The sequence below is a fragment of the Thunnus thynnus genome, chromosome 2 (assembly GCF_963924715.1).
Source record: "Thunnus thynnus chromosome 2, fThuThy2.1, whole genome shotgun sequence".
NCBI lineage: Eukaryota > Metazoa > Chordata > Actinopteri > Scombriformes > Scombridae > Thunnus > Thunnus thynnus.
Genome location: NC_089518.1, coordinates 11,110,115 through 11,254,293, shown reverse-complemented (window position 1 = coordinate 11,254,293; position 144,179 = coordinate 11,110,115). Strand labels below are relative to the sequence as shown.

Here is a 144,179-nt window from a genome sequence, read left to right as displayed (position 1 = left end):
TCTCTTGCACATACACATGTATGTACCGAACAGTTAGTCACACAGGCAGACAAACTGGCTTTCGCTGATAGTCATGGCTGACAGCCTGCAGTCCTCAGGCGGCACCAGACAGCCGTGCCCACTTTAAGCCTCTGCCAGGGCCTCATAGCCAGTGACACACACACACACACACACACACACACATAGTGTAGCAGTGTTCTAGGTGCTTACAAAGCTGCAAAAATGTATGTGTGTCTACATACATGTATGTCTTCGGGTGTGTCTGACCTTTAACCTATTGGATTGACATCATCATATGATTGATATCATAAAGTGACTCAACAGTCTTCACATCCACATAATTCCCCACCCACCATTACCAACAACAGCATATTTCATGACGTACTAATAGCAGCTTGCTGCAGTGGCAGACATAAGACAGTAATACCACTTACAGCCAACCCTCACAGCTGGCTAACCAGTATCCGCAGTGGTATCATTTCCATGTTGTCACCAGTCATTCATTGTTTAACTTCTGCTTAAGCAATTGCGGCCGCTCAATAGAAAAGGCCCGTGACGATTCGTCCCACAGCTCTGCCTGTTAACTTAAATGTAACACAGTGTCCTCCGCTTCACCCCCACCAAGCTGGGACTTGGAGGCAGACTCATAAGATGCAGCCGAATGGCTTCAAGAACTGGCAGGTCCTCTGTGGTTTTTAAGCCAGACAGAGAAATGGAGCCAGAGAAAGAATGAAAATGAAGAGAAAGAATCCAAAGAAAGGTGCCGCTATAAGAGACTAAAGAATTGTAAAATAAAAGGAAGAGGAGGACGGATTGATTAAGAAAGAGTCACGGTAATGAGCGGGTCGCCCTTCCTAGGTCGCCTTGGTGGATAGCTGCCATCTCCACGTGAATGGCCTGGCTGATTAGCCAGGCAGACAAATGGAGGGGATCATGCATCGCTACAACCAAAGACGAGGCTCCTAGAGAATAAGAGGCAACCAAGGGTATCTGCAAGAGAGATGATAATGTTCAAAGTCAATCCAGAACCCTGTGGCGCACTCATTTCTCTCTTAATTAGATGGCAATTTGGGCTAAAACACCCCCTCTCTGACTGAGGGAATGCCATGAGAGCAGAATGAGAAGGTGTTGATCTTGGATATGTATGTGTGGGACTCATTCATGAAGCATTTACATGAACAGATGTTAACTTGTCCGTATGTAATAACTAGTGGTTGGATTTATTGAAATGTTTGTGAATTTTTGTTAGTAAGAATAAACTTGTGGCTATAACCAGTTGTAAATTGATACACACAACTCCATTTTATGTTTTATGTAAAGTTCTACACCATAGAATAGGCCTTGTAGAGCACATTTGATTGGTGTTATTTCTGTAAAGTTTTGAGGTTTGTGTATTTTTAACATTTTTTCATTATGTTTCATTATGATTGTCAGAAGAATGGCTATTTCACATACATGGCGTGAGAGGAGGGGGAGAGCTGTTGTGCTGCTGCCAGAAGAGCTGCTGACTGAGATTACTCTGAACAGCATGCATGGGAATAAATTACAATATAATGAATTTGTGTATATTTCCCACTTTCCCCCGATGGTCTGAATAACTCGCTGCTGCACAGTGCGTGTGAAAAGTGTTAATTGCGTGAGTCTCATGGTCAGTGCTTGAGAGTTGGCAGCTCCGTTAGTAGCCAAGTTCACTTAAAAGAGCTGACTCTGATTCAGCTCCTTTGTGAACGTCCCATGTCCACAGCTGAATCCTGTCTGATCAGTGAGGCATTAGTTGGGCAGGTTGGCAAAGTTAGCTAGGGTTTACTCACAAATCGGCTCGGCATTTCGGTGACAGTACAATCCTACTTTTAGCTAATTTCAAGTTTGGCTGGAGTCAGTGGGCCAAGCAGGTTAATTCAACATATACTAGCCTATCTCTTCCTATGTTCCAATGATCGCAGTTAAGCTAAATGGCATGTTTCTCACCTTTGTAAACAGTCAGACTCCTCTTGCAGACTGTGATTGACAGCCAAAGCAAACAATCAGATGGGTTTGACTGAATCAACTCAAAGGGTGTGTCCAAAAATGTGTGATTTTTTTATTTATTTTTGTCAGTTGCTGAAAATAGTAAAATGATCATTAATTGGGCTGCTTAAATATTATCATCTAATTGCAGGGACTGTATGATGATGAGTTTATTTTTAAAAAGACAAAAAGTGGGGTAGCAAAACCATAACTTTGCTCCCCCTAATTGAATAACAGGGATGTATTTGCTCCACTTGCTCCACTGCTCAGGCACCTATAACTGTGCTATATTCAGAGTTTTATTTTACAAAATATTCAGGGCTGACAAGTGATAAATGTTAACATTTATATACAGTCTGACACTCCTCCACAGACACACATATACTCAGAGAGCCTCTCATAGTAGAGCTACTAGCTCAGTGACAACAAAGTTACTAGACAGAAACTTTTACAAAGGGCAATGAATGTGCTTCTAGTGACTGTAAAAGCTCCAGCGGATTCTCTGTGTTTCTAGCACGGACACAGAGAGTATGACGGCAGCTGCTCATGGTTGGTTAGTTGACTACCAGATCTTAGTGGTATTCATGCTACACTGAGTGGTGGTCAGTCTGTTACATTGTCGATAAGTCACTCTGGCCAGTGTCCCCTTACATCGTGCATGGCAGTCCATCCGACAGTTGTGGAGATATTTCATTCCAAACCAAAGTGGTGGACTAAGTGACCAACCAAACGATAGACAGAAATTGCTGTCCCTAGAGCCATGCCATTAGTGTAGCTTAAAATATCCCAATCAAAATCAAACCTTCAGATTATTTTGACCAAGAACTTTGGACACACTGGAGTAACTAAGTGAATGAGATCATTACAACATACCCGACTTTGATGTCTGAATATCTGGAATTGGTGAGATTTTAGCAGTTCTGGTAGGCCAATGCACAGTGGCACTGCTGAATGGGCAGTTACCAATCTAGTTCACTAATTTGTTTCAGTTGTACATCTGTCTCCTTCCCATTGTCCTAACTCTATGTCTGACATAGTCTGATGAATTATACACTACACTACACTTTCAGTCATGTATTTGAAAATGTCCCAGTGGGATTTTGCTGAGTTTTTGGCAGCATGTTGGAACTGCAAATATCCTGTGAAAATCCCAAGGGGTCTTTGAGGAGCTGGAAATTCAGTTGGTTTGGTACCAATGATTACTCCATGGTTAAAGTGGTTTAAATCACTGGTCTTGACCATGTGGCAGTAACTGCAACTCTGTGTATTTAGTTACACTTCATGAGATCACTCCAAGCCTTATGGCTCACTATCTGCAGCATTGAGGTGTCTGTAAATAGGGATGTGCACCTAAGTAGCAACTTGTGCATGCACCCGTGTTCTGTATAAGCCCCTGATGTGTGCATATGTGTAATGTGTTTGCATTTGTTAGTCCCAGGCTCTTCCACTGTGATAATGATGTTGGGAATCTTACTGGACAAGAACTTGTCGGTAACAGAAACCCATTCAACATTCAGACATCTTTCCCAGCAACCCCCTGGGAGGTCCACTGAGAAAGAGAAAGGAAGAAGAAGACGAGTGGAAGGAGGGGGGGTGGATGGACACAGGAAGTCATTACAATCTGCATAGAGATTGGTTTGACCTCAGGGCCCACCCCCTCACCACCCTGCCCAAAGCCTGACTGGACACAACAGATGTTAGTGGAGGTGGAGTCAAGGGAGGAGGAGGGGTGGAAGATGACAGCTGTACATTGTCTGTCCACGCCAGCCATTGTCTGAAATGAAAAAGAGAGAGAGGAGGAGGAGGGAGAGAGAGAGAAAGACAGGGGGTGGGGGAGATTGTGGATTACTGGTGTTTGAAACTGCATTTTGTTCAGCGCTTTGGCAGAAATGTCAATAATGTGACTGACCTAATGGCAGAATGAAGAGGCAGAGCAGAGAGGAAAATAAGAGAATGAGAGAGAAGACAGGAGAAGGGGCGAGCCAGGCATTGTGTGGAGTCACTGGACTGCTCTCTGGACACAAGAGTCCTCAAATATAATGAAATCCGAGGCACTTCAGAAATATTAGAAAACCTTCATTCTATTGCCTATTGAAAATGGAAGGTCAAAACAACTTTGAACTTTCATTTATTAATACCATTTAAAAGCTGTTCACCCCACTATGTTAAATGTTACTCATGACAGGAGGTTAACACAGCACTAATGATTTTTCATTGGATATTCGGTAAAAAGGGTTAAATTGTAATTGAAGTACTGTTTTGTTGGCAATTGAGAATAGAAAACAATCAGAATTTATAGGTCAACCATTTTAAACCTTTATTAAATATGAAAGAAAATGTAAAGAGTTCGCTATTCATCATAGAAAGTGATATTTTCCTGACTGCATAATGTGTTATTTTGGTTGTTTTATTTGAGTGATTTCATATAATTTCATTGCTGTTAATAAAAGTGAAAAGCAGACAAAGACTGGCCAGTAAAATAAGGTTTACAAGCACTTATTTTGTTGGCTGGTCACTGTAGACGTAGATTAATACCAGAATGTTCAAAACTGATGAGAAGGAAGAAAGAAGGCAGGATTAATAGAGTAAGAGAGACAGAGACAGATGGGCGAGTGAGGGCAAGCATCCTTGATGGTGGACAGCCAAGGCTGACAACTTGATATAGGACACAGAAAAAAAAAACTGCTAGGTCAGGCAAGAAACCCAAAGGCGAAGGAGAAAATTCATGACATTCACATCACATCAGCAATATCAATTTACAGAAAAACTGAAAGCAAGGCATAGGGGCAAGAAAGGAGAGGAGGAGAAGGAGGAGTGATAATGTTGATATTGACGCTGGTAGAAACCCAAGTATAGAAACATCTTTTCCAAATGCCTCACCACTGCAGCCAAGGGAGGGGAAAGAAGCCAGCAGGGCTCATATCGATGCAGCAGAGTTCTGGAGAGATCGAGAATGACACAGCCAGGCTTCTCCCAAGGGGAAAAAGTGACGAGAGTTTGTTCCAAAGTCAGCTGTACAGACACCACTTTGTACCGCTGCTGACCAACAGCACACAATTAAATAAAAAGAAAAATGACAGCAGTTTTAATAGCTTAGAAGCTTAGTCAGTAAATCTCTTTACAAAATGGAATTGATAGCATTAAGAAATTATTGTTTTTCAAGTAACAGTTTTGATCTTAGTGCACACATAGAACTGCACACCCACATAAACACAGAGGCAAACACAAAACCACAAATCCATCACCATTTACAGAGTTTGGTAAGATGTGAACTCTGCTGTATCTTAAGAAAACCCAGCCTTTTTCTGACATATTCTTCATTTTATTTTCTAAACAAATACAAAGTAAAAAATTACCAGAAATTCTTAGTTTAAGCAACTGAAACTCCTAGATTAAGATTAGGGAAAGATTTTGGAGACACAAAGTCAGACATTTTGAACTGCACAACAATCCACCTTGACCTCCACCTAAGACATTTTTGACTAAAACAATGTCACCCCACTTACGCCATTGTTTCGAAGACAGGGCAGTCAGTACACCACTAGAGGTCTTTTTCAAATTAAACATAGGGTGACTTTAAAGTGGCCATATTATGAAAAACTCACTTTTTCAGTGCTTGTGTATATGTATTTGGGTCTCTGATGTGCCTACTAACACACAAACTGTGAAATAAGACCACCCAGTCAGTTTGGTGTGGGCTGGCTTGCACTCATGTGATTTAACAAGCCATTCAGATTTGATGCCACTTTTTACGTCACATGGGGCAAAGCTAAACTAAGCTAGGCTAGGCTAAGAGTGAAAAATTTGTACGTATCGCGGGACTGGACTGGGGTGCAGAGACGCCGCTTTCTGACAGCTGGCTGCTGAGCCTTGGTGGGCTCTACAGGATAGAGCCGGCCAGGGAATAGAGCCAAAGAGTCCTGCATCGCTGCTGCTGCTGCTGCTGCTGCTGCTGCTGCTGTCGCTGTTTCCTCTTTTGGCGGAATAAACAACAGATTCTGCTTTCATCCAGAGCAGTTTACCGGCGGGAGAGTTGGTTTTTAAACTTTTGGGATTAAGTGGATTTATCTTCAATCTCAAGACCACCTCAGCTGCTGTCATCAGTAATAAACATCAAATGCCATATATAATTTTATATAATAAAAAAAGTAACACAGTATGCAGATATCTACAATAACATTGTTGCCGTATGCATGCCTTTAGATGACATTATTTTGAGTGTGGAAGGAGCAGCTACAATGTTAGCATAGCTCTGATCTCGATCTGAACTCAATTCAAAAAACAAGCATTTTAAAAGTTGTTTGCGTGTTGTCTTGCAGACAGACCTGACAAAGGATGAATTCAGGCTTTTTACAAATTGACATCATGATGTAGTTATTTCAGCATCCTTTTGATCCATTTATTGCAATTTAATCACAGCAAAATCTAAGTTTATTTACACTCAAACCGGCCGAAGGCTGCTGTGGTGCTTTATCCTTGTGGTATTTTGATCAAAGGATGTCAGATACATTTTATTAAGACACCAGGGAACTGTGTTAACTTGTGGAAAAAGGGTAAGCATATGAACAAATCACCAATAGAGAGCTGGAATGAAAGCATTACTTCCAGAAGTGAGAAATTCAATGCATTCAATTCATTCAAAATATAGTCACATTTGTAATGATTCAAATAACTAAAAATCCAGCCTTGGAACATAACTGTTTTCAATAGCTGTGTAGTCTAGACAAGGATGGTAACTTTTTGAAAAACATTATGGCATCAATGCCCTCGACCACTGCGGGTGAAACTTCACTAGCTCCACAGAATGAGGCAAGTCGAATGGCCGCTAGTTCTTTAATAACAGCAGGACGGAGAGGACCAAACAGTGTAGATGTTATTAGACTGTAGTTACAGCTAAAAAGTTGGAAAAATGACTTCAGAGGAGAGTGTTGGTGAATATTGTGGATACTGAAGACACCAAGTTCTGATTATATAAGTAAACATGCTGCTGTGCTGGTAAACTTTCATGGAAGCTGTAGCTTTTTTTGCTAACATATTCATCATTGTTTAACTTTGTTAAAATCACAAAGGTTTCAACTTCTAGTAACGAGTGCTATAGTAGATGTTCATTTGTCTTACAATATGGATAGTAAACCCCAAAGATATGTTTACATTCTTTACAGAGACTGACAAAAGGAATTCTCAATCATTGAGCTACAGACGCCAGTAAAAAAAAAAAAATAGGCTAATCATACAGTCTTTTCTCAACCTCTCTGACCAATAATTTTTAATATTCACCCAATAACATCCTGCCAGTTATTAGACATTGCTCATTTTTATCAAAAAAATGTACAACATACAGTCAGATATCAGCAGGTTTAAAAGATGCAGGAACTTTGCCACAGCTTTAGTCAACGTACTGCTAACACCTCTTCTCAGACTTCATTGCACACTTTATTGAACCATTATGCCTTTGCCCCGCAAACAAAATAAATCCAGAGAGAGAGAGAGAGAGAGCAATTTTCCAATATTTATTCTCCCCTGTTCTTTTCTTTCTCTCAGTCTCTGTCTGCTGGCCAAATGCTGTCTGACGCATAACAGTCAGGTGTTCATTTCTGCCTCAAGTCTAATGCAGGGCAATGATAGCGCAATGGACGACATTAAATATTTACAGCTACATCTTCTCCCCCTAGCCAGTCGTCTGCTCTCCAATAGTCTGGACAAACAGCCCACCACTCACACACATATTTCATACGGTATGCACACACACAAAAGAGAGGTTCACTTGTAATGGAACTCGCATCGCACACTCACATGCACACAAATGCACACACACGCACAATTGAAGGGATACACAGTTACGGCTAATTATTTTCAGAAGAAATCCAGGAATTTATCTGTGTTTATTTTGATTATTTAAAAGATAACAAGTTAAAATCTGATAAGTGAGGCAACACCTAATTTGTATTTTCTCGACATTTTCCTATTCTATCTGAGCTGTCAACACCACAAAAGCACCTAAACTGTAGTGATTAGTGTCCTCTTGCTGCAGGAATTACAACAACTTTGGGGTACGGAGGGAAATAAAATATGGGTGAAAATCAGCTCAAACAAATCTGCTCCTTTTATAGGAATAATGCAACATTTTGAAATAGTTTTATAAAATAGTTTTATTCACTTTATTGCTGAGAGTTAGAGGAGAAGATCAATACTGCCATGTTAAATATGAAGCTACGGACAGCAGACATTTAAATTAGCTTAGCATAAAGACTGGAAGCTGAGGGAAACAGTTGGCCTGGCTAACGATACAGCACTGAATCATTTGGAAATTACATTTGAACAAAAGTGGCGGTTGTATTTTATTCGAGGACCACATTTACATATTCTCAACAGCAGATGCTCTCTTTAAATGGAGAAAACGCTTACAGAGTCAACCTATTACATTATGACAGTGTTGCATTATGTTGCCTTAATGTTACAAGGCTAGTGAGTTTCTTCTGGTCAGTTAATAGGGTGTGTTTTACAGCAGCAGCCGACAATTACAATTAGTGTCACAATAAGGAGTTCAAAAAGACAGGATGAAGCATGCTAACTGCCAGAGGAAATCATTTCAACCACTGCCAAGAGCCTGACAGGAGACTGAGTGAGTGTTTGACTGATAAATAAGATGAATATACTGTATAATATGTTATATAAACTTAGATTAACAGTATCTTGGATAAATGTTGTCAAAAGAGTGTTTGATCTTCGAAATGTCTTTTTCTGCTGTTATCTTATATTCAGGCCAATATGGTAGTACTGCAAATTACCCCCCTCCCACCCCCCACCCCACCCCATCTAGTGTCTAAATTAGTGATCCTTATGGCCTGTCTTCTCACAAGAGTCTGGCAGAACAGTTTTTATTTTTAATCAATACAGCTGTCTACACTAACCTGACACGTCAGATGGTTTGTTACACAGAACCATCTGAGAATTTGTGCTTGGAAACTGTTTGGAAAAGGGCAGGCACTTGCAAAAAAAAAAATACTTGGCAGGTGATTTGATGAACCATCTGTCCATCAGTGTCTTACCTTGCGAGGCAGCTGGAATCCTCTTAGGACGCTGATTGGTCCGAACCGCCAGTGGTTCGGACACAAGCACATAACTTGAAGCCTGACAAGATGGATTCTTGCATGATGATTTTAATTGACTACTTTTGCAAAACTCAAAATATATGCATTTAAAACTATCCCATGACTGAGGTAGGTTCAAACAGTGCTATGTGACAGTTAATTGATACATGCAAAAAAAAAAAAAAAAAAAAAGAAGTGTATTTCAGTTGTGATGGGCCTGGCTGCTGGTGCGTGCTGTCAGTTACTGTGTCTGTCTATGCTGTCTTTGTGTTGCAGGAGCTGATTGCAGGAGGCTATCAGCCAGATTTGGAGCACCTGGGCCCAGTGGTCCACAGGATATAAAAGGCCCAGCTTCCAGCGTGGCTCTCTCTCTCTCTCTCCCCACCAGCACTCGCACGTTTTGTTTTGCTTAGTCTTTTGTTTTACTTTTACTCCACAACACCTTGCTCTTCACCATCCACACGCTTCCACATGAACATTACTGATGCCACCGGCTAACACACCTCACATCTTGAAGTTACTTTGCAGTTTATTTACTTTGCTAAAATAAATTATTTGGTATTTATTGGCATTCGGTGTCTTCTCCCGTTTTTGTCATGGCCTATGGGCACAGTAAATTCTCCTCACATGTTAACCAGACCAACTCTTACCTACGGTAGCGCTCTGACTGACATCCTCACTTACAGAAGCTCTACTGCTGACAAAGACGCTGGCACTTCCTCTGGCTGCATGGCTGCCTTTCTCACCTCCATATTCATCTCATACCACCTCTCCATAGAAGGCATAATTGCTTAATAATAACAGGCAATAAAAAGATGCTGATATAAATACACTGTTCATTTTTCATAACTATACCTGCTATGCCTTCTTGTCACAGTAGTGGGAGGATGACCTGTCTGTAGGCTGTCACTGAAGATATATGAGCATACTTTACATCAACCCAGTTGAATGAATGGTTATTGAGCCTACAATCAAAACTATGCAGTTACTGTTTAAGTCCATTAGCCTGTATGCCTACCAGAAGACCCCACTCACTAACAGTGCTCGCCGCTGCAGCAGGAAACCAGGAAGGAGGGTAGAGGGCATCGCCTGGGAGTACCAATCTCCCCAACTGATATTTTGATTCAAATCAATTAATATATCTGTTCAACAAAGCAGGCTGTGCGCAAACAGGAATTTATTTATTTATTTATTAAAAAGCATCCCAGAAAAAGGACACTCTCACTAGGCGGCCAAACAGCAGGTGCTCAAGCCCCCTTTCAGGTCTATGTATGCACATGCCTGACAGTGATTGTGTATTGGGCTCTGAGCACTGCCAAAACGTAGGTGACCAGCACACAGTATTGCTGCTATCATGCTGCTTTGTGTTAGAGGAGCTTCTTCTGGCAGTAGTTTCATATTTGGCATTAAAAAAAACAATAGCGGTATCAGTGTTCTTTCACTCTTGCTTTGCTTCTTCTGTCTTTTCTTTCTAAATTCAGGTATCTTTTGAAACTGTAAAAACCAAAACAATGAAGTTTGATTCTAACATGGGGTGTGTGTGTGTGTGTGTGTGTGCTGGCAATCATAAGTATTATAACAGCATGCTACCAGTCAACAGAATGCTTATACAAAGATATAACCACACACTCTGAAGAAAGCAGAGAGAGCCAAACAAGTAAAATCTGCATGCGGCCATTCACACGAACATGCACTTAAACATGGTAGCACACATTCTCACACACACACACACGCACACACACTCCCCAGCCCACAGCTCCAGCCCCGCCCATGTATCCACATCTTGGGGTGCCATTGTGCACAGCCACTCAAGCAGGTAATTCACTGACAATGAATAAAATGAGATGTAATTATTTTCAAGCAGTCACTTGTTGAGCAAGGCTGAATGGGCTGAGAAACATGTGTTGCTCCCGGACTTCATTATTGTCGTGCTGTCGTGCGTTTTACAGTAGCCAGACAGAGGTTAACGCTCCACAATCAAATTGTATGCCAGCTTGTGAGTGAGTGTGTGAGTGTGTTTTTCGATTGGCTGGGAGCGGGTGGGTGGCAGAGAAGCGGTTAGATGGGAGTGTGGTGGATTTGAGGGGGGGTGATTGGAGGGAGGTGAAAAATAAGCCTCTGGCTATCATCACAGGAAATGGCCTGAGACATCCACTTCTCTGTCTCTCTGCCGCCCACCTTCCTCTTGCTGTCTATCTCTTACACTGTTGCTATCTTTCTTGTTCATCCGACCTTTTTTTCTTTCTTTGCTTCTTGAGCGTTCTTTCCCTCTCTATCTCCTCCTCTACCCTTCTTTCCCTTTGCTAAGATAGCTCTCCTCATTCACTTTCCATCCCTCGCTGCTGTTCTTTCTTTCTCCACGTCTCTCTGCAGCCATTATCTGTTCTGCCACTCTTTCCCTCCCTGTGGCTCCCACTCACTTTCTCCATTTCACTCACTAGTACTAAGATTTTTCTTTTCTCCCTCCCTCCACATGTGTGTGTTTTTATTCTTCCTCTCGTTGTATCGCCTCACTTTTTTATCCCCTATCCCCCTCATTCTCTCTATATCTCCTGTGCTCTTTCTATCTCGCTCCACTCCCTCCGGTGTAGCAGAACAGGTGGAGGACAAACTGATAAGTCTCAGTCTGACGCTTTCTCACCAGCAGCCATCACTTGCTCTCTGATCCTGTGTTACTTGAAACACACCTTCACTGTTATCTGTGTGTGTATATACGTACATGGATCACACCATATCTATGTATATATATGACTGCATTACAGCCAGGAGAGATAGACACACCGCCTTTGAACTGTTCACACAAAGGCAGCTCTGCCTCGCCCGCCACACCAAAGGAGCAATTCCAGTCGATTTCATCCAGTCCTGTCTTGGTAATTTGCATCCTTTTTCTCAGCTGCTCTCTTTTTCCATCTTTTCCTCTCTTGGCTTAGTGTCTTTCATCTCAAGGCAGTGCTCATAATACCCACACATACATAGAACTCTTGTCGCAGAGACATACAAAACACGCTCATATCTCGTATAGCCCTGGCTGGATAAGGTTGAGCAGGACTAGAGTCAGATCGTTTAACATATTACCGGCTCCCAGGGGTTCCTGTTTATGCCCGCTCACTCCAGAGCAGATGAGTGGGATTCCAGTAGCTGCCGTGCATTAAGCAGATCTCTGCAGTTCCAGAGGGCCCCCGAGCACCTCCAGATGTGACAAATGTTCATTGTGCGCAAAACATATTGAAGATATTCACAAATTTAGGCTGAGGGAGACACGCAGATGCATGCAGACATGCAAAGGGTGCTTAAACCCATGCATGGTCATGTGCAGGACAGAGACAAACAAGCAAAGGTAATATAGTCTATGACACAGCATACTAAAGGCCCAATCTTTAAGTTTTTACCATTTAAGTAATGAGTGAGAGTGAGAGCCTGTTGTTCAAACAAGGACAAATAATAGGCTAAAATCCTCCAAAGCATTACAGAAACTGTAGTTCCAAAACTGAGAGCATGAATATCCCTCAAGTAAAACAAGAAACAAAAAATAACAGGAGTGATAAAATCCATTAATATAAACATGTTGCAATATTTGCTATCAATATTTGTATTAATATTTATATTATTAATGCTCAAATGTTATATTCCTGGAACCCCGACCCTCTCCTCTATCCATTCATATACAGATATCTGTCTTGTGTTGTAAATCAGTGGACATACAGATGAAAAACTCAGTTATCACAATTTAAAATTGGCCCGGAGGTTGAAGCAGACGGGGGGTGTTGGGGTACACAGCTGTCTCAATTTTGTCTTAGTGGGGGCCCACAGTATCAGACTTTGAAAGCCCCTTGTATAGACCTGTCATTGAGGTTGACAGGGCGATGAGTTCCATAAGCTTGGTATACTGATATGGCAGACAAAACCAAATGACACTGAAGGTTATTATAACTAGGTTGAAAGTTATTTTTCCCTTTCAAATAATAATCAGTCAGTGCTGAGATAAAATTGTCGTATAAAAGCTGTTTCATATAAGTGAAAACTTTTTTTATTAAATGATTGAATGCAATGTTATGTAAAAGAATTTTTCATTAATTTAACCATGAATTTGGGCTCACCTAATTGTACTAATAAAAGGAAAGGCACATATTAGAACTGCTATTCAGTCATAGAACATAATGGAGAGACTGTCTCTCTCTCTCTGTGTGTGTGTGTGTGTGTGTGTGTGTGTGTGTGTGTGTGTATGTGTATGTATATGTATATGTATATAAAACACACAGTCTCTGCATATATATACAGTACCAGTCAAAAGTTTGGACACACTTTCTCATTCATTTGAATGGGACTGAATGGGACAAACTTTTGACTGGTACTGTGTGTATATAGGAATCGGTCACCAGTTAATTTGTAATTGGACATAGAGCTATCCTGTCATGAACTGAAGTGTTGCACATGTGGAAATAAAAAGTCAGAAGATCACCAAAGTAACTAAGATTCACCTTCTGTGGAACAAAAAAAATTGTTTGATGTTGATTTTTCACTCTGAACTAAAGTCAGAGACAGTCAAAAACAGACCAACAGACTCACATCATCATCTCTCCATAGAGCTGTGCCACAAGCATAGCTGCATGTTATGTATTTCTCATCTGATCATAATTGAAAGTATAAGCCGCTTTTACAAATATTACTGATGTAAACAAAACCAAAACATCAACATAAGGCTACAGCTTAGATCCAATTGTTTTGCAGTGTTAGTCCCTGTACTGAAAGACCTATAAATCAATTTGGGAGAAAACTCATTTTATAAAATGTTTCTGCTTTTTAAAGGAATTGTACAAAACAAGAACACACAATATAGTGTGAATACAAAACTGCTTGTATACTTATATTGCTCAGTTTATGTCAGAGAAGAATTGACTTGACTGTATAATTATTTGAGACTATAATTTGTGTTGTTGTTATACTGGAGAAACAGAAATGTTATTTTGAAAAGACACTTTTATATATAAAGTGGTAAGAATCATTTCATCTGATCTGTATATAAATGTTTCTTATTTCTGTACTTTCTGTATTTGCCTATACAGAGACATACATTGTGAATATGTTCAGATACACACACACACACACACACACACACACACACACACATAAATATCTATATATATATATCTATATCTATCTGTCTATCTATCTATCTATCTATCTATCTATCTATCTGTCTGTCTGTCTATCTATCTATCTATCTATCTATCTATCTATCTATCTATATCTATATCTATATCTATATCTATATATATATATATATATATATATATATTTATATATATATATATTTATTTATTTACACACACACATTAACTCAACTTTGTCAGTGCAGACCAACCTTGTTACAGTAACGAGTCACATTGCTCACCACGCTCAAGTCAGCAGTGCGTTCACATGCTCCTCAGTACAACAGGGGCTCTATGCTGCTGTGTCCGCTGGGAGAAGAGGTTTAAAATGTATCCAAAGGGCTCCGGCTGAGACAACAGAGGCCCGTGTTCTCCTGCTGCTGCTGCTCTGCTCCTGGCCTGTTGGAGGGGAGCACAGGGGCTGCTGATGGAGAAGAGTTTCAGGTTTCAAAAGGATTTTTTTCCCTCCTTTTCTACCCAAGTGGATCAGGGCAAATAGAAACTAAACACAGGGGTGTGTGTGTGTGTTGGTGCTGTGTGTTTATTATAGCATTTGGAACCAAATTTAAACTGTTCACAAAGCGTCCACTGTGTGTGTGTGTGTGTGTGTGTGTGTGTGTGTGTGTGTGTGTGTATGTGTGTGTGTGTGTGTGTTGTTCATATCCAAGTTGCAAGTGGAGAGTCGCATGCTCTGTTCTCATCACCACCTGATCCCACCAGAGTCTGTGTGACGGCACAGCAGAGCTCTGTGTGTCTGTGTGCCTAAACACGTGTACTTGTGTGTACACAGTATGAAAATCTGTATATGAGAGTAGGGAGAAAAGTCACATGGAGCCGTTATGTCACACAGTCACAGACCCAATTTGTCCCATATGTGCTGCATTATCCAGGTCTCTACATGCTGAGCTACAATAGCAGTCTGCTTTTTAAAACACCAGCACAATGTACCTCCATCACGTGGTAAAACCAATCCTGGTCAGAGGATACCACCCTAGGGAGTGACAGAGGGGGGATTTAAGTTCAGAACCAGGAAGTGTTTTGATGAAAGCACCAGGGCCTTGGAGGAAGTTTCTCCACCCCTCCTCCTCCATTTTACTTTCCCTGCCAGCTTAAACACATCTGTACTGGCCTGACCACCCTCCCCACCCCCACAGCCCCACAGCCTGAGCCACAACCCAGTGCCACCTTCAACAGAAATACTGAAGTTTGACTTGATGAAAAATGGTAAAATAGTATGATTGGAAGACATTAAACAGACTGGAAGTGCAATTAGCAAAGTAGGATGGAGTTTACTCTGAAGCCTGTAATGTTCAGAGGTGGAAAGCATGGAAACCATGACAACAACTGAAAGTAAAAGTAATTAATTTAATTACTACAGATAAAATGCATCATTGTTTCAATATGTGTAGAGATGTTTCTGCCTTATACTTTATGATTATAGTTCCACAGTAAAATAACAGCTTAAACATATTTTCTTACATAATCCATCTCACTGTTATTATTCATTTTGAATGTGTAACAGAACAGGCTGTAGGAATTTTAAACTCCATGTCAAACTATCATGCATAGCCCCATCTTCTCCCGATAGCCCCATGAAGAAATTATCATGTTTGACATGTGAGCTATCAAATCCTGCCTGAGTTCCTTTATTCAGCTGCTGTTTCTCCCATTCTTTTCATAGTATAATGCACATATTTTTCATATTTCTTATTTTTCTCATTTTCTGTTTTTCTTATGTCTCTATGCTCATATATATGTCTCTACTGGAATGTGAAAAGCTATAACAAGTAACAAGTATTTCTGATTCTGATTCTCTAGTTGATCCAGTCCAATAGTGCCCCAAATTGCCATAGCAACCTTCTATGCAGTAGAATCAATAAACTGTTATTCAGTTTGCTTTTGCACACTAGCTGTGTGATAAAAATGCATAATTTCATCATCAAACCACCTCGTCAAGAGGAACCAAAAGCTAGTGAAAATGAGAAAGTGGAGGCAGACATCGAGAGCTACAGGGAGACCACCTGTGACATGCTACACTAGCTCCCTCCTGGCATTGCTGTTAGCGGTGTGAGCCATCCAGCAGCGAAAGGAAGGACTGTGGTGCCCAGAAAGTGCCCCCTGCAAAAATTCCACAGCCAGCAAAGCCTGACAGAGAAACTACTCGCAAGAAACACAGACAGGGGTTGTAGGAAAGTGTCGCTTTCTAGGATGGCGATGTTGGTCTATCTTTTGGTGCACTGAAATATCTCAACAACTATTTGATGAGTTACTATGAAATTTTGTACAGACATTCATGGTTCATAGTGAATGAATCTCACTGACTTAAGTGATCACCTCATCTTTCCTCTAGCACTACCATGAAATTTACATTTTGTGGTTTTGAGTGAAATATCTCAACAAATACCAGATAGATTGCCATGAAAATTGTTACACACATCCATGTCCCCTTTAGGATGACATGTTATCAATCTGGTGATCCCTCAACTTTTCTTGCAGCACTATCATCAACTAAAATGTATCATTTCTCTAACACTGGTTGATGATCAAATACCTGCAACATTGACATTCCCATCATACTCAGCTGTGCTTTGTGTTTAGTGCTAATTAGCAAATGCTAGCATGCTAACACCCTAATTTATGAAGGTGAATATAGTAAACATTATACCTGCCAAACATCAGCGTGCTAGCATTGCCATTGTGTGCCATGTTAGCATACTGACATTAGCATTTAGCTCAAAGCATTGCTCTGCTTAAGCACACCCTCACAGTGCTGCTACCTTATCGATAGACTTTGTCTTGTTTTTGATGAAAGCAAACTGTTGAGGTAGCCTACTGTTGAATCATCAGAATTGTTTTTGGTGGTATATGTTGAAATTGAAATAACTTGAAATTGACTTTCAAATGCCACATGGCCGTGTCAAGCCTTATTTATTCATGAATTAATAAATTCTACAACCCCACCAATAAATAATTAAGCCTTGAACTAGCCCCAGACAGAAAAATATCTGGCACTGCCTATGCTGTCATGCAGAGCAACTAAAGGCAACATAAAACTTTGGTAATGCCTTGCCGCCTACTAACCAACTCTTACTTTCAAAATCATTCATGTACCTTGCTTGAAAGTGGGGTAAGTCTGGTTTATATGCAGGGTAATTCTACCTTCAAGTGCTTCACATAAACCCTTCCTTCCAGTCATAAATAAGACTTACACTATAACAGCAATCAAGTTTTGGTTAACAAAAAAAAGAGAAAAACCTGACACTGTAGCCAAAATAAGTTTGTCTGAGGCTTGTGTATTTTAGAAATCAAATAACATACAAGAACTTTGTGTTTCAGCAAGATAACATGTCAAAAATACAATTGATGATATAATGAAATAGTGACAACTGAAATGAAAAGTAGGAATATATAGCACTAAAATAAAAGCTACCTTATATTTGCCAGCAGGTGTTGGCATAGTATCCATGCTTTATTCTCCCTGAAGGTCACACCTCTGCATTTTCGCAGTCATATTTACCTTTTTTGGGGGGTTTCTCATATGCCCTCAAACTAGAATTACAATATTTCCACCAGCATTTGAAGGCAGCATAATTACTAAAGCATTGCTGCCCAGCCCCCCAACCACCCACTCCTCTCAGGGTCTTACTGGGAGGGTTGTTAGAGAGCTGGTTGTGTTTTCTTTGTGCGGCCAGGCCTTGCTATCACATTACTGCACACATGCTGATGCAGCAGCTCCTGCAGCCCCCCGCCTCCACCCCAACCCCGTCCCTGCCTTTTTCACTGAACCACCCAACAATGGAGTGAAACAAATTACTATTTCAATTCAGGTAATGCCACATTACAGTTACCAATCACAAAAATAAGTCGTTACTTTTGTTATCACCATTTCTAAATATAAGATTAGATTGAACTGATAAGACTAAATTATCCAGGAAATACATCCCCCACCCCTCAGTTGCCCTGGTTAATTTTCATAGAATTAGTCATCGTCCTCTCGTACATTGCGCTGAGCTGAGATGAGGAATGGCACAAAAGTTGGCTTTGCCTGGAGGAAATATTCTCCCAACTTTGATTTTATCGAGGAGCAAGGAGGGGAAGGGAAATTGAGTTCAGTCCCAATTTTCAAGGATAAGAGGATGCAACTGACAATTTTATAACAGCTAGGTAATACAGTAGTGTCCAAAAAATACAGTGTCAAGGCAGTGATAAGCTAAATAATATATAACTTTTGAAATTTGTCCAAGTAATTGTAAGTAACAATACCTGGCATATTACTCATATTACTCATTGGCAGTTGCTTGCTCTCTCAAAGTTAAAATCTGCAATAAATCAACTGCTTCTTCTGTGAATGATCAGAGAAACCAAACCAAGTTGGCAAACAGCGTTCTCTCACAACAGCATGCTCACAAAATTAAATACTTGGAAATGCTTTCAGGCAGAGAAAGTGAACTTTTCTACCATACAGCGGAGAACAATTATGATGAAAACTTGTCAGAGGTAGTTCTTGGATAAAGGATTCAATAAAAGCATTGTTTTCTGTTCGAAATTATGATGTTATCACTGACGTTGTAAGACTGTTTGATTCGTGATGGGCAGATTCTTGAGATTTCAGATTTTCTTGCCACCATCTGTTGTAGCAGACAACAAAGCGCACTTTAACTGTAAAAACTGAAACTGAATTTCCACAAGATAAAGAGGATGTTGGTGGGCAGGACAGGGGACACACGGTGCAAGCCACCAGGTTGGGTTGCATACTGTAGCTACAGTAGTGCCTTCTGTAAAACCAGACAGAAGCACAAGCAAAAGAAAAAGGATCAGTGCAGGGTGTTTATTTTTCCTCCCAGCAGAAAAGACCTTCATTGATGGTTTTGGATATGCTGCCCTTTTGGAGACACGGAGCGGTTTTGACCCGGCCTTTCTTTCCCTTTTCCTCTCTTTGCTCCCGCCTCTCTCTAACCCAGGAGCTGGAGGGGAGCTTGTAAAGTCAGTAGCCATACATCGTTTTATAAAAATAATCCAGGTTTTATTGGGATTGCCATGGGAGGGTGGCATTGGGGGAGTGAGGGTTAAGTGGTTATACTGCACAATTCACCTCTCTTACCAGAAAGGACTGCCCTGTTATATACTGTACCGCCTGCTCCACACACACACGCTGACAGACAGAGAACCCATTGGAAACAACGGTGGTGATTTCTGGGAGATAGAGCACAAAGGTAGGAGTGTTGACGTGTATGTGTGTTTCCGTGTGCATGTAAAGAGGCAGTATGTGTGAATCAGCGTGTGGGGGTATTAACAACATGCTGGTATTTAAACTGCTCCTCTAACAATGGGTCTTAAGTCTCTAGCCAATGCCCACAGTCTACTCACTTACCCAGCAGGATGGAGACACTCCAATGGCTCTACAGAGTGCCAGGAAATGCTAAATATCACTTAACGATCCTATGGAGCTCCATATAAATGCCACATCAGCCTGTAAACATCTTGGTTTGGCTTGTGCAGGAGTGTCTGATAGAGTTTTCCTGAAACCTGACAAGCTCAATTTGCAAAGGGGAAGCAGATATGTCAGGTTGGACCCTGGAAACATCTCCGTCAAGGTGATTTCGGATAAAGGTCATGGAATAAATGTGTCTTAGCAAGTTCAAACACTGTCCAAGGCATTTTCAGGGTGATACAATCAGCTGCATGCAGCCAGGCCCACATGCAGCATTCTGCTTGAAGGACAAAAGGCTCTAGAAGAAATTGATAGATTAGAAAAGGCCACAGTCAGTCATTTGTCTTTTGTTTTCCCTATCAGAGGCCTTCAGTGTTGCCGTGTTGCCGGGGACAACATTATAAAGCATGAAAGATTGCCTAGCTTATGGGCATTTATGGCAAGAGTAAGTATTTCGACTGTTTTTCACGGCTGAGCGAGTTGCCCTTTAGGATTGCAAAGATGCCTCGGAGAGGCATTCCTACGCCCAGGCTCCAGAGAATGCAAGATGTGGTGTAAGGCAGAGGGCTTTGGCAGACAGAAAGAAGCTCAGTGTCTGTCTGTCATTGTCCAGGCGTTTGAGGGGCCATGCAGGGTCACAGCAGTGGAAAATGCCCCGGGTAGGATGGGCAAGGGTGTGGGAGGTATTACCGGCTGTCTCCAGAATTCAAACGCCGTCAACCCTTCACATCTGTCTCATCCCTAACAAGATGAACCTGTAAGATTAGCCTGCTGAAATGGGTAGTTGTTACAGCAGCAGAGGGAGCGCTGTGACAGGGATATTTGTCAAGAATTGGATTAAAGCAGATGGCTTTCTGAAACCTCAAACCAGTGTGATTAGATTTTCACCGTTGAACACTGATTGAAGGATGATTGCATTAGATGACACCGGTGGAAAAAAACACACAAAAACAAGCTCGTTTTGAGCAATGTGGCAGGACTGTAATCCTCTGTGCCCTGTTGCTCGCACATGGATGCCTTTACCAAGCCATTATCCTTGATGATCAAGAATATAACTCAGTGCCATCTGCATGTTGTGTACATGTTGCATTTTATTAAATCCATCTGCTAACACAAAGCACAAAATTAGTAGCAAGGCTCTAAGGGTGGCAATGTTGGGCTGTTGGTCGGTAGGTCCACCAGCTTTGTTCCAGACTGAAATTTTCAACAACAATTGGATGGATTGCCATTAAAATATTCATTCATTCATTCCCTAAAGGAACATGAATGTCATCCCTAGTGACTTTAGTGATCCCCTGACTTTTCATCTAGTGTCACCGGCAGGTTGATATTTTCACGTATCCAGGGAGATATCACTCCATCTACTTATGGATTGAAGATATTGTACAGGTCAAGCATCCTAACAACTTTGGCGATCCTCTGACATTTTCTCTAGCACCACCATAATGTTCACACTTGTGGTTTTGTGTTTCTCGAATTATCTAGATAACTGTTGGATGGATTGGCAGGACATTTGGTTTATTCATGCTCCCCTCAGGAAGAATTGTCATGACTTGATGATATCTAGTGCCATCATCAGGTCAAAATTTTGATTTGTCTGACACTTCGGTTTTTGACCAAATAACATTACCATCAGCCTTAGCTGTATTTAGTGCTAATTAGCCAATCTTAGCATGCTAACACACACTTAACCAAGATGGTGAACATGGTAAATATTACACCTGATAAACATACGCACGTTGTGCCTAAATACAGCCTCACAGAGCTGCTGGCATGGCTGTAGACTCTTAGTGTTGTTAAATCTGATCATGAATTCAATGTGGAATGAAGCCATGGATAAAAAATGCACAATCACAGTTCATTCTCAATGCTGGAGTTGGAAGAGCTTGCTGTATTCAACATTCGCAGCAGTATTCTCCGAGCAAACAAGTGGATGCGAATGATGTGCATTCATAGCCAACCACTAACAAGCCTCAGGCAGAAAGTGGCCTTTTTAAAAATGGCTCTATTTTGTTAAACCAAGGATTGTTTTTGTTCAGACGCTGGCCGAACTTTTGGCATCTCAAATGAGTATCAAAATGCAGGCACAACCAGAGCCCATCCCCATGTATCTTCCTGCAAAAGAACAGAACAGTGTAGGAGTTAAGCTGCCCATGTATAATTTCTCTCGTGTTTGGCAGTGTGTTTGCATATGCGTAGCTGCTGAAGAAGATTCATCAGGCAGACTTTACAGCAAGGAGAGTGATGGAGCTGGGTGGAAGTGAGGGGGCTCGCTGCTGTTTATTATAATATGCCACCAAGGGGCCAGGGGCGTAGAAGATGGAAAAGAGAGGAGAGATACAGGGGTCCCAGGGGCCCCAACCCTGCCTCCCTCAGCACTTTTTCCCTGTGCACTGACAAGCAGCACACTCTCATTTGGGGACTGGAGAAATCCCGCTTTTACAGTTTCCAGTGGAATTTAATAACCCTCTGAAACTATTCCTCTTTACATAAGGCAGTAAATTAGCCTGCTGTTATCCCATCAAGAGAGAAAGAAGAGCAGTGAGGCAATCTATGAAGATATCCAAATTAAGCAGAGATCCAACACTGATTTATGGCTTGGTGACTTTGTGAAATTAAGTGAAAGAAACTTAGGGCTGAACCAGTGGTTTATCTCTGTCATCAAGCTGATCTACCCCCCCAACTTTTAAGAAAATTAAGCTCCTTTCTAGTGTAGGAGAAAGCACTCCTAAACTGAACTACCTTGCTTTGATGAAAACAGGCCCCGTTCTTTTGTTTCTAATTAAACACCACTATTTCAACAGGTCAGACCAAAAAAGATGAAGCATGTTTATGAAGCGATAACGAATAGCGACTCATTTTTTTGCCATCCTAAAAACGCTCTGAAAAAAAAGTCACTTGTCGCTTCCTATCTCGCTTTAATGAATATACAAGTTGAATGAAATGATGTTCTGTTGAACTGTAATTTCCTTTTTCCGTCGGGGGAAGGAGGGAGCTACTCATCATATGGGACATGCTTTAATACACTCATCTCAATAGATATTAACCACCAGGCGATTGCAGAGGCAATGAAACATTTGGGCCATTCATTTCAGATGAAGACAGGAGATTTCTCCACTTCGTTCCACAAATGTTTACCCATGAAATTGCAATGAGATGAAATGTGACAGATCAGCAGCGGCTGAAAGCGGTTTTCTGTCAAAAAGCTAACGTTGCGAAAAGACCTTTAGATTGATTATGACAACTTTGGTTCTCCGCCGTTTAGAATCAAACTGCCACTACTGGGTGTTGAAACCATTCATTACTTTCCATTTCAGTCTCCTTTACAATCTAGTCAATGCTCTACTATCCTAATTTTGTTATAAGGTCAGTTCTGTCTACTTTAATTGGACTGATGTCTGTCAAGTAGAGAATTTTTTTAATTCAATTTGTGCATTTACAGACAAGGTATTGCTACTCCAGAACAAAGACAAAGTGTATATAAAAAAAAAAAATTCAAACAAACCAAAACCAAACTCCCATCCCCCCACCCCGCCCGCTACTACATAGTGTTAGGATGAAATGACAGACTCCATAGCTTTACAATTAATCTAAACAGGTACTGATGTACAGCATGAATATGCATTGCTATGTATATATGGAGAAAAGAAAAGAGAAAAAAAGGAAGGGGGGGGGGGGGTTGTGGTCTTAGTTCACTGGCAGATTCAGAAAGGGGGGCCAGGTGTCATGAAATTTAGCTGTTTCATGTTTGTTAGATGCGGTGATTTGTTCCATTGACAGATTTCTGCCAACAAGTCGAGTGACATTGTTATTTTGTGTCTGTATTTCCAGTTGAGCAATATTGTCTTTTTTGCAATGATCAAGGTGATAAATACTTATCACCAACAAGAGAATATAATACATATCTATTAGTGAAACTGTAAGTATTTAATGAAGACTTAACAGGATCTAAAAAAAAACTGTCTTGCTTCTATAGGATGACAACAAGATAACAACAGACTACGGCACTTTAACACATTTTAACACCCGCCTGTGATGTTGAAAAAGCTGTGAATGTCTTGGAGCTATTAAAAGCTCCAACTGACAATGAAAGGTAACATGAGGTAAATTAGGTAATTGCTCAGAATAACTGTTTCCCAACTCTAACCGTCTCCCAGTATAGATCTCAGCCAAAGTAAACCCAAATTCTCATTGTGCCGAGAAGCCGAGAAGAGCGATGCAAAGAGAGCAGAGGCTCATGGGAGGTGACCTGTGCTCTGCCTCGTAATGAGACTTTACCCCACTTTCTCGCCGGCTGGCCTGCTTTCTACATTTGCCAGACATGTGCTAAGTAATTTTCCTGTTGTTGCTCACCATTCATTCAACATCGGTACCACCAGTTCTGGGACAGGTCTAGAAGTGGAGCAAAACAATGATTATGCATTTTGAGTACACCAGTTGAGGATGCATGAAAGGAGGGATTTTTTCTGTCCTGCCTTTAGCAACCTCTCTTTAGGGTTTAGTTCCCATCAATACCAGCGAAATCTCTTTCTCTGTTGTTGCCAGGGAAGATTGACCTGAATTGTGAATCACTAGAGTTAATCCCTCCTACGTTTACTATATGAAGAGCTGCCTTTCCTGAGCCAGCCTCATACAAACCATCCTGAAAGCTAACAGTGTGGATTAAGCCGCAATCTGCACGAGGTTGATGTCTGCTTGTATGCTGTCAGTGTTTTATGTCTTTATATTTTTCCTTTGAGAGAAAGGCAGCTACGGAAGCAAGAAAAAACTCAAATAAAATGAATTAAAACTAAGCTAACAATTATATACAGTGACATAAATTGTAACTTTAAGTTACAATCAGTAGTGTATTGTGAAAAAATAGTCACAAAGTAAAGTCACGTATGACGTGAGGAAATAATGAAGTGGCCGGTAAAGTGTCTTCTGCAGATAGCCATGCTAGCAGAAAAAAAAAAAAAACAAAGTGTAAAGTGTCTTATGATGTAAGACAGCAGTGCAAAAGGTCTCAGTTGACAGTGTGATTGACATATAGTCCAGAAGTTGTTTTAGTCCACTGAAAACATTGGTGATTGAATAATCTTACAGCAGCGACGAAAGACCTGTGGTGGCACTTATCAGAGGAGCTGCTCTGATAATTCAAGGTTTCTTGTAAGAGGTTGAAGGTGCTGTCCATGATGACCAGGAGTTTGGCCATTATCCTCCTCTGACCCACCTCTTCCATGGAGTCCAGAGTGCTGGTCTTACTTCAGTCTTCTTAGTCAGTCCAGTCCAGTTTTCTGTTGCGGTATTTATGAGATTGAACAACAGGCTGTGTCCATTCCCTGGATGTTCACTGTTCCACTAGCTGCTTGGTTCTGTTTGCACTGAGCTGATTGAGCCACTCATGGCACAAATGGCAGTTTCCTGCATTGTAGGCTGATGTGTGAAAGATGAAAAGGAATCAAGCAAGGACAGTCCCCTGCGGAGCCAGACACAACCGTGCAGTTCAACATACTGTGGTCTGTCGGAGAGGTAGTCAATAGATGGTCATTCATCTATATGGAGGGTTAACTCACTGCAGTCTAATGCCCCTACAGAGGAAACCTGTGATTTATTTAAAGACTTTATAATCATCCGATGATCTATTGAAGCTCTCCTAAAAGAAAATGCAAATCTGCATCTTTTTTATCCTCTCAAATTAATTTCTGCAAAAAAAGAACATGCTGCTGCAATGCTGTAATTACTTGCATATCCTTGTTATTGTTTATCAGATGCTCTGAAAAACAGAGTAAGCGAGAGCGCCAAGCTGCTGACTCGCTATCAGACGCTATCTTTCTTTGCCGCTCTGTCAGGCATTAGCCTATAATTTATGCTTTCACACTCTCAAGGCCTCGTGCTCAAAGCACTGGCATTGCTGTATGCGAGAAAGTTTTTGCTTTCAGTCTGTTGACGGCTGTACATTGGCTGATAAACAGAAACGCTGACAAATTGAGTGCTCCTTCACGCCCACTGCAGGTGTTCGAACAAGAAAAAATTTAAAAAGGAAATAAAAAAGCACCCACTGGAGTGGAAGTGTCAATTAAACTCCAGAGCAGTTTGGCATGAAACGTGATACATCTTTTAAGATTAAAAATGAAGAGAGAGAGACAACCCGACTCTGAATGCACTTTTATGATAGTTCAAACAGATATTTTTGACCATCTAGCTAAAAGCCAAAGAATGAATGAAGTGGTCATATATCATTAAGAAACAGAAGCTGGGGTTGCTTCTTGGACAAATTTAAACATTTCAAGCATAGCAGAGAGACTGCACTATTGTCAGATCAGCACCATGGATTTCTAAAGTAGGATCCGAATGGCTTTTACAGGCCTCGGGGCTGTGAAACTGGCTCAGCATATAGGAAATTGAGTCAACTTTCAAAAGAACAAGTAAAAACACCATATAAAGTTGTTCAGCATACTGAAACTCATATTTCTTCCATGCCGGCTGCTGAATAGGCAGCACAGTACATCAATAACAAATTGAACTTGAGGTCAGGCATGGAACTTCACACATGACTGCTTCCTCACATAATACATCTGAAGTCTATTTTATCCAACCTTGAGTGCAAATAATCCCTCCAAATTAATTTTAATCTTTTTCATTCTGAAGAGTTATTCACTGGGATAGACACTGAAAATATAGATCAAAGGTCAAGCTCTACTTAGGATTGCTTGTTTAAAAAATGCTTTCTTTTTATTTGAATTCCTAGAAGACCATATTCACCATACTGAGTGCAACTTTCTAGCATGAAACCCACATTTCTTCCAAAAGTGTCTCTTGATGTGGCCCGAGGCCGTGCTACTTCTCCTTTTCATCACCGAGCTGTTTTTAACACACTGCGGATTGAGAGTCCGACTCCAAATTAGTGTCCTAAATCCAAACTCATTAACTCTCAAACCAAACAAATCTGTGCCAGAGTGTCTACAACCTGATGTATGTTCGAGATTATGAGCATTATAATTCAGCCTTGTTTATTTGGTAATCTGTCTGCATGAGGATTTGGGCAACTATCTTCACAGCATTTCCATTAGACAGCATGTAAATTCAGCCGGTGCTGGCAATTTAGGATCAGCCGAGAGATGTTAGACACACAGCAATAAACAGTAGTCACAGTGCTGAATGTATTCCTGCAGAGATAGAAATTACAGCAGATATACAGCCTTTGGGAAATAACGCTATGTAAGTCTGAGTTTGCTGATTTGTGCTGGGGTTAAAAGGCCCTGTGGTGTTTGTAGCTACATCAGTACCTACACTGAGACAAAAACATTTTCTGTGCCAATCCATGCAGATTAACATTCTAATATTTGCCTTCTAATCTGCACACTTACTCTGTGGGCCATAATCCCATGTCTTATGTAAAATATGCTATATATGCTATGTAAAATTTCTGTAAAATACAGCCAAATTCTAACAGTAAGGTACTGTTCTTTCTAAATATGGTAAAATACTGTAATTTTTGGTGCTTTTTGGAGCCAAGACCAAGAACAGTAGGCTACTGTAAGATTTGAAAGTAAAATACAGTATATTCATTTTCTCTGCTGCGCTAATTGAAGAACAGAAACCACATGCAACCATCAACATCATACAATCATCATTCATCCTCCTTTGTGGAATCAAACCAAAAGGTCAGTAACATCATAATGAGAAAACAGAATTACATTTGTGCATCTGGTTATCCAATTAGTGCATCCGTTTAATTTTTGCTAACGTTAAATTGGTATATTCCTAGCAAGCACCTGACAGGCACAAGAGAGCATTTTCAGGTAGTGTTCTTCAGTTGGAAGTTTGAATTACCAGTGTTTAAACATTATTCTCACTGCTCTTCTCACTGCAAGTCTAGTTTAAAGATTATTTTTGGATGGCTGTTTTCTCTTGAACTGCACATCAGTGAATGCTAACATTAATCTGGCCTGGTCTATACCTACACCTTTTTTATACCACTTGCATTTCATAATTAATGATAGCCTTCTCTCTTAAGCACACAACAATTGAAGTTTACTCAAATATGTAGCCAAGTTGATTAAGATGTGTTTGCTGCTGAGCCCCAAAAGACAGAGTGATTATATTGGTTAATTTAGCTCAACCCAAGTGTGTTTCTAAGCTGTAGGTTGCTGCAAATATACTGTAGTTTGTTCCCAAGCTGTAGTAAAACCTGGGACATAATAGATGATTTGTTACATGTTGTTTTCACTTCATAGTGATTAACCCTGAAGGGAGAACGAAGCCCAGCAGGAAAAGTAAGAGGACAAACAAGCTCACAGTGAATCCTCGTCATCACTCTTCTGAGGAACTTGACGTGACGTCATGAAGGGAAGTTGTGGTGCGTTGTGTGTTGTCCTTCTTGTGTAAAATGTTTATCTCTCTCTCATTCAACTATTTTATTTCTCTTTTTCTCACTCTTTGCTTGATTTTCACTCTTGTTTCTTTCTCACTCAGTGAGCTGTGAGCCTTGAAGCCTGGAAGCCAACATTCTGCCAATTATAACATTTGAAGACATTTGAAGGCATTACAAATTGTGTTATCCTTCAATCTGTTTATTTGTGCTTTTATATTTTTAAACAATAGTTTGCAAAGCAGTTGCTGTTTAGACTCATGACTAAGTTTTGCTGGCAGCTCAGGATATTATAATAAACAGATTTTCCCTCTTTGAAAGGGCATGAACCTTAAGAATTATTTTTTCAAACATATTTGAATGTACTTGACATATTTGAAAGCCTTTGAATAAATATTTAGTTCCATAAAGCTGTCACTCGTCCCATCCCTTTTTGTGCTAGATGTTAAGGGTTATGTGTTTTTAAATGTAAAACTGAGCTGATCACATCACTGGACCATTAAGATTGAAGACACATTGTTATTTACAATATATGTCTGCAATATATAATTGTTTTTATCAATATGAATAAGAATACAACTTTCCATTTGTTTACTGTAACATTTACAGTAAGAAATTGTTCATCACATTCTACAGCAGAATACTGTTATAATTTTTACAGCAATTAACAGTCAAAGTAAATTATGGTAATACTGTAAAAAATTAAAAAAGAAATTTCTTACAGTGTGTGTTTCTGTGATCTCTGACCAGGATTATTAGTCCTGTATCATATATTTAGCCTCTTAGAGATGGTACATGCAGAATAATAGCAGCAAATCAGCAACGATTCCTATTCTGAGCACAATCAATAAACATACACTGCAAAAAGTCTAACAATGCTGCTGTTTACTCATTGTAATTAGAATCAGTCTAAAACATATCTCCTTACTCAATTTGTACAATGTGAACCAAAATTAAACATTTTAATATCAGTTCTATCTGTGTATATATTTGTATGTTTATATTTTTCTTGATATTTCATATTTTCATTCATAATGTGTTAATAATTTGCTTGCGTTTTCAAAAGGAGCAAGGACGTGTAATTTCCAGCTACCTTCAAGGCGATACTAGGAAATACAATTGCAATCATTTTTTATCTTGCAGTGAACTGACTATTTGTTTCATCTGGATGATTATATGAGTCTTCGAGGATTCTGGAAATACCTTCATAACAGCCGTCAGTATTAATAAATGACCTTCTGGGTTTTTCAAAGCTTGCCAGGTATTTATTTTAGGGAAAATGAGATGCTGAGCTCTGCAAATTGAATGTAATGGTGCTTCATGAGAGGAACAAACTGGGGCTGATTTGACCAAATCTGGTAAAATTTTATTTCTTGACTTAAAAAAAGTTGGGGTAAAGGTTATGATTAAATAAGGCTGCTGTTATGTTGAGGAGATGCTTTAGTCCATGGACCATTCATTTATAAAATCATAATATTGATCTCTTCATCGTGTTGTCTTCAATAACACTTGGCTAAAACTAATGATAATGGTGTGTATAGGGAGGAAATCAAAAGACAGGCTCAGCTACAGAGCAGGTTTGGAAACAGTGCCTTGCTCACTGACACTTCCGCAGGGCAGGAAGTGGAGGTGAACCAGGCCCTCCGGCCTAACAATGGTCTCTTTAACCAGCCAGGCCACCCTTCTCCACAACCAAATGCTCATTTGGCTGTGGGGACCCAGTTAAAAAGGACCTCTGAGTGTCTCAGGTCAGACCCCAGATTGGGAAGCACTTTGCCAAAACAGACCTTCACTTTACACACAATGAAATGGTCCTAATCAAGCAGGGTAATGGTTCCTGGGGGCCCCTCGTCTGCGTCGGGGCCCTTGTACAGAGAGGGTAATGGGCGGAGACCTGTTTGTGTGCCTTTTTTGAAATCCTCCTAGGTCCCTGCTGTGATGCGTACTGCAGGAGTAGGCTGGGGGCGCACACACGCCGCAGCGCCACGCACCACACACACACTCGCACACACATCATTTCCAGTGGAGACTGGCACAGAGACGCAGCGCCACGACCACTCCGATATGTCTGTTTGGTCCGGACTGCTGGAACTTCAGCGCAGAGAGAGGCGGGTAGATCTAGCTAGCTCGTCCCAGATAGTGGATTAAATTTACGCTTTCTTTTCTTTCTTTCCTTTTTTTCCCCCCCGTTTCTCCTCCTCCTCTGGTTTCGTGTTACAAAGCCTTGGGAGGGAGTTGCGCTGAGAGCCAGTTCCTCTGTGTAGAAACTGAATGACAGGATCATATGGCTTGATTTTCCTTATGGTCCAAACATTTTAAATAATAGAAGAAACAAGAGAGGAGAAGAGAGAAACCCGGGGCGAATTCGTCTGAAATTGTGTGAGGATGTGGAATAATTTATAACTCAAATTCAAAAACAAATCAGATAACGGAGAAGAAGAGAAGGGTTGGAAAGGATACTGGATCTGTCGTCAGAGAAAGACGGAGAGGAAAGCGCAGGATGCGTTGCCTGTAATCATCACCACCATCAGCGTAATAATAAGGTAAGTTTGTAGCCGTTATTTATCGTCATGGAGGTTGCAGGGCTGTGGGGTGGCTGGATAAAAAGTAGACGGAGGAAGCAGTGGTAAATCCCGAGTCTCCGGATCTCCAACTGTTGCCATGAAGCCCATTTTTTTCTTGGGAACTGGACGCTTTGAGATACGATGCGCTGTTTAAACAGATCATTTATGTGTTGTTGTCCGTTTGGGGCTCGATGCGGTGCAACTTTATCTCCATTTCGCGCAGTGTAAACACAGCGCACTGCGGTCAGGAGCAGTTGGAAGGGGATCAACTCCGGGGTTTCACCGTAGTCCGTATATCTGCTCCAAAATCAGTCCAGCAACGCAACTATACTGTCTAATCTGTACTGTATCATACTTATAATATCCTGCTCATGCTGTAAAATGCCAGTTATTTCCCTGAAATACTTCTAATCAAAAATCACTTCATATTATGATATTTGGCTGTAATATTTCTAAGTCTGGAGTGTCTGCGGTGCTCTACGGTGAACTTTTAGGGACCTTTCGTTGCTTGGTAGTGTTTCGTATCTCATATGGAATCAATATAATATCCCTGACTTTGTGACTATTTTTGTCTGCCTGAACTGAGTTTGTAAATTATAGACATGCTAGTTCAAATTTCAAAGTATAGATGTATGATTTTAGAGTCCTTTCCACAGCATCCTACTGAAAACATATGATTTCTAAAAGCTTCTTTTCATACATCAGTTATAGGTGTCATGTATGACAGCACCCATCCAAGTCCAATGCCATAAAAGCAATGAGTCTCTTGAAGAGCTGCTTCCATTTCCTGCATGCTCAGCTGAAAGTCAAAAATTAAGCTCTCATGGTGACAATAATCCACTGACTTGAGATATTACATTGGAGTGCTTTCCCCTTTCCACTTCTGATTTTCTTTTTTTTTTTTTTTTTTTTTTTTGCCTTAATGAAGTAAGTATTAGCTCCAGTTGAGTGATTATTGTAATTACTGAGGAGGAGGTGGGCACACTGGACAGTGAGCAAGGGTTGTGTAAAAAGGTGGTGGTTTAGGAGGAGGAGAGGGGGGGAGGATTTGCCTGTTTTTCCTTTTCTTTTTTTTTTCTTTTACAAGCTGAATGGTGCCACTGCCAGTTAACTGACAGACAGTACAGGGGGAGTATGAACCGACAAGGCCCTGAAAAGTGTTGTGGGAGAAGTTTGTAAAGTCATGTTATTACCATATGGGGGCAGGGAGCATGACTTTATTTGAATTTGATTGTGCTCGAGGATCCACTTACTGCTGTGATATTTGTGTAATTTCTTCATATAGTTTATCATAGGATTTCTTTTTCATAAGGCTGGTGGGTGTGTAGGTCGGCATATGTGTTTGTATATGTCAGCGTGTCATTTGCTAAGATTAATGAAAGTAATATAATGATTGAATTCAGCATTAGCATTGAGCCGCAAGTTGACATTTGCGGTGTAAAGGGGATGTAGCAGAGGATAATCCTACCGGAATTCACTTTACTCACCTTTTATTTTGCGAAATCAAGTTCACAGACCTTTAAAAATAGACATAATCCTTGAGAGGAATACACCGAGCAGATTATGTTTGACTGAAGCAGGTTACAAGGAGATATGTCCTTTTTTTTTTTTAAAGAGGAAAATCAATTTGGTTGTTGAAGAATTCATCCAACATCTGCATTATTCCCAGTTTTGGGGAAAACCCTTTAAAATCCAGTTTTATCCAGGGCAGTTGCAACAAAGACACACACACACCGCAGCCCTCTGGCCCCAGATGTTAATGCCTCCATTGAGAGAGCCACAGGGCTCCTGCCGACGCGATCTCTTCATTGTCGGACAGACAATGGACTTCACATCCTGACAGCCAGCCTCCTTCCCATCTTCCCTCACACACTCCTCATGCTCCTCTCACACACGCACGCACAATTTAACAGCACAGAGTCACACAGACAAAGGACCACATGCATCATACACACATGTAAACAGGTATGCTTCTACATGCACACAGACTGATCCCATGGTTCACTAAGCAGCTTTTTAATATTATGTCATAGTTTTGGAGTCCAAGGTTTGACTTTTCTAAACTTTGATCTGTTATACAGCATGTGTGTATTTATATGTGCTGCATGCACATGGCCTGGCTGCTGGACACTTCACTATCTGACAGAAACCGTGTGTTTTGACACCAAAGGGCCAACATTGCATCATAGCCGCTACATCGTCACTGCACCAGATGCCTCCTGTGTGGTCTGCTCTGTGTGTGAGTGCATGTGTTTGTGTGTGTGTGTGTGTGTGTTTAATTGTCATCTCAGTGTCACATGCATCACGTCAATGCAACAGATACGGTAGCCCACATGGCTAGCAGCTGAATGCACAGTAAACTCCTGTGATAACGGGATGATTTCTGATTATGTAACTCAGAAACTCCAGCAGCACACACACAGACCATTCAGTCTGTGTTCATGCTTGATGTGGTGTTGTGAGAGTGCATGGATCAGAATTCGCTAACGATAATGTGTTTTAGATGGTGGGAAAGGCTCTTTTTTTTTCATATCATTTGCTGAACAACAGTTGATGTGCCGGCTTCCCACAGAGGCATCTTTTTCAAAACAACAGCCTTTTTTAATCCCAACCATTTTATTCCTCTTCTATTTGCCTTTCTTTTCTTTTAAAAAAAATCTCTTTTAGAGGCAGATTTGCTTTTGTTTTTGCTTTGTTTCAAACTGGTCTGTGTGTTGTGCTTCCTGCTGAGCTGAAGGGGGTTCACATGTCCGGCCTTGCCCCCTGTGTTCTGATGCTGCATGAACAGAATCACCTCACTCTTTCTTTTTTTGATGCTTCACAGTGTGTGTGTTTGTGTTGAACAGAGATATGGTTCATGGTAGGCCAGATGCAAGGTCTGGAGAGCAGAGGCAGATGGGTTGAGCGTGTGTGTGTGTGTGTGTGTGTGTGTGAGCATGTGAGTGTGTGCTGGAGGGGAACAGCGGGAGGCAGGGCTGGGCTGGACAGACTGATGTTTAGAAAAGAAGGAAGGGAAGAGGCTTGTTTACAAGAACATCGGGGTAAATGGACTGTGGCAGGGTGCAGGGTCATAGTGATATAAACCTTATGTTTTCATGCTTTCAGTTTGTATGTGCCTGCATTATTATTGTTATTGGTTCATTATGAAGGACTGCATGAGGAATTGAGAGAAGGTAATGCATGTGTATGTATGTGTACGCTGAAGGAAGCTGTGATATGCACAGCTGTGCACTAAAAGTGACACAGTGAAACTGTCTATCACTAATTCACCCTCACAAACACTCACAAACATCAAGGATTTTTACACTTTAATGCGCCATTGTGACAGTATTTGACAGCTCTCTGTAATTACTACAATTAAGGTTGTTTTTTTTTAACAGTTTCTTATAATTAAGACCAAAAAACATGAATCTCGTTACCTCCTACCAAGTAGGATGCTGCTGCTTGTTGTTCATCCCTCCTTCATGTGTTGTGTCTTTATTTCTCTTTGGCTTTCTGGAAGAGGATAAATTTGACAGAAGGCCTTATTGGTTTTGGTTTCACTGATCTTTCTCCACTTACACTATCTCCTATTTTGAAGAGGTTTAGGCAGAAGACAGCACCCTCTTCCTGTTTGTGCTGTAAAGCAATATTTCTTTGTGCTGTATATCAATCCAGGAGGAAATATAGGGTGGCCAAGATAGCTCAAAGCATTGCAAGTCAACAAAACACAGACAAATTAAGAAACACATTCACGAATTTGACAGCATGTGCTCGACATAAAGAAATGGAAAACACAAGCAAAACACAAGTAAAAACACAGGAACATTTTTGTAGTTAGCATACAAAAAAATCAATGTGCAAGATTTTTGTACAAAGAAAATGATGCATTTGATTCACAAATGATGCAGCAGAGAAACATCACATCACTGGCATCCAAATAAACTTCACAAAGAGACAGCGAAATGTTTTTTTTTCAAAGATTTAATACTTTATTCATTTATTATCCCATATCTTCCTGGAGGTGTCTTACCAACACCTGCAATTTATTAAAAAAAACTGCAGCTGTGAACAGCACCTCCATTTCCTTTGTGCATTGCATCATCGACAGTGTTTTTTAATATGCATAGTGTACTTAATTCTGTCACCTTTTCCAGTGTGAACACACTACATACTAAAAACCTGCTCAGAAGCAGTGCATTGGATGGAATTGGCAGACAGCAGTGTTGCTGTATTTGCAGCGTTTTTCTTTATGTTGCATATGCTTAATCAAAATGTGTTTCCCAACTTGCTTGTGTTATGTTTATGTGCAACATTTCTGCTAAATATGTCATATGTGTCGTCAAAATAGTGAATTTCCTCATTTGCTGCAGTGCGTTAAGCTCTCGGCCACCACAGAAACCTGATCTGATGGCCACAATTTATTGATGTTATAATGCTGCAGAAGGCACTATTAATACAGAAAACAAGCACAAGCTGAAGCACACACACACACACTCACACACCACACTGCACAACCTCCAGCCCCCTCTCAGCGGCTTTAACGCCTGTTGGGAAGTTTCCGTCAGGCCGTGAGGATGGATCCAGAGGGTTTTGGCAGCGCCTGTGATTGCAGTTGTTCCGAGACGAGAAGCTTTTGCTCTTCTGCAACTCACCCTTGCCTTTGAGCACTCTCTCTCTCTCTTCCCCTGTCTCTCTCACCCACTTACGCGCACATATTTCTTTCCTCTTCCTCTCTCTCTCACTCATTTTGGCTCCATTTGAGTAGCATAATGAGGTCATTTTTGCATTGCCAAAGTGTAAGCACTTACTACTTATATAGCTCAACTTTAATTGAACAGACAAGTGCATATTCAGCCTATTGTGAATGAAAACTATGCTAGGATAGAGGAAAGTAGTTTAATCCTTTTGGTGGCTCTAATAGTAGTGCCGGTGCCCTGAATGCCCCGAGAGCAGCCATTATGGATCTTTCTCTCTTTCTCTCGAATCAATTCAGTTAAATTAAATGAAGTCTTATTGGCGGTATTGTCAAAAAATAATATTATTGCCAAAAAATACAGTACACTCAGAATATAGAACACAAGGCAGCAATAATTATTTGTCATCCTCTATGAATGATGCAGCCCTCCTTTGGGGCAATCAATAAATAAATAAGGCCGGAGGGAGGAAAAGTGTTTTCCAGGAAAGTCAGACTGGTGGAAAATCCAATATGGTGCACACTGATGTTCCTGGAGGCAAATCTGTAGAGCAGTCTAGTTGCATGTACTAAATCTTTTCACTCTTGCAATGTGGAAGTTTGGTTTATCAAAGCTTTTCATTCTGACCTGTAATTTTCCCCCCTGTCAGGCTAATCAATGTAATTTTAAAAATGTGAGAATGCTGTGTTGAGAGGCATCGGCCAAAGCTAATTATTGTTGTCTGAAACAAATGAACGAACAGATGGAGAGTAATCCATAGTTCCACGCCATGACATGAAGTTTTGTGCTTTCTTCAGCACAACAAACTCCCTATCTGCCTTTATGTGACTAGCTCAAAGAGGGATCAGAGCATTAAGACAAAGCTTGGTGGGGCTGCTCTGGATGGCTCTGGTCTTCTGCATTATGTATGAGTGGTAGGATGGAGATGGAGGAGAGCCTTGACCTGCTTGTTCATTACCAGCTGACCACTACTGGCCATCTGCTGCCCGCCAGCCTTGCTTTGTTTTTGTCTCTTTCTCTCTATCTGTCTCTACCTCTCTCCCTCACTCTCTCTGTGTTGCTCTGCCCTCTGTAGACACTAGGGGTGGAGCCAAATCTGAATACGGAAACCAATACGAATATTTATTTCGTACATTGTTCTAAAAATTGTTTGTTTTCAGGAAGAAAAAAAATATGTCAAATAACAGGTCGGTTACATCGCTATATCAGTTTCTCTCCTCTGCTCCGCTGTGTTACTGCTATTAGCAGTTCTCAAGGAGGGGAGTCACATCCACCTGCTGCTTGATACACATTTCATAAAGATAAAGCTGAGCTACGGACATGTGAAATGCTCTCAGGGGACTCTCCACAACCTGTTCCCCTTCTCCTTTCCCCAAAGCTAGGTTGTAAAAAAATAGGCAATAAATGAAAAGTGTAAAGTAATAACCGCCTTTGATGTTCTTCCCTACACTTTACATGCTGTGCTGTCTCTGTGTTATGGGTGTATAAATAGCTACAGGTCTGTCTATGTAGTAGCATGGAGATGAGCTTTAGCTCAGTAGTCAGCACAGCTGTCTATGATCTGGGAGACTGGAGTTTGAAACCTGGTATGAGGACCCTCTTTGTTAGATAGCTTATTGATGAACACTTATTTTAACACTTCAATATCCTAAAATTAAAAGTGTAATAAAAAAAACAGGATTTTTCACTATTTTCACTTTTATTTGAATACAAGTACAAATACTGGGCTATCTGCCCATCCCTAGTATACACATTGTCTATGTATCAGAGCAGGGTACAGAAAAGACAATGTCATAAAAGTGATGACCATGTAGCATTTCTAACACACAGTAGGTTTGACATTGAACCTGAAACTGTGAGTAACTGTGAGGGTGCCTGTTCATGTCTTTCTGTTTTCATTCTTATAGATGATTGAAGGAATAGCTATGGAGTTAGGAAGCTGGCTAGCTGACTTCCTGGAGTCTCCTCGAGCAAACTTGTGGTGACAACAAGACTCCAGGAAGTCACTGCTCCTGGCATGAGAGGAGGGGGAGAGATGCTTTGCTGCTACCAGAAGAGCCGCCGACTGAGATTACTCTGAGCAGCATGCATGGGAATACATTACAATATAATAGATTTGTGTATATTTCTCATTTTCCCCCTGATGGTCTGAATAACTCACTGCTGCACTGCGCTGCTTTGTCTTGTCTGTCCGCACGCTTTCAATGTCCTCTTTTCGTGCCATGACGTTATCGTTATGAATTTGTTTTTCACTGCAAAAGAAAATGGACATGTGGTGTGAGAGCGTGTGAAAAGTGTTATTTGTGTGAGTCTCACGGTCAGTGTGTAAGATTCGGCAGCCCTGTAGTTACAGACATGAGAGTGGTATCAATCTTCCCAACTAACTCTCAACAAGAAAGACTACTCCTTTAATATGTTGTCACTGTACAATGTCATTTTTTCCTGCTGGATCATTAAAATAGAAAGAATTTACAGCAGAGTCCATCCATGTACAGTATCTTTGGCCATGCAGTCTGTTTTTTCAATCTGTTCCCCACTTTCTGAGTCAAAGATTGACAGAGGGAGAGGAATCGTCATTACATTTGATACTTTTCCAGTAATTTCCTCTTCAGATAGCAGCTGGACTCATCTTCCCTGTTTCATCCTTTTTCCTGGGTCCATCCGTCCTTGGCTGTGGCTGAAATTGTGAAACTGGATTGGGGAGAGATAGTAATATGCTCGGCCAAAAACCTTGTCAGTGAGCCAACTGTGTTTCAGTACACCGTGGTATTTAGTATGTTCTGAGGTCCCCGACGCACATGTTCGTCGGCTGCTGGCTGTTTTGTTTGTTCTGACTCAGCAGATGTTTTCTGGTTCAGTCGTCCGCACTGTGTTTTGTGTACAGAGGACTGCTAAATTGTTCTCTTTTTGTTGCTCTGGTTTTGGTGACACGTCAAAGCTGTTTGGACCCAGTGTGAATGCGGAGGTTCCTATTGTTTACTGTCAGTTGCAAAATTGCTTTGTGTGTGTGTGTATGTATAGAGTATATGCTTATGCATATTCAGCTCTTGCTTCTTGCTGTTTTCATGCATCGTTTCCTTGTATGCAAACCTGCAGAGGCTACCAGCAATAGATAACAGTAAAAAGTCTTATATACTGTCTCTTAGACTGGATGTCTGAGATTGTGTGCGTTACTGTGTGTGTGAATAATGAGGCGGATGAAGTGGGCAGCGGGGGGATGTTGCAGAGAAAAGTAGGCCCCTACCCTCCTCTCCCCCCGTGCTAACCAGAGCATGGTAGTTTGTTTTTATGACAGCCTTTTTTTGGCATTGTTCTGGTCCGATAGAGCTCACCCTCCCTACCGTGGGACTGGCCGTTAGTGGGCAGGAAGTGCCGGGAGCGCGCAGTTTGAGCACAAACATACACACACACGTCCTGTATTCTAGACCCTTTCCAGCACACACAGCTCCTCCCATGCTATCGCCCCACACTCACACATAAAGTTTTGAAAGGACAATAAAAAGTTGCCCCGCGGCTAGCTGGCTGGTAAGCTGCAGCTTATCCAGGAAGGAGCTGCAGCCGGGCTAATGGCCTTTCTCCAGGGTAGGCACTACAGAGGGGCCCATGCAGGCTTATCAGCGGCAGGAGGGCCCCTACATGGCCGCTCTCTGAGAGCTTCACTGAGCTAGTGTGTGGGAGTAGCTTAGCTTTAGGAAAGTAAGAGCTACCCTTGCTTATTTCCTGCTGTTTGTCTAGTGTTATCTTGGCATGTAGAAAAATCAAAGTTAGTCATTAGCACCTCCTAAATGAAATATAAATGTTTACCCAGTGTAGCACCTCTAATTGGAAATTCCAAGATAACTTAGCGTTACAGTTCCTAATGGAAACTCAGCCTATCACTTCTTACTGGGAAGTCAATGCTACCCTTTGCTATTGAAAAATCAATCATAGACTAGTGTGTCTCTTACCACTGAGCAAGTACTTCTTTCTAGTACCATGGGACCTTTTTGGCAAGCGTGAAGACAATGTGTGAAATGCTGCCTTAACATGTCCTTAGCTGAAGCGTATTTCTTTTCATTAATTGGAAATGTCTCAATAAAGAGTCAGTGTGATTTGTAGAAAACGATTTAAAGTGTGATGAGGAGGAGTGAGGTGCCTTGCCCCCTGACTAACTTATCAGATTTTGCCTCATGGATTCCAGTATGATGACTCCAGCAGGATCTGAGCACATGAGTCACTGCTCCTTTTCTTCATCTATCGTGAGGAAGGAACTGATACAGTGTTCACAGCAGCTGCTAATGTTACTGCAGTGAGGTAACCTGTCACTGCTTCTTTTGCCTCTCATGAAAGGTTTGTTAAACACAACCCTCTTTTGCTTCAAATGAAAAGTAAATACAGGCTGCACAATATCATGCCTACAAATCCTGCAAACCTGCTGTTTGTTTTTGTTGACGATGCCACCTCCCCACCTACCCGTCTGCTTTGGATATTGCTCAGGATATATGTAATGAGATCCTGCAGACAGCAAGAATACCACATATAGTGAATACTGAATGGAAACAGAGATGTCAGAGTGGCATATAGTTGGATATGACATCCTGATGTGGACAGCATCTTTATAGCAGGTGGGAACAGTGCTGTAATGTCACTCTAGTGATGGCTTCTAGCTCAGTTCCCTCACATACACTTCTACATTCAGCCTTCCTTCACACTGAGAGCTGCCTAGTACAACCAGAGCCTTGAACCAGTACAGAACAACCAGAACCAGAGCTACTGAGCAGATACACTGGAGCAGTTGGGGGTTAACCCTTTAATGCCCAATGATAGTTTATGGTTGGTCTGCCCAAATTAAAACAAATTCACTATTTTTCATCATTAGACCCTTGAATTAAATTTAGTCTAAAAGTTTTCAAGTTTTTATTACATTGTAGGAATTTTAAGGTTTTAGCTATAAATTCTACTGAGCATTGTACTTGGGTTATTTTTGAGGCAAAGTGTTCTTTTTGAAAATGACCACATTAGCCAAAAAACTCTATTGATATACAGTATATGTTACATGTTACATGTTCATATAACATGTCATAGCACTAGCAGTGAAGGTTTTACATAGTGCTACTGTAGCTTCTCACGGGTGGTATGGATGATAAAAAGTTAAGTTCTTAGCTCAGGGGTACCGCAACAATTTTGGGAGCCTTAAGCTGGATTTATAGGTGTGTATTAAGGGGTTATGGGGTTGCCATGGAGCCTACACATGTGTTGTAGTGTTTTCTCCCACAAGTTTATTATGCTGGTGGAGGATGTGGATTGTGAAGACAATATCAAGGAAGCTGAGGACTCAGTAGTCTTCTCTTTTTCAGTAACATACAGTATATCTAACAAAGACGTCTCTACTGCAAATATTTTGCTTGCTGCAATCACCTCTTTGTATCACAGATAATTCAAGAATGCAAATACAGCAACTGCACTGCAGTAACCTCTGATTCAGTAATGAGAAAAGGCAAAATAGATGTTAGCTGAATATAACTCACTCAAGTATGCATAGCCCAATGTTGCTCAATATCATGAAGTAATGTAAGCACATTAAACCACAACACAGCCTGATCACATACAGTACATTCATCTTGTGCAACTGTGGTGCTATCAACAGGTGAAATACGATGCTAAACTATTAACAAAAACCTTTGCCGTAGGCATGTACACGAGGGCGTTTGTTAACCCCTTGCGTCAAGTATAAATCCAGCTTCACTGATTCACTTTCTCTCAATCTGCTCTTCCAAACCCTGGAGTTCTTTGCCTTGTACATTGCCTCTACACTTTCTGTTGAAACATCACTGCTAGCTTGGTAAGGTCCAGGGTTATTAGTGCTAGCTCCGGTTAGCACCTTACTGGCCTCAGTTCAAGTCCAGTACTAGAATCTCCTTTGAGCCCAGCTGTATCACCAGCTGCAGCTATAATAGTGCTGTTGTTGAGGTGTTGGTCTGGCTTTTGTGCTGGGGATGGGGGTGAACGACAGAGACAGTGTGTGTGTTTGCCCCCTCATCCGCCCCTATCCTGCTGCAGACTCACCTTTGACCCTGGCTGGCTGCACTCCCCCCTCTCCTGCTGCTCTTTTCCAGTCCACTGCTCTCTGCATGATGCCTGGCTGTCCGAAGAAAGGCCTGGAGAGAGAAAAAAAGAGAAAGAAAGACATGGGATGCTTAATGGGATGCAGCCACAATGATATGACAGAGAAGAGATAAAAGAGGAGAAAGACACAGATTGGGAAGAATACAAGGGCTGTTGGGGGAAAAAAAGGTGCGGTAAGTGTACAGGTTGCAAGGTTTGGTCCACTCCCAGAGAGAGACAGAGATTGAAAAGCTTGAGAAAGAAGCCAGCGTGCCCAGACAACAGCTCTGAGAAACCAAGATAAGAGCCGAGTCCAGCAGTCAACAATTACACCATCAATTTCCAACCTGGCTTTCACCTTCTTTTCTCACTCTCTCTTTCAGTCTCTCTCATGTTTCATTTCTTGGTACTCACTCTTATTCGTCTTTCTCCCCTTAAGTCCCCACTGCTGTGCTCCCTGTGTATTTTTGTATTAAACCTCTTCATGTGTAGCGTGTTACACACACACACACACACACACACACACACACACACACACACACACACACACATGCATACGCTCTCACACACACATTCATGCTTTCATGTGGTGGTACATGTAGATGATGTACTGATATTAGTCCACCAACTACCAGTCAGCTATTATTAGTAGTTACTAGGCAGGTTAAGATTTTACATACAAAACACATGTTCAGCTTATAAAATATGATTATTTATTTAACACAACCTTTTGCTGATGAGACCCCTTACTTTAATTCTTACTTCAGTGTCATTTTGATGCAAGACTTTCACTTAATATGGAGTATTTTTACACCGAGTCACTGTTGTGCTGTGAAAACCAAAACGTATATTTTTCCTGAGCCAAAAGAAACAGCCATGTTTTAAGCTTTGTGACAATTTGTTTTTCAAAAAGTGTGACGTGTTTTAAAGTATTTATAGTATCGGAAAATCAGTTTCACGCAAAAATGCATGCCAGTTCAGTTGAAGCTAATCTGAGGCTTTAGCAGTTTGAGCTCAAGCCAAATCAGGAGCGTATCCTGCAAATTCACGAAATTAGCACAGAACTTTCTTTGTCTTTCCTCCATCAGTGTTTTCTTGCTAAGTTAAAGCAGAGCACACTGTCCTACTAGTCACGTGTAGTTTTTTTTTTGCCAGGACAAAATACCAGCAATAAACCTACACATGACTACCTGAACAAACACAGCCTGTTGATTTGGCTTACTCAAGACTGCTAAAGCCTCATATATTAGCTTTAGTTGTATTATAGAATATATTTTTGAGGACTAAGAGGAGGATGATTAGACTGACCAACAGTTTCAACATACATGTAAATATTGTATTAAGATAAACTTGAAAAAATGCAAACTTACCCTTTAATCTACAAGTTTATCCGAAAAAATGGAAAATCACTAAATGAGCAGAGACCATTGTTGAATTGCTATTTTTACTGAAGGAAAGAATCTGAATACTTCTTCCTCTCCTCATGCTTTCATACACACACACACACACTCACTCTCGAACACATGCTCTCACACACTCATAACATCACACAAATATGGAAGGCCACGTGCATTTTCTCAGGCACACATACACTCTTATACACACACTCTCTCACCTGTACTAACACATTCACACATTGCTTGCTGTACGTATGCTTTCACACACACATACACACACACACACACACCTCCATGCTCATACCAATACACACTTACGCTCGCACATTGCCTCTATCTTCTCTCTGACTCTCTCACACACACAGAGACTCGTGGCATATGGAACAGTTTATCTCGCAGTGTCATTTTTTTTTTCGTACCTATTAGGCAAAGTCTTTTTTAGGAACACGGGGGAAGAGAGAAAGGCAAACTCTTTATTATGATTTTTTCGCCTGAGGTTAGACCAGCCACAGAGAACACACACACGCACACACACACACATTCACAGGCATACACACACACACATGAATCACCCTCTGCTTGTACACGTCAAAAAGTCAATAGCACGTCTCCTTAAAAAAACACCTGAAACTGAGGGATGCTGATGAACCCCATAAACACACACACACACACACACACACACACACACACAAACACACATATATTCTCTCTTTCCGTCTTGCTCACTTTCTCTGCTGATCATGCTTTTTCTTCTCTTCTTTCCATCTACATAGACAGAAAGAAATAGGGTTTAGAGTTAAAGTAGGCAAAGTCATGTCAAATTGGAGTGACTGAGTTAAATCGGCTTCCCTTTTTAAAATTCATTGACCGTCCATCCTCCATCCCTCCGTCCCTCCATCCATCCTGTCCTCTCATATCTCTGCCCTCTGAACAGCTCTGATTTGTGTACCAGGATTAAATGTCTCAAATTTGTCTTTCACTCCCTGTGGGAGAGGACCGTGCTTTTTAATTAATTGATTTTGAAATGAAGTTAGCTGCTGTGTATGTGTGTGTGTGTGTGTGTGTGTATGGGGGGGTTGGTGGAGTGTGTCATTCTCTCTTTACCCTGATGCTTGGTTAACAGAGGGGTGGGGTTGAGTGTTTTGCTGAGTGAGTGTCTCTACATATAGTGTATCTATTCTTTTGTGGCTATCTATTGGAGAGAATGAATAAATGCTAAATATAAATCTGAAGTTAAAAAATGACTGTTTGTGGTTTTACGGGGGCAGTAACTTCCTGAAGTCATGTCGTCACTGTGAGGTTACCAGTCAAGAGAATCCAAAAACTCACTGCCAAGAAAATGTCTGGCACATTGCGCTTCAGTAAATCTCTTCAATCAAGGCATTATTAAGTTGATAATGTATTAATTAAAGAGATTTAGAGGGGCTGGTAGGCACATACATACGTTGCCTACTTACCTTATTGCTATATATACATATATATATATATATATATATATATATATATAAAACAACTGTTACATTTACAAAGAAGCTGTCGTTAACTACAGTGATTTTACATTGTATCTGCATATCAGGATGTTGGATGAAAGTGGATGAGGCTTTAGGAAGAAGACAGTTAGCAACTGGACAAATCTCTTTCCTGCTCTGTGCATGTGATCTCTCTTTCATAATTATCAACCTGTACCTTTGTGTGAGTGCCTGAGCTCTCAGCTGTGCTGTGTGTTCAGATGTGTGTGATTTCTCTTTTGCAGCTGCGTGGACACTTGCTTTGTTCCACAGAGCTGCTGCGTTGTTGAACGCCTCCCGTATTATGTAGCGCACAAAACCGTCCTCTCTAGAGCTGCGTTCACCATCGCAGCATGTTGCCTCAGCACTCGTAGCGCATGAGGATTGAGTCGCTCTTCACCGGGCCGCTTTGTGGCTGTGGATCTGCTGCATGCTGTCAGGCCCACACCGTCTGTCGCAGTGTGTGTGTGTGTGTGTATGTGTTTCTTTGTGTCTGTGTGTGTGCCTTTGCCTTTGTTTCTCAGAGTCTGTGTGGCAGGTTTCTTTGTGTCTGCGTCTATGCGAGTGTGTGTTAACCTGTGTGCATCTTCATCTCTTTGTGCCTGAATGTTTGTTTGTGTGTTATTTGTACCTTCACCAGTGTGTGTCTTTATGTGTGTGTCCTTGAATTAATGTATGAATGTGTGAGAGGGTGTGCCTTTGTGTGTTTTGTGTCTGTATCTCCTTTACACTTATTAATTATACAGTATATACATGTATCTGCATATTGTGTGTCTGTATTGTGTGTATGCTTCCATCTGTGTGTGTGCGTTACCACAGTTATATGACAGACAGAGCTCCTGCTAGACTTTATTAACAACATTTACTAGACTCTGCTGGGTTTGTCTAAGCTGGGAGATTAAGATGTGCGCACATGCACACACACACACACACACTGACAAGACTGACTCACAAAGGCACCCGTGGTTTGGGAAAGAAAGGGAGATAGTGTGTGTCTGTGTCAGTGTCTGTGTCTGTGTGGGGGGGGGGGCTTTGCAAAATCAACAAACACGTGCGCTGTAGCATTCCCACACATTCACACACACTCTGTTCTCACATATTCTTGTTCTGTTGTTCATACTGTGTCACACCTGGCGCGCACACACACACACACACACACAGGCAGTTTGTAATTAGTATGAAGGTATCAAAGGCATGTTGTGATTTACGTGTGTTTCTTCTCACCTGGGCTGTAGCACTCACTACACACACACACATCATTGTGTATCTCTGTCACTGCTTGAGTGTGTGTGTGTGTGTTTGCGCCACAGTGCAGTAGTAGTAGTAACATGTTTTAGCTTGTTTGTTTAATTTGTACAGCATTAAGTAAAAAATGCATGTCAAATTGTCTTTTTTATAAAGTCCCAGTGAAATGAAAAGGACATTTTCCCAGTTTTAATCCTGTGTCCCTGTGTTAATTGTTCATATATCTCTTGTTTTAATGCCAAATATCAAAAATAACATATGTCAAAAATCAGTTTCAGAGTATTTTTAAATCAAAATCTGTCTTATCTCTTCACGTAAAATAGGTTAAAATGTTTTATGACTCATCCTCCACTCAGGGGCGTTTACAAAAGTTCATCCAATCAAATGTGACTTTGGGCGAGTAGCTAGCCACACCGGTCATATAAAACTGCACTTCACCGTTTGTGGGTCGTAGTAGCTAACAGAGCAATATGGAGAGAGATATGGAGAGATGTATGTTTGGATATCAGTGGGGAAAACCATGTGGCTGAGGTCTAATTCATTCATCTTTCTCTCGTCCTCCTGATCTAACAACTGGTGAGCCAACAGTCCTCTATAGCTCTGTTTCTCTCTGCAACTCCGTATTGCGCTAAACTCTGTAAGCCCCACCCACTTATTAGCAGTCCAATTAAATGTGAGGGATTTGATTTAAACCCTCTTGTAACTGTATACTGCTCAAGTATTCCCTTTCACTGGGAAATACATCACAGTACAGAAGCTAAAGACGCTCTAACTTTCGTTTTACTGGGACTTTGAAGGTGGTTTAGGGGGAGTTATGTGCTGAAACTATTTCTTGACTAACAACAACCAGGCGTAGTAAGCAAAACCTCCTGAAATGTTATCATCCCAGTGAGGTTGCCAGGTTTGTGCCTGTACAGAGACCAAAACCAAAGCCTGTGTTCACCAACCAGATCTGGCAACTGCACTATAGAAAAGCTTGTTTGTTCCCACACATACTGTAACTCACCATGAAATCACAAATTGTTCATTCGTGAGCATTGGAGGTGTTGGTGCATGTTTGGGTTTTTTTATTTGTTTTTTGTTTTTTTTACTTTGGACAGAGACAAGCTCGCTGATTCCAATCTTTATGCTAAACTAGGCTAAATACATCTGGACACATTTGACATCTTGGGAAATACTTACTGGATTATACAAACAAGATATATTGTGTTCATTTGTGAACTTTAGAGGTGCTTAGAGGACAGATTTTGTTACCATTGAACAGAGACAGGCTAGCTGTGTCCCCCCGTTTCTAGTCTTCATGCTAAGCTGAGCTAACTGTCCGATAGCTTCGTATTTATCATACAGATATAAGAGTGGCATCCATCTTCTTATCTAACTCTCAGCAAGAAAGCTAATAACTGTATTTCCCAAAATGTCAAACCATTCATTTAAAGAAAAGTGACTGAAAAGAGACGGAGATAAGTGTCAGGCAGCTAAATAGACTGGAGAAGTGAAAAGCTAGAAGGCCAAGTCCATCAGACTCAAAAAAGAGAGAAAGTCACAATTTTCCAGATAGAACTGAGAAAAAGGGAAAATGGAACCTGAGATAAATGAATGAGTAGAGAAAACTCATATAGAGCGCATGGAAGCTTGAGAAGTGTCTGTGATGATGAAAGAGAATCAGAAAAAGTGAGTGTGATGCAGACAAGAATAGGAAAGCGGCAAAATACTGCAGATAAAAAAGACAGACGCAGAGTGTGTGATTGTCGTCGTCAGCAGCTCTCTGACTTCTGCTCAGTGACCACAGGCCTCCTCTGCACTTCATTTATTGTCAGTCTTTATTTGATTTCTTTGTACCGCTGACATTTTCCCCCCTCCCTGTTTGCCACCCAGACACCCTGCCACTTTTGTTTTTCCATTGCAGAAACAAAATGGCCTAGTTCTTTCCTCCAACCTTGATTTAAAGGGCCAGAGAAGAGCTCTTTCACTCTTTCTGGCGCTGTTGTGGAGTTGAGTACGCTTTTTTAATGAGGTTTTTTAATAACTGTTAAAAACGGTGCCGTGGTCGGTTTTAAAGGGTTTACTTTTGCAATTATCCTCGGCGACTTTTGCTTTGTAAATTAAAGGATTTTGGGATTTTCCTTTAAATGTCTCAGTATGTGTCCTAATTTTCATATAATGCAATAGAAAAGAATGATAGATGTGTCTTGGATTTGACACATCCTTTTTAAACATCCCAATTTGTATTTGCATGCTGCCAGTCTGTCTAAACAGTCAGCCCACCACTGGTTTTGGTAATGTGCAGATGTGGCTTCCATTTACCAGACCGAAGACATTTTTCCATCTCAAACTGACTGCTGAGTTTTTGATTCAAGGGCTGACAGCATGTGTCAGCCACCACTGAGCTTTGCATTTATTTGGAGGCAGGTTTGTTGATGTTGATGTTATTTAAAACAGTCTGCAATTTGTGATGGTTGATGGAAAGTTGAAAAAGCTACCCAGTGATGAAGCTGCATGCAATGACAGATTGTATGTATAAATTACAGGTTCTCAAAGCTGATTTTTATGTTTTGGTTAGAATATTATTAAGCTGATTTTTATTGGGTCTCCATCTATGATTGCAGTGTAGGTGAAGTAAGGAACAACTTCTGGGCTGTCAGCCTGTAAAACTCTGCAGTGAAACTGGCCTTAACCAGCTGCTAACCCACCTTAAAGAATTTAGTTTGTATGGTTTTTACTGGATGTCACATGATAGTGTAATAGCAACTTCAGAGAGTTTTCCACCATGACAAGAATAAGCTATGCAGGGAACACATACATTATTATAACAGTAAGATTTCTACACATGCTGACAATCTGCAACTTTACTCCAGAGATATCAACTTTTAAAAAAACAAATAAAACTTTAAATTTCATTCCCATTCCTACATGAGAGAGGGAATTTATCCTTACTAATTGTAAGGCAAGCATTCTACCCGCATCGAACGGCCAGCAACCAAAGGTGCATTTAACAGGTAGCATTACACTTTAACATGGTTTCTCACTGTCCATTACCGCACCATTGATTCCAGTTAGGCTCACATTGGAAATGGATAAAATGTAAGTAAGCCGAGAGTTTGAGTGGAGAGTTTCATCTTGTCTCAGCCAGTCCTGACAGTTTAAAGCACACCGAGCAATTGGCTACAGGCCCGGTGTGATCTCATGACGAGGTGATATAATCCTTGTTGGTCACAGTCTGAGCTGCCAGTTGTTTACAATTTAGTGAGCTGCATAACAGTGAGCTGACTATAAATGCCTGCCATCTCCTCACCTCTATTTACATCTATATATACATGTAAGTGCACATGCAAGCATAAGGTTCAATAGTAATTATAGTCTTTCTCAAGATCACAAGGACTTTCTAGTTCTTTTTGCTGTGAAGATGCACTAGAAAAAGGGCCCACAATGTAGAAATAGTGTTTTGGGATGTCCCACGGCTTCAGAGGTTTGAGCTGCACAACTCACACCAACAGCACAGTGTGCTCAAACCCAGCTGGCAACGTTTGTGCTAGTACCCTTGCTGTCTTTGCCATCTCTTCACTCCATGGCATCCAAAAGAAGCACAAATACCATAAAACAGCTTCGTTGAGGTGGAAAAAGAAATTGCTTTTTAACCAAATGTTAAATGCAGCCTAACCAAAGCAAATGGTGAAATTTACCAGCTGTTCTGCATTTACTGAGCAATCCGCTGAGGTTCAACTGTGTCACATGTTCTGATCCTGAGCTCCCTTGAAGATCTGGCATGACTTATAATTTATCTTGTCACAGAGCGTATATCATATAATATATACTGTAACTTACAGCATATAACAGGGAAAACTTTGTTTCATGGTGGGATGCATTAATGTGATGATCTTATGTACCCTTTACCTCTCACTACTGCAAACTCATACAACACACTAGCAATTAAACATATATTCAATACATAAAGCTTTTATTTGTTTTACCCGGTCTTGGCTGTTGTAAACACTCGGTGTTATGTAAGTCATTCCCGTGAAGAATCCTCTGGAACAAGTAGCATCATGGGAAGTGATGTGTCTTGTATTTGGCAGCAGAGACAGCAGTCTGTTTGGAATAACTAGAAAATACATCTTGTTTAGCATAATAGTGACAGCCACTGTGGCTGTAAAAGGAAGAGTGCCACTTACAGAAGTCCAAACATGAACTACACAACATCCAAGCAAAAAAAGGATTATATTAGCCAAAGATTTCATTAAACAGGATCTGACTCAGGCTGTTTTCAGACCAGCATTAGCACTGCATGAGGCCACTGCTTTGGCACAGTGGGGGTCTGGGTGCAGAGGGCTCCGGCAAAAACATTGAGCCTGGCTAAACCAGCGTGTGATAAAGATGAATCTCGGCATGAAGGGCAAGCTCTTGATTTACTAGTCGATCTATATTCCTTCCCTCATGACTGGGCTAACCTGTAAGGGCCAGACATTTAAATGAATTCACAAGGTTCTGTTTATACTGTTTGTTGGCATGTACGTGGTCATAAATGTTAGGCTGTACACAGACTGTCCACATGGACCCTTGTTGACATGGGCAGATGACAACATTTTTATCACACAGACCCTCCTGGTCACACAGATGTCATATTAAAAGTATAAATTGATCTTTAGGTATAGGGTGTGAGGCTTGAATCAACTGTAGGAGCTGGTCCTTTGCATTTAAAGGATCCAATTGAGGCTGTTCAGGCACCTGATTAGGATGACCCCAAGACGCTTCCTTCTGGGGGTTTTCCAGGCACGTCCAACTGAGTAAAGACTCTGGCCAGAACCACAACACATGGGAGGGATTATGTATTCCATCTTGAACAATTTGGCACCTACCAGGAAGAGCTGGAGGACATGGCTAGGGAGAATGAAGTCTGGACTATCTTGCTTGGTCGCCGTTACGTTTTGGTTTTAAACCTTATCAAGACACTAAAACACTGCACAGCAGTTTATGACATTACAAAACAAGAATTTGTTACGCTGGAAAGTTGTCAAAGCAGCAATCATTTTATCTTTTGTTGCAACAATTGCCGGGTAGACAGTAGAAATACAAAGTAATCCCCCAGGAATGCGCCCTTGCAAGTATGTGATTGGCCAGTGCAGGGCCTTGCCAGATGACATTGCATTGGGGTCCAGCAAAAGTTGAGCCAGGTGCACCTTTTTTGCCAGATGACCATGCATTTTTTTGCTGGAGCCCAGCACAGCAGTGATGCCAACACAGAGCAATGTCATTCAAACAAATAAGAAAGCTCTTGCAGTGCTGTTGTCTGTTTCTACCACGTGGACATGGATGAGCAGAAAAAGATGGATGGATGGATAGATGGATGGATGGATGGATGGCTCAACTTTGGCTACAAAGCAAAGTAACCGTGTTAGTCTACTCTAGTCAATCATATATGTGCTGACACACAGTCATGGTAGGTTACTTTGTAACATGAAAGGTGTTATTCTACAGTTATTTTGCTATCAGCTGTCTTTCCATAGTGCTAAAATCCTGTCCCATAATACTATAAACCTCTGTGCAGTGTTTTGACATCTGATAAGACTTGAAACTAATAGATGGATTACTCAGTCCGTCCTTGATCATATTTCATCGCATCAACTTTTCTGGTAGCAACACAGAATCAAAATCACAGCCCTTTGCGTTGTTTTAATGGAGTGCTGTTTTTTGTCTGAACACCTGCTTGCAAACATAAGAAAATCCACCTGCCCTGATGCTGTTACACAGAGTTGCTTACAATGAATGATCAAGTGTGAGTTTAGATTGCTCAAGGGCACTTCAGCATGTCACAAGGCTGTCTACAGTGATCCAAGGTCAGGCTCTAATGTTCCATCAAAAGCCCCACTGAGCACAGGTACCGTCACCTCTCACTACAGCAAACATCACATGCACACACGTTCTGCGAAGGAAACATACATACAGTAAGTAGATAAATTAAAGCCAACAAACAAAGCAGACACACATTCTTAAGCTTTGATGCAAATTTGAGTTCTCTTTCCCTGCTTCTCTTCCTCCGACTCTCTCTCTCCGACACACCTGTCCTCCCCCCTTAGGCACATCTTGTAGAGAACCATCCCTCTCCTCTCCTGTCAGTAGGAACAAATGAGCCGGGGCATGTTTCTTAGTGTGTGTCTGTGCGTGTGTGCAGGGCAAACTTCCTGTCTGTCTGGCCTTCCTCTCTTTTGCTTCTCCCCAAAACACACTCACACACCTGCTCCGCACTGTTACCCTCTGACAGATCACTGACACGTTGTCTCTAGGCCATGCTGTACTGTGTGTGTATGTGTATATGTGTGTGTGTGTGTGTGTGTGGTTACAGACACCACACCCCACACCCCCACTGTGTCTGTCTGGCAATTGCCATTTCTCAAGGAGCTAAGGAAGGGAGGGAGTGTGGAGGGCAAGAGCCTTGATGTGAGTGTGTTTGTTGTCAGAGGGTTTATTAATAAAGATGACCTCAGCCCGAGCTGCTCAGAGGGTGTTTCTTTCTTCCTTTCTTTCTTTTTTTCTCTCTTTGTGACTCCCTGATCTAGTCAAATAATTGTTGTTTTGAGAAGGAGACCGATTGCATGTATTCATACATAAATTTAAGTTCATTCTCCTTTCTTCTCTTTCCTCCAATGTCATTTTGTGGCAACAGTCTGAGGTTGTTGCTTTCTTGTTTGCGTGGACTCGTAATGCGTCTTTGCTGTCTTTGCGTGCATGGAAGCTCATCCGTGTGTGTGCATGTGGGTGGGTGGGTGGTTGTAACAGGGATAATCCTTCTTGATATAACTCCTTTATGTCTCAGCGTCTGAGGATGTGATTATGTGCTTCATTATGTCGAGCTAAACAGGTTGAGTCCACTGTGTGCGTGTGTGCAGACGTCAGTCACCTGCTGTGTGTGTTAGGAAGAACAGATGTCCTCACAAGAATAGAAAGATGAGTAATTTCCTTCAAAGTGCAGGGCATCACTGCCTGTCATCACTCCGGCTGTCTGTCTCCGTCACTCGCCATAAGTTGACTGGTATGGCTTGGTTAATAGTTAAAGGGGCAGTTCACTCAAATTACAAAAAGTCATTCTCATTCTCTTTCAGATAATGAGATTTTGAGATTAGGAGTTATCAGATCCTGGGATTTCTGCCTTCACCTCAGGAGATGAATGGAATTTAGTTTGCCATGCTCACAGCACTCAATAAAATCTACTTAAAGGAATAAATCGACATTTTGCCTCGAGTTAGATGCAAAGCTACATCCTGTCTTTGTGCTGTGCTAAGCTAAATGGCTGCTGGCTGTAGCTTCATATTTAATTGAGAAATATGAGAGTGGTGTCAATCTTCTCAACTAACTTTCAGGAAGGAAGAAAATAAGTATATTTCCAAAAACGTCTAACTATTCCTTTAAAAAAAATAGCCCCTGATACGCTGGATGAGTCATTGGAACTACTTTTTACTGAAGAAATAGTCCCCATAAAAACTGTTGGCTGTTTATTCGCTGGTCTTGTCTGTTTCTGTTATTTTTTAATTGCTGTGAGTACCTCAAACAGAATAACATTCATGTTTTATTTAGGGTGAACTGACCTTTTAATCATTGATTCAGGAAAGCAAAGCAAAGTTAGTCAAGGTTGATAGCTGCATGTGAAGTCAGGTTACAGTAGGTGAGGTAGACATTGTCAGTAGTAGGAGGTGATCTCATTTGTTTAGGTGTCTACCTCCCCTCTGTAACCGCCCCGGAGGGCTGGAGCTGGACCCTGAGTGGGACAGCCAACTAAGCAATGGACCCCCAGAGGCCCGGCAGTTACCATGGAGGGGGAGGGCAGCCCTCATTTTGCCCTCTGTCTGCCCCGCCACAATGAACACAGAGGCCATTAGGGACAGGTCCTCCTGCAGCCTGGGAGAGCCACAAAATGAGATAATGCACAGAGCACACACCATTACTGTCACCTCTACACACACACACACACACACACACGTGCAGGGCAGATGCAAGTATGCACACGTGCACAAATTAGGCTTCACAAACACATAACACCCAGTGGGATTATGCATGTGGTGCACGTTCGAACACACGCACATTAACACACACTCAGGAGTGGATTCATGAATTGATCCACGCTCACATATATTACTCTAAACCTTCCTCTCTGTCAATAATCCTGCACCCATGTTGGTTTTCCTGGCCATTTGCTATTTCAGCTGCAGCTCCGACTCTCAGCCAGTTACATTTTGTTGGACAGACAGCAACAGCAGTGAGAGGAAAGCTAATGAAACAGGATATCCCCGCCTCTGGTTATTCCACAAGAGAAGAAGAAAAATCACACTCGCTTTGACCTTGAATGAGTGTATAAAATAACAGAGTATGCGGAGATGCTGCGTGTTCACCAGGATAATCTTATTCACCTTTGGGCGCCATTGTTCTTAAGGGCCCTTGCAAGATCTGAAATGCTGCTTACTCCCAGGTAATGGTTCAGGCTCTCCTTCAGGGTGACACTTGAGTCATAGCAGTTTGTCTTCTATGGACAGTAGTCACATGTGATGTCAGGAACAATGATGTGAAATTACAAGCAGAAAAGAACAAGATTTCCAAGAATACTATTAATGTGGATGCCTCTTTTCTCACTGATGCCCATTCATGTCTGAAAATAAAGATGTTTTTTTCTGTATCTTGTGTGAAGGTTATAAAACACAGATGTTGAATAAAAACTGAAGCAAAGTGTGCGTATTTGTGCAGGTATTTAATGATGAACGGATAATTGAGGATAAAAGTCAGAGGAAAAACAAGATGGATCTTTTTTTTCTGTTCTTCCATCTCTCACAAATTCCGTCAAAGGTTGCAGAATTCTTCCCCGTTATATAGCACTTTAGCATCCAGGTGTTTTCAGCTATCTTGCCTTCATTGGTGTGTATCTAAAGTTGTTTCTGGTCTCTACATTTCATCAGTGTATCAACATATCTTTACAAAAGAAACATAAATGACTTTAAGTACCAGACATACAAAAACATAACAACCAACATTTCAAATATTTCTTGCAAAATAAATATTTACTCTTTACCCATCAATAGATAAAAAGGGTTGAATCTCCGTTTTTCATTACAAAAGTTAAAATGTTATACTCTTACTATACTATACTCTTATCTACAGTTGAATTTAACAACTGAAATTTCTATTTCAGTTAAAGGAAACAGTACCTCAGACTCCAAGACTATACTTTAAAGCAGAATTAATTGATTTTTTGGCCACTTGGGGGAAGCTGACATTTTGCATATCATCACTACATTCTGGGCATATGGCATACAGTGGGTTTTTGAAACTGAACCAAAACAGCTTAGCTAAAAAATCTGCAAAAAAAAAAAAAGCTAAAACGCTTCATATAGTTAAAGGGGAAAAGCACAGTTTGATGAGTTTGTACATATGAATGACACCTTTCACATTACACATAGTCATTAAATCTATTTTTAGTATAATAATATTGATTAGTGCAGTTTTAACGAAACTTGCTAGGACAGGTTACTGTTGGTAAAACAAGTTACCAGTCACAGCATACACTATTTGATTAATTTCAGATTGGCTAAGCATCATTGATTTTGAGATAATCAGTTTACTTGCTTAGTTGCTTTTATCTCCCATTCCACTTCATTGATGGAAACTTGACTTGTGAGTTAGAGAACCACAAAATGTGTGTGTAATGAGAAAAGCAGATAGTAAAAGTGGTCCAGCAAAAGGCACTGGAATGTTGCAGGTTTTATGAGGGATCACCTCTGCAGGAGGGATTTGTTTGACTCTATTCCTTTATGAGACAAATATTGGGATGAATCTCCTCATTGCCCCAGGCCTTGTTATGAAAAGGCCAGGGCCCAAGCCAGTGCTTTACTATCACATCCTCCCACTTAAGTAAACAGATGTCTCATACAGCACACACACACATGCATGCATGCACACAGAGACCTCCCAAACCAGGCTCATACTGCCCTCATTTTACAGAGCTTTCTTTTACTCATACACCTCAAAACATACACTTATATGCTTGTAGTATTATAAACCAAGGTATTAATTCAGTTGAATGGACTCTCTGCCCTCATGGAGTGATTTAATCTCTTAACTTTCAAAACATGAAGAAACCTTTTAACCCTGTGGATTCTATGCCTGTGATATTAAGCACGTGTGCATATGTTGCAGATATATCAACAACTGTGAGCATTTTTCTTCCTCTGCTGTGTGTATGTGTGTCTTCACCGGTTTAGTTCGCACACCAGGTGCTGCTCTGTATTTCGTGTCCACCGTGGCTCCTGAGAGCTCTGGCACAGTGAGAATAATAATCACAGCTCGCTCAGCTCAAACCAATATCAGTTGCCAAAACCGCCAACGCAGGCTCTGCACTTCACACAGGAAATGAGTGGATGATAGTGGAAAGGTCCCACTTCACTGAAAAAATCAAAATTGCAATCACTTTATCTGTCAACACCAACAAATGTGGAGGTTTTTTGTTTTTTTGTTTTGTTTTGTTGGTCATGGTGCAGAGACAATAGGGCTTCAAACTGCTCGTTCTCACTGCCAGAAGCTCGGTTGATGCGTTCTGACCGACTGCAGTGCCAGAGGCTTTGATAGCATCTGTGCTGTGGGCTGCAGTTACGAAGTTTGGAGCTGGCAAAGCGTATATTTTCCTGTGGTACTGGTAATGTAAGGGCACTCATGAAAATAGCAGAAAGTTCACCTTTCATCTCTGCAACCACTCTCCATTTTCTTTTTGTGACAAATAGATATCATAAAGAAATGAAAAGCTTTCAATAACTTACAAGCACCTCCTTTTAGTCAATAATTCACTTTTAAATGTTTTTATTCTGAGAGTTTTAATGTCCCAGAGAAACAAGATCTCATAAAAAGTATCAATACCACTTACTAATAACGTACATTTTTTTAAAGGGCTACAAAGTTGTAACTAATGCCTTTATTGATGGTAATAAATAATTTACTAATGCCCTATAGATCAGTTATAAGCCATAATAAGAAAACATTTTGGGTTTCCAGTTTGTGAGAATTGGTGATAGTCCAATAGAATCTAAAATATAATCCTATAATAAATGTTAAATAAGTTATCAATAAATTGATTTTGGTACAGATCATCTGCAGCCCTATTGCAGAAGGTAAGAAGTGGTCATATGGTCCAATTTCTCAAATGGATTTTCCACAAGCTGTCAGCCCAAAAGTTCCTCTTATTAATTATCTAAAAAAACCTTAGTAATGAATAAATTAACATTAATAAAGCCATTTGGTACTACTTGTAAAAGTGGTACCAAATGATCAAATTCAAAATTTTAAGGGTACAGAATGACATTAGCCAGAACTGTTAAAATGACAATATTGATCCCCAAAGCCATACATCTCTTAAACCCTGTAACAGTGATAGTAACACAGTGCAGACACAATATTTCACATACAGGGCAAAGCATGAAGAAGACAAATGCTACACCGTCAGCTGTATATCAGTCATTTCTATGGTACACTGAATAATCGATCCTTCACTTGAGTATGGATTGATGACTCTCATGAGGGATCTCAGTGGGAATTGACTCTGTCGTGCCTTGGCACTCATAATGGGCTCAGTAAATGGCGGCCGCCTCTAATTTTAGCTTGTAAATCACAACCTGCGAGTAATGGGCTGCACTTAGAGGGGTCAAAGTTTATGACTAAATCACTCAGGAGGAAAAAGTCTGTAAAGTCAGCCTATGCGGCTCAATCTTTTTTTGGTTTTTGAAAGGGGTGCAGGTGTTAGCGGTGGTTGGGATGGGGTGACGGGAAGGGGGGGGTTGGCAGTTGGCGTTCATTGCTCAGATCTAGCTCTGACCTTGGCCAGATGTCCACCAAGATGGAGTGTGTGTGCAGATATGTGTGTGTCATCAACCAGGTTTTCGGAGAGTGCTCAGCTCTAATAAGGACTGGCAGGCATTTTGTTGGGCTTTATTGCCACGTGCCTCTTCCAATCCTGCCGCTGATTAGAGCTGCCATTACTGGCACACGCATGCACACTTATGCGCATGCACATTGACGCAGACCCACACACTTTGGCACACGGTCAAGGCTAGTGATTAGCATCCCATTGCGTTGTCTTGTACGGTGATCAAACAGAGCACGGAGTTGTGCTCTTGCCGAGGCCGATTGGAGGAAGTGACGGGTAGATCGTCGCTCCACTTTAACCCTCTCATCAGGGTGCTGTCAGCTTAGACAATGTCAAATTTGGTGCAAAGCAATTAAAGGCCCGGGCTGTCACAATCGAGCCTGATAGGCAAGGCTCATATAGTGGCAGCATGCAGGCATACATATCAACACACATTCAGGCAGGGAAACAAACTCAGCCATGCTCACACACATGCATTCACAACACATCCACCCACTTACACACACACATACATTTACAATAAGCATGCAGGCGATTAGCTCAGAAAGTGCAGGTTTAAACTGTTAGTCATTGCTGATTCACAAGCGGCTGGCTGGCTTCCACACAGCCACTCACTGTGCTGCCTGTCAAACACACAGGCAGCCAGCAGCTGGAAGTGTATGTGTAAGTGGGTGGATGTGTGTGTGTGTGCGCGCACATGCGTGTGTGTGTTCTTGAAATCCTGCTTTTTAACCAGACCCCCCCCCCCCCCACACACACACACACACACACACACCCCCATTCTGACCCTCTTCCTCCTTTTTGGAATCCCTCATGTGTATCTGCCTGTATGTGTGCTTGAAGAGTATATGGGTGTGCATTCGTTTGGATGTGCATGGACGCATGCATATTTGTGTGTGTGTGTGTGTGTGTGTGTGTGTGTGTGTGTGTGTGTGTGTCTGTGTGTGTGTGTGTGTGTCTGTGTGTGTGTGTTTGTGTGGAGCCTTGCAGGGTTTTGGCTGCTGTGTTCTCCTGGATGAAGCCAGTGGAAAGCTGAGGTCTGGATGACTTACTTATTTAGGAAAAATCCACCAGAGATGGCCAGAGTGCTGCTGTGCTGTCACATAGCCGTGTGTGTGTGTGTGTGTGTGTGTGTGTGTGTGTGTGTGTGTGTTTCAGTTCATGCAGCCCTTTAGGTAACCCAGCCAGTGGCCTCAGTAGCAACAGTATATTTTATTTAGGAGAGATTTTTTCCTAACAGCCTTTAAAATTATTCTGCTGCTGTTAAAGCTTCTGCGGTCCCAGGTGGAGACATTCACTGAAGGGTTAAACGCTCTACCAGAAGCAGTTAACACACACACACACATTCATATGGTGAGTTACCCATAGCCACGAGGCTCCTGATTAAGTTTAAATTCACTTTCCAGCACATTTAATTAATCTAACTTGATTTTGGAGGACCTGCCATCAAATAGAATTGCAGATTTTTATGTATCTTGCATTTTGTTTTCTTGCAACGATCAGAAGAGGATTTTACCAGTCTGTGGGTTGAAAGGCATGTCATATGGGAAATATCAGACAGGGGTGTGGGTAATGTAATGATTTTTTTTCATAAAATAACTCATTTATTTACTAAGATTTTTTAAATTAAAAATGTTTTTCAGAGATTTCCAGTGTTCATTGTTGTGAGAGTTATGCCAAGGGTCTGCGAACAATTTGAGTCTTTCTCTTGTGTTTGAATCAATAAAGTCTAATGAACATCACAGCTTTTCCACTCGATAAAGTGCAGTGCAGTGAGCACAGAGTGTAGCTGAGTTTCCAGAGTTTAGTTTATTGACAGCAGTGAATGAACTATGATGGTGTCAGAGGCTTCCTTTATATGCTCCCTCTGTGTAACACTAGCCGGCCCATATGTTACTGACAGTATCTGCTTGGCCCTCAGCGCTCTCATTGTGATTAGTGAGCCATTGATGTTGACATGAATCCTGGCCTCTGCACACACACACAAATACATACACACACACACACACACACACATACTGGCTGGGATTTGGCAGTTAGTTATGTGATCTGCAGTGTGAACCCTGGGATCCAATGTCTGTGAGCCTCGAGGGTTCAGGTGTGTTCCTGATACATGTGGCTTTGTATGTGCGAATGGGTTTTATGTGGTATTGACGCCCAGTCAAGTAATTAAAATGGCAACTTTTGTGGCAAAATTAAATAATTCCTATTAAATCACTGCTATCATGTGTCAAAGTTTGTGTAAGTTCAATCTTGGTGAACTTTGATACGTGAATTTGGTCCGTTGTCTTAGTGCTAATCTTTGAGGGAACAGAGAACTAAAGAGTTCAAAATGGAGGAAACTACTAGCTTTTTTGCATCATCTACTTTTATTTAACCTTACTGTAGCAGACTATAAACTGTTCCATAAATGTGGAATAGCTTTCAGACAGCTGCTGTATGTAACAAATATATCGTTTGAAAAAACTGTGTGAACTTAGTGTCGCGTTAGCAACTAAGCTAACAAGATTGCTTGCTAAGCTTGCATTTTTTCCCCTTTTCCTTGTTTGTATATTTGTACATTTTAGCATGTTTGGAGTGTGTGTGGATACATATTTGGCCTTGTGCACATATGAATAGCACAGCTGTTTGTATTTGTGTGTACTTATTTGTTTGGAATTGTCATCTCTGAGAGGAACATTAAATTGATTTATGCAGCCTTGCCAATCTCACATGGACATACTGTACATGCATGCAAACACACAAACTTTCACCCTTGTCACTCATCACCCCTCTTTTCTTGTCGTCTTCTCCTTTAGCCCAATGTGACCTTCATCTGAGTCGAGTGTCTCTATTCAACATTCACGAAGAAGACGGAAGCAAAAAAAACTGAAAGGGAGATTAAGAAGAAAGCACACAGACGCACGGGGGAGGAGAAGAAAAACAAGTAAGAAAGTAAAAACAGAACAAAGGGTGGAGAAGAAAAACACAGCAGCATCTTTTCTGCCGCCTCCGAAACCTTCCTTTGCAAACAGCACAACTGGCATAGTGAATCTGAAAGAAGAACAGAGGAAAGAAAGGAAGAGGAATGGGGGTGCATGTAAAATGAACAAAGAATCAAAACAAATAAGAAAGTGAATATGAGGATGAAAAGGAAAATGGTGCAGGAGGGGGAGGGAGGGAGGGCGGCAGTTGTCAAAACAGGACGTGGAAATTACAGGCATTTTCAGGTACTCCCGGAAAGAAATTATTCTAGAGCAAGACAAAGAGAAAATGGAGAGGGATGCATGAGCCATGAGATAACAACGAAGCACAGAAAAAGAAAAGGGAAAATGAAAGAAAAATATTGAGTCCGGTTGGATATTGGGTTTTAGATTTTAAAACCATTTGTTAGGGAAGATGCTGAAGGTTATTGGTGGAAGTCATGAAAGACAGATTTAGAAGAAGAGCAGTCAAAATCGAAGCAGCAGAGGCCAAGATATCCAGACTTTTAATCCATAGCATGGGTCAAGCTTCGAAAATGTTTGATCCTACATGTCCCATAATGCAATTCGATAGCATCTTCCTATATTCTATATTCTTCCTGCCTGGTAAATGCCCACTTTTTTTCGAACTCCTCACATCCAATCTGTAACATAGACTTTCTGTTGAAAAATTTAAATCTCGAGCCAGTCAGAGATGACATCATCAGGGTCATTTTCTCAAGACTTTGGAAAGCTCACACCAGTTCCACTCAAAACATTATGGAACTGTCTTTACAGCTCCTCATGAGAAGTAGACTGGCCTTTATGTGTAAAATCAATGAGTGAGTGCCCCTTGCCTTCTTTTGTAGATACCATGCTTTAAATTACGATGACATTTAATCTATATTTGATTTTAGAATTTGAAAGGACAGTACAGGTGAACAGCAGTAAAATATGAGGCAGTGCAAATACATCATTTTCTGGCAGGCACCATACCAGGTCTCAAGAAACCTAGATGTGGTTTGAAGTAGGGTTATAGGATAATAGTAAAACAATTCAATTTTTTTTTTTTTTTTTTTTGGATTACCAATATTAATATACAGTAAGTGTAGATTTTTTAACAATCAAGTCAGGACCCCAGCTCTTAGATTATACTCAGAGAAACTGTGGTTATAATCCATAACCAACACTTTATTGTTTCCCCTTCACTTTTGACACCAAACCTATGTACCTGTCATAGTAGAACAGTGGATGTCACTATATGTGGATGTGTGTTAGTAGGTGGCCATCTCCTGTTTGCGATGAAGGGCTCCCTCATTTTCGATCAGTTGTCTGCATGATCGAGTGACTGGGAGCTCCAGCAGACTTGAGTAAATTGCCTCCTATAAAAAAAGTAATTTGTATCCTCAACTTGCCATCACAGAATACTGCGACACTTAGGCAGAAGAGGGATGCACTTAAAACACACACACACTCATACACCGTGATGACAACAACGACCAAGCAGCGCGCACGCACATTCACACACATCAACACAGAGGTGTGAAAAAACAGCCTCAGGCAACATTTCTCTATTCCTCAATCCATATTTTTCCCACAAGAGAGTGTGTGTTTCTCTCTCTCTCGTCACAATGCGCTTATCCCTTGTTCTCTGTAATAATTCTGGATTTCTCTTTCTCTCTCTCTCTGTCTGTGTCTATCACAGTGTGTGTTTATCTCTGTGAGGATATTGGTTGCAGATCATGAATAGCTTTTTGACACCGAGAGCTTGGGGAAGGAAGGTGGGAGGGGGAGGGGGATGGGGAGGTGCAAGAAAGATGGAGGTGGAGGTAATGTACATCAAAGCAGCATGACAGGTGTCAGGTACGCACAGATAAATGTGCTGCACTTATATGCATGCCTCATACCGACCCAATCATAATACCAGAACTGCAGAGCTCATGCACAGATTCCTGCACATTTCTACTGCTGTGTATTCTCAAATAGTTGCAGAGGTCTTTATTTACCTCTGTTGCAATGAAGTGAGCCTTTATTTGAAACAGGTATATGTTTACTGGCCTTTATATATTTTAGTAAGACATTTCCCTGTTTTCTGATCCACTCCTGTTATTGCTGTTGATGCTGTTTGCTGGTAATACACACTCAGCACTTCCTCCATGCTTATATTTCCACAGCACTAATTCCATCAGTACAACAACATCATTTTGTCATACTGGCCGTGCTGTTGCTCTGAGACTCCCTGACAGAATTCTGTTTTCATCCACTAATTTTTTGCTGTTGTTTCCACTTTGTTTTTGTTTTTTTCGATTGCTGTCAAGCCACTGTCACCGCTTTCTGCAACAGTGCTTCACATTAAAAGCCCTCTAGAGGATTGAAGGGCATAATCCCTCCCTCTCCTAGGCTTTTAATTTGAAGCGTCAGCAGGAAGTGTTGATTTTTATTGAAGGTAGCTTAACTCCAAACAAAGAATGGCAAAGAAGAGATTGGAATTTATCGGTTGAATGAGATCAGCTTTTTGGTTAAAGGGATAGTTTGAGAAATAAACTTTTTCTCCTCTTCGCTTTCTTTTTGCAAGAAAGTGAATAAGTGAATGCCGTGTGTTGTTGTATCGATGGAATTACTGCTGTGGAGATGTAATGTTGAACTGACCATGTGAGCCACCTACTCAAGTGTTTTGGGGTGAATTTATATTTCCATTGTTAAAGTAAAAATGCAAGAAGCCCCTGCTGCTACTTATAAGTATAGTGACATACACATATACACAAACAAGCAAGAGATGATGCTAACCCAACACACACACACACACAAGGTTCCCCTCTGTCAGGTTTGATGAGGTGAACGAGTGTGAACCTGCCGCATCTTGCATTCCTCCATCCTCCCTGTCCGCGTAGCAGCAGTCCTTGTCTCTTTATCGATCCCAGCTTATCTTCCCGTAAACCTGGACCTCTTTTCTCTCCTCCTCGCCTCAACCACCTCCTTCCCTCCTCTCCTTCCCCCCTTTTTTGCTATCGATCAGCCCGAGTGTTCAACAAAGTAGAGAGCAGACAGTAGTTAATGTAGAGCCGGGCCTGGAGGAGCGCTGCTCGCAGTTCGCGTATCGCCTTTCCCTCCTAATGGGTCCAATCAGGATCTAATAGACCCTGCGTTAGAGCATCGAGGCCCACCACTCCTTTCTTACTCTTCTCACCTTTCACTTCTCATCTTCTCTTTCCCCTCTTGCTTTCTACAAATATCTATCTGCACTGTATGTCTGCCAGGTGCATTTTTAACTGATTAACGTTGATTTCGCTAACTGATCCGATAGCTGTCATTGGCAGATTTTTTTTATGCATTTATTCATCCAGGGAAGGATTTGCTTCTGCTGAGTATGCACAGAATTTTTTTCTGAAAAGTCCTGCTTTGCATTTTTACAGTAATGCACATTCATTCCTGGGAGCTGACCAGTACAACCACAGTCTGCTAATTTTGGCCGCTGGGAGCTGCCCAGTAGCAGAAACTCAACTCTTTCATTGTCTCCAGACTTCTCTCAGTTGCTGAGTACATCGACTCTTGCTGGGTTAAGTGCCTTGCTCAAGGGCACCTTCATTGTCAGTATTCGTTGAGTCAGAGGAAAGTGTCTCTCTTTATTTTCCTTTACAGTTTTTGCTCGCCTTTCAGCAGTTTGAATGGCTTATGTATAAAAAGTAAAATGGGAAAGTCAAAGAATAAAAGTGACATTCACAGCGATGATTGAAGGTAATACAGAGATCAGTTTTATTACGATAGTAAGACAACACAATTTCTCAATTTCTTTCTTTAACCAACAGGGAGTTAGATAGATGACACTTGAAGGATGATTTCTATGAATAATTTCTACATTTGATACAATAAGAAACACAATTGATGACACACAACAAGGCTAGGCATTTCCCAGATTATGTAAACCAGTAGCTCCCAACATGGGGGTTGTGAGATAGATCTGGTCATTAAGAAAGGAAACCGGAAAAAAATCATTTTAGACTTTCCTCTAACATTGGCTTTTTTGTGACTTACTGGATCATTTAACTTTTTTGGTCTTGAAAAATAGAAGAAATTGTCTTTTTGGTTGAATTTCCCTCCACCAGTAGAGATACTACGGGTGATGAGGGGTCGAAAGAAAACATTGGTTTATTTTAAGGAGTCACAAAGCAAAAAAGGTTCAGAAATACTTTTATTTAGACATTTATTTGGAGATAAATCTGAATTTTGTTTTGTCTTCCAAATATGTTTGGCTAACCTTTATTTCAGACATGTCTGATTGTCTGACTGCTCAGGTTTCTTTCCTCGTCAGAGCTCTTTATAGTGATGTCGCTGTGTTCCCAGATCTCAGCTATTAACTTAATGAACACAGCATTATCATTAACGATACCATGATGACCAAAATTGAGAAAGTAAGAACCAAGTCATGAATGATGATCCTGATCAGAAGCAATTCAGTCACTTTTTAACCAATTACTGAGTGATGTTTTGGAACAAATCTGAACTAGCTGACTGTGTCTGAGCTCATGAACACCACAGCAGAGCCTGAGATACACAACATCTAATGAACATGAACACGTACTGAGAGAAACATTATGAATTCCGATACATCTAAATGCTAATACGGGAGGCGGCTGGAGAGGTAGAATTAAATGTGCTGAAAGCAGGAAGTGGTGCAGCAGCAAGATTGCAGTATTCAGCATTGATGCAGGCAGATAGCGTCTATATGGTCCATCCAGTGCTACAGATAGGTTGTGGTCATGTATGTTTGAACAGCATAAAGAAATACAATATATAAAAACTGCATTTAAGGTCCCTGAATCCTCAGTCATGTTTTCTCCTATCGGCTTTATCATTCTATTCGTCTCTCTATCAGCCTCCCTCCCCACCTGCCTGCCATTGAGGTGTGTGTGGGCTGTTTCTATAGGAGTCCAGCTAGGTGTAACCTTTCTGCCCCATGGCACCTCACTGGGATCCAGGGCTCTGGGCTCAGTGTGAACTCCTGAACTCTTACAGAAAGAAACACTCAAAGAACAAAATCGAGAAGAGGGAGAGGACAGAGAGAGTGGGAGGGAAAGTGAAAGAGTATTACAGGACAATTAGCCCCCCTAGGAGCATAGTAGGCGGTCTCCCCAAGCCAGAATACACTGGGAGTGTTTCAGGGACAGGGAGGCAGAGAGAGAAACTGAAGCGAGAGGCAGATAGTGTGTGTGTGTGTCTTAGTGTTTTGCATTCACACGCCCAGCGGTTGTTGTTCCGAAATGAGACAGTACGTCGGGCGCCTGAAGGTGTCAATACAACCGTTTCTATTATTCAGAGCTGATTATAGCGCTAAATCGTTCAGCGGTGAATACTTTTTAATGAGCTTTGAAATACAACAGAGAAAGTTTGTCAGCTTTTTTGTTTGTCTGAATCTGGCCGGCGGGGGAAACGAGCATGTTTGCCAGAGTGATTTGATTAGTGCGCTGGTGTGTGAGGAGCAGGTTGCAACATATGTGAGTGGTGATTTTGAAGATGATTTGAGAGTTCATATGACATGTGACAAAGCATTATTTTCATGTTTTGTGTGTACAGTACATGTGCGTTTACATATACTCATAGTTTCATGTGTGTATGCAGTCCATATATGTGAGCAGTCTGATTGAATTTGTGTCTGTGTGTGTTACCCTGTGGTTCATAAATCAGTCCGTTGCCTTGAGCAAGGCTGATCGACCTGTGACTACGCGGTGATCATGGACTAGCACACACGCACTTATAATGTGCATTGATGGCAGGTCCAAGCAGTATCCCGGCATCCCCTGGGCCTGCACACAGGGCAGGCAGGTCGAGGCAGGGGAGAGTGCACATGGGTTTTACCACCTCTCACTGCACTCATGTGTGATCATCGTGAACAACATACGCCACGCTGACAGCACAAGGTCGACCAGAGAAAAAGGAGAAGGAGAGCCAGATGGAGAGATTGAGAGAGTGGAAAACACAGACAATGTGTCTGCTTGCACATAAGTAGCCTGGTTATTGTTGGCTTTCTGCCGTAATCACATTTCGTAAATGTCATGAAAGTGAGACACCTGGTTTCCACAATCAGGATGAGGGATTAAGAGGAACCTGGTTAATGTAACGTAGCTAGATTTCTGCTGGAGAAAGCTGAATTCTTGGCCATGCAAGTTTTGAATGGGATTTTTACACATTTATGCTATACTATATTCTTTAAAATATGAAATACTGTATTAACACAAATATTATATGTATACCAGTAAAGTTAGAGAATAACTGGATATGAAAGTACATCATTGTGAATTTCTCACGGCACCGCAAAAAAGGAAAATTAGTGCCCAGTCAAAAAATTGGCAGGCTGATGCAGTGTTTTTGTTGTTGTTTTTGAGGTAATTTAGGAACCATGTCACCATTACAATGTTTGTCCACTGACAAGTTTATTTTTCAACTGTAAAATGTTCTGCTCAGCAAAGATCTTGGGCAAAGTTAATAACCTAATTTAAAGGATCCATATGAAAAATGTTATGTATGGTATAGTATTGTATAGTATAGTATAGTATAGTATAGTATAGTATAGTATAGTATAGTATAGTATAGCCTCAGAAATCCAGTGTAGGTCAGGCGCTACTGAAAATGTATTGTGATATAGAGTTTTGATTATATTATCAAGCCCTATTAGCTTAATAAATAATGTAAGATGAAAACTTTCTGAAGCAAGACATCTATAAGGAACTCCTGACCACGTCTGCTCATTTCACTGATTAGCACTTTCAATCAGACAGACGTGGGTGACACACTGAGTGAAATTAATTGCAGCAGTGATTGGTTGGAATTAAAACCGTGGACCTCCAGGGCACAGGGTTCAGATCCTATGATTAAGACCATCTATGAACACTAAAAACTCTCTAGTCAAACTAAAACTAGTAAAGCAAAGGGATTCATAGACTGATTCATAGATTCAGACTGATATCCCTCAAGTGGAGGGATATCAGTTTGGAGGGTCTGCAGGGCAGTGCAAAAAGCTATGAATACAATACGGATAAATAAAAAGTCTTTAGTGAACAGTTGCCTATTTACTCACTCAGCAGACACAGAACAACATTAGCATTCATTTGTAGTTGTGTGTCTGTTGCCCTGATGAATGTAAGTCCAATATCCAGTTACCTCTTTGCTCTGTTCTGGTTTTTACCAACTCCTGAGGAAGTATCTGGTTCTTTAGCATCACTATGTTCACCAGCTTATTGCTAACTTTGTCTGCCTGCCGTTTAGTGCTTAGCAGGTAGCATACAGTGTCTTTATCTGTGTACCATGGCACAGAGATTTAATTTCTGAAAGCAGCTGCCTGCTGCAGTTGGCATTGAGATTGATAAAGAATGGTGAGATTGAGATACAATGAGCTGAAAGACACTAAAATCCCTGTAGAGCCTTTAGTGAACTGCAGTCTTGTGATCATTGTGCGTCATAATGAGTGACCTTTTTCAAATTACATGTAGCCATTTGGCCCATTGTTATATATAATATATATTTGTGGGGCTTTAATTGTCATTTAGAAGATTTTCTAACTTGTCAAACTTCTTAGTCCAATAATAAAATAATTTTAGGGCCAAGAACACTATTCCTGATATTTGCACCAAAACCTCATACAAGTCAAATCAGGGTTCAGCTATTGTTGCAGCTTTCTACTTATAGCTGTGAAATATCTCCATATCTCCTTCACTCCCCAAATGTTCTGAATAAGATCAGCTTCCATCAGGCCTGCGTCCACCGCAACAGACCAAAAGCACAGATGGTCTCGCTGTCCGATTAGCTGGACGTCAGTCTCCCCGGTTTCATCTTGCCTGCACCTCCTCTTCTATCACTTCCCCAGGTCTGAGCAGGTGTTTGGCCCACAGTCAGAGTCCAAATCAGATCCATTTCATCTGTAATCAGCTGGAGCCCCTGGCAATGATGGAAGAGATCAGAGCGCCGATCAAAGAATTATAAGCCAACCACGCCTGCCCAGCCGACCATGACACGGACAAGGTGGCGGCAGGGGGGCGGTGGGGGCAGCAGGGGGGTGAGGGGGTGTAGAGAGAGCGAGGGTGAGCGAGCAGGAGCTACAGCAGGGATGAAAGGAGGGAAGATGGAGATTTGAAGGCCTGCAGAATCTCCCAGGGGAGGGACATGAAAGAGCAGGGTGCTGGTGGGAGGCAGCGGTGAGGGAGGCTAAGATGTTACACTGCAAGCTCCCATGAGAGATTTTTTATTTTTTTGTGGACACTTCCATCAAGTAGAAATAGGTTGCTTAAAGTCAAATGCGGTGCTCAGTTCCGCTTCAATTTGAGGTAATTAGGATGGGAAGTGAATTTCAATCATCATGTGAAAGGAAAGTCAGTGACATTTACTTGATGCATTTGAATTGCTTGATGCCCCGGCTGTGGTTAGCAAATCATTAATTGTATGCAAATATAGGAAATGTGCCCAGGTGCGTGAAAATTGATGGGTGGCTCACATACTGAGCAGTTTTAAAGGGGGATTTCAAACATTTTTTCAGAAAATGTTTAATATGGTGTTGGATGTTTCAGAAGGATGCTACGGCAAGCATGATCACACACTCTTCTGCAATCATCTCCTACATTCATAGACACGCACACACTGCATGCAGCTGATCAAACCCCTCTTTGATTATCAGTCTTTCGTCTGTGCCAGCTCAACACAAACACACTGCACAGTCTGCCAGCACACACAGCCATAAACACACACATGCAGCTCTTTAATGTTGGCTGGTCAGCATGGACACTCAACACGTTTGTTCACACCTATATTCACAGATATGCTAATTAATGCTATCGCTTAGATGCAGACCCACTCAGGCTTGATATTGCCTTTAAGCCATGTATTCAAACCATGGAGACCCTCATACACAAACACACACACACTCTACCTGATGTAAGTGTCCACCTGTGTCTTTGTACAAAGACTCTCAGATGCTGATTGTGCATGGTGTGGGTGGGTGTGTGTGTGTGTGTGTGCGTGTGTGTGTGTGTGTGTGTGTGTGTGTTTTTCACTGTCAATGGTGTGTCCATATCTGCTCCATTAGCGCCACACTGTGAATAAAAGCAGTGCATTAGCTCTGTTGCCTTCATCTTTCTTGTCAATGTATAGGAAAAAGCTTCTCAGTGAAATGTAGAGCTGAGTTTTTTCAGCACTGTTGCACGCATGGCCCTGCAACATTGTATGAATACTTGAGAAGAAATAGCAAAAAAAAATGCTCAAGTCCATGTTGACTTCCCTCACTTCACATCCCACAAGTCATCAATTTTGCAGGGAGCTCTGTAACATGATATTTTTTCACTCCGATTTCATAGCCGTTTTGCTCTGGACTTGAACCCAGAACCTTGAAGTCTCTTCTTTGATGCATTGCCACAACTAGAGCCATTGTATATTTTTACATTTATATTCCAGGCATTTAGTTAGAGCTGTCATACAGAGCAACTTAGAGTGTGCGAGCTCAGATTCAAATCACTAAAGCTGTTTTTGAGGGACCTCCGTGTTTTTAAAGGCTGATCTCTGATCAAAACGTTTCAGCTGTAAAAAATTCATCTAAATTGGTGAAATTATCATATGATACATCTTCTCCCAAGGCTCTGTGATGGGCTCAGAGACTCTCAGATAACATTTTGAACCCTTCAGACTGCATTTGAATCACAAAAATGAAACCATGTGAACTCAGGTCACAAATTATCATTTGGCAATGAATCTTTCTGTGTGAAGAAAAGATCATGTTTTGAGCAATTTATCTTTAAAGACCTTTCTGAAAGTAAAGTTCAAAAAGCTGTGCTACAATGAAACTATAGGACCCACATTTTTCTTTTTCAGTATTGTGATATCCACTGTCTGTATGATGGAGATTCCTCCCTGATCACAGGTAGTGAGTATCATCATGGTGCAATGAACTCATATTAGCATATCTTATCAAGTACATCTTTTAAAGTCTTTTTTAAAACAAGTGGAAAAACCTGCCAGTGCGATGAGATAATTTGAACCTGTTTCCTGTAAAAAAATTAAAAAATTAAAAAAAATTGACTTTTTTCAACACATTTCTCAAACTGAGTGCCATTTGAGATTTTCAAAAAATTCTTGAAACAAAATGAGTCTATAGCCATGCCAGCAACTCTGAGGCTGATAAATGTTAACATTAGCATGCTAACATGCTCACAATGACAATGCTAACATGTTGATATAATAATATAGTGTATAACGTATGATGTTTACCCTGTTCACCATCTTAGTTTAGTGTGTTAGCATGTTAACATTTGCTAATTAGCACTGAACACAGTGGACCAGGGGAATGTCATTGGTTTGTATTTGGTCATAACGAATTGCACTTGGAATTCAAATTTTGACTATTTCTTGAATTGTGATGTTTTATAATTATCATTAAAATGACTAGTACTTAGGCCACTACTAGTAATTTCACCTCAAAATCCATAGAGCATTATTAGTCTTGCTCTCACCACTGAGACTCAGTGTCCCATGATGCTTTTAATGCTGTTTCAGAGGCTTTTCTACTTTGACAAGACTATTATTCTGTCAGAAAGCTCCTCTTTTGAATATTTCAAACGATCCAGTATTGAAAATATGTGTCCAACCATTCATGCACCAGTGCTGCTCCATCTTTCCACTATGATGATTACAAAGTAAGGGGAACGCGGCATAAAAGTCCTCGAGCGGCTCTCATCCCTCCGTCCACGAGGTGTGAAATCGTTTGATTCTAGCTTGTTCCATTTCAGTGAAAAAGACTTGTGAGTGTGAGAGTTTGCACTTGTCTGTATTTGTGTGTGTTTTTAAATGCTACAGGAGCAATAAAAGGTGGAGGGGCGGTAGGGGACGGGGTAGCAGGAAGGAAGGAAGGAAGAGAGCTGACGGTAGCTGGTGTGTTTGTTTTGCAGGGAGGCGAGAGAGGAGATGAAGGGTGGGGGCTGTCCTTTAGTCCATCCGTCTGTGTGTGTGTGTGTGTGTATGTGTAGGGGGGGGGCAGTTACGGGTTAATGGACATTAAGTCTGTCCCAGCGTGATAGTCGGGGAGGAGGGCAGTGGGTGATGCGCCCTGGCTCTCTGTTACCCACAGAAAAGGTCAGAGGTCGGGGTTAAAAGTCAAACAATGCCTGGAAGGACTAGCAATCAGCTGGGACTGCACCAGAGGTCAATGTGTGTGTGTGTGTGTGTGTGTGTGTGTGTGTGTTTGTGTGTGTGTGTGTGTGTGGTAATATGGGAGGAAGGGAAGGAAAAGGCTGCCAGGAAAGAAGACATGGAGAAAATGAAGGGCAGTAAGAGGACAGTGGAAAAAAGAGGATAGAAAGAAAGGAGGACAGACAGATACGGGTTGAAAACGTTCTTCTTCTTTTCCTTTTTTTTTCCCTTTTCCCTGGCATTCACTCACTTCGAAGAAACAATCCTGCTTTGCTTCTCCCTACAGGGACTCTTCTTACTTCCAAATACACTACAACAAGAAACACACATGCAAACACGCACTCAGGCTCAAATACACACGACACAAATCGACAGCCAAAACACACACAGGAGCTCAGCAACCTAATCAGAACATGTGGCCTATTTCTCTGTATGTTTTAATGAGCTCTCTATTGTGGAGTGCTGACTGATATTATTAGGCTGCCATGTCTTAGCTCATTAGCTAAACCAGGCTCAACAACACCAGCAGCTAAAAGATGATTTGATACCGCCTGCAGAGTTATGTGACACCACCGGACCTTAAAGAGGCTGTGGTGAGAGACAGAGCAAGAGAGTTAATTTGGTCATCAGGGTAGACCGAGGCTCAATCTCGCTTTTTATGACACAGCGAGGGATCATAATAGTCGGTTTGATAGAAAGAAAAAGAAAAATAGCCTACATCATACACTGAATAGCTGTTTCCCTCGGCGTTCATAAAGTTCCCAGAAGTTGTGGCTTGAAGATTCAATGTGCAGTTTTAGTAGCAGAATGACATCAAGTTCAGAGAAGCAGTCAACAACACTGTGTGGAAAACAATACTACCTAGCTAATTTGTTTTCACTTGATTGTTATTGTCCTTTGGTGAATGACTCCATTTTCTATATTGGCACGATATAGAATCCATCTGCTATATACTGTTAAAACAGCTAAATAAATCAAACTGTGGTGAACTGAAGAATATACATTTGGTGGTTTCCAAATGGTTTGTACAGTTACATGCTCTCAAAGCTATAACTACTGCTAGTGAGGTAGCCTGCTAGCTTGTTTACTGCCAACTGTGTTGGCTAAGTGAGCTAATATTACAATGTTATATTAAAGAAGGTGGTGGAATGTGGTACATTTACTCTAGTCCCTGTACTGTAGTACTTTTTCGAGGCACTTGTACTTTATTTATGCCACTTAATACTTCTACAAAGGAAATATTTCACTTTATAGTTGACAGCTGTTACTAGTTTCGTTGCAGATTAAGATTTAAAATTCAAAATGTATACATTATAAAATATGATGCATTGTTACAGATTAAACCATCCAAATGCATATCCTTCAATATTAAATTGATATGTACACTTCAGTGCATCAGTAATAATCATTATGTAGTATAACAGCCTATATAACAGTATAACTGACAAAGTACAATTTTGAATGTAATGAATAGGTAAGAACCACAACTTCCACCATTGCTTATGAGCCATACTGGTGGTGGGTTTGAGCTGTTTTTTATTTTAAAAATGCTATAAATTATTCATTTCAGTAGGAACACTATGTATTTACTTTTAAATCTTTTTATTGAAATTTTCAAAATTTCAGTGGAGTTTCGATTTAAAAATATATGGAGTCAAGACAAGATACAGAACAACATAAAGTACACAACACATCAAACAAATGTATATGTAAATGGAATAATTGTGAATGGAAATGGAAATAAAATATAATAATAAAATAAATACATACATCTATACCCATGTGTGTGAATGTAGAGTGTGTGTGTGTGTGTGTGTGTGTGTGCGCGTGCGCGCACATGTGTGTGTGTGTGTGTGTGTGTGTGTATAATTTACTATTAAAACTGACATTTCAGTAGCATTGAACTGTGCTCTTTTCATTATCTGATATTTGTCCAGCCAGATATAACGAAGACCGTTAGTCTTTTACTGGGTGACAGACCCACACATTAAATAATTTTAGAGAAAAGTCTGTTTTAATAGATTTGTGTAATGTTGTAGAACTGTAATACAGAATCTTGAAAGTAATTTATATAGAAGCGATCGTTGTGATTTTTTTTTTTTTTACTTTGATAATATTTGAATCACATTGATAAGGAACTGCTTTGTCACAACTAAACAGAAATTAGACAAGACGAAAGTGAAGTTACCTGGACATAACTCCAGTTATATGTAAGACTGTAAAGAAATTTTGTGTGGAGAATATTATTAAATCTCGATTTGGAATGATCAAGTATGATCCATCCATCTAGTGTTGTAACGGTGCTATCAATGGGTTAAATGTGATGTGAACTATAAATCAATCAATCAATCAATACCTATAATGAAGGAATACAAGCGGACCTGTCTACAGTATACATTACAAGTATGTATTGGCCTACAGTCATGTGACCCTTGCCTTGCAGATCACAGTGGTCCTTTGAGAGTTTGTCCTTTCTATATACCAGTTTTTTTCCTGTCCCAACATGCCCTGGCTGAAAAGGAAATATCCTGGACAGGCCCAATTTTTAAACTACCTTACTGATGACATTTCATTATGACTGTATAAACCCTTGTTTCCTGGATTTGAAAATCAACATTTACTTCTGTGAACTATTATTTGAGGTAAACAGTTATGTCGTTGAACTGGCAGGCAAGAGGAAAGAGAGGAAGATGGAATGAAAGAAAAGCACAAACCCGCAACAGACAGAAAAAGAGAACGTGCAAATGAAAGAGAGGTGTCTGTTGAAGATTTTTAAGCATTTTTTTCAGACAGGCAGGAGTCCTTGAATCTCCACCGTCTCTTCTACCATCCTCTTCCTCCTCATCTTCCCCTGTAGTGTTTACACGCTACCACTTCACTTAATCTGGCCTGCAGGATGCCCACTTCACTTTGTTACCTTTCAGCACAGAGACAGAAGAGTGGATGTGGAGGGAGAAAAAAATGAAAAATTGCAAGCCTCCTGCAACATCTCCAAATGTCTTTTCTTTCTGCATAACTCTCTCTCCCTTTCTCTCATCCTTTTAGCCCTTCATCCCTTCCTCCTTCACTCACTCGCTCGCTCCCTCCATCTCAATCTCTTCTCGGCTCACTCAAGCGTTAGCCAGCAGGGCCTCCAGCATCGATCCAATAAAGCTGGTAGTCGGCACTGTGAGGCTTGGAGAGCTTTCACCCAAACCCAGCGTTTAAGCACGCTCATTTAACAGCACGTCGCCATGATCTGATCTGGGGGTGGATGGTGGCGGGGGAGTATATGGGGGGGTGTTTGATTTTTTTCTCTTTTTTTTTCTCAGCCTCTTCTTATTTTCTTCTCAAAAGTGTAATCAATAACAGTCACACTGGTTGGACATGCGCACACACATCTCCAAATCCCAATTACCTCCCCTGCCAATCCGCCAAATAGACCAAATGTTTGTTTGTCAGCACAGGAACTTAATACACACATAGGAATAGAGGGAGAGGGAGTAGGAGACATAAAATGTGTTACATATACAGAAGTATTTTCCTCTTTGTGCTTGGTTAAAGTAAATACAGTTTGACATTTTGTGCCTGTTTAAAAGTCAATGGGTTCCCTTTTCCAATGAGCATGCATCATCAAAGGCGCCATTTCACTCGCTGATACGCCGCAGCAGCAGGTGCAGAGGGGAAAGCTTACAGATGGTGTGTGCATTTCTGTGTGTGTGTTTCCTTGTATTTCAATTTTTATTTGACTACCAGGATTAAGAAAGATCCCTCATTCCTCATATCTGCAGTGGTTAGGTTAATGTTCACTATAGTTATTGGTTTAAATAATGAGACTTTGTTTAAAGTTCCAGTTAGTGAGTTGGAGCTTTAAGTTAAGTTGAATATAAAGGGTCAGTTAACGAAATTACAAAAAAAGAACAACAAAAACATCACTTATTCCTAGTGGTATTTAGCCACACAGACTGTTTTGGTTTTACTGTATGTGCTGGGGTTTGGAGATATCGAATTCTGAGATTTCTGCTGCCATTTTAATGCAATAGAAGTGTATGTGATTTTGCTTGTGGTGCCCAAATGACATTTAAATTTAAGTGTCATCTCTCTCCAGAAAATGTCCCGGTTATTCTTGATAATCCATGAACCACAGTGTGAAGAGTTTTCATTTGAACAACTTTCTACTAAAGATATAGTCCCCATATGGAAACTGTGGAGAGAATGTTTGTTGATTAGCCTTAAGACCTTAATATGCTTCAAACAAAGTGCTTATCAGCATCTGAAACACCCTTTCCAATGGCATAATCAGACAGGGCTGCTTCAGAACAGAAAATCAGACAGTCATACCCACTTCACACAGTGAGTGGCCAAGTGTGTGGAGATGTGAATGTAAGGCAAGGTTACTCTCTCATGCTCCCTTTTTAAATTCTTCACACAACTGCTTTCATGACTTTATGTGTTAAACAATGAATGCCATCAAGGAGAGACTATCTGAAAGTATGCTACATAACTGTACTATTTATTTCATTGAGACTACAAAGACATAAAACGACACAGAATTCTCTTAGAGATCAGGGATGCAGGCAGGAGGATTTTCATGATTTTCACCCCGCCTTTGAGTGTGGTCATTTAAAACAGGGACAAACACTTCTGCTTTAAGATGCAGTCGAATAACACTTTGTACAATCTAGTTCGCCTGAAGCACACTGAGGCCTTTACTAAAGGGGACAGTTCTGGATGTTGCTGTTTAATTTTACTGCTGTAAGCTACACAATAAATCTCATAGACAGATAAAATCTTGATTTCTTGTTAAATACAACCATCCACCAGCAGTTTTGTTGCAAAACAAGCCACACATGTGATTTCTTTCTTAGCTGTTATCTTCCACTTGGCATCACTGATTATGGAGGTTTGACAGCACGGGTGGCTGCAGCAAATCCACTAATGATAGCAGCTCGACATAATTTAAAGTTATTTTCACACCCAACTTAAACTACTGATAAAAAGGAAATGTGTTAATTCAAAGCAGTTATTATTTGTTAATAACTGGTGTGTTTCATCTTAAATTTGAGTGTGCTTAACACATTTAATCTAATTTCTCTAATTGAGTTCTACCAATAAGAGGGTTACATATATTCGGACACCAGAAGGTAAAAGTTAAGGTCCTCACAAGCATACTAAAACAGATTTGGGATTGTGTGTGTGAAAGTAGTATTTCAATGTGAAATTCCTCTTCTTACCGCGTACATCACTTTCACCTGCAGCACCGTAACAAGTCAATCATCCTATGCTGTTATTGGAGTGTAATGCTGCTCTGTAGCCGCACACTTGACATATTCATTAGGTATAAACCAATTCATTTACAACACAGTGCTATTGGATTGTCCTTGCCTCGACATTCATTTCCCAACACATTGGCGTTTGATGCATTGCCAGCGCCAATTAACTTTGATAACTCAGCCCCAGTTTAATATACTGCTGCTGAATTGGCTTAACAAGAGTGCCGCGATAAGCTATTTCTGAGCTTTTTGAGTGGCGATAGCTGGATTATCGCTCAGAGTGAGGGAGGGACAGAGAAAACTTTCCTGCATAACCCCCCGGCCAAAAGTCATTAAAATGTTGAGTTTGTTTTTGTTGGCAGACACACACACACACAGAGGCACATACACTGATTATGTTATTACTTTGTCCTTGTTGGCTTTAATGATTTGCATAACTCATTTCTGTTTTACACTATTGTGGATTTTGATGACCGTGTTCAATTTTATAGTACATGTTTTCAAAGTGAGAAATGTATCTTTCAGCACAGCTTGAATGTATGAATAGTTTTGTGCGGCTTTTTGATAAATGTGCATGTTGTAAATACTGCTCTGACAAAATTGTTTCAGATAAACAGCCGAGCCAATAAGGGAAGTGAATTGTTGCTTCTAGCTGATGTGTTGGTTTTTCTTTCTCTCGGCAGGCTGCCAGGAGCCCTGCTGCTCTCTCGAGTTGTTCTGATCATCTGATTGATCCCTCGATCCATCACTCAACGCCAGTCCCGACAAATGGGTGCTGACATGGGAGCCATGGGCGGGAAGAAGGTCTTGCTCCTAGTGTTCCTGTTTGGATGGGAGAAGTCGCTGGGCCTCAACTGGAACCCAATCCCACGCAAGACTGTTCGATACCAGGGTGAGTGAGCTGTGTAATACCAGCTGATACAGGAGTCAGGCCTTAGGAGGCATTGAAACTTTCCACTGAAAGCCAGACTTAAAAGAATTCCTTTAGGTAGTTGCTCTTTAAAGTGACACAAATATATTCAACTGTGCATTGTTCTTGAAGTTTTGTGACGCAGTGACTACTCGCAGGGCTAGTTGGTGAACATCTGCAGCTGTTGAACCAGAAAGCCAGGAATGTGCTACTGCTAGTAGCTTTCGGAGCTTCTTTCTTTTTTCTCTGTTCAGGGTCACTGGTTAGCTTGGTTGCTAGTCAAGTCAAGTAAAATTTACAAAGCACATTTAAAAACAAGGGTTGACCAAAGTGCTGTAAAAACAAGCAAAATAGCAAAAGCCATATAACAACAAAATAAAAACACAAAGACCAGAAAGAAGAAAAAGAAGAAGAAGACAGGGAAATCTCATTTTGAGTTAAAAGCCAAGGAATAAAGAAGTGTTTTAAAACAGGCAGTGTAGAGGCCAGCCTAACTAACACAGAGGCAACTCGTTTCTCGTCAGAGTTTGGAGGCTACAACTGCATCTCCCCTGTGCTTCAACCTTGATCTTGGAACAACCAAACGTAACTGCTCAGTGGACCTGTGTGACCTTGATGGGATGTGTGGTTGTAAAAGGTCAGAGAGATAGGTTGGAGCTAGCCCATTTAATGATTTGTTAGCAAACAATAAAATCTTGAAATCAAACCTAAAACATACAAGGAGCCAGTAAAGGGAGGCCAGTACAGTGGCAATGTGCTCTTGTTTGCATGTTCCTGTTAAAAGATGAGCTGCAGCATTCTGGACCAACTGCAAGTGTGAGAGGGAGGCCTGTCTAACACCAACGTAAAGAGCATTAAAGTAGTTGAGCTGGGACAAGATAAAAGCATGTAACCCTTACAAAATCAGTTTTCAAAGTGTCAAAGGCAGGTAAATTTGAGTGTCATCTGTATAACAGTGGACTGAGATGCCATATTTTCTAAGAATGGACCCTACGGGTAGCATGTAAAGGGAAGATAGGATTGGCCCAAGAGTAGAACCCTGAGGGACTCCACAAGGAAGAGGTGCTGAGGAGGATACAGAGTCATCAAGGCTGACAGAAAAACTTCTGTCAGATAAGTAAGACCTCAACCACCCCAGACCAGTACCTTGAATGCCAACACAATGCTCCAGGCAAGAGATGAGGACACTACGGTCTACTATGTCAAATGCAGGTGTGAGATCTAAAAGCATAAGCATAATGGTGGAGTCCCCACAGTCAGTAGCAAGTAAAAAATTGTGAAAAACTTTTAAAAGTGCAGATTCAGTGCTGTAAAGGGCTTTGAAATTAGACTGGAACACCTCAAGAATGCCATGTATGTCTAAAAATGATTGCAATTTTATGAGTACAACTTTCTCCAAAATTTTCAAAAGAAACTGGGGTTTGGAAATTGATCTCAAATTGGAGAGGACTGAGGTGACTAGATTGGATTTCTTGATCAATGGTTGTACTACTGCGTGCTTAAAATTTTCTGGTATAACACCTGAAGCGAGACTGCTGTTCATAACTGTTTGGATGTTTGGTCCAATAGTCTCACAAATCTCTTTATAAAAGCAAGGGGGAACAACATCTGTGAGACAAGCTGAAGGTTTCATATGATCAATGATTTCCTTTAGAAGAGAAAGAGGCACAGGTTCCAACTGGTTAAAAACAGCAGAGCAAGTGACAGTGATGGATGGGTCATAAGAAGGGGGTTATATGTGTGCTCTAATGATCGCAATTTTGACAACAAAATAGTGGAGGAATTTTCACAGGTTTTTGAGGATACATCAAGACAGGCAGATTGGGGGGTATAGGGAATAGTGTTAATGGTGCTAAAAAGAACACAAGGTTTGTCACAATTATTTGAAATAATATCAGAAAAATACTTTGTATTTTCAGCCTTGACAATTTTATGATATCTGCACCAGCTGTTGTTTAAAAATGTCAAAAGACACCTGCAACTTCTCTTATTTCCACTTTCATTCAGCTCTGTACAATCAACTCCTGTCTTTAATCCATGTATCTTTTGTGGAGCAGTTATACTAGGGTTAAATAAAGTGGATGTTGAAACAAAGCAAATAATCTACGATAGCTTCCTCCATTTTTGGACTCTTTGACTCTCCCTTTCCTTAAAAGCCAAACGGATACAACAGTCAGAGGATTTTCCATTATATCAGAGGTGGATGATTGCTGATTTTTGTCAAGAGGCCGACATCGACCCTCTGTAAAACAATACATCAGTCTAATCCTAGCGCTCAACTGTATTTGCACTCTTTATCTCAGTCCTCCTCTGCAGCCAGGGCCAGCTTTCTTCGCTGAACAATGCCAATTGTTGCAAGCTGAGAAATTTTTTTTGTGTGTCTTTTTTTAATCCCTCAGAGGGGAAGTGCTGCATTCTCTCTCTTGGGGATTAGGGAAATACTATAAAGAGAGGAATAAATATGGGGAAAAAAGCCATATTTTCTCACCTCTCTATAGCACCTATCCCACCTTTCATCCCATATCTATCTCTCCGTTCCCTTCTCTTCCTCCTCTTTCTTCTTGCCTTTTATCCTTGCCCTCCCCTTTTTTGCTTTGTATGCTGCGGCTTATCGTATGAACCCGAAATGCTCTTATGGCGTTTTCACAAAGAGCTCCGATTTCAGCCGCTCTCGAGGAGAATGGCGTGTGGTGGTTGGTGGTGGGGTGTGGGGATGTTTCAAAAGCTGCTTTCTCATGTCGCTATCGCCCCCAACACCCCCCTCCCTCACCACCCCCCACCTGCTTTTTTTTCCATACAGCCTTCCTACTCCATCTCATCCCTCCATGCCACAGTCGTCACTGGTGCTGTGGTGAGATGTGAGGACAGAGAATAGGGGAGAAAAAAACAATCGATAGGGCATCAATAGTTTCTGGTGAAGTGCTCAGTGTGACAGTTTGGCAGAGAGCAGCCCAGATCCCTGCTACACTCTGGCCAGAGCACACAATTGTGGTAAAAACACACCAGACAGGGCAAACAGGGACAGCTGCACAGTCTTATATGGAAGAAGCAAAGCAAATGAACTCTCATATTCAGTCTTACAAATGTATTTTTCTGGAAAAACAGGTGGATAAATCTTCCTGTAGAGACAAGATAACTCCCCTTGCTTCTTGTGCAGCTTCACTGTTTTGTTTTTTTTCAGGAAATAAAAGCCTCGTCATGAAACACAGGAGAAGGCAGATCACGTCACTTCTATCATATTTGATTCGAGTATGGCACTTCAGCGTGGAAAGATTCTTGACACAAATTGATTTGCATTGGAAACAAGTGGGATTATCGTACCCGTTGACAGGTTTCTCCACTTGGTTAAAGAAAAATGAGATTTTCAGGCTCAATACTGGGTTAAATGACTTATATGGATGGGTTCTTGCTACAGTGCTGGGGAGGAGATAGGAGAGAGACGAAATGGAAAAACAAAGCTGCAGAAAGAGGGGAGGGGGGTTGAGGATTGGAGAGGGGGAGCAAAATGGGAAGAGAGAGAAGAGATACAGTATATAATGGAAAGAAAGCAAGAAAGAGAGACAGGTGGAGAGACATAGAGAAAGACAGAAGAGAGAGAGGCCAGTCACTAACTGCCTTAAAAGGACAGAAAGTAGATTCAGACGAACGACAGAGAAAAAGGAAAACACACATACACACACACTCACACACAGTGAGTGTGCAGGCCATTCACCCAAGGTTTCATTTTGTATGGAGGCATCTCTCTGCACAGGCACACATAGCATCCATATTAACTTGTGTGTGTGTGTGTGTGTGTGTGTATGGGTGGGTGGGTGGGTGTTGCTGTTTGCATGCAGTGTGAGTTTGCAAGACACAGACAAGAAGATAGGCAATGAAAAACAAGAGTGAGAGAAAATGTGGGGGCACAGAGGGCGTGTGTGTTTATACCTATCTCTGTAGAGAGAGTGTGTGTAGCTGTGTGTCTGTCTATCTAATCCCCCTTTGTTTTTATGTGTGTGTGAGTGTGTGTACTGCTTAGGCTGGCAGTCTGAGGGATTTGGAGCTTCGGGCAATGTGCGTGCGTGTGTGTGTGTGTGTGTGTGTGTGTGTGTGTGTAGGAGAGTTGGTTGGGTGATCCCCCCCTCTATCCACCAACAAAGCCACCACCCCTGCCCGGCAATTACATGAGACTTACATGAGCTTGCAGAAGAGGAAACACAAATGTCCTCATTCTCTGCATCTCTTTTTCCCTCGCTATCTATCAACGTCATCTTCTTCTCTCACTTTTTCAAAGACAATGCTGACATTTTGAATTTTTGGCTGTTGTTATTCCCCAACAGCCACATCACATTTATAGAGGGGGGAAAAAATATCACCATTGGCTCCTAATGAGACATTTTATGTACACACATTATGTATACGCCTCTCGCAGAGTTGCTAAAGAGCACCATAAATTTACATACTTTTCATTTTTCTTTCATAGTCTCTCATTCTAATCACTGACATAGTGTATGTATCTTGATGTCTTTTCACTTTTATGTGGATTATATTTCATATTTATGTTCATATGGTGCATGTTTTTCATTCATTTGTTTTTTGCTACAGGTCTTTTGATCCATACATTGTTCATACATTGTTGCTTTACTCAGTTTTTGGCAAACATTAATCAAACAGGAGTGAAATCTGTGCATTTGTTTGGGTCTATTTTCAGCTGTGGATTAATACACATTTGTTGCACTAGTATTGCGCTAGTAGTATTTAAGACAGCAGCATGGTGAACGATTGAGTCAGAATAATCTATAGTTCCCATGCATGTTGTAAATAAGGAATATGTAACCTTGCACGACAGTGTGGCTCATTGATTTTTTTTGACAGTAAGGTGTATCATATGGCACAGAGGAATAAGCAAGATATAACAAACTAATAGTTGTTTATTGTAGCCACAGATAGGACAACGTTTTTGTTTTGCCAGTCAGTCTCAAGTCTTCACTATGAAGACATATGTGCAAAAAGTTAACCATTAACACTACCTCTTAGCTAAAGTTATCTTAAGCTAGCTGGCCAATGAATATTAAAGGATTTGGCTGGCGATTTTCTCTATTTGTCTTATTGTCAACAAATCTTGTGCAGATGCAAACCAACAATGAACTCATCCAACTTACAAGTATTATGTGTGTCCAAAGCCTGATATATCGTATTCGTCTGTGCTGTAGACCTCCATTGTCCAAAAACTATTAAAAACAGCCACACCGTTCTACTGGGTGACATGTTCCTTCGTCCCTGAGCAAAACAATTATGTAGTTTGTTCAGAAACTTTCGTTTTATATGTTGCTCTTGGTTTTTTTTGCTGACCACAGCATATATCTGAATGTGATAATCCGAGGTATCATCTTTGGACTTTCTGCTGGTGTGCGCTGCCAAACGCACCTGTTCAACTTGTCTGATTGATGTAAAGTATATTAGCTGTCAGGAAATTGAAGAGTTTTTACAACATCATTTTTAATATTTGGACTTGAGGAAGATAGTAAGTAAGAGAAGCTTTTTCAAATAAGGTTAAGTCAGAGTGAAGTCATGAGTCACTGGTGTTAAAGACAAAGCTGAATTCTTTTTTGATTTTGTAGTGTAAAGTGTTTGTGGAGTGTAAAGTCACCAGATTTGTAGACTCAATCTAAAATACTGGCAGCTTTCTCGTTTAAACTTAACAGTTCAAGAGAGGGCGATTTAATGTTTTTTTTTTCTCATTTGTTTTCTGCCACTCACCTCTGCCTCTGTCATTCTGTTTGTGTGACCAACCTTCTCTGTGCTTTTTTTGTCCTATTTCTCATTGAATTGGCCCCAGCTGATTTGACCATCTATTATGTTGTTTTAAAGCTATTTCCACGCCCTTAGCCTGGCCCATTTCCATTGACCAGAGAAAATACTTCAGCTGATAACACCACTGTCCTCTCTCACTCCTCTTTTTCTGTCTTTCTCTCTCAAACATCCCATTTCTCTCTCTCTTTATGGCTTTCTCCTATTGTATTCATACACACACACACACACACACACACACACATAACTACATGCACTCCGCAGCCCAGCCCAGTGACAGAGGCAAGTACGCCAAAACTATGACAAAACACAGCAGCTGTGGTTAAACAAAGAAAGGAGAGAAAGAAAAAATGAGAGAAAGAAAGGAAAGAGGGAGGTAAAGAGAGTAGAAGGAATAGAGCCCCTAGAAATGTGATATTTTGTTTGAAAATCTAGCCTGCTTTGATGCAGCAAACAAGTCCTGCATCTTTAAAGAAAAGCCAAACCAAATTTATGCCTCTTGATTTAGTAAAAGAAAGATAGAATGAGAGATGGTGGGAGAGAAAAACACAGAGCAGAAGGAGGGTGGAAAAGGGCTGGGCCTCTGACCTCCAGAAACCTCTCTCCCTCTTTCTCTCAACCTTTCTTTTTTTTTTCCTTCTTTCTGTCTCTCTCTCTTTCTGCCATATCTCCCCAAACCCTCCAATTACAGTAATGAGTGGTTGAGAGCGAGGCAGAGGAGGAGGCAGAGAGAGGTTGTGCGTGACTGGGAGGATAGATGGGGGGAGAAGGAAGGAGGAATGGAAAAAGGAGATTCATCACTGTTTTTTTTATCTGCGATGAGTGTCACTCATCCCCTGACCCTGCGCTGATTGGTCAGTGAAGATTTACAGCTGGGACCAGATGTCAGGACCTGGAGTGCTCACTGTTGTCATACTGACTTTATGAGAGCTGATGTGGAGGCAAGTGGGCATGTGGATTAAAATGAAAATGCCACTCTAGGCTGCTCTCATCCAAAGCACCTCCCCGTACGTAGCAGTACTACTATGGTTCAATTGATGCACCGGTTCACCACTATTGGCCTTATATTAAAAATCAATGTCATCCATTATCCTTATCCTTAAAAAATGAACATTTCACACACACAGTACAAATTTGCATAATATAGGCACATATGATTTTCAGATATTTAAAACATCATACATATGAAACAGATTTCACATGTAAGGGTTCACATATAGTATGCAGAAATTTCACAAGTGATGAAACCTTCCATGATTTTGGCACCCATCATGGAGTTTATCACATATGAAGATGTATCTTACATGTGATTAATTCATATTAAGACAGTCTCCAGACAGAGAGATAGAAACATGATTTTCACATGTGCTTTTGTAATGATGCCATTTAATTCCATATCCATTGGATAAATTACACCACACTGTAGTGTTGAAATGATTAGTTGAATAGTTGATCGACAGAAAAATAATCAACAACAAATTTGTAACTTGAATATATTCAGGTTTTTGACTGTTGGTCAGACAAAGCAAGCAATCTGAAGACTTTCTGGTGGCCATTTTCTCTACTTTCTGACATTTGATTGACTAAATGATGGAATTAACAACAATAAAAATCAGGTTTTTGAATTGTACGAATAAAGGTGCCAGTTCTCCAAACCAACAGCCTGCAAATAACATGCACATGCAGCAGTTGGGGATACAAATTGTGTACAAGAATAGATTTGTTGATGGTAGGAATTATCCAGTCGCAATGCAAAAATTCATGTACAAATTATCCAAAGTTCTGGGAACAATTATGGTAGCAGGATTTTGAAGGCGTTAGCAGTAATCTAAGCTTTTATCCGAGCAGCTTCCCAGCTTCCATCAGTTGGACAGAAATCTAACATGCCAGTAGTCCGGACCTGATGAGGCTGTAGCTCAGGTGGTAGAAAAGTGTTGGGCGTAAACCTTACTACAATGTGTGTAGAGAGAAAATGTGAGTTGCTTTGGACAAAAGCGTCTGCCAAATTAATAACATGTAACCCCAATACAAGATTTCATAAGTATCTATGAAGACGTTTTATCATCATTATGCTGGGTTTCAATGGAGTGTTCCATGGTCTAAATGCTTTTTAGGGGATTTTTGCTTGAACAAGAATTCTTGGGAATGACTAAATACTTGTAATTTTTGGCATGGGGATTGTTCACTGAGTCAAATTCCAAAACAATAGCAGTGCCATGCTGCAACCATTGAGTTTCACAGGCTTCTCTCTGTCTCTTTCTGTATGTCATCACCACAACATTGTACAAAAAGGCCTCCCCAGCTGGTGCCCGCCACTGTATCAGTCATACATGCTGAACCATGACGCTGGAATGGAAAAAACCTCACTTGTGGCATCAACCAGCTCTTGATTTGTTCTGCTTGTTGTGGATTGCAATGACGACCCCCCAGCGAGTCAGGCTGTTTTATCCCCCCACCCACACTTTCATCTTCTCCTTCACCCCCCGAAAACCGTCCCCCCACTGGGCTCACTTGTTCCGTTGTTGTGTTAATCCACTTTTACCACTTCCTCTCCTCCCACTCTCCCATCTCTTCATCTCGCTCTTCCAATTCCGTTGGATTCTGTTGCTCCAACAACTGTTTATCAAAAGCAATAATGGATAGGGATGATATCAGCCAATAAAGCCTTTAAAATGAAATATCAGCATCAGCTCGAAATGAACATTTCTGCTGATATGACAGGCTGATGATGACACTTAATTATGTGCACATGATGCAAACCGTTGACTAAATGCTCCACAAACTGTTTGTCCGGTAAACACGGACAAACAGTCCCAAATCAAACAGACAGTGTAAATGAATTTATATTGTTGTCAGCTGTTAACACAAGCATCTTTAGTTATCCTCCATGCTACAAACAGGCAGCAGCAGCATTAAGGTGCAGTGTGGAGGAGCTGCATCATTGAGTGTCCCTGGGTCTTATCCAGCTTTATTGTAGAGGTGGAAGAAGGATTCAGATCCTTTACTGTAGCAAAAGTACCAATACAGCAATGTGAAAATACTCCATTACAAGTAAAAGTCCTATACTCAAGTACATACGTACCATAAGTATTATTGGCTTGATATAGTTAAAGTATGAAAGTAAAAGTATTGGTTTGGTCCCTCTGACTGCTATATTGTTATATGTGAAATCATTAGAGTACACTTTGTCTATTTATGTTCTTTCAGTTGGCTTTAATTGCTGTACGGTTGTACAATGCACTTACTTTCACATGATCCCTGTGGACAGAGATTACATTTGTTTACTTGTTTTGCAACTTGTGAAATAGGTCAAACTTGCCCTGGTTGTGGTTATTGTAAGATTGTCTCAGGGACAGCATCCTCCAAGCCTGTTAAAGTAGGATGAATCTTACTGTTTTGTTTGGAAATCTAACATAAAAATAAATATGGCATGTTTTACCTGTAACCTAAGTTTAAGTAGTCATTTTGCCCAGTGAATGAGTACATTTTGAAAAGCACTGTATTTTATGTCTGCATTTGCCAGTGGGAGTTGGCATAATAATATGTTAATTCCATTACAGGACAGACTTGATGTTCTCTGCGATTATGGGGAAAAAAATATGTGCATATAAGAGTATTAGCATTAGCTATTGGCCAAAATGATTTGGGAAATATCGGATATCAGCAAAAATCCAATATCATGCATCCCTAATGACAAAGCTATTAATATAAATGTTCCATAACCAGCAAATAGCAGCTTACACATTCAAGCCTTAGATGGGCGACTAATTATTTGGCTTAAAAACATGTAATTTTCTGTATTATTCTTTATGGTATATTCAAGTACATGAATTTCTTGTTTTGTTGTCTCAGTAATACAATAAATCTCATTCATTCTTAATTCATGTTTAATGTACAATAGCATATAATCTATAATAATCTAAATTCAGCCTACAGTTGATTTTTGCAGATCCAGCCAATAAAGACGTGTATAGCTTTCCCTTTTTTCTCTCTTTCTGTCTCCATGCTCTCATTCTGTCGTACACCTGACTCTCCTGTGAACTTGCCGTCTGTGCAACAGACAAAACGCATGCATCCACGTGGGAGTGTGTGTGTGTGTCTTTCTGTGCGCACTGTTGTTTTTTCTTCTTTCAAAGAGGGTACCTGCTCAGATGAAGGTCTGACGACGCTCTGCGCACACGCTCGGGTATGTCTGCGTGTCTGTGTGGGTGCTGCACAACGTCTCTCCCTCCTCTGTCTGTCTCTGCTTCTCATTCGGTGTTTGTCGCTGCTTCAAAGCTCTCCCTAAAATAGGCCTTTAATCATAGTTTGGTGTGTGAGTGGCTCGGCGGTTAGAAGCTATAAGCAGAGGCTGGATGTATTTATAGCAGACAGGGAGAGGGAGGCTGGATGGCTGATGGAGGCAGATCACAGAGTCAAGGCCCTGATCGAGACCTTTTCAGCCGACCGTGAAGCAACAGGCGTTCTCCTCCTCCTCCTCCTCCTCCTTCTCCTCCTCCTCCTCCTCTTCTTCCTCCTCCTCCGTGGGAGTTCTGCTCGGTCCGGCTCGGTTTGGCTTGGTTTGATTAGGGCTGGACTGGACTTTATGACCCTGTGATACCCTACAATGAAGTGTGCACACATACATGCACATGCAGAGGATTTGAGCACATGCAAGCATGAATAAACACATTATAGAGTCTACACACAAACAGTGACAGTTTCCATGGAGTCAAACTAGCTGATGTCATCATAAAGTATTAAGAAAACCAATTATCTTTTCATTTAGATTTGACAGTAAATTGCTGTTCTGGTTCTCAGCTTAGTGTTGCATGTTTCAGCCCTTTAACCAGATTTGTATGTAGTGTACATTATTCTGATCATTTTCCAAAGAATCCTAGACGTCCACAGATTGGTTTCCTACCTTCAGGCAGCCTTTGGTTTCAGTTCATACTATGAATAAGAACTTTCGCAGCCTTGAAACTTGCTTAAGATAGCTTATCCATTAAAGTGAACTTTTCTTTTTGTCCAAGTTGAATAATTCTTCTGTGCTGCTGCATTCAAAGAAGCCATAGCATTCAATACATAAGAGATAGCTGTAGACCTGCTTCCTCTTGTTGCAAGAAATTCAAATTCACATTATTCTTCTCATAAAGATGGATGTATTATTGTTTGATAAATAATAATGCAGTTTTAGGCAAGGGCTGTTTAAAAATCCTCCATTGTGATGCATTTAAGGACTCACTTGAACTTGTAGGCTGTCAAACAGCACAGTATTGTCATGTATTGTTGGGAAATTCAAATGCACAAGACAAAAAAGAAAAAATGTAGACTGAGAAAAGGTGAATGAAAAATTGGTAGTTTTAGGAATGGAAAGGGAGGACAATTTTTGTAATGCTTCACTCTCAAGATATTGTAGCATCCTGTCATGAGCCGATTGAGCAGGAAGAGTCCTTCCACACATTACCACACAATGATTGCATGTCTTTGACAGTGATGGGAGGTAACTACATACATTTTCTTAAGTACTGTACTTAAGTGCAATTTGAAGGTACTTGTTTTTTACATGAGTACTATTTTATGTGACTTTATACTTCTACTCCACTACATTTCAGAGGGAAATATTGTACTTTTTACTCCAATTGGTTAAGATTTTACATTCATAGCATATTATGAGTTATAAAATATAATACATTGTTATAGAATGAACTACCAACAGTATATAAAGTAGTTCAAATTGGCTTTAGCTTTGCCTCAGCCAGCCTCTACAGTAAAAATCTGCTTACACTATACATCATCATTGCATCAGTAATAATAATAATAATAATAATAATAACCGTTCCTAATGAGTGTTTTTACTTTTGATATGTAAACTGTATTTTGCTGTTTGAAAATTTTAAATGCAGGATTTTCATTTGCCTGGAAGGAAGGAAATCAATCAATTTAATCAAATATAAAACCTATGGTATGTTTGTTAAATACTCAGCAGTATTGCATAGCCTGTATAAGTTTTAGTTAATGGGTTAAATATACAAAAGCACTCAGGCAATATATCGTCATCCTGAATTTATTTGATGCCAGTTATTATTATGATGCATTCAATGGATTTACTCCAAAATCAGAGCTGAAAATGTAGTAAACCTCCCCTGTGTCTCTTTAAATTTATGCATACACATACAGATCCCAAATGAATTTCTTTGTTTCTTTCTATTAGCTTCTGTTATCACAGTCTCACACCCAGCTAAAGACAAACACACACACAGCCATTGAAATGGTCTTGTTGTGCAGTGATCTCTGATCATCTCTGCGTCCAATGGTGCTGACCTCAGTCAGGCCCTCTGAGTTGTCTATCTTTTTTATTTTCCCTTTCTATTCTGGCTTTCTATTTTGGCCTTTTGTTTATATTTCTCCTTCCATCTGTTGGACTCATTATGCCTCTCCTTGCCTCTGCCTTCCATTTCTTATTTGCACTCTCATTTATATGCTCCCTTTCCTTCTTCTCTCTACAAACTTTTGTCTCCAAGCATCAAAGGCCTTGTAATTTAACCCAAACCGCCCTTACACACACACCAGGTCCTTAAAAATAATGGAGAAGTCCTAAAATGATCAAAGTTTAAAGCTTCAAAAAGTATTCAAATGCTTATATTCCATACATACAGTAAATACAGGACATAATAACAGGATTATTTGTGCCCATTATTACCATAGATTCATCCAGAACAAGGTTACAATATGCTTCATTTATGGTTTTGACTGCATAGGTCTTGATATTTCTTGTTGTTCTTTTCCTTTTCTGCTCAATCACTACTAGAACAGAGGATGGCTTCCTTTTTGGTCATTTAATTTTCCTTAAATTCAATTCCACACAGCTGTAAAAACATCTCTTTAAGTCGGATTTTTCTTAAACCTACAGCTGCTGTTTACATAAATGTGACCTCGCACACAGCCTCACACAAAAACATGCACACTTATTCACTTGCATGTGAACACTGATGAACCACAGGTGTGTACAGTCTACAGAGAAACCCACACTCACGCAGGTTACAACCAAACACACACACACACACTCACACACACACACACACACAGCAGGTATATCCTGAGGGCTGCCACAGTGTGGTGGCAGATGGTAAGTGCATCTACCCGTATCGCCTCTTAATGACAGAGCCGCTGACCACTTCAAACAGGCCACTCGGAGCAAAACTTTCCCTTTTTTGGTGGAGAGACAAAGTCACTGAGCAGGTACCCTGGAAAACTATTCAGGACTACCTGTTTCAGATGTAGCGTTGTTATCAGCCCATTAAATGGTTATCAGTTGTTATCAATACCATTATAATGCTTCAGATGGGGCAGACTGCACCTACCAGTAGGTGCATTAGGTTTAGGCACAAAAACCACCTGGTTAGAGTTAGGAAAAGATCATGATTTAGGTTAAAATGATCACTTGAAATGTGGTTAACTGTTAAACATGGCAACTGTGGGTTATGAATGCAGTAAAATGTGGTAAAAATGTCCCAACGTTACGGTAAAAATGTCCGGTTAAATTGGGAAACCAACATTGGTCCCAAACGGTCATCTCCTGCTGCTAATCCCTAGCCTAAACCTAATCAACCCAACCAACAAAGACAACAAGTACTAGCCAGTCAGAGTAGGATGGGTCTTTGCGGAATGCAGGTGGGAAAAAATAATCCGCCTCCTACTCCAAAGGAGCTGAGTTTATATTGACATCATCTGAACTTCCCCGGGTCATAATTACTACGGCCGCGATATGGCGTCTGTAACTCAAAGGTGACCTCCAGCTTACTAATAGATGATAACAGCCTACTGAGCCAATTAGGAGGTAGATTAGGGCCATACTACCTCAAATCTATGGGTCCCGATGACAACTGATAACAGCCATTTAGTGGGCCGATAACATCTGAAGCGAGTGTCAGAACTCTGTGTGTGTATTTTAGCTTACACGCAAACTGTGCATATTCTATGCATGTAGATGTGTTCAGACGTGCACTGATTTGTGTGTGTAGCCACATACCTCGACACAAGTGTGAACGTGTGTGTGTGTGAGCGTGTGTGTGTGTGTGTGTGTGTGTGTGTGTGTGTATGCACCTCAGTAAGTGTGTCAGCTCTGGAGTTTTTTTGCCCGGCTATGTGGAACACGGCAGATGTGCTCAGTTCTCCCCTGAGGATGCTGCCTCTCTCTGTCTCTGTCTCTCTCTCTCTCCACTCACTCTCATCTAACTCGCTCATCCGCACATACCCTCCAATGTTTATACACTGCTGCTCCTCAGATAATAAGCTGACTTCAGTACTCATCCCCTCCTTCCTTCCTTTGGTTACTTATTCCCTCTTCTATCTCTCTCCTGACATCCTTCTGTGCCTCTCACGACATGTTGTCGCTCAGGTTTTTTTAACCTTAACTTGTCCAGATTTCACTCTCTATAATATTTGCTGCGTGTTTCAGTGATGGGGGGGGGGTTTGCCTTAAGAAAGACAAAATTTCATTTTGGAGGTTTTTTACATTTTTGCCAGGAAAACTATTCCTGAGTCAGCAATGTGGAATATCATGTTACTTTCTGCATGAAAATATTCAAATTCGAAGTTAATGAATATCAAATATCAGTTTTTGCCTTCATTACAAAACTGAGTCAGGGGTCTCAAGCTCAAATTACCTCAAGGCGCAGGCTAGGTTGTTGTCAGTGAGGGGGGCTTCTTGAACACTTGGAAGAAGAAAAAACAATTGATCAGTTTCAACCATATACGCGCTCTCTCCATCTCTCAGATAAATAAATATGTGTAACAATGTGCACACTCTGAAGCTGAGCAGCTCAACTTCCCCCCCCACTTCTTCGTACTTAGTATAGTGCTCTGCATATTTAGTAAGAGCATAGAGAGAGTAACAGCTCTCGAGATGGCATTGCAGGAGAACAGCAACTTTTTGATTGCAGATAAGGTCGGAAACACATTAAACTCCACAAACAACTAATTAATTGTCCATCCCTCTTGAAAAAGTCTATCCTCCAGGTCAACCTCTGTTTTAGGTTTAGAAGAAGACATTTTGGTGTCAGGTGCGCCATAGTAAATCTGAGTGCAGGTGGTCATATGGCTTGCTAAATGTGAAATATAGTGCTCTAATTTTGCAGGTTTTGCCAGAAAATTAAATGATTGTGCTAAAATAAAATATGGAAAATGAAAAGTTAATTAGCCAGATGTAATAATACATTTTAAATATGTGGGTGGCCTTTTGAAATTGATTTATGGGCCCGATCTCCTCCTGTAGGACGGTATTTTTGGAAAATAATAATGCTCAGCATTCTTGAATCCCTTGATTTTGGCACCATCTTTGGTCTAGCATTGTCAGTGCACTGGTATTTTGCACACATGCAAAGCATCAGTGTACTGAAAACAATGTTAGTTTTCTGTCTAAATAAAATTCATCACTTCCTGTGCAGCAGGTTTAAAAAGTGATCAACTTCCAAGAACTGGCTTTATGTTGAGTGACTATCATATGGTATCAAGTGGTTGTAAAATGTACCTTGATTTCTGTGAATTCAGTAACAAGCATCACTTTTTTAACCTCCTTTTTTTTTCAAGCTCACATACAGATACAGTTACAGATACACACACACACACACACACACACACACACACACAGCTCTTCCATCCACTACAGACTTCTCCATGTATATGAGTCCATTTAGTCCCAACTAGGCCACAGCGTCACATGAGCAGTTAGTCACACCATAAATCACACCAGTTCCTGCCATTCCCTCCCTTGAGTACAGCTGCTATTTTCAGTCAGGAAAACAGTGAAAGAAGTGAAAGTATTCATCCTGCAGAAAACAAAAAAAGAAATATTCTTATTCAATTTATGAGATCGCATAACGTGCAGCGTGGACTGTCGTCGCCTCGCGTTTTGCACACATTCTATCAGCCCAGATAAAGTGAAAGTGAGGAAGAGAGGGAGAACAAGGTGACACCACAAGCAACAAGAGTGTGGATAATGAAAACTAAACACCATCCTTTCTCTCTTTCCTCCTGTCTCTGTCGTGCTTTCTGCTCTGCACCACTGGTTTGTCTGTATGCTAGTCAGGGGATTTGAACAGTATGTGTGTATCAGTGTATTTGTGCGCACGTGTGTTTGTGTAAGAGAGTGAACAGCCAAACAGCGGGTGCATCTTTTGAAAATTTTGATGGAAAAAAGTCCTGGTTTTTCAACAAACCCTACAGATGAGACCGTGAAGAGAACATTTTGTAATTTTCTCATAATCTTTTTGAGATTGTTTATGCCAGTCTGCGAGCAGCAAGATGAGAAGGAACCCAAAATATGGGCAATCCTTAAATAAGTTAGACAGTCCTGAGATAAATCACATCGATTCAGCTGTTTGATGTCAGAGGATCAATAACTGGGTTTACAAGTGGGGTAATATTCTGTTAATACTCTGAGTGATAGCTAATCAGAGTAAGAGGCCTTGTATTAAAATGCAGTCTGCATCTGGATGTGCAGCCCAGATAATGAACAATCTAATCACACACGCAGATTTACAGCCATTATTAGTGTGCATTTATAAGCGTTCTTGTGCTCTGCATTCTGTCCACGTTGTCACCTGGATCTCATTTTCCATTTGCAATAATGCTCCTAATGTCCAACTCTAAACCCCTGCAGTGTTGTGTATAGGTGCTCTGTATAGCCTGGATTAAGCTCTTCTTTTCAGTCTGCTTAATGCTGCAATGCAGTTTATCAATTTATTAAGTCTTTGAACAATCTTTAGTCTAAAAGCTGTGTTAAATTCAGACACAACAGAAGTTATATTGTTATTTTCAAAACTAGATTAGGTGATTATATTCAACACATCTTGGACTACAAACATCTTGGCATCTGGCTCAATAACAAACTCACTTTTAAAACTTACATTAAAGCTGTTGCTGATTGAAGTTGTTGAAGGTTATCTTCTTTTATGGCTAAAAAGATTGTGATTCTGCAGATTGTGCAGACTTGCATCTCCCTGTTAATACCACCACTATACAACATCTAGATGCTGCCTTTCACTCTGCTGTGGCTGTTATGGTGCACTCTGCTGCACTCTCCATCAAAGCCAGGGCTGGTAAGAGAACACCATTGCCTCTTGTTTATTTGTACAGCTTTTCTAAATAGACCTTATCTCACTTCTGGCATACAGATCTTGAGCTTATCAGACTTGCCCTGAAGACTGGCATTTGCTCCAGGTTCCTAAAGTAAATTCAGAGCTTGGGAAGCTTTCTACGCAGCCTTCCATCCTGCAGGAATAACTTACAACAGATCTTGAAACTAGATACTCTGGGTAGTTTCAGCAAACTCATTAGGACCCGATGACTTTAACTGTGAATGCTTTTAGTAGTGGTGCTTTGAATCAATTATTTGTCCATAATTTCAGTCATGTTTTTGATTTTTTTGCATTTTTATTTCAAATGCATTTTGGCATCACCCTAGCAGTCCAGTCCTGTAAATTGCAAAGGTGTAATTGGGGTTAAATTGAATAATAACATTAAGGGGTGTCCCAGTAAGTCATGACAATGTGACAGTGAGCCAGCAAGCACAATACGAAGACCCTGAAAGTGAAGCAAAATGTCTTCTGTTAAAAAATTCAATGAATGAGAAAGAAGTTGTTACACTATCTGTCGAACTGGAGAACACTACAAGGTAAAAGACATTTTACTAGCCAAAGAAAATAATTCTTGAAATCTACATTAACTGTAGTCAAACCTGTTTGGGTTTTTTTTTTCCACTAGGGGACAGCACAACAAGCTGTTAACATAACAGTGACATATAATTGCCTTATAAAGTTGATATGGTGAACTTGGTAGCGAACAGTTGCCTCTTTACACATCAGTCAGACAGCAAAGTAACATTAGCATTTATTTGGAATCTGAGGGAAATATCTGGCTCTTCATGTAAGCTGAAAAATCACCAGCTAGTTGCTACTTAGCTGGTGAACACAGTAGAGTCTGTCTGTCTGCTGTTTGGTGTGAACAGGTTGCATAAAGTTACTTTATCATAGCTTTTTTTGCTAATAAACAGCTGCCTGCTGCTGCTGGAAACTAGTTGATTAGCATAATGAGAGTGAACCAAAATCAAAAGTTGCAAGCCAGAAAACCAAATAATGAGCTAAAAGATGCTAACAGTCCATATAGCTGAGGGGAGCTGCAGAATAGGCTGATAACTCTCGCGAGGTTTTTCACTACAAGTGACACCTTTCATATTACACAGTAATTTTTTTTCCCTTGTTGATAAAAAAATATTGATTAGTGCAACACAGATTGAATGTTGTTAGAAATTGGCTGGTGGATCACAGAGATGTATAGACCTATATGGAAGATGTGATGGGTTGAAGTAATGAGCATGCCAGCTGAGACTTGTGAAAGACTTCAAAGTTCCTAATGAAGAGAAGAGATGTGGACGAGATGTAGCATGTAGAAGCAGGATGGATGATATTAAGTTATAAGTGGTGCAGTGGGCGAGGCTTGGTGGTGTGTATAAGCTGAGAGATCAACAAATTTCAACAAGGAAAGTGTGAAATGCTCTTGTTGGGTTTCATTCTCTCATCTGTCAACAGATCAGTTGGAAGCAAAAATGGTTGCAGCAAAGTGTGTGTCAGTAATGTAATGTAACGATGTACCTCCTGACTGTGTCTTTATCCAGATGTTTTGGACAGCATGGCGAGGTTCAGCGTTCAGGGAGTGTTCAACTACAGCATGCTGACTCTGTCCGACCATGAGAGAGTTTTGTACATCGGAGCACGGGAGGCACTGTTTGCCCTGGACCCCAACGACATTAGCAGACAGTTACGGCCACAGGTAACACAAACACATATACACACACAAAAGCTATCACTAAAGGGGATTAAGATTTACAAAAGCTAAACATGGACCAATAAGGATTCAAGAAAAACAATTCTATCCACAACACTGTCTTACTGTCACCTGCGCACACCTGCGCTGAAAGGCTTTTGAAGAAATGCATTAAATTAAATGATAACACATTAGATTTAATATCACAGTACAACATGATGGACAATTCAGGAACAAAAAGCATCATCTCCTCTACACTGCCTAGTTACTGAGCACTGCAGAGTTAAACACACATTTCAAATTTGTAATTTAAATACATTAAATTCAATTATGATACAAATTGTGATATAATTACTATATAAAAGCTTTAAAATTGCAGAGGTTCAGCTTGGATAAGCAGGAAAAGAAACATAAAGCATAATCTCTGCCTTTGCCACACTTCATGGCTGCCTATTAACTTACAGACTGACCTTAATTTATTCCCTTTTTTTGGCTCATTTTTGGATTCAAGGACGTTTGAGAACACACACAGAAAAAAATTCTGGCAGATAATCAAAGAAGGTAATAGCACCATTATAAAGTCGACTGAGTCATACTAGTTGTTGGGTCTTTTATTGGTCTGGCCTGTATTTTTATTAAATCTTCAGGCATTGTAGAAACTAATAATGTACAAACTGTCAAGCTATTTAATGCCTTCTCAAAATGTATTACCGTATCCTCCTTGAAGGGTCACAAAATATAATAAAATGTATTAATTGCTGCTGCTAGCTAAGAGCCATGTGCCTCCAGTATGTCAATTTTTCCAAAGCAGAAAACAGCCTTGCTTTTGGTTTGACCCACATGTGTTTTTTGAGTTTAATGAATTGCTTTTTGAGAGGGGTAAACCACAAACCAGTGTTATTCTCTTTGTTCAACCCATAGAACACCATGTATGCTGAACCACAGAAATGATAAAATGTAGTGGAAGGTTTTCAGACAAGTCAACAATATTGTAGATTAGATAATTCAAATTTAGTGAAAAAAATAGATGTTATTAAGACATAAGATAGAGGTTACATGGCTGGTGTAGTGTTATGAAGATAGTTAGCTTCAGCTAGGTAGCTGTACCATCAGTATTTCAGTCAAGCTAGCTAGCCACACAAAAATAAATATCTTTTTTTGCTTTTTAACCATGCTAGGCATGGTTAACCATAAAAGGCATGTTCAATGGTTTGGTTTATTACTAAATATTTGCAAAGCTAATTACATTTCTATCAGCCTCAGCTGCACTTTGTTTATTGCTAGCTAATATTAGCATACTAACATGCCAAACTAAGATGCACTGATGTTATATTAATATTTCTTTTTACATTCCATTTCAATTTTAATTCAGATGTTTTATGACATTTTGCCAAGTTATTACTTTATTTGGAAGTTATTTGTGTTATCTGTTGCTAAAAGCTTCCAACAGTTATGGTGAGAGTAAGCTGCCAAATATTAAGCTTGTAATATGTGCAGCTATTTGCTCCAATATTTCACTGCTAACAGCACAAACATATCCACTTTGAATGTGTGGGTGCGTACATACACAAACACTTGCACATACAAGTGCTCCGGCTTTGACCCTGTTTCTCAGAGTTTATGTCCTTGTTTTAATTTGTGGATCTTGTTTTCCTATGAAGACTCTGGGGCAAACCTGTTTGTTAAAAGCATTCTATAAATACCCTTGACTTGACCTGATACACACACACACACACACACATTTACACATACAGAGATGGTGAACCCTGAGAGACTCAATCTGGCTTTGCTTTGCTCTCTCAATAATTGGTCCATATTGCAATCAATACAATTACAGCAGGCGAATGAAGGTGCAGTGAGCAGCCTGCAGAGGTTTGGGGATTGTTATCTGATTTACCACTGTAATGAGCAGTTATTAGATGCACACACACACACATACGCCCACTCTGTCACACGCAACACAGGCACAGGCTGTTTGAATGAGGGTTACAAGTCTTACTGTAATGATAAGACCACCTGTTGTCAGCCCCCAGTGTGCAATGTAGAAGGAAGGAAACACAGAAGCCAACACAGAAAAATGACTGAACAAGGACAAGGGAATAGTCCAACCCTCTGTCACCATCTGCCCATCACTCTCTCACCTCCCCTCCCTCTTCATTTCCTTTAAATGCTACTCTTTTATGTCTTTGCTGCTGTTTACTTGCTGTCTTTCTTCATTGCTTTCATGTCTGTCTTTCTTCCCTGGATATTTCCTCGAGATTTTCTCTAAAAAATTCATACTTTTCTGGTGACGCGCAGCTCCCATAAGTGCTTCCTTCTACATTATTTAGTTATGTTCTTCCTCATAATGCCTGTGGATTGGTTTCCACACTGTCATTCGTTAATTTTGCTCAGTCATCCCCATTTGGTAACTCAGACATCACTGTTACAGTTTTGACTAAACCTGCAACAATAATGCATCTCAGCTCTGTTACGCCTTGTTCCTACATTTTAAAAAGTAAAAAAATGGCTTTGTTTGTATGATATCTGCAATGTCCCACATAGGAGAATGCAACTACAGATCCTGATTTTCAATAACTAATCATATGTGCCAAACTGCAATTTCAATTGACCTGATCTGTGGGTTCACAAGCTGTGCTTGCTTCTTTAAATACTGAAGTGCATTAGTTTAAACCACAGATCTTACAGGTAATTCATACCAACTGATCCAAATGATTAATTCAGTTATTAAACTTTAATCAATATAAGTTAATAATTTCTCCAGTGACCATGGGAATTAAATGTGGATATTCGGTGAACAGTGGTAGAGAGGGGTGAATAATTTCTAATGTGACTTACCACTGAAATGTTATCGTATTAGATCACTGACTTCAACTTAGCTGAAAAAAAAGATATGTATTGTATTGAAAAAATGTATTCAGCTCATATACTGTATGTGTAATGAATTGGTATAACTATAGGATCAAAAGTTAAGTTTGTTGACCAACTAGGTGCATTGTTATTGTTATTAAAATACACAAAAGTTATTATTATACTTTCCTTCAGTTTTTAAAGCACGACCTATCCACCAGTACAATATATGACAATAATACGTTGTTTGATTGCTGTTGGTTTAAAAGCAGTCAAGTAAATCAGAGTTTAATATGCATTTGCAGCAGCTCTCTGCCTGTAATGACCAGTGTAATTATTTCTAATGGTGTGGAAACCTCTTAGTAAACACAGTTCATATTTGGGACCTCTGTCCACAGAGCAAAGTTCAGCCATGTGTCACATAGTCATTAAAAAAAGCAGCTACTGTAAATATTACTAAATAGCAAAGGTCATCAGTGAAAGGAGGTGTGGACATATGAAGTATGGAAGAATGTGCACTTTTCTTTCTTCATGGTTTTTCCCCCCACACGATTCAGAAAACGCAGAGCAGATTGTACCTTTTGGAGGCCAAAAGCTTGTCGGTCACTGAAGTAGTACCCTGCATGATGATGCCCTTTCTTGCCAGTCCTTTTTTGATCCCTTAAACAATGGCAATCATCAGGGAAAACAGCTGCAGTAAGGACCTCATAGCTTCTTACTACCAACACTGTGTTTGATGGGGCCTAGCCAGAAACACTGCTGCCAGGGACCGACAAGTTGTGCTTCTTACTCTGCACTACTTGGGTGACTCAATTAGGAGACTATTTTAACTGACTTAATTATATCTTTAGTTCAGGGTGAGCTGGTATGAATTAATACCCCAATCTATCAAAAACCCCTGTGTGGATTAAAAGGTATGATTCTGCTTCAACAAGGGCCCATTATGTACCTGTTATGGTGCATCTTTGAAAATGTACATTTTTCAGTGCCAAAATGTACTATTTTGTGAGTCTGTGGTTGTTGCCATAGTTACAGCTGCTGGTGGCCAAGGGTGCAGAGCCTATTGGCCAAGTTAAGTAAAATGGCAACAAGGAAAGTTTCCAATGATGTGCCTCTAAGTACAACCCATTAGAAACAAATGTCATTTGCTGTGTACATTATTATTCATGTTCTAGATCAATGAATGAAGGTACTTGCAGAATGGGTTACTTGTTGGCCAAAGGCACTCAACATATGATATGTCTTGGAGATGACATGTTGTCCACATCACACGTCTCTTTCTCTCTCATCCAGATCGAGTGGCCAGCTCCGCAGGATAAGAAGAGGGAGTGTGTTGCCAAGGGGAAGAACAACCAGGTAATGTGGATTTAAGCTGACAGAGCGCCAGAGTTGGTGGGGTTACCCGTCTTGCTCAAGGGCAGTGCGGCAGTAGTTTTTAAGAGAGTAGTTTATAAGAGCAACATTACTCATTTCACTTTACTCAATTACTTTTTGTCAAGTCAGTGTGAGGTTTCAAACTGGAAACCTTCCAGTCATTACATTAGCACACAGTGAAGTGCATCTTCCCGGCAGGGTTAGAATCAGCAACTTTTAAGGTGGTTCGATTCCCAAAGAGTGATGCTGAGGCTTTAGCAGTTCTTTAATTCTGAATAGAATACAATAGACTACATTGCAATATGTTACAGTACAATAAAATAGAAAACAATGGAATTGAATTTAGCTATTACAGATTATATAACAAATGCAAACATTTCTAATCCACATTTTTGTTTAGGAATTTCTTTCTCTACTGCTAGTTTTATGAATGATGTATAGGGTCATGCATTATATATTAAGCAATTTAAAATATAACTGTACATATGGTTTTACCATTAAAGGAATAGTACATTTTTGAGAAATAGGCATCGCTTTTTTTTGGTCGACTACACTCTCATGTTTGTCGTTAATGATGGTATCCCAAGTACAAAATTTGCTCAGACTGGAAACACAGGGAAACATTATATAAACAACAAGTTGAGTAATTGTCGGTTGTGTAATTTCTGACTTCCTGGAGCCTTACACTGACAACAAGACTCCGTCACTGGACTTGGCAAAGATATGGTCCAGCAGATAACCCCCATAACACCACCAGTTTATGCATATTACTGAGCAGTAGAGGCGCTGGTAGGCAGATTTTTTTACCTTCAGCTGTTTTTTAGTCTTTATGTTAAATTAAGCTAGCTGGCTGCTGGCAGTAGCTTCATGTGTAGTGATAACAGTGATATCAATCTTCTCATTTGACTCTCTGCAAGAAAGCACATAAGTGTATTTCCAAAAATGTCTCATTAGTCCTTTAATGTTTGCATTTGCTGCTTATAATGATGTACTACAGTCAGAGACACATTCTTCAGTCGCACATAAAAGTCTCGTAATGATGTTCCACTTTTTTCCAAATATATTATTATTTTATTTATGAGCAGAGTAACTTTGAAATTCAGCATTAACTCTACACTCTTCAGGCTTATGATCCTCCAGTTCTTCCCATCAGTTGTGGTACATTTGTAAACACAGATAGTGAATTAGGTCCCAGTTCTGTTAGTCTCAGCAAGAGCTTTTCCCTGCTTAGGCTGCATAATGTGAATTTGCAAGAGGTCTTGTTTAATATTTCATAGAAACACGCAGAGCTAAAACTTCTCACACAACAGCAACTTTTGATGTGGTTTGAAACAGAAGGGGAAAGAAAAATAGTTCACTGGAGTGCAGTAGTAGCAACTCTATTTTAACTGCAATTGACTCAAACTGAAATAAAAATTATATGTCAAGAAATTAATATAACTGGAGATTTAAAAATATTCCGGTGCTTTAACACAGTTATTAAAATTTCATGCACCTCTTACTGTAAAATACGACAGGCTGTGATCAGGATTATTCTGCAGTTACAGACTCTAAATACTAACAAAAGTACATTTCTTATGCACAGCTACTGTAGTCCAGTAAGTGAAATATCAGTGGACGCTTACATATGGTTCAATGTATAACAGGAACTTACTTACTATGCAAGATAACCATATGGTGTTTATACTGCCTGTCATTACATTTAATGATTAGTCTTTTTATGTAATGTTGTAGTTGTGGGCTTGAGAAAAGCCCCGTCTGCCAGACACATCTCATCCTGATTATCCTCAGTGATTGCAGGAGTTGTAAAAATGAATTTAAAATAATGCAAGTGCTCATATTACAGCAGTTAAATAGAGATATTGTTTTGCTGCTGCAATGGCAACATCAACCGGATGCACTGAATTATTCATAGCTTTAGTTTGCATCATGTGTGAGCATCTGTTTCCAATTCCATTCAAAGAGCTTTATTGTTCATCACAGAACAGACATTAAAGGGCATTCCCCATAAAACAGTGCATATGTTATACTGTTAATTACACACATGTCCTTTGAATTAAAACAATCTGACGCTTTTTTGTTCAGTTTAAAGGTTACTGAAATAAATGTGGTTGCATCACAGTTTATTAGGTGATGTCATTCAATTGGACTCTTTATGACAATATTTGTTATTAAGTTAGACAGAACAAATAAAGGTGAAGCTGCCAGTATTCAGTGGCTTCACATTTAACCATTTGTGCACAAAGAAAAGAAAAGAAATTGACCATGTTGCCCTAAGAATTCTGTTAGGACAGTCAAAATTTCCTTTCAATTGTTGACTGGCCAACTGATTTCACAATTTTTGATAAAAGGATATAATCAGCAAACATGATCTAACTACCTCAAGATTATTGAGGACTTCCAGGTGAATGGGGATTTGTAAGAATTAAAACTAAATCTAATCTAAAGTCTTCATGATACAGAGGTATAAACTTAATAGAGGACAAACCAACACTCATTTGTCCCTTTAACAATTTCTCCTCTCTCCTTCACAGACCGAGTGCTTCAACTACATCCGTTTTCTGCAGAGCTACAACCGCACGCATCTCTACACCTGTGGCACCTACGCCTTCCAGCCCAAATGCACCTATGTGGTAAGCATGTGTGTGTGTCTGTGTGTGTCCCTAGATATTGAGTCAGTGCTGACAGGTGTCAACTTGAGATATCTGCCTTCTGACCCGAGGCTAAGACCTCAGTACCTTGATAAAAATAAATGCAACGGAAGAAAGTATCTCACGCTGGGTTAGCTGAATGTGTAAAGGCTAGTGTGTGCGTACATGTGCACGTGTCTATATGTGACATTGATGCATTAGGACAACATGGTGAGGGTTGAAGCTATAGTCCTAGTAATAGACAGAGCTTGCAGCTGTGTCATGTGGGTCATAATATATACTGATCATCAACCACCTGTGTTTCCCATTTTGTGCCTGTCTGTGTGTGTGTGTGTGTGTGTGTGTGTGTGTGTGTGTGTGTGTGTGGTGTGTGTGTGCAGAACGCAGACTATTTCACCCTCAACACTGGCGCCCTGGAAGATGGGAAGGGCAAATGCCCATATGACCCTGCTAAGGGGCACACTGGCCTGATCGTGGGTAAGTAAAAGTGTGGTTGTGTTACTCACATACTGTACTTGGCCTTATGTGAATGCATGCATATTTGCATTTACTCCATACACTGTACAGACAACACTGATTTTTTATAATACAAGAAAGTACAGGTTGTAAAATACTGTGAGGGTTTCTGAACAGGTTTAATCAGGGTGTGATTTGCTGGGGGGAGAGATTTCCCCCCCACTGGTGTATAAATCCCTGCCTCTGCAGAGTTATTTTTATCCCTGGTAGGGACAAAAATGTATCACCCTCATAGTGATTTATGCTGGTTCACCCATAGACCATATAAGGTATCTAAAATAAATATAGGCTATTTAAAAAAAAATCTGTCATTAGTACAAACAACAATAAAATCAGAAATGGACTTTGACTGTCAGCGCTCGCACTCGTGTGACAATAGAGATGTTGCCATGTCTAGGCTACGTGATGACGCAGTAAGCAGATCAGGGTTTGCCTCCTTCCCTGCTCAGAGATTTGCAGAGATGTGGGTAAAAGAGGGGCAACACGCTGCAGATGACCCTTCCACAAAAAGCATAAAATGAAGACAGAAGTCTGTCATCAAAGCAGACTGTTAGTGTGATAAGCAGCCACGTAGTCTATTTATTTTATGATAGCAGCATGTTGTGATGATTTTCTGTACAATACTGAAGTTTGCTGTGTGCTGCATATAAAGCTGAATTAAACAGTGACTTTCAAGAATGACATTAAGTGTATTGGCACATCTGGCTGAGTGGTACAATCCATAGTACTGAAAGGAGTGTGGGGATTTAATTCTGGCATGTTAACCTGTTAAGCAACACTGAGGCACCTAAGCCTTGGTGGCATTATTTTCAGGATCACTTAAACTCATTTTGACTGTTTGGTTGTAAAATTTAAAGATTTCCCTTTTAAGTGAGACCAGGGTTATGACTGTGATCAAAAGGGTTGAAGAACAGTAACCTTTTTATTATGGGTACATTATTTTCGGGCTTGTGCACAAAAAGGGGGTGCCCTCTAAGAGGTTATATTAGCATTTAACCTTTTGTGTTGTTGTATATGATCACATCTCCTGGTCCGGATGATGGAAGGACAAGGCATGAACTTGACATCACATCCCTGCGGGAGAAAATATTGCACTACTTGATTAAAGTTTTTTCAATATTCCTGCAACTGCAGTGGTCAAGTTCAAGTTTCTTAATTGTTTTATTAAAGTTCATTATTATTACTGTAACAGCTGCAAGAAATAGCCCAATAGGCTCCATAGTCTATAGGGGCCCACTATGGTTCTGATTTATTTTGATGAATAAGAACATTTCAAAAACATCCCCCCTCCGATTATTTCACAAATCGTACCCTGGGTTTTAATGATCATCAAAGGAACATTTCACCCCAAAAAGAAGAATTAATCAGTAGCTGGAAATCCATTGGCATTCATAACAACCCGAAATACACTGTCAGCTCTTGTTGTTCCATCTCAGCAATCTGTTTATTGGAGTGAACAGCAGCACATTTTACAGCTCTAACAGAAACATAAAATGTCCATCAAATTTCCACAAACTGCTCCTGCAGCATTTCCCATCTGTTTTGTAACCATACGATTGCACTGAGAGTCCAGAGGTCCAATTTAACTTTGCATTCTGCATTCACTTCAGTATGGACAGCTTCACTGAACCTACAGGCGCCCATTCTCCATTCTTTTTTGTGTTCCCCCGCTGAACCATTGACCTTCGCTCATTGTAAGTCTCTGCAATTGTGGCTGAAAAACAGAGTTAAACCAAAGCTTGCATTTTGTTGGTACAGATAAGGAGCTCTACTCAGCAACGCTCAACAACTTCCTGGGTACAGAGCCGGTCATTCTGAGGAACCTGGGCCAACAGCACTACAGCATGAAGAGCGAATACTTGCCTGCCTGGCTCAATGGTAAGTGAAAAAGAGGACGTTAGAAAGTCAAAAAGAAAGAAGTGAAAAAGCTGCCAAGTAAAAGAAAGAGAGGGAGGGGAGAAAATGGGGAGGAATGGGTAGATAAAATAATTTAAGAATGTTTATTTACAAATTTGGTCAATATTTATGTTTGCATTTGATCAGTTATGGGTATAAGTGTGAAACCTCTCAGTTCATTTTCGATTTCTAAGGGGCATTATGAAGGGGCGCAGACCAAAATGCCTCTGGATGCAATTGGATAGACGTACAACCAATCAGAGCAATGAAACATTTGACATAGTGCTGAGTGACACATGCAAGTTGGACAGTGCTTCGTCTGTTTTCAAGAAGCAAAAAATGGCGGCGTGGTCACAAATTTTCTCATATTACTGCTAGACGGTACACTAAAATATGTTTCTGAAAACAGTTGAGACAGGAAATAGGCAATGCAGTAACATATTTAACATAACATATTAGATCAGCACTGCTTAGTTTGACAGTTGACTTTGAGTTTCGTGAGCCTGGTGCGTTGCACTGGATGGACTTCTGCAGACTGTTAATGTTAATGAATGTAGAAGACATGGAAATAAGCAGCAGCATTGTTCTCGTATTACAGGATAACTTATCAGCCCTAGTACATAGTATCAAATATTAAAATGTAATTTAAATGTTATTGTGTTCTTACATATCCTTGTTTGAATGCATACTACAGAAAAACATACTCAAACAAGGAACACAGAGGTTATCTTTTTCCTTTATATTGTTTGTATTTTCAAACATGTTTCATTTATGCAAGAAAATTGAGGCTTTCAGAATCAGGACTAACTGATGTGTTTGGTAAATGTGATACTATCTTGGGTAACAAGTTTTGGCCAAGACTGCTGTTTAAACTTCCAAACTAAATAAAGAGAATCCCATGCACGCCATGTTTAGTCACAGTGTGCTCGGGAGGAGGGTAGCTAAAAAAAATTGCATCCTTAAATTATATTCAGAAGAAAATTTAAATCAATGGAAAAATATACATTCGTCCATACTTGTACAGAATTCTACTAAAATATTCTGCATCAGTCCAGCAGTAAGGTTTTTCCCAAGAAAGACATTGCAACACTGACAAATTAAATATGTCTTCAAATAAAAGAAGTCACATTATAGGTTGATAACGCTGTTGGCTTTGGAGTGTCATTCAAGGAAATAAAAGCCAGAAACTTGCAAAGGAACAAGAGAAATGAGTGCAGGAAATGAAGCGCAGGACTCAGCTACAGCGAAGGATCGTTATCTTTTTTTTTCGAGGGAGGAGGTGGGGAAAGGTTTGAGCCACTTGGAGAGAAATGAAGGGGAGAGAAGAGGATGAAGTCACAGCAGGAAAAATGGGTGATGAAAGAACAGACATTAGGATTGGCGATGAGCAGATAGAGGGTGAGGTGAGGGGAATGGAGATAGGAGGGGGAGGAAGGAGGAACATACAGATGAGGCTGTTTGGACCGATGTGTCAGTGTATTATTCGCGCTGATACAAAGCTTTTAGTAAAAACTAGACTCGCAATGAGGCGTGCCTCATCTTAATTGAGTTTTAGAATCCCATGAAGGTGTAAAATGCTGCTTTAGAGGCTTTTATACTCAAAAGAACATACCGTCTGGGGAAACATTGTATCCTTGTAATAAAAAAAATACTTTTGGATTAAATGGTCAAATTTAAAGCCCTCAGCAGCTTGAGTCCGAAAATGTCTGGATCTGGCTTTTTAAGAAAAAAAAACAACAAAAAAAACCACATCATTCACAAGCTAATGAGGACTGGATATAGAGAGAATCTGAGAAAGAGGAAGTGAGAAAGACAAAATGGACCACTAATAGGGAGCACTGGAGAGACAGAGAGCGAGAAATGACTGGAGAGATGAGGCGAAGGAGAGAGTGATGATAGAAAATAGACACAGAGGTGAGAAGGGGCTGCAGGGAATGAGATGGAGGTGCCAAGCCTGTACGTGTGTGTGTATGTGTGTGTGTACACGCGCGTGTTTGTGAGAGAGAGATTCAGTCCAAATGCACCTACAGGCTGAGACTGTCGATTTGTTCAGTTGTGATGTATGTCTTTATTATCACGTGTAAATACACTTTGTGATACTACTCCTCTGTGTGTTTGTGTGTGTGTGTGTGTGTGTACAGAGCCAGACTTTGTGGGCTCAGCCCTGGTGAGGGAGAGCATCGGCAGCAAGGAGGGTGACGACGACAAGATCTACTTCTTCTTCAGTGAGCGAGCATTGGAGCTGGACTGTGACACTGAGCTCACAGTGGCCAGAGTGGCCCGTGTCTGCAAGGTAACACTTCCACCATTAATCACATCTGATCCTTAAGACTTATTCTCACTCTGTTTGGTATCTGTGGAAGTTTATCAATGACAAATGCTAGGAAGCAAGCACAAACTAATTCAAACAGTAATCAATCTGCAAGTGACTCTAAGAGTACAGATTGGTAAGCCCAAAACAAGTTTTGACAGCAAAATCATAATTTCATGCACGCTTGGCTTGAAATCAGCTGTTTTGGCAGCTGTTTATGAGCACATTTAATAATGCGAGAGAGCACTTGCTAACAATTTTGGGTTTTTAGGCTTCAAAAGGAGATTCCCATATAAGGAGGCATCTGGTAGAGTTGTTTTACAGTTACATTTGTGGATAAATTAAAAGCCAATGAATCACACCAGGAATAGCCTGATATTGTTTTTTTAACTCACTTCCTGTGGATTTTGCTCTGCTTTTACTTAAGATTTGTTTGCAAAGTACACAAACCGCCCAAACTGAGAGTACAGAGAAACTTAATCATGCAACTCTCACTTCTTGAGGGCTCAAAAACTAACTTGAATCTTGACTTGTTCATCGATTACAGCTCACATTTTGTGTGTGCTCACTGAATAATATTGACATCCCTGAACTGTATGTATCCATCTAATTATCAAGCAAATTTAAAGTGAAGTACATAGTTCTGTCTAACATCCCATATGGTGTGTAAGTCATTACATAATCAAGGTGGTGTGTAGCACATGATAAACACATGATACTTTCTCCACAAACCCTCTGTGTAAACATGAGCTGACAGAACAGATTTTCTTAAAAAGCTAAGACACTGTCTGTAACATGTTTAATTGCTGCTCTTTGCTGTAATTGGAGCAGAATTTCAGTTTACTAACAGTTTGTTTAATGCAAAAGTAATTACATTGACACAGAACTAATTAATGTATTTATTTGCTAAATTAATGACCTCATCAGGATAACTGATGAGCTTTGATATACCACAGTGATTATGGCGAGACATCAGAGGTGCTTCTTGTTGTGAGCAGAGTCACTCAGTGAGACATGAGGTGTCAGTTCGTTTTATTTTGTTTGATTTCAGTGACCTTTCACTTAATGCAGCAAGGGTGTAGTGTCATTTTACAGTTACATTTGCAACCATATAATCTCAGTAACCTTTAAACTGAGCAAAATAGAGACAGATTGTTAACAGTCTGAGGAGATTCGCGTAATTAAGTGTAAAATATATGCACTATTTTATGGGAAGTGCCCTTTAATGTCTGCTCTGTGATGAACAATAAAGCTCTGAATGAAATTAGAAACAGATGCTCACACATGATGAGTACTAGAGACATGAATAATTCAGCGCGTCCTGCCAATACTGCTGTTGCAGCAGCATCACAAAATGTCTTTATCTTACTGCTGTAATATGAGCATTTGCATTTTTAATTCCTTTTTTACAGTGCATGCAATCATCGAGGATAATAAGAATGAGACGGATCTGGCAGACAGGCCTCTTTTGAGTGCACAGAATGCTTTATAAAGGACCGACTTATCAATATATACGGGGATGTTTATTGTATAATTGAATATTATTATCATGATTATCCTGCTTTTCAATAGAAGCCTTAAACATCTCTGGGTCTAAATACTCCTTCAGAGCCTTTTCCAACATGACAACAGTCAGCCAACTCACATGGAACAGATTAACTGTATTATGGTGTGAATACAGACTCTGTACAGTGTATGCACAAAGATAATATTTGGCGCCTGTGAGATGAAGGTGGCGCTACTGAAATGCAACATAAGACAGCAGCAGAACAGTAGAGCAAAACAGTGAGCAGTGTGCTCTGTTGCACCTGTAGCCACACCCAAAAGGGATGTCACAGTGCAGTGACACCCTACAGTACACTTCTACATCCCTGCCTTATTGCCTTATAGTATGCCGCACAGAGCAGTGTGTCAGGGAGCTAAAGGTTGGCTATGATCAGCTCATATCAGCCGTGCGTTAATAAGATCTGATATATCTCCTCTCAGGGTGATCTGGGTGGTACCAGGACGCTGCAGAAGAAGTGGACCACCTTCCAAAAAGCCCGGCTGGAGTGTTCCCTCCCCGAGCGTCATGTCTCCTTCAACAACCTCAGAGCTGTCTTTACCCTTCCGGGGCAGGACTGGCGGGGGACCACTTTCTACGGCATCTTCCACGCTCAGTGGTGAGTCAGGTCGACCATTGTCAGAGACAAGTCTGAGGATATAGCTCAGTTTCAGTATCAACCTCAGATAATGTGATGATATTCTGCTGTACGGCACAGTTAATTATTACATGTGCCATCTGCTGTCAGGGCGAGACACTACATCACTTTGCCAATATGTCACATACTGGGCTTTTATTAAAATCACGGGTCAGACAGTCGGTCTGATATGATGGCTCTAATTATCTACTTTGTGTGATTAGGTATTTACTGAGTAATTGGGCCTTTAATATAATAGGCCTTTAACCGACACTAATGTGAGTTATTTTGAGTGGATACAACTCAAGTATGCTTGAATAGCTTTTATTGGTTGTAATGTCACATGTACATGTTGTTATAGAGGACTGAGAACCCACTTGTTACAGAATCAGACTGATTAAGTCAGGTCCTCTGCAACTAAACATAAACAAGAAGAGGACAAATTTTCACCGGAAGACTTTCCTTCAAAAATATCAATAGACTAGTGACTCACTGGTCAAATCAGACTATTCATATCATTCATTATTTGTTATGATTTTCAGTAGAAGTTTGATGAACCAATTTAGAACTTCATTTCCTCCTGGGGGCAGAAATTCATCACACCGCAGGTTATTTTCGGAACATTTGTTAGAATGATCAGGAAAAACAAACTCTGTTGTTGCTGTTCACTGTTCTTTGCTTGATAAAATCAAGGCAAGATAAAACAAACTTTATGACATTTCTCATCTAAAGTAACTACATAGAAAGCTAATTTCGGGTGGGGTAGAGGGCGGGTTAGTGTGAGATAGAGGGATTGGATAATTAAACTACCACCTAGTAATTACATGGTGTTGACGATAGTAATTTAGTTTTGATAAGTGACTGTTGTATCATTATCGGAATAAAATTTGGCGTTTGTTGGACCACTATGTAACTGTAAAGTGTTAGTGAGTTATTTATCAACAAAGAAAGAGGAGACAGGGCAGGAGGTTTTCTTTTGGAGGAAAGTTGGTGACTTTCTCTGTCTCCGGGCAATGCCCTTTGATGTGAGTCTTTTGTGTTCTTCAATAAGATATCATATCGCAAAGTGAACCAGCTTTGAACTTCAATCTTTGTTTCTTCATCCAGAGTTCCCACTGCTGCTGAAAAAAAAGCTTAATCCTTTTTCTCTGTGTGACTCGCTGGGGATTCCTTAAAGCCCCCAGGCTTTGATAGAGATAACATTAAGATAATTGGACATTATGTAAATGATGACTCGGGGTTCAAGCCATAATCTGACTGAATAGGCTAGCTTTTTAACTTGCTAAGACATCAGCAGTGTCCTTTGGTTTGACGTTCACCTTATAAAAGTCGTGGCTCTGCTGCACATTAACAGACTGGAAAAGCACTACCCTCACAGGACAAATCACATTATAGGAATTAATGGACACAATCTCTTCTTTCCTGTTTACAGCTTTCAAAAACTGACATTTTACAGCACCAGTGTATAAATATGAAACTGTGTACCATGATTAATGCTCCTAACAACTAAGAAATACCGTAAACTGGGACTGCTTCTCATTCAGCTGAAGTGCCAATCCAGAATTTATGTGTCCAACATGTTTCAGGGTAGTTTGGGTTTAGTTTCACAGAAACATTATGTCTTTGTATCAATGTTTCAGTGAATCAGTGTGACAGACAAATGAAAAAATATGTTTTTAATCCTGGAAATCAAATATATTTGTGAGATGAAGAGTGCAAGTATGATTTAATGTGTCTGGGTCATACGTCGATAGCCAATTTTAGTCCCACTTGGGGTCTGAAATTGAGTTGGGGAAAAAATCCTCACACCTCAAACTTCACCATTAAATGAAATACATTTTCTGATACACAGAACAATCTGATTGATTTCAGTGGCCTATGCAGGAAATGTATTACATGTACATCAGTTTGAACATTAGTTTGCTTTGCTACAGAAAGAGTGGAGATGCATCAAGACAAACATTTCAACTGACTCAATAATGGATAGTTTATGCTGTCAGATTGATATTTACTCTATTTATGGCCCTGTGATTACTTTTCTTAAAAATATGACTTTTTAGGATCATGCAAAAATTGCAGTTTAGTGTATGTTCCTTCTTTTTAAATGCTACAGATATTTATATATCGATATATTTTCACATAGTCCGTCCTGTTTATTATATCTCACATCCTTGCATGTTTGCCTGGCTTTACTTGTGCTGTATCCAGTAGCTACTTGCTAACTGAAATGTCACATACTCTACAAGAGGATGACTGCTAATCCGTCTCTCAGTTTTCACCGCCACACATCTCTAATTCCCCGCCTTGCCGCTATGTTTCAGGGGGGACGTGGACGTGTCGGCAGTATGCCAGTACCAGATCAGCGATGTGAAGGAGGTGTTTGAAAGATCATACAAGGAATACAGGGAGGCATCCCAGAGATGGGGACGCTACACCGGTGCTGTCCCTGTCCCACGGCCTGGATCGGTAAGTAACTGGTGACCCTGCACTGCTCCCAATCTATTCCTGCATAACAGAAGATAGAATGATTGGACAGAGGAGGGATGGGTGGATAATGAGGGTGGGAGGAAAGGAGGGAAATAGAAATGGGTGGCATGGGTTACTGACGGCAGAGAACAGCAAGAGCTGGCACCGCACGAAAGGCTAAGAACGTCATGACCCAGGACAAAAGGAAAGGAAGCAGAGGAAGGGGTGTGATGGCAGGCTGAGGTGAGATCGTGAGTGAAAGAATGACAGAGTAAAAGAGAGGAGGGGAACAGGGGGTGGGAGGAAGGGGAGTCACGTCAAAGCCAAGAAGTCATGTCATGCAGCTAAGAAGTTTCCTCTTCTTTCTCCTTCTTCGGCTTCTCACTCCTCCTTTCATCCTTTCCTCCATTCCTTTCTTTCCTTAACCTCCTTCTCCTCCCCCTTTCTCCTCCCTCCCTTTCTCTTCTCCCTCTTACCCTTACTCTTGTTCCAATTTTTTTCTCTCCCGTCTCTCGTTCGTCTGTCTGTGCTGCAGTGTATAACCAATTCAGACAGGGAGAACGGCTACAACAGCTCACTGCAGCTACCTGACGCCACGCTCAACTTTGCCAAGAAGCACCCACTGATGGAGGACAAAGCTCTTGCTCGCCCCCTGCTGCTTACCAAAGGCGTCAACTTCACCAGGCTGGCGGTGGATCGGGTTAATGCCCTGGACCAGCGGGCATACAACATGCTGTTCATCGGCACAGGTACATATGACATGAGGACAGTTTTCGGTGAAGAATATTGACACTAGGATCAGCCTGCAAAATTCAAGCAGTTAATTCAATGATCTTTTCAACTCCTCTTCAACTTCTTCATACTCATTCATACTTATACTTTAAACCAGTCACTACTGTGTGTACTTAATCATATCAATCAAATGCTTACATAAGAGTGGAATGAGAGGAATGCTCAAATCTCCCTCTTCAGCTCTTGAACTTAGTGACACTTGAACTATTTACAGTGCACACACTTCAGCTATCTCTGGTGCTTCAACTTCGACTGAAATTTCACTTTTATCTCTTACACATTTTAACTGACAGGTCAACTGCTTTCTGTGCTTACTAATAAACTGTCAAGGGCTGTTTACAGGGCTTAAACATGAAATTAAATTTCAGATGCTTTCAACAAATACACTTCAAAAGACATATAAAACCCTGACAGTGCTTACACCTCAACTGACACTTCAACTGCTTTAAGTACTTCAACTTAAACTGCAACTCCCATTCAAAATATCAAATGCAGACAATTCCACAATTTCTTTAAGAACACGCTTACATTTTCTTCAGAAAATTAAGACTTTTTTGGTCACATATTAAGTTATTTGGGATGAAGCAACTGTAGCAATAATAATATAATACAATACAATATAGTATAATGCAGACTTAGAGTGCACCACACTGTCAAACTTTAAAAATGTTCTCAGTATCTACAAAATTTGAGCCTCATAATCCAGGGTTACAGTTTACAGCTTTTTTGCATGGTTGTTGTATTGGATTGTATTATATTGTATGGTCCTGTTATTTTGTCCACCTCCTGTAATATGATGTTCTCATGATATGGCAGTGAAAATACAGAGAGAGAACGCATTCTTTCTTCATATTCCCCTATTCCCTCCACTGTTGGCGAGTGTGTTTTTGTGTGTCTGTGTTGGGAGGAGTCGCTCACAGTATTTGTTGAGGAGATGAGAGCTTTCAGTCTATGGCAGGAGACAGGGACAGGTACTGGCATTAGGCATGGTGGCACAAAACAACATGCCATCTGGCCAGACTTCAGCTGGGTTTCAATTAAGGACTTGATTTGCATGCCAAGATCTATCTTCATGCATCAAAGGAAATGTCAACGTATGCGCGACTTAATTAATATCTCCTGTCAGTAGCCATTGGGCCCGTATGCAGGTGTCCTGTTTTGGCACAGATCTAGAAAAATCAGCCGACCCTCCCTGAGCCTTAATCCTGAACACAGATCTGACAGTAGATTCCAGGGATTGTGAATTTCAATGTAGCCCATCTCATGAATGGAGAGAGACTCAACTGCTTACCATTCAGATCACTGTGGTGACAGAGTGAGTGTAGCAACTGACAGTGTGACAACAGCGGACTCAGGGCTTCTCTGCTGGCAAGCAGGGGAGGCCAACCCGGACACACACGTGGACACACCGACACACACATGGACACACATCCAGGGATAACACACTCACAAATTGATATACACACACACACACACGCACTGATATACACACTCACACTCCCGGAGCCAAGTGCAGTCATCCCCGCTTGTCGTGCTTCACAGCACAAACTCAACAGGGCCCTTGGCAGACGTGCGCTCATAGTGCCAATTGGGCTGTGGGCTTGATTAGCTGTTAGCTGCAGCATAGCGACAGCTGATGTGAAAAGAGAGAGAGAGGGAGCGTTTGTCGAGACTGTTTTTCAGAAAAACCAAGCTACAGGATTGAGGGATTAGTCGACACTGGTCCCTGACGCCCTGAGAAGCAAGTGTGATGATATGCCTGCTGCTTGCAGTGCCTGTATGTGTGTGTGTGTGTGTACATGTGTGTGTATGCATGTATTTCCTTCTATCAAGCCTCCCGTTGGCTACTGGGTTAGCTTTTCATATTATCTGTGACAGTCTCTTAATCAAGAGGACCACACAAGAAAGTGCATGTCAGCACGTAACGCTAGCCTATTCCACAGACACACACACACATGCACACGCATGCATGCACACACACACACACACACACACACACACACACATCAAGGTCACCTCACCAGCTGTGCCTGAAACGCCTTTCATCACAGGGGATCTAAACTTGTTCACAATGCCCTACATGAAAGGAGCACAGGATCTCCTCTTCCTCCTCCAGCAGCATCAGCTCCCCACACACTGCTTGAAAAAGTCTTCAAATGTCCCCAATGATATTACCTTATACCCAAGGCCAGGAACAGCATCTCAACTCTTTTAAATTCACTTTTAAATAGTTTGTAGGTGAGCTGGGCAGCTGAGTAATGCAGCTGTGTGTTCTGGCAGGGCAGGTTGTTTTCTTTTTCATTTTTGGCCTTTCTCAGTTACAGAGTTGCATGAAATGTCAGTGCAGCTGGGGTGGAAATCTCAGGAAATGTCGGTTGATTGAAGTTGCAGAAAACTTGATGACACATCAAGCATATCGTGCAATTATGCATCTGAAAGCAGATGAGATTACTTTTTCAGTGGAGAGTACTTTCCTCATCTTTAGAGATCTTTTCCTCAGCAGGCATTTTTCAAGCCATAGCAGAAAAAGAACAGGTGTAATTAATAACATTAATTAAAGCTGCATTCCAGTTAGATGCTCCAGTTCCAGTGCATTGATATTTGCTTGCAGGCTCTCTGGCATGACTTATTGGAGCACCCCAAATGTCATTAATTTTATTGGTCTCACCTGTACTTTTCCTGCTGTGACAAGTAAAAATGTAGCATTAAACCTTAAACAAGCCATTGCCTTAGGTAAACCAGATAATAGGCATTGCAAACCACAACATGAATCAATGGTATATTGGTAAATTCAAGAACACAGTATGTTTTTTTGGCAATCAATATAGTACATGAGCAGCAGCTAAAGACAGTATTTTGTAGTGAGTGATGTATCAAGTGATGATTTTCAGCCTGTGCTTTAATATTTTAATGAATTGCTATGGCATCAAAGGAGTGTGTTTGTATATCTTGTCATGAATATTTAAATGAACTTCTATGCAGTCACAGGTGTGTGTTTGTGAATATATAAGTACATTATTAATATTGAAGTAAAATACTCTGCAGTCACAGGTGTGTTTTTACGTATCATTAATATTTAAATTGACTGGTATACAGTCACAGGTGTATGGATACATTTATTATATCACATCATTATTATTCAAATGAACCAGTGTGCAGTCACAGTTATCATATCAATGGTATTTAAATGAGTTGTTAGTGTGTCAAAGGTGTGTGTTTATCAGGTGTTTTGTATTGAGACTCAGAACGGCTGAAGCTGTTTGAAAGTATATGTTTTTATGCATGCCGTGAAAGATTGCCTCTCTCATTGAAGTGGATGAAGAAGAAAGTCTATGGCACTGACGTGAACTTGAATTGAAAGTTTAATGGACCAAAACAGAAGTGAAGTGAGCTCAATCTTTCCTCTTCCTCTCCTGTGTGTTGCAGCGGAGGGCTGGCTGCAGAGGGTGGTGATCCTGGGCTCTGAGGCCCATGTGATAGAGGAGATCCAGCTGTTTGAGACAGCCCAGCCAGTGGACAGCCTGACCATCTCCCACTCCAAGGTAAGGAACCAGAGAGAGGATGTCTCTCGTTTTTTTTTCCAGAAATGTATTTTTAAAGGGGAACTCTACCAATTTTACACATAAAGATCAATTTACTAATCATGGGGACTTTTCTGTGGCTCTGGAGGAGTTTTGTCTAAGATAATATGATGGAAAGCCTGTATCACAGACATGGGGCATGGAGTTTGAAAGATGTGTGTTAATTACACAAAGGTAAAAGCAGTCTAGCATTTTTGGAGCTTCACCTGAACTAGTAACAAAACATTAGGATATCTTGGCCTCTGCTGCATCAATTTTGACCATTCTTATGTAAATCTGTTTCTCACTAGTCCTTCACTTTTATCTAAGTGCTATGCTAAAGCTAAGGGGTATGCTCAAAAAGAAGTAGTTCATAGGACGTGCCATCTGGCCACATCGGAGGGCAAAAGTGTTTATACTGTAGCTGTTCTGTATGGCCACTCTCAAAGGTAGGGGAGGGGGGTGGCCATCGTTGAGAGGGGGGAGATAAGATAATCATTTAAGTTCGAGAGTAAAGGAGCACACATTCATAGTCTTTCCTGGAAGGCACTCATAGTGTTGCATTTAGTTGAACATTCAAAAAGTGAGTCTAAAGTATAAAAAAAGAGGTTGAGAGAGAAGGTCAAACCCTCCTTACTTTCTCACCTCACCTTTCTGCACACCTGGCCAATCACTGCGTGACGTGGGTGTGAATGTCAGATTTTTGGTTTCGGGAAGTCACAGAAGTTGTTGGATGCAGCCCCCCAATTCTGACACCTGAAATGTGTTTCAGATGTTATTAAATCATCCAACAAGCACTTCAGTTGAAGAGATTTTATAAAAAGATAGCCACTCTTCTTTCTTTATTTGATAGCTTGAGTCTGAGCTTCCAGCTGCTCCATCTCACTATAGTAAAGCATAAGCCTTATGCATATTATCTTTGTGGAATCCTAGATGTATTGTTTTCTTTTTGAGAGATGAGAAATTTTAATGGTCTCTCAGGGGGGAAAAGTTGTTCAAAGTTCTTTTGTTGTTTTGCGGATCTCCTGCCTGACCACCCTGTCAAGCATGTTTCTGTACTTCATCTGATCATGTCCCTCGAAAGTAGCCTTGGGTTCCATTAGCTTGCTTTGCTGTTGCATCACTTGTTCATTGGTATTCAGTGCTAACACTTGGACTTTGTCTTCTGCTGGTCTGTTATTACCCTTTTTGCCAGACACTTATACTCATAGATCCATTGACAACAGACAGGCAGTCAGCACGGTGCCATTGGCCCGGTGCCATTCAGCTGATGATTTTATCAACACTGCCCTTTTTCAGATCAAGTGCAGTGGGGAATTGAACCCCTGCCCCTGTTGTTTTCTCAGTGTCCCTGCCCTGTCAACTGAGCTTCTGTGTTGATGCTGGTCATGTCCCCGTGGCTCTACGATGGCATGTCCGCCGATCGATGCAGTTTTGACTGGGCGTTCCCAGCGCCAAAGCCCACTGCTTATCTCATTAATGCTGGCTTAGCCATGACCAGACATTTTATAACAGCTTTCGTGAAAAGAGCGCAACCCAGATTGGATTGGGAAAGGGTCGGGGGGTTGAATGTTATTGTAATTGAGAGTGATTATCCCATTATCTCTTCTAAACCCCGAACTGAGTCACTCTCTCTCTCTCTTTGTTTATCTTTCTTCTTGCTTTTCATCTCTCTCTGGTTTCTGTCTCTGGATGATGGCTGGATCTGTTCTTCGTCTTCTTCTTCTTTCTCTCTCCTTTTTGCTCTGTCTTTCTGTAGAAGTATTTGTACATCGGCTCTCGTTCAGAGGTTCTCCAGCTGCCCTTGGCCAACTGCAGCCGCTATCAGTCTCAGCCAGACTGTCTGCTAGCCCGGGACCCATACTGCGCTTGGGACAGTGAGGGTCGGGCCTGCGTCCGCATCGACCTCCACCGCGGGTGAGCAGAGTACATATGTGCACCCATAGATACACACCGATATGAATTTTGAGGCTTGGTATCAACATTTTAAGAAAAAACCCTGATTACAGATATTGAAAAGTCTCTGCAGAAGCCTCTAGAACACTTAGATATTATGTGCCCCTTAAACTCTATATTGACATCATATTAATGAAAGTCTTACAGCTGGATATAAGAAGCTCCTACAGCTGGGTAAAGCAGGTTTCATTGCAGGTTTTATAGACTTTCACCCCGCAGCTGTTGAGTAAAATCCCTCTGCTTAACATGCTGGGATTTCTTTTGTGAGCCGTGTGATACAAACCATATTGACAAGCTGTGGTCTGCATATTAGAGCTGGACAACATTTGCCAATGTCTATGTTAAGTACATTTATATACTATCTGTAGATAAAATCTAGATATTACCTGGTTTTCTATAAATTTGGGTTATTTTGAGGATAATTGTTGTTACAAATACACAAAAGATCGCACATACACATAGTGGACCCAGTGTTACTTGTAGAAATGTCCCTCAGTTCTAGCAATAACATTATTAAACTTCAGCTCTGCCTTCTGCTCTTTCCCCTCCAGGTCCACCTCCTCCCTGTCACAGGACCTTATGCTGGAAAGGTTCAGCCGGGGAAAAGCCAAGTTTGATAAGCCTGTCTCCATCCCCAGCCCTGGTGAGTGTGGGGCTACACCTCAGTAGTGGCCCCTTGTGGGAATTGACTGTCAGTGCAGGAATAAGTCAGTAGAAAGGAAAAAAGACTGGACTTGAGCTGACTGAGTGAATACATTTGGATTGAGCTGGATGAATTGAATTAAGTGGAAGAGAGCTGGCTAGTGCAGAATATGAATTGGAATGATTATGGATGACACTTAACCACCCCTCCTCTCCTGTCTATTTCACTCTTCCCCTCCTTCTCCCCTTGTGTCCTTTTGCAGAGCACTCTCGTCTTCGGAACGTAACGGTGGTGGTTGGGTCAGACATGGTGCTTCCTTGCCAGCTGGTCTCTAACCTGGCTCAGCCCTGCTGGTTCCTCAACGACCGTGAGCTCCAGCTCGGTGACCCGGAGGCAGGGGGGCCACGCTTTGACCGGACCCTCAAGGCCCTTGTCGTCCCCGAAGCGCGTCCGATGCAAGCAGGCCGCTATATCTGCTACTCAGAGGAGCAGGGTGTCAAGTTTCAGACGGAGCGCTACCAGGTGGCTGTAGTAGCCAGTGCTCCAGTCTTCATGGAGGCCCGGGCTCCAGACAGCAGCATGGGGCTCTTCTGGGTGCTGGTCATCACCCTTGGTGCAGCATGCCTAATGCTCTTGGTGGCAGCTCTTTACCTGCGCAGGAGGCTGAAACTGGCACTGGGAAAGGGAGCTGACATGAAGCCACTGGAGAGCACCCTGGTCTACCCCATCACCCTTCCAAAGGAGCCACCCACCTTTGTTCCCAGCAAGATGCCCAGCGACGAGGACCGTTTCTGGGAGACGGGCGCCAATTATTACTACTCAGACGGCTCACTGAAGATCGTTCCCGGTCACGCCCTGGGGCCCAGCAGCGTCAGCAGCACGGCGTCGCCCAGCGCCATTCCCGGCCAGCCCATCCACTCCCCCAGCCGTCTCAGCCTCACCAATATCCGAGGCTCCGGTAGCAATGGCTACATCCGCCTCAACCTGAGCACAGCAGGGGAGGAGAGGGCTAGCGGGGCTGGTGCTGGGGGCGGCGGGCTGGGAGGCCTGGGCATGGGTGGGAACGACTACTCCAGTCCCTTCAAGGAAGAGCTGAGACGCACTCTGCAGCAGAGAAGTGTGCTGCCTGATGCGAACCCTGAGGAGTCGTCCGTCTAGGCCTGTCCTCCTCCGTCTCCATTACCTGAGTTGGAAAAACAAAACAACCAACCTACCTCCCTCCTTTTGAGAATGCTCTCTCTCTCTCTTACAGTGACATGTTGTCAATTCCCCATGCTCTCTCTCGCTCTGCCAATGCCTGTTTGGCTCACTGTAGACATTTATAGCACACAGCATGTTAAATATACACACTTGTACACCGTGTTCGCCAACATGCACTCTTATAAGTATTGTGTTCTGGGCACCATGCAGTCATGGACTTTTTCTGCTTCCACTGTGCAATCGCCCTTGTGTAAATTCTGTATTTAAAGAGGAATTCTGAACGCAGAGGAGAACACCTCAAGCATGGTAATCAAACAAATGGCGTTACATGTCTTCTGAAGGGCACATTTCTTTTATGTTGAGTGGACCAAGTGAGGCTTTTAGCCTCTGAGACCAGTTGAGGAATGGCAAGTGCAACTGACTGGAAATATTGAACTGATTCTCTGCGCTTCTGTTCCTTTGAGATCTTTTCAGCTTTTACTGCACTTAAAACTGGAAGTGCGTCTTCCCTTTTTGTATTTGTGAGCCAAGAGTGTGAGAGTGGTATAAAAAGAATAATTAATCTCGAAGCAAGACGACAATCATGTCCTCGTAGCTGGAGCTCTGCGTGGGACAGAGAGGAGAGGAGAGAGAGCGAGAGACAAAGAGAGAGGAAATTAAATGGAAAATGAAGTGAATTGGAGTGAAAGACGCAAGGGGGGTTTTTGAATGAAGGACAATCTCTCAAGACTTTCTCTGCTCAATTTGTTTTTTCCCCCCAAGTTGTATTTACCCCCAGAGAAAGTCCTCGATCCCTTCCACTTTAATTTGTTGTGATGGTTGGTTTGAATTAAGACATTTCTTGTTGTTATTTTTCTATGTCTTACGGACTACAACAGTGTTTCAAGCGGTTATTAAGTGACTAATGGCTCCCCTCTGTGAATGACAGCGTGAGGGCAAGCGCTTACATTCCTCGCTCAGCCCTGCACGGTGACCTTCAAAAGCACCTTCAAGTTAAATATACTACAAGTGCACTCCATACTACATTTATTAGAGTAACAGTGTAGAACAGATAAGTGTTTTGGTTGAGCTCTTTTGGACGTTTGTTCATCTCCTCTGAAAAGAAAAGGCTATTTGCATTCAGCATATTAGCAGCAGGACAATAACTGCACACTTAATTCCAAATTGAAGTTGACGCGAAGACTTTAGGCATAGAGAATGTAGTGGAACCCTCACTGTTGCGACCGCTGTGGATGTCTCAATAAGTGCTTTATATCTTACGTGTTTGGTGAAGGTGGTAACTTGCACTGCCAAGAAGGAAACTACCCCTCCCACACACTCATTCACACACACTATCAGTCCTCTGAATGCCAACCATCCTGGACTACAGTGTGTTTGTGAAACCCCCTTAAATCCCATGAAACCCCTCCCTCTTACCGACGCCCAGAGACTGACCCGGGGCTACTGTGGACATATACTAAGGAAGAGCACTGTAAAACACACCATCACAAAAAGAACACACTTGCAGTGTTGATGGAAGAATGGACAGACAGACTGATTGCTGCCGTGCTGACAAGCTTCTGGCTTCAGGCGGGAAGCAGCCGTGAACCAGTGAAAGGTATTGTTCCACTTAATTAATTTCATGCAAACAGATTTAAGCAAAGTTCTTACCTTAAACAATTTCCAATTTAGCTTTTTGGTTGTAAGTGCTGCTCAGTGTAGTGTTAAGAATTATTTGGTTTATTTATCTGGCTCTCCCTTTGCTCGACTCAGTATTAGCACAAGCTTATTAGCTTTCTTACAGAGAGTTCGATAAAAGAAGATTGTTACCACTCTCATATCTTTCCGTTAAAAATGAAGCTATACCTGAAACAGTTAGCAAGAAACTCTCTGCAAGAAACTAAAATGAGACGATACAATTCCTCATTGGTTGATTGCATGCATGCCTGTGTTCCTTCAAGGTAACACCACATATGTTGAGTGATATGAGGAGACAAGCATAACAGTAGGAAGGTGATCTTGTAATGAATAAATGAAATGGTGGCGTTATTGCAGCATACATATATGCCCTATAGATTTGAAAAAATGAAGTACCATAAATGTAATATGGCTAATGTAGACTGGTTTATTTTTTAAACTGTTTCAAATCAATATGTATCCATTAAGATGAAATCATTGTCCTATCATCAATGTGCTCTTCTTATGTGAAGAGATAAAGTAGTCTTTGGTGCTCAGAGATGTTGTTATATCATATGTTCCACACCATTTGGCCAATCCCCTACTCATCAAATGTTGTCCTTGTGCACTCTAGGATATAAGTCTTGAGGGACAGGTGCATCAGAAAAACTACTTTCATGGCAAAAGATAAGAAAACACCCATCACACTGCCTGAAGCGCACAACTAGAGCATTTTATTAAAAAGAAAATGTTTCAATCATACAAGGATCAAAATAAGTTGACCCAAGAAAGATTTTGGGATGAAATGTTCTGCTTGCACAATACAGCCAGTGAACAAGACCTTTTCTGCCAATAACCCACTCGAAAGTGCCTGTTTTACAATTGCTCCAAGTTCTCATTTACTTTTTTTCTTAAGTCACCTACAATGGCATAGTAGGGTATGCTTAAGTGCTAGCATGAAGCACCAGACTTAATGATCTAAATATAAAGTACTCTCATGGTGATACAGTGATATCCTAAAAAATATAACCTACTTCCTGATCTCATTTCAAGAAAACTTTACGGTCAACCCTAGGAAAGTGAAGTCATATTAGGTCTAACTTTTTGGCATTTAGCTAACTTGTCTGTCTTTTTTCCTCTCTTTCTATGCTTTGTCCATCAGGGGTGGTTTTTGTTTTTGGGACGTGTCTGTCGGGACCAGAGGAGAACAGCAAGAAGGAAGGGGAGGACAAATATACTTTGTTATGCCCCATTGTGTACAGAGTGCTGAGAGAGATGTAAAATATGAAAATGATCCCAAGGTTGAAGAGGTACTCAGCCATCAGCGCTCCATCCTAGTGTTGCATGATCCTCTGCAAGTGGACTCTACATCTTTGATATGATCATCCTTGTAGAAGTGCATCATTTTGATTGATCATTTTTGGACTTTTACAGACACTAACATTGTGGAATACTAATGTTCTCTTTGAAAAAAAAACAAAATATGTCTGATTTTATGGTTCAAGGGTTGTACAGGAATTCACGGCTGCATTTCAACATGTTTACTTTTTCTGTGCCTCTTCACCTTTTAGATAAGCCAAAGTAGACTGCAGATGCTTTTGTTCTTGTTAAAATACTTAAATTAATTTTATTTGATTTCAGATTGATATTTAAGTCTCAGCAGTCCGTCCACTTTGCTACACTGAGCTGATGTCTGCAACTTTTCTGCATATTTTATCTGCAGCTACATTTTCCCTCAAGCAAAATGCAAAAAAAGACTTGAGGCTGATGGACTTACTGTTTGCTCCCTGTTTACATGTCAGTAGTGATCTGCTGGACCTGATCCATGATCCCTTCTCTTCATGAAGGCTGCTTAATGTACCAAAACGTTAACTATTATTTAATTTGTCAGCCCCTAAAAACCAAATAAGTAACTGTTGATTTAAAGCCAATCAGTGATAGAATGTGTCCACTTCATACAGTAGTATTAAATCCCCTGAAGCAGAAGCTAAAAACACATTAGCTTTTTTTTTTTTACTGGTACTTGCTTACATCTCAATACATTTCTGTTAACAATTAGGCTTTACTTTCTAATCAAACATGTTGCAAAAAAGTAAAAAGATGTTTAAAGGAATAGGTCTCAAGCTTGAAAAAAATGCATGTGTGATGTACTTAATGTGCATTTCTTCTTCAGTTCTTACTTGTTTGCTCATAACAGTTTCCCCCACACAAGGCTTTAAGTTCTGCTGTTTTCCTTGCATTATAATTTGTATTATTGTGTATCACCCCGATTTTATTTTGCCCCATTTTTGCTCGTCTGTTATTGATCTTTTATGTTTGTTTTTAAAGTATGTTAAGTAACTTATTTCACTTGTACAAACATGTTGATATTTATTATCATTGTACATATGTCCTTATTTTTTATATGTGTATATATACACAAATAAAAATAGAGATATACACGAGTTGTGTGAGTTTATTTTTTAAAGGGGAAGTCCACCAATTTCTAGTAGAAGTATTATTCAACATTTGACTACAGTTGTATAATATCTCCTGTGGCTCTGGAGGAGCTTTTCCGATTCTGAGAAAATAAACCTGGTGATGTCATCAGGGTTGATGATGTAACTGGGGTCATCTTTGCTTGGACTTGGAGACAGTTACAAGTTAATAATAAAACGCTATAGGGGTGTGAAAAGACATAGGTAGGTAGGGAGGGTCTTAACAAAAATATGCCACTGGTTGCATTATAGGAAATATAGGACTTAAGTTTTTGGGAGCTTGGCCCAGGATATCTTGGCCTCTGCTGCATCAATTTTAATCATTCCTTTTTGAATCTGCCTCTTGTGAGTCCCCAAACTTAATGGAGGTGGAATTCTAAATAACTGGAGTACAGTTTTAATGCATAAAGAATTTAAAAGGTGAACACTGGACTTTGTTTCCATATTTTAACTGATTTAAAGCAGAGATTTGCAACCAAGGATAGTTGTATCTCAGGAAATAATTAAGCTGTTATGTTTAGGACAAAAAATATATATATATCAACATGTGTTTAGGAGGAAAATAAATAATATTGTAATGTAATAGTATTACAAATAGGTGAGAAGATCATGTTTAATAGATTTATTGTCACAATACACAATAAACTACCAGCTATGTTAGGTTGACTTCACAAGGACACATCTCAATCCAACCTGAGTCAACTTTAACATTAGAAACTATGTTTTTAGATTGAGAGTATATGAGAACTAGCTGCGAGCGGAGAAGTCAAAATAGATTATAAAAGCGGTGGATAAATTGTTGAAACATTCTCCTTCAACTGATACAAACTTGACCAAACCTACTGAAAAAAAATAGAATAAAGAAAGTCTAAGCCTTGTTGACAATTACACACAATTCTGAAATGACATCAAATACATAATTAATTCAAGTAACTTCAAGTAACAAGCGTCATCCACTGATGATTGTTACCCCTTAAATGACGACACAGTTTTAATTTAAATTACAGTTATACTATAGAATCACTTGGAATATTTTTCCTGTAACAAAATAAGGGTCTTAGAGAACTATAAACCCTAAAGAAAGTTTTAAATACCTGTGCAGAAACATTATAACTCACAACCCCAAATTTTAGCAATAGGAGTAGATGATTGTCTAATAAATAGGTGGATTCTATCAAAACTTTTAAGTCTTTTTGTTTCCAAAACTTCATGTATCGTTGTGTTGCTTATTCTCCATTTTGTCACAGTAATACTTACAATTTTTTTAATTATTTGATCATTTTGGAAAGGAGCTCAGACACATGCAGGGTTATTTCACCTGTGAATGTCTAGAGTTTCATTTCCCCAGTCTGTGCTGCACACAACAACAACGGTCAAGCTTCCAACAATGTGCACAGCCTTGCCTGGTGTCAACAGAAGAAGCCACGTATGTCATGTGGTAGACAGTCCCAGCTGTGGAGAGAGGCTCACAGTCGCATCTGATCTCAGTGTACTCAGCTGTGCTGCAGACTCTGAAACCCCCAAAAAGCAGGAACTTTGTGTGTTTGTGACTGTGTGTGTGTGGGGGGGGGGGGGGGGGGGGGGTGCGGGGGGGCAGCAGACCACAGTTTGTCCACCTGTTTGGGTTGTCTCACTTATGAGCAACTGAACATCACAAGTTATCCAACTTTTATTTATCACAACTATTACCTCCATTAAAAATCTTTAGGAACAGCAGATGAATGGACATGAAGCATGCTTTTGTGACACAATGCCCGTGGTGAGTATTTAAATGAATAAGTACAATACAGGATGCCACGATCTCCAATGAGACAAATTGTCTTTGAGAAATGCTAATAGATACCTGTCTGGCAAACAGATTGGGAGTGTTAACTTTGAGCATCAGGTCAGCTATGAACCAACTGACTGTGAGGGACGCAGTTGAGCCCCAGCTGTTTGGTTTCAAGACAGCCAACAGCAGATGAGGCCGGACAGTCGAGGTTCCAGTCCAGCTGGATCATTTTTTTTTTTTTTTAAGTTTTACCCCAAAACATGAGAATGATTGATTTTGCATGCTTTTTCTATGCACCTTGGCTATGGATCAGTGTTTGCTCAGTATCAATCTAAACTAATGGGGAACTGATTTGATCACAAGTGCACATCAGTAAATCTGTTGTCCTTAAATTTCAATGAAATGCAAAGAGTTTTGCTTGTGAACTTATCAAACTAGCCGCACTCCATTCACAAGCCTGCTTCTCTAATATTATTATCATATTCCCTTAACAAAGTACAAGTAAATAAAGCAAGTGCAGGCAAGCAGCTCTCCATTTATCCTGCTTTGAGTTTTGGAGGACACGTGATATCCTGTCTGAGATTTCTATTGGCCAATTCATATTAAACGAGTTCCGGTCCCGTTGCGGTCCTTGAAGTACGGAAGTTAGTTCCTACGATTGACACAGTTTCTCAATTTTTATCGATATGTAAAAACAAAATGTGAATTTATTACTCCTGATACTTATTCGCATATGTATAAACAAGAGTAGATAACACGATGCGTGTATTTGAAGTGGTGTGAGCGTTCGTTGTTTTTGAGCGTTACTGACCTTTTCGCGGAGGGATCCATACACATCCGCTGGCTCTGGCGTGGAGGGTGATTTGAATCACTCTGCTTCTTTTTACTGTTTTCATTTTACGTGAACATGAATTGAGGTATCAGTGGCGTTTTAATGATACTATAGTCGACATATGTGTTTTTATATATTTTTTGAACATCAGGCACCCATATAATTTACCTTAAATGTAAACGGTAAGTGTTTTATTTTCTGTCATTATTTACACGTTACCTCCAGTACTAGCGTTACTTTTGCTAACTTACTGTTGCTAACGTCCATTGTGAAGAGATTGGTATGATAAACTAACGTTAAACAAGTTACCAGTCAGCGATATTAACTTAAATAAAAGCCTTTATTATGAGGAAAATGCAGGACGTTTTGAGTTAATATTAGCATGTTTTCCTATGTTAATGGGAGTATACAGCTAACGTTAGCTATATTAGCATCCTGCTAAGTCAAGGGAACTTTTTGTATGAATCTTGGTCATTCAAAATGTTAAATTCATATTATTGTTAGCTGTCGTGGCCTTCAAGGATTAGCCTTATTGAAACAATGCATTCTGGAAATATAGTTGACTGACTACTGTTAACATTCAGCACATTTGTTTGTGGTTCAGCTGCTCTTGAATAATAAGATGTATTCAAATGTACGTAAACTGTTAAATGCAGATGTCTACCGCAGAGATGAATACTGCTGGCACTGACGGAGACCAGAGGTTGAAAGTGTTGCCTTTCTCAGAAGAGGACTCCCCTCCTGTTGTAAATGACATTTCAGCCCCTCTGAATTTTTCCGAGCTCACACCTTCTCAGTTTGGCATCTCTGTCCAGAGTTTCACCCCAATATCATCAAACCGCAAAGGTGAGAGGACTGCTATAATCTGCAATATTAGGATTTGAAGTATCCAAAAAGGAATGTGTGAGCACAATCACATTTGTAAACAAAGCACTAGCAGATATAGAGAAACTTTACATTGACTGTAAAGGTAAAGTGGTGAAGTTTGTATTTCCTATATATGGCAGCTTTTGGGTGTTACTGAAGTGGCATTTATTTCTCTCTTGCTTTAGATAAGTCTCGTGTAGCACAAATAAAGGGGAGGCGGAGGTCCAGTGTTGGTGTGCGGGGCTCCCCAGAGACAAACTCCCTCATCCGCTTCATGGCACAACAGAGAATGAAGACTCCACCATCCCACCGAACTCCAGAGGTGAGATGCTTCCAGGGATACAGTTGAGCAAATTTTGCACATGTGTCACATCATATTGGAGTGTGAGACAGTGTTTACCTTACATACAGTGGCTTTTGGTTGGTTCTCGGTGGTCAATATTGAAGGTGGTGTATACTATTTATACTGTACACAACATCCTTTCTCTGAGAAACACACAAATACTGTCACTGTCACAATACATATAGTTGTGCATACAGTGTTGCACATCCACATATCCATATATGTGCACTCTTATACAAAACTTGCTGTCAACAGAACTCCCGAGGGCCTCACCAGATGACAGATGAGTTGAGATCAGATCAGCCCTTTGGCTCCGGTACCACATTCACACATTAATTACATACAGGCACACAGTGAGATAATTATTTAATAAATATTTAATGTGAAGCTTGCACTTACTTGCCCTCTGTCTGCAATGCATGTTTGATTTATATTAAAAAAAAAGTAATTTGCTTCATGTAAACAGAGCCCCTTGTAAACACACCTCATTGAACTGCACATCAGCTTCAGTAAAATTATTACCATATCCTGACCTGAGGGCAGATGCGCCATCATGTCAGTGACTACTCTAACACATTTAACCTACAGTAGCTTGTGTAGGTTTACTGATATTGTGTGCAGATACAGACCTTACAAACAACACTAAAACTGCTGTGTGCAGCCATTATCCGAACCTATCAAGTGTTGATATCGACAGTACCTTTATGCATCAACATTAGCTTAATGAAAGGAGCAGAACAGAAAATGATGGCGCACCCGCTGTGACAGTGTGAATGACTGTAGCAGAGACACTGAATTCTGCCCAACATGTAGACCAATTAGCCTAGTAACAAGTTTTCATGGCATAACAAAAGTATTCACTAGACTCCAATAGAATCTTCTCAAACCACTCCTATAAGATAATCCACTTCTGTCATCCATCGTAATTCTCAGTATATTTTGGAATGTCATCATTCTACCAAAATATGTTTGACAAGTTGTTTATTTGGGACTAACAATAGAAAAGAGCTAAGTCTAACTTATTGATGTTTTCTGATGCTGTTAAAGGTTTGTTTACACCAGAATATTTATCTACATAGCTATAAAGCTGTCTATAGTCTCAATTTTTAAATACACATCTCTCTTATCCTAGCTCTCACTGGCTAAGATGGCGTGTTTCTGACAAATGAAGGGATGGAGGTGGGCACAAAAAAGCTTAAACCAATAGCATCAGCCTGTTTGCTGGCACAAATGGCTTGTGCTAAGGATAAGGATCCTAATGGAAGCTATATATTGACAAAACTGTGCATGTTTGGAGCATGATGAGCATATAATGGACAGTAGAGAAGTGGATTATGCTGCAGAAGTGGTTTAAAGTCTGTGTAAAGCAATAATAAATATCTGTTCTGAGTTTGTCACACCACAGAAAAATGTGTAATTAACCACCGAGCCAAATTTGAATGATTAAAAAAAATCACCAAGGATATAAAATTAGGTTTTAAAATAGTGGAAAAATGAGCAGTATTCTCTGCACTGAAACACTGGGGGGTCCACTGAAGGTGCTGAAAGCACGGCCCAACTGAACAGTCGATAACACTTGTACCAAACTCCGGTATACAAATACACAATTTAAAATGGGCCTTGTTTGTGGGTGTAAGGCAAGCAATATGGATGATCACTGTTCGCCAATCACTGTTATGTTAAACTGAGTTTGGTTCACTTAACGTTCCTCATTTCTCTGCTGGAAAGTCCATGGTGGCTTCATGGTGGCCGTCACCCTCGGAGCAGAATGCCTCTCAAGCTGAGCTGTTTGGTGAAGCGCTGCCTGGCAAATGCTCTCCCTCTGGCCGGCGACTCCCAGCCGCACAGCCGGTGCTGAAGCCGAAGCCGCCATCTGATTTTCCTTTACGCAGACTTTAAGTGTTTGTCTAGCGTCTTTTGGTACTGTGAAAAGCTACAATTTTCAAGTCTGCCTCTGGTGTGTCTGATACTAAAGGGATATATTTTGGGTCAAATGTCGCTTGATGGAAAGTATTCTTTTATTCTTGTGTGAATGGTAAGGACAGAATATTCTCAAGCATCTGACTCACTGTGACTTTCCTGTTAGATGACACACAGCAAAGTAAACCATAATATTCCTAGATTGTGTATGTGGAGGGAGTATGTGATAGATGTGATGCCATTCAGTAATACCACTTTTGTAATTTCAGAAGTCTATGACCTGTCAAGCTGCATCACTGAACAGATATGTTTGTTTTTGCTGTCTCATCTCTCAGCTTGTCAAAAGTAGCCCCTTCCTTCCCCGGGTCGCTTCCACACTGAGGCAGAAGATGGCTTCCTTCCAGAGCCTGATGGATGTGGAGGAGACTGAGGTCTGTGATCCGATGCCAAGGCAGGACAACAGCACTGGAGGATGCATCAAGACAAGAGATTATCTGTCTGGTGAGGCTGCCTCATTGCCACAGGATTAATAGTTTCATTTCTCAACAAGGATCTATGCCACTAGGATTTCTTTATGATGTCTGGAGGCACTGTTCAAAAGCAATGGATTAATGCATAGCATGGTATAAGCTCTGACAACATCTTAGCATCTCAGCAGTCACATCTTGGTCAGCCTCTTCAATGTGCTGGTTTCTAAGCTGTTTGTTGCTCAAGTTTTACTTTATCTCCTTGCCTTTGATCAAGTTTCTTCTAGTTGTTTTTCAAGCTGTGTTTTTTTGGGGTTTTTTTTTTAAATGGTTATTTGATGTGAGATTTTTTTTTCTAATTCAACTGAGGTGTCCCCAAGTCCCATTTGTTTTTGTATGTTTTCATAACATGTCTTTTTGATGGGTTGATTCTTTCCTCTCAGATGGGAAAAACCTTGATGGAGGAAAAGAGAACCTCCCACCAATGATGACGCCCACGCCCAGCAAAAGGAGGCGCGTGGGCCCCCTCGAAGGCTGTAAGGTCGAGATTAGAGAGGCCAGAACTCCTATCCTCCACTTGAATTTCAAGGAGCAGGAGGTACACTCTGACCATGTACTTACTTGACTGCTGTTAATAATTTAACAAAAATGTTGTACCTCTCCGTACTTGGCTTACATTGAATCCGCTGATTATTTTTAACTCTTACAAATGGGAGATCTCAGTGCTACAAGGGATTTTTTGACTGCAAGCATCCAGAAAGAAAAACAAGTACTCTCAAGCAAACAGAGTTTGATTTAAGTTCTGAGTATTGAGGTTTGTTTATTTATTATCACATCTTTTTCCATCATTTTGCTTGTTGGATCTTCTACTTGTGTTCTGTAAAGTACCACATCAAGATTTTAAACTGTCTGTATCACTCAAAGCACTGAAACAGCAGTTTGGTAAATTTGTATTTTCTGTAAGCACAGTAGTAGTTTTCATGCTGTTGTAGTGCAGTGCAGCAGAATAAAAGCAGTGGGAATCCCTTAATCATGTCCGCAGGAGGATGCAGACCCAGTGACACAAACTGTGACAAAAGGACCACTGCCATCAAGTGAGACTGTGGAAGAGGCCCAAGCTGTTCTTATTTCCCCACCCGTCCATGTTGACTTTGAGCCACGCGTGTTCCCTGAGCTTCAGGCCTGTTCACCTACCAACAACCAACAGGTTAGGTCTTAATCCAGACTGCAACGCACATATGCACACACAAAAAATACAAGTGAATCACAGAAAAATGAATGCAGACTTTAAAGCATCCTTCACACGTAGTTCCCAGTAAATTACTGGAATAACCTTTCGGGCACCGCTAATGATTTTCACTATTCACACATGCAGCTACATTCAGGAACATTTCCGTCTTGCGCCTTCTCACATATTACATGGCAATACAGGAACACTTGGGCAAGGGAAAGTCCAGCAGATGGCGGTAATGCAACATTTATGGATGCCAACTGCCATAAAACTCAACAGAAGAAGAGGACGAAACTCATCTAATTCAGACCAAACTTTCAAACGAGGCAGATCAAATATAAATCAAGATTCTGTTACTACATTGCCTATTTCTCACCTCAAATGTTTCCAGCAACATATTTTAGTGTACTGTTTAGCCGTAATATGAGAAAGTTTGTGACGCGGCTGCCACGTTGAAAACAGACAAGACAAAACCAAGCACCGCTCAACTCTCAGTACATCACCCACACGTCAAGTCTTGTGATTGGTTCACTCGCTCCACATGAAAGCGTATTTAGTTAGACCGTCCTAACCCTTAGACACTTGTCCCTGAAATGTTACTGCTTTCATTCACAACACAGCTGTACCAGCATTTTCCCTGAAATGTTATGAGGTCTTGAGGTGGGAAATTGGCTGTACGGGTTTTTCTGAATATTGATCTCTGCTCCCATTCACACATGACTCCATGCAGGAAATGTTCCTGAACATTTAAGAATAGACTGCATGTGTGAAAGGGTGCTTTAGTGATTTTTGCTATGACCCACAAGGGCTTCCACTTTGACTATGCTATTTGAGTCACAGAATGACTTTACTACGATTCACATGTGGTACAAAAAAACATCAACAACAGCGATCGACAGCACAATCAGATTTCAAGCAAACATTTTTAAACATCCTGAGACAAGTGACGTGATAATTGTAACGTTAACAAACCAAGCACATTAATTTCTGAATAAACATTGAAGGCTTTTGCCCACAGGCTTGGTATAGCACACTCTTGCTAACACCACAGACCTGCAGTGTTTTTGTCCTGCTTGAGAGCAGGGCCAAACTGACAGTTTCCTCCTTCAGCCAAGTGCTGCCAAGTACTCACCATGTGTGGTCATGCAGGCAACAACAGATCATTAGCTAAAAGAAAGGCTTTCTGCTCAGTGCTGACAGCTGTTGTTCAGGGGCTTTTTTTAAAAGGTCCTCACAACAAGATGTAGACATATTCAGCACTTTTTTTATCAGCAGATCAGTTTAGAATATTGCAAGAGAAGATATTAAATAGGGGGTTAAGATCAGTTCACACACAGTATCCTTTCAGAGTCTATGTACTGAAACTGATGTTTGTATCAGAAATTTTGCACTAGCATTCACTCTTACTTAACCTGTTCTGTGAAGTTACTTGAACTACAGTCCAACAGAATGAGGGATCTCATGTATTCATCTCTCAACAGGACAGCGTGTTTGAACTCCAAAGCCCCAGGCGACTACCGCCTGATGACCTTATAGCAGCATCACCAGCTCTGCCTGCCTCCCCATTCCACATCCCCTCTCTCCCCTCTCTGCTGGAGATGAAGCCCACAGGTAAACACACACTGCTCTTGGTGGGCCATGCTCCAGTAACTGGCCTGTCTTTGAGGCTTGGATTAAAAAAAGCACAGAGCTAAAATTGATGCAGTGAATCCATTCCTCATTGCTGGAGACTGGCAAAGTTGTATTTTCAAAGAAATTCATGTTTAACATTGTTTGAGCTTTCTGTATCAGAGAACACCAGATGTGTTACATGAAATGCCATTATAGGTAGTAAATATTAGGCCAGCTGTGCAGTGTAGGGATCAGCGTCCATCACTCACAAACTCTCGTACTTGCATTAGCAAATTCAGCTCATGTCTTTCCCCCTGTAAAGGTTTTTTCTAGTTGTGTGAAAATGCTGCAACTTGTCAAATGTATAGGAATAATTCCCTAATATGCAACCAGATAGTACTTAAATGTCCCACATACAGTTAACTACAGTGGATTATATCTTCAGTTAAGCTATAAAATTCAGGTAGGTCATACAAAATATCTTCTGATCAATTTCTGTTTTGAGTTTCTTTTAATATTTTCCTCTCTAATTGGCATGAAAATGTCTTAAAACCTTGAATCTATGTTCATTAAACTTGCAGGCACCCTTAACTATAAATCAATTGTTAATCAGCTTGTCTCTTTTGATGTTTTCAGTAAGATGTTTTCCCAAATATTAATAACACACCAAGATCTAAGTAGACAGTGTAGGAGTTGACAGCAATTAGCTTTGTTTCCTGCCTCTCCATATATTGTGTTATCAGTGTGCCTGCAATAGGAAAATGGCTTATTTATGCATTCAAGGTTTTCCTGTCTGTGCAGGAGAGGATGGTTCCTCTGTAACCTCCACAGTAAAGAAGAAGAAGAAGCAGGTGCGTTTTGGAGGTCCACTCTCTCCGGAGTTCTTTGATAAAAACCTGCCTCCCAGTACCCCGTTACAGAAGGGGGGCACGCCGGCCAGAGCCCTCACGCCAGGTGGGAGCTTAAAGCTGCGTTCGCTGCTGAAGACACCACAGAAGGGTGAACCCCAGACCCCACAAGCTCAGCCAGACCTCAGCAGCCCCACTGTGTTTGGTGCCTCCCCTACGCTTGTGATGCCTTGCAGCTACAGAATGCAGTCTGTGGGAGAGGACAGTGAGGAGAAGGATGGAAAGGTAGCCATGGTGCCAGTGTTGTTTTTCAGATTAGCAAAGTTTCTGTTATCTATTTGTTTTTTGTCTGCCCAATCTCATTTTTTTCTTAGTATAGTTTGAAGTTACAACTGCAGACAGTTCTGAAGACATATGTGATCGTTAAATTAGATTTAAATCCCACATTACTTACATCTCTAAGTGAATCCTTGGTGTGGGAGAAGGGCAGGTTTACTGTTAATTGGTGGGTACATGGATTCAGGGACATCAGATTATTACAAGGACATGTACTGTACTGTTAGGGGCCTATCCCACAATATATGACCCCACTATCTGGTCTAGATTGTATGTGTTAAAGTCATAATTGAACAGACGGTTTCTTCTATTTCCTGCTCTTAGATTGTTTTCCCTTCAATGGAGGAGATTGACTCTGCAGGGGCGACTGATACAGGTTGATGATTCAGTTTATTGATTCTGAGAGTTATAGCGTCTTGTCTGTAGTAGCAGGCAGTCAACCACAGTTTGTATAACAGCTATTTCCATTTGTCACATTTTCAGGACTTATGTGGGACACCCAGCCGTTGAATTTAGACACTGCTTTCCACGAGGAGTCTCTTTCTCAGATTCTGACAGGTGAACTACTGTAATACTTCCGTTATCACTTTCATTGTCATTGTATGTCTTCATTGCTCCTCTTCTACACCTTTTCCTTTCTTTCATGTATCAAGCTATAAGGCTTAACAGAAATTATATTTAGGTTTGTTGTGTGTTGCTTGAACAGCTCAGGTTTTTCATTCTGAAGTCAGTCTAAGAAACCAAGCCAATTGCCAGACTGCAAGTATAGAAACAGCTAAATATCAGGGAGGTCAAAATGAAAAACCACACGTTCTACCACTGCAAGTATCAAAGATAGTACAATACCCTTTTTATACGTTTAGTGAGTGTTTCATACTATTTACCATGCTAACCCACAGAATTCATGTTACCGACAGGTGACAAACAGTTGTCATTTCAGCTGTAATATTATAGGTTTTTTCCTCAGAGTCTGTGACTAAACCAAGCACAAACACCCAGATGGACACCCTGGATGAGCCTGTATCTTTGCCAGGGAAGGAGAGGCAACTTGAAGCGGATATTGAAGCTCTAGCCCTAACCAGATCTAGCAACCGAAGGAAAAAGGTCTGCCTCCATTATAGCTTTTTTTTTTTTTTTTTTTCTTCCTTGTATAGGTCACTGTGGGTGCACAAGATATATTTTAGCAACATCTGTTGCCAGTGTAATTAATACTATGCTCTATAGACTCCTGTACTGTGAAATTTCCATTTCATACACCAAAAACTTTTAAATTTCTCCCATTGCAGTCAGGACCAAAGAGTGAATCTGCCACTGAGGCTCCAGCTCGCTCCAGCAGTCGAAAGAGAAAGGTCTGCTATTACCTCAAACTGCCCTCATCTTGATCTCCCTTGTAGAAATCTCCATTTACCAGATGAGGTTGTCTTTTTAATAATATCGGGGTCATAACATGCTCCCATCTAATCTGTTGTTTAATTCCACTGGATCTAAACTTAATCACATCTGAAGATATCCACTTTCCATGAGAGAGTGTGGCAGAGAGACAGTCTATGTAATGTATCCTCATGCCAACTCTCTGTTCCCCCAGCAGCCAGAGGAGAGTGAACCGGTGAAGAGGTCGACACGCTCTGCTGCCAAGTCGGCCTCTGGGAAGATGAAGGTGAGTTGGCCGAGTCTGCTCGTTTGATTTCTTTTTACACCTCTTCACAGAGGGATCTGCAGACAGGTCTTTCTGAGAGGCAGTCATGGAGCTGATAGCTGTGCAATCTGACGACAACTTACTTTGCTGCAGTTGAGGAAAAGAACCGTGTGTATAAGTCATAAACTCTAGTGTTGCCCCTACACAGATTTATCATGCTGACTATATGATTATAAATCATTGGAATGCCATAATACAATCAAATTAATTCTTAAAGTTAATTCTAAGACGTCAATATTTAAAACACGTCACAAATATGTTTTGTTTTGTTTTTTTTTAAAAGCCTGAATAATTCCCTAGCATGGCACTATAGTTGTAGTAAACATTACCCAATCAGGAGTAAATTGTGGGGGGGGGGGGTATTTTTAGCAGTGGATTTGCTGCTCTAGTAAGTATTCTTGGCAGCAGGACCGTGAATGTGGGATTTACTCAAAATAAACTACTGTGTGTGTGTGTGTGCGCGCGCATGCTCACGGTAATGAAGGACACTTTCACCCAGTGCAACAGTGTGGCTCATTGACATGTATATTTCATAGTTTTTAGACAACATTGGAGGTCTACTGCGCGGAGGAGCTATATCACACTTTGGATAAACAGACAATACTAGTTACTAAGATCAATTCATTGTTGGTTTTGATCTTTGCGTGGAATATACTGACAATAAGAAAAATACAGGCTATGTATCAAATTTATCCTTTAAGCCCTTCAGGACAAGATTAATTAATGAATGGGTCAATCCAAATGAGTGCACATAACGATAATGTGCTTTTCGCTAACTACTCTCATCAGTCCAAATAGTATTATTCAGTGTAAAATTACCGCAGGTAGTTTGTAGTTTCCAGTATATTTCCCTGTACATGAAGCCAGTTATTTGTAGGCAGTATGCTGTCTGGATAGCTGGAGCTGTAACAATGGTCAATTTACTGAGCTTTCAGTGTGACTCCTCTTACAGCTTTGTAGTTTGTATCAGTCTAAATAGGTTGCTGTCAATCACGTTATTCAAATAACTTTGCAGTGAAACGATTTCACAATATGATCAGAGCTGATTAACTTTAAAGGATTTTGCAGGATGTACAGGATTTTCCTAAAAAAAAAAACAATGTATAGATTTACAAATGTAATCCCTCTGTCAACACTTATGACCCACTAGAAGTGTGTGGCAGTGTATTTTCTTATTATTTTGCTGTGTTCGGAAAGTTTCTGGGTGTCAATGTTTGGGCAGTGGTTGTGTAGCCCCCAACCAATAATAGCGCGCAAGGTGTAAGGTCGGAACTTGTAGCGAGGCAACCAGGTTATGTCAGGTTTTTTTATGTGCTTCATTGTTTCCCCTGCTTCTCTGTCTCTCCTCTGCTGTGTGCAGAGTGATGCTGTGTGCTGCTCCTCTGCTGTCTGTGTGTCTGTTTGACTGAGGGCGGGACTGAGCTAAACACACACACACAGAGCAGAGAGGCCACAGCAGACAGGATAAGCATTTGCTTCGGCTGCAATCACACAAAATCCAGCAATGCTGCACCTTCCTGCAGGCTTGTGTGTAGGTATGGGTGTGTTTTTTTGTGCTTTAGAACATTTTTTTCACACCACTGTGAAAAAATCAGAAAATGTTTTATCTGATTCACGGCTTTGTTCCTGTTACAGCCTCTCACTCTCTTCATTCACTCTCTAGCTTGCTTGACCACAGCTGCTCTCTCTCGCTTGTGCTCTCAGCTCACTCTGGTGTTGTTGAGCATTAGAGAATAAAATGAAGTATGCATCTCTTGCCAAGTGGCGCTATCCACAGTACTGAAAGGATCGTTGGGGGATTTAATTGACATGTTAAATTAGCATTTAACCTTTTGTTTTGTTGTATATGATCACATCTTTGTATCCGGATGAGGAAAAGACAACGCATGAACTTGACATCACATCACTGAGAGTAAAAGTATAGCACTACATGATGGATTTTTTTTTTTTTTAATATTCCTGCAAATGCAGTGGTCAAGTTTCCTAATTGTTGGCTGGACCGGCCACAGATCAGCCCTATAACCACAGTTGTCCGTGAGAGATGAAGTTACACCGTTGGTCGGTCCGCCGAGTGTTGGAGTTTCCCCATTGGCCATTGCTTGTACAGAATGAATGGGTGCAAGATGATGGAAGCAGAGGACAGCAGCGCAACACAGTGGAGTGAGACTGTCTTTCCTGCTCCGAGCTCTGACGCTCCCCTGTTTAAACAGACGCGTACCAGCGTCTCTACCATCCAGTGTGATTGACTCTCCGGCTGACAGCACTGTCAGCAGCCAGCAGGAAAGACGGTTTTTTTTTTTGGATTTTATGACTGAACTAATACCAGGATGGCAAACTTATTATTTTTTTTTTTTTTTTACTTTTTCACATCACAAATGATCAATAATGAATTTGCAACTAAAATGCTGTCAAAAGTTTCATTTACAATTTCCACCGCAGCCTCCATGATCATCAACCGGGAAAGAGGCAGGAAAAAGGTGTATAGAGGCTTGAGGGAGAGCACACAGTTAAAGTCCAAATAACCATCGATCTGACAAAACACTCAATTCACAGTGAAAAGAGACAGCCGCAGAGTGAAACAGATAAAAGAGCAGGGAGAGTTAACAGATTATTAGAATAGTTACGAGATACGAGTGGAAAGTATTGTTGTTGCAACTGCATTTATAACCTTTTTTTTTGTTTGTTTGTTTTTTTACTCAAATGTAGCTTAACCATGTCATGTGATATACTATTTCAGTACACTTTAACAACAAATATTACTGGGACAACTACAGAAAATTGCATTTGCAGACCAGTGTGAGCGTCAATGCAAGCCCATTAAAATTAAGACATGTTGTTTGGTGAGGTCAGTAAAGCATGGTACACTCAAGAAGACTTGTGTGACATGTTTGAAATTTTGCTGACTTGTTGAAGATGTTGTCAAGAATCAAATCAGTGTAATTATATTCATATAGTATTGATTAAGGGTACATTAAATAATCACTCTGTATCACATCAGAGCTGGATGTCAACCAGCTAATAAGAGTTAATATTGGTCTAAAATATCAGTACAAACCTTTATAACAAGGCAGATTGTCTTTCCACAGATGACTGCCACAGCAACACGTCGGTTCAACAAGGAGGTAAACCGCTCCCTATATGGCTCTCGGGAATATGCGTCCAAGAACCCAACCCTCAGCCCCATCACCGAGAGGCTGTCCTTCATCAGCCAGTCTCCAGCAGCACAGCTGGCTGCCACTAACAGCTGCACAGGTAAAACATGCAGACACTAACCAACTTTATCTTTGAGTTCTAAAAGTAACAATCATGGATTTTGCGTCTGTGTTGTTTGGGAAAGAAAACTTTGTTGATCACTAAACTTATTTTTGATTCCTTAAAAGTTAGTTGTGAAAGCCAGCAGTGATTGGTAGAATGTCATTTTTATTCGTCTTGTCCTTATTTCTCTTACCAGCCCCAAATCAGGAGCCACACCTGACTCTGGAAGTGGGAGAATCAGTCACCAATGACCCCATGACTGAAATGGCTTATGACGCTCAAGAGATAAGTGACATCACTGCGACAAACGCCTTAGAAACTCCTCCAGAAGCCTCAGTCACATCTCCCAACTCCAGTAAAGAAAGCACCAGAGTGAAGGGGAGGAGGCTGTCGGGGCCAAGGGTCAGAGGATTAAAGAGGAGGAAGGTCAGTGTTTCAGATGGTGACCTGCTCGGCAAGGAGCCTCAGGACCAGACTGGAGAGAAGAGAGGCGAGCACTGTGAAGACAAAACCTCAACAAATCTAGAGGCGTCAACAGAAACCTCACTGAAACAAACGGTACCTGAACAGGAGGGAGTAGACACTGAAGAACTTTATGTCCAGACATCTGCTGACACACCCTGCACAGACTCAGATGGGAAATCAGAATGTCATGCTAGTCTAGATGCTCCCACCTCAGCCTGCCCACCTTTATGTGAAGAATCCAACAGTTTGAGTGTGCCAGCAGAGTCAGCACAGAGTAAAGACAAGCAGACCAAGGGTACACAAAGAGGCAGGAGGAGCTCTATGTACAGCTCACTCCTACCAGAGCAGGGGAATCATGCTGTGGAGCAGAAGGGAGATGAAGCGGCAAGCCAGCAGGAAAACAACGGGTCAAGCGCTGATAGCCAGGAAGAGGGGGAAGTAGCCAATTTGGACCTTGCCCCCTGGCAGGCTGACTTTAATTTTGAGGATGTGTTCAAACCTGTGGCCACTAGAGGGCAGCGCTCAGTCCGGCGCAGTCTGAGGAACAAGAGCAATGCAGAGAACAGCACAGGTCTCGTCTGGCTGCCTCGGACGTCCCCTGACTCCAATAAAGAGGCCCACAGGAGGACCCGCAGCCGCCGACTTTGTACCGCCCTACCTGTCCAGCCTTTACTCCCAGAGGAGATTCAACACAACGCTTCATGAGACTTTACACTGACAACATGGGACACTGTCTGCCTATAACCAGAACTAAGATTAATACATTCATTGCACCGTCATACATTTTCTTAAAATTGAATGGAATGATTTTCCAAACTACAGTCTGTTTTATATTAGCAGAAAACATTAATGCTTTTGTTCCCTGTGAATTATTAGAGCTGACCAGTAATTTGTATCCAGTTTCCCTAACCAAGCCAGTCAATACACTGAGAGCCCAATCATCTCTGCTGACCACCTCCTAATCAATATCCAACCACTCAGCTGGTAATCACAGTGCCTCTTCAGTCTCACTCTCCAAAGTCACTGGATCGAGCATCTCTGAGTCAATATCTTGTGTTTGTGGATAGATGAAGAGGCTGTACTGCATTCACAATCTGTCAGACAAGGCTAGAGGTTACTGGAATAATAGAATAGTAATAGAGGCAGAAAATGTGCCTCACACAGAGAAATCAAATTCATGGGTTTGAATAATTGTTTATTTGTGTTCACTGCAGTATGTTTTTTTTTTTTTTTTTTTTCTTCAGTGATCCAAACTGTTCACATACAGAAAATGTCCAGAAGAGTTCCCCGTCTGCAGCGGCCTCATTGAAAATGTCTTCAAATTAGAAATAAATTTGTCTCTTCTCAAGGAGTTTCCTGAAATGTCTAAAAAACTTCGTTTTGATTCAGATTAAATGATTTGCTTGCCTGTATGGACACTTTATTAGATCAAATTGTCTTCATTTAAATACATCATTTAGACTAATTTTGAAGGAATTCATCCAATTAGTTAAACAGCCATTATCTTCACAAATCTGAAGTTTCAGCTATGTGGTCAGTTCAGGAAGTACAGTAGCTTTCCTTCCACATAAAGACCTTTTGCCATAACTGAATGCGTCACTACATACCTGATCTACATTTTGAATGCAGCCAAATGTCTGGAAGTAAATTGACCTCTAACCTCTGCCAGTCACAAATTCAAATCAGCTCCTCCGTACTGGCTCCATCCATCTGTCAGAGAGGAACTGAGAGAGAGGTAACAAATTGAGTTTCAAATTCAGTTCACATAGGAAAATTGGCTCCCAGAATGATGCATGACTGTAATCTATCCATCACGGGGTAATTGACTCCCTCCTTTTACATCAGAGTCACTTGGCTGAAGGACACCAGAGGTTTTTGGCTCCTACTGTGTGTGCCAAGGTCTTTTCTGTATTCCCACTGGAAGACGGATGGACAGACACACAGCCAGTGATATAGCTCTTTGTTGATGCAGTGGGGCTACTGTGCCATCTGGTGGCAGCTGTGAGGAACTACAAGTAGCCTGTTCATGTGTCAACTTGAGAAACTATTTTCAGGAGATGAAAGAAGTCATGAGAACTGATGTGGTCATCAGGAGAGGAACTAATTTCATGGATGCACATTCATTTGTGTCAAAGGGGTTTTTGTTGGATTTTAATGCTGAGCTGAAATCACCTAAGGCCTGTGTGTATTTCCGTTTGTTTGTGTTTTTTTCATGGCATCATGTGCCCCTGTCTGATTTTAAAACTGGTAACTCAGAGTGTCTCAGTGAATAAGCTGTTTTATTGTTTGAGTGCTAAGCCAAACTGCTGCACCTCTATACACGCGGGTGCAGGGTCTTGGTGGAGGTGGTGGTGTGTTTTCTGTGTCAGAGAGAGAGAGAGAGTGTGTGTGAGGGGTGTGAAGCCGAAGCCCCTGTCCCTGGCAGACGGGCATAGTGAAGACGGCTTAACACAAGAACAATGGGGTCCTTTGACCAAAACGACGCCCCCAAGACATGTGGCCTCCTGTCACCGTGGCAACCCCCCATGGGACAGGGAGCGGGCTGACAGCTGGAGAAGGAGGACTTACAAAAATGGAGTCCATTTCTTTCCACTGAAGCTCCCCTGCTCTATATCTCCCCCCCCCTTCTCCCTGTGTTCTTCTGCACTGGGCCCATGTGAATGTGGGTTACATCTCATTTTACAGCTTCATGTGATTGACCTTATGGGCCTGACTCACCAGCTACAGCCCATCTAACTCCTCCAGACAAAAAAAGAGTTAAAGAGAAAACAATAAATCAAGTCTTTATGGGCTGTTGTTCCTGTCAGTAATAAGAGAGCATTGATCTCATTGACAAATATGGGGCTGAGCCACAAGATTTCACACTCACTGTACACTTGATTTTACGCCTCATTTTAAAACGGATGAGCACTTTCTGTACAGACACAAAGCGGCATAATCAGTTATTTGTACTTCCAGATTTAGAGACTTTTGTCTTTCAATTAGTTAATTAGTAGCTGAATGGTATTAAGTTGTCCCGCTGCCTCAGTCCTTTCTGTGCTCAGTGCTGTGAGCCCTCTATTATTGATGCTCAGAGGCGTGCTCTCCAAGCCCTGCACAGCTCTCCTATGGAGCTAAAGACAGCAGGAGGAGGGCAACAAACAAAGGCAGGACAACAACAAGAGACCCTCTTGCTACTCAGTTTGGTTTGCTGTCCCAGTGTGTCTGCTGTCTGCATGCTACAGCTGTGGCTGGCTGAAACCTGCTTTTAACAGCTGCCTTTGCATGCAGCACAGAGACCTTAGACAACAAGGTGTACAATGGATGTATTTGCGTTTCACTGAAATTAGCTACATGTGATAAGGTTTTGAATATATGCAACTTACGTTCTTACATGGAAGTCAGCCTAACCCAACACCTTTCATAGATAAATATCCATGAAACCCAACTCAAAAAACAATACTTTAAGTAGACATATTCCTCAATAGGTGCATAAAATGAAGGACAGAGGACAAATAGTACTGTTAGTATCCAGGTTTGTTGCACGGGACACAGAGAGCTGCCCAGTAACATACCTGTACAATCCCCAAAATGTCTGGGCATGTCCAAACTCGATTTACTCTTGTCTGATACAATGTGGGGAAAAAAAGTGTGTCTTCAACTGAGGAGAAGTAGTGTCCTGCTTGAGTTTAAACTCCTTCAACAGAGATACTGACAAATTTCACATTAATGTCCTATCTCAGTGTTGTTTGTGTCTCACTAAATACAAGAAG

The 144,179-nt window shown here is 40.8% G+C and overlaps 2 protein-coding genes across 5 annotated transcripts; both read left to right on the top strand.

Moving 5' to 3' along the window:
• The first annotated feature begins 30,012 nt into the window (after positions 1–30,012).
• Positions 30,013–124,752, top strand: sema4c (sema domain, immunoglobulin domain (Ig), transmembrane domain (TM) and short cytoplasmic domain, (semaphorin) 4C). Its single transcript, XM_067602997.1, has 17 exons — positions 30,013–30,575; positions 60,195–60,322; positions 77,437–77,645; positions 96,109–96,263; positions 100,401–100,463; positions 103,016–103,114; positions 103,513–103,609; positions 105,407–105,526; positions 107,686–107,837; positions 109,842–110,017; positions 112,357–112,501; positions 113,037–113,250; positions 116,720–116,835; positions 118,613–118,770; positions 119,361–119,452; positions 119,715–122,249; positions 123,471–124,752. Exons 3-16 carry the CDS (start codon positions 77,522–77,524, stop codon positions 120,608–120,610), a joined length of 2,607 nt encoding a protein of 868 aa, XP_067459098.1. The 5' UTR covers positions 30,013–30,575; positions 60,195–60,322; positions 77,437–77,521; the 3' UTR covers positions 120,611–122,249; positions 123,471–124,752.
• A 2,466-nt stretch (positions 124,753–127,218) lies between these two features.
• cdca2 (cell division cycle associated 2) lies at positions 127,219–141,853 on the top strand. 4 transcript variants are annotated; one of them, XM_067602984.1, is made up of 15 exons: positions 127,219–127,570; positions 128,045–128,234; positions 128,441–128,577; positions 130,854–131,019; positions 131,429–131,583; positions 132,028–132,192; positions 133,698–133,827; positions 134,629–134,960; positions 135,336–135,387; positions 135,495–135,569; positions 135,979–136,115; positions 136,298–136,360; positions 136,600–136,668; positions 139,794–139,959; positions 140,159–141,853. In XM_067602984.1, the coding sequence occupies exons 2-15, from the start codon at positions 128,045–128,047 to the stop codon at positions 141,130–141,132; spliced, it is 2,811 nt and encodes a 936-aa protein (XP_067459085.1). In that variant the 5' UTR covers positions 127,219–127,570; the 3' UTR covers positions 141,133–141,853. The 4 variants fall into 4 exon arrangements, with proteins under 4 accessions (XP_067459085.1, XP_067459078.1, XP_067459059.1 ...); XM_067602977.1 differs by having other exon boundaries at positions 136,295–136,360; XM_067602958.1 differs by having other exon boundaries at positions 136,295–136,360; positions 136,597–136,668.
• The last annotated feature ends 2,326 nt before the right edge of the window (positions 141,854–144,179 follow it).

Coding starts and splice junctions, on each gene's coding strand:
- sema4c (XM_067602997.1), top strand. CDS start 77,522: ATGGGTGCTGACATGGGAGCCATGGGCGGGAAGAAGGTCTTGCTCCTA. Junction 112,502..113,036: donor CTGTCCCACGGCCTGGATCG/GTAAGTAACTGG, acceptor TCTGTGCTGCAG/TGTATAACCAATTCAGACAG. Junction 113,251..116,719: donor CATGCTGTTCATCGGCACAG/GTACATATGACA, acceptor TGTGTGTTGCAG/CGGAGGGCTGGCTGCAGAGG.
- cdca2 (XM_067602958.1), top strand. CDS start 128,045: ATGTCTACCGCAGAGATGAATACTGCTGGCACTGACGGAGACCAGAGG. Junction 128,578..130,853: donor CATCCCACCGAACTCCAGAG/GTGAGATGCTTC, acceptor CTCATCTCTCAG/CTTGTCAAAAGTAGCCCCTT. Junction 135,388..135,494: donor TGCAGGGGCGACTGATACAG/GTTGATGATTCA, acceptor TCACATTTTCAG/GACTTATGTGGGACACCCAG.